This window comes from Typopeltis vanoorti, chromosome 1 (assembly GCF_054136105.1).
Source record: "Typopeltis vanoorti isolate ZY-2024b chromosome 1, IOZ_Tvanoo_1.0, whole genome shotgun sequence".
Taxonomy (NCBI): Eukaryota; Metazoa; Arthropoda; class Arachnida; order Uropygi; family Thelyphonidae; genus Typopeltis; species Typopeltis vanoorti.
In genome coordinates this window covers 41,712,617-41,856,795 of record NC_143549.1, presented here as the reverse complement: position 1 = coordinate 41,856,795, position 144,179 = coordinate 41,712,617, and the positions used below count along the sequence as shown (strand labels likewise).

Sequence of the window (144,179 nt, the reverse complement as noted above, 5' to 3'; positions counted from 1 at the left end):
ATTGATATTTTGTTTTTCTACCCATTTAGTTAAAATGTCAGAATCAAGGAAAACAAAAGCAATTTCTTTAGTAACTAAATTAAATATCATACAATGTGTTGAAAAGGGTGAAAGAAAATCCGATGTGGCACATTCTTTAGGATTAGCACAGTTAACTTTAACAACCATACTTAGTCAATCAGAAAAAATAAAACACTCTGCTCAGAATTGTACAGATGTTACAGCAGCAAAATTAGCTTGCTTAAGGAGTCCAATTTTAGAAAAAAATGTTGTTTGTGGATAGATGACATGTCACAACGTCATATGCCTTTAACTCAAATGGTGATTCTAGAAAAAGCATTCTTTTTGTTTAATCACCTGAAATCTAAAGAAACCAAAGAAATTGTGGAAAATTTTGTGGCTTCTCATGGTGGCTTGAGAAATTTAAAAAACTTGCCAGAATTCAGTGTAAAATTATCAGAAGAAGCTGCAAATAAGTTTCCAGAAAAACTAAAGGAAATAATTGAACGTGAAAAATTTTTACCAAATTTGATGTTCAATGTTCACGAAAGCAGTTTGTTCTGGAAACGGCTACCATCAAAAAGCTTCATTTCCATTGAAGAAAAATCAGCAGCTGGGTTCAAAACAGCCAAAGACCGTTTAAAATTACTCTTTGGATCAAATGCCTCTGCAATTTTATATTAAAATTGTTATCAGTTTACCATTCGGAAAATCCCAGGGCATTAAAAGGTAACATAAAAACGAATTTACCTGTAATATGGAAAGCAAATAGAAAAGCGTGAATTACCAAGGAGTTATTTACTGATTGGTTTGTTAACCATTTCTGTCCAGAAGTGAAATGGTATTGCCAAAGAAAGAATTTTGAAGAAAAAGCTCTTTTGTTATTGGACAACACTCCGGGACATTCTACTGAACGTTAGACACATGAATTCCTCTCAAAGTTGTCTTTCTTCCAGCAAACACAACTTCTCTGATTCAACCGATGGATCAGGGAGTAATAGCAACATTTAAAGCTTATTATCTGCGTGGTACATTAAGCAATTTAATTGAACTAGAAGATAAAGAACAAATGTCAATTAAAACTTTTTGGAAAAACTACACCATTAAAGACGCAATTGAAAAAATTTAATAGCTCTTGGAAAGAAGTCACTCAATCTTAAATAGAGTTTGGCACAAATTATGGCCAGAAGTTGTACTAGAAGAAGAAAATAACATTCGAGAAATTAGAAATGAAGTTATCAAGATGGCTCAATCAATAGGTTTCGAAAATGTCAACAAAGAGGATGTAAGAAATTTTTTATTACATGCAGAAGATGATGGTTTTTAAGTGGAAGATTTAGATAAACTTGTTAGCAACAAAGCCGAAGAAAATGAAGACGAAATTAAAGAAGTTCCTACCGAAAAAGTATTAGCAACCAAAGATTTAAAAAGGTCCTTGAATGACATTGAAACGTTTTAACTTTTTTCAGTGAAAATGATCCTGATTTAGGAAGAAGTGTTATTGTTAAGCGATCAGTGTTAAATGCAATAAATCCATATAGGCAATTGTTAAATGAAAGAGAAAAAAAGCATAAACAATAAACTTTAGATTCGTATTTTAAAATGTCATGATTTTATCTTTGTTTGGTATGTAATATTGACTTTTTTTTTATTTAATAAAGCTTTCTTTTTTCAAAAAAAAAAGTCTTTCGTTTTCTTTAAGTATGAATGTATCCCTATTATGGCCATAGTATTTTTACCTCTGAGAATGAAGTTTCACTTAAAGTAATTTCGTGGAACGCATCCTATTTGTTAATTGAGGTATACCTGTAATCAGCTAACACCTTTTATTCTATTATAGTGAGGAAGCAAGGCCTTTTAACTCTGTCTGTCTTTGGAGACTGAGTGGGCAATTCCGTCTCAACTGGTAGCCAATCAGAGATAGGCAAACAAGTATTGCCATTTCTTGGTACCTAACCCTAACAGGATATGTTACTGTCTGAAATAATGTGTATTCTATGGTTGGTTTTCTTGATTTTATGGGACAAAAAAATGGAGTTTCTAGGAGAAAAAACCTTCTTGCCTGTGCTAGAGAATAACTAACTCGGGAACCAATTGAAGATAGGCTTAGAAAAATTCCTCCAGTCAGTGACTAGACTTGAACTTAAGTATATCTTCAGATAGTGTAGTGCAGAGGATGCAAGAGCCACTTCCACTGAGTTATGCAGGCTGAAATGACACATTCCTATCCCTTATGTGCATGGCATTAGTGAATGCATAGCAAAAGTTTAAAATTTTGTTGCCTTTTGCCCCATCACAAAAATCTTCCTTTCCCACTTCTCCTAGGAGCAAGCTTCCACCTCTCAATTATTCAGGCATCTACTAGATTCCTTGATCTTGTGGGACTTGAAGCGCATGCTGTTGATGTTAAACATAGAGTTCATTGGAACAAGACAAGAGTTCTTTATAAAAGTCATTTCCTCATAGCTTTATAAAGAAATATTTGAAACTTTACTTCACTGTCCTAACCTTAAACAGATCCAATGGTCTAGATCTATCCCCTTTGTATGAGATAGGAAAGATTAGCTAATTTAAAAAGTACTAACTTTATTTTGTTTGACTATATATTCATTAATTACTCATTTTTGAACCAGTTCATGGTTTCTACATCGCACCAGAAACTTGGTGACTGAATTTTCATGTTAATTTTAGTTAGGGCTGATTTATGTATAATGCTCTATCTCTTCCTTATCTACATGTCACGTAGTCATTTTATGAGTAATGGGCCATGTAGATTTTACAACACTAAGTGCATGTCTTGAAATTCAGGTGTCAATCAACCATCAAACTGAAATCCTGAAACAGATCTACCTGCAGGAAGCACAGTTCTACTAATATAGTATGTGACCCAACACTTTACTGTCCAAAATGCAAGATCTTACACCTTTTAACATTAAAACCTGCTATTACATAACATAAATACACACACACGCACACACTCACTCTAAATATACTGTGGATGTTATTTGAACTAGGCAGCTGGGATTGTAGTCCAGCATGCTGACTTCTCTCCTGTGGAGTAATGCACAACCAATTTCCCATATGTTGTCACGTTATAAGAATGCTAAGTGGGATAATCTAAATGCCCAATTTCCTTGGTTAGGCTACAGTCTTTTAATTCAAACATTTGCACTAAATATATTGCTAAAACAATTCTTAGCGCAGAAACATGCATTCCTCAATCTACTTCAAATTCTTATCCTTTATCTAAGCACACAGATATGTCAGCTTATCTAAACACACTTTGTTCCTTCAAGAAGCATGCTATGATAATGTAACAAGAGCAGAATCAAACATAATACAACTGACTTTCTGTACCTTTACTAGGTAACATTCTAAGTGCCTTGGAAGGTGCAGTTATTATATTTATGGAGTCTACTTTACCTTCTGATTTTCTTTCTATTGGTAATTTACAAATCATAGAAATCAAGTAAATATCTTGGATGCATAAAAAATATTTCATATTTAAATTCAAACTTACATCCATGCTCAGCTACCTGGGCAAGATCAGATGGATTAACATATTCATAGGGTAATTCTTGAAACATTTCTTGTGCACCCTGCAATATAAACATGTACATGTATTAAAGTCATACGGAAGACATTTTATCATGATAAAAAAAAAATTTAAAAAAAAGTCAGTTTAGTTAGAAACATTAAACTCACTTGAGATACATTTCCAGATCCTGTAAAAACAAATGTAAGTGGTCCAATAGATCTGGGCATCATTCCAAGTGCTATCTCATAACCAGCATCTCTAATAGCTTGTCTTGCCATTCCACTATTTCTGTAGTTATGTGCAGGACCTATATGCTACAAATGATAATTACATTTTTTTATTCATCCAAAAAATACTGTAAAAATAAATTTTACAGTATGAGCATAGCTAATTTTGGTAAAGTAAGCTAATAAATTCCATGGCATTAAATCAGAGGCAGACAAAGGTTTGTCTGCCACTAAATAAAAATAAACATTTTTCTAGGCCTTTTTTATTTTTTTGAAGATCTAGAAGAAATTGGCTTTTAATTCCACATCTCAGATAAACTGATCATACATACTTATGACAATATATATACTGCTTGAAAAGAAGTCAACAAACAATACAGTTTGAGGAATAAACAGCTTCAGCACCCACCTTAATGAGATGTAGGACTTCCTTTCACTGCAATGACTGTAGCAATCCTATGGGGCATACTTTCACATAATCTGCCCCACAACAGTCCAGGAGGTCCTGGACTGTTGTGGGGCAGATGTGCCTTAACCTCATCCAGTGCCCCAGTTCATCCCACAGATGTTCAATAGGTTGAGATCAGGGCTCCGTGGAGCCCTGATCTCAGGTGTGGTGACATTCATGTCCACAAAACATGCAATTATAGCAGCAGCCCCATGACACACAGTGCATTGTCTCACTGAAAGAAACAATGACAATTTCAATATTCAATGGCTATTCTATAGTCAGATCCATAGAAATGTCACAAAGCAGGAAGCATCATATTGTCTAGAATATTCAGATACCACTTGGAGCTCAAGGTTCGTGGCACCACAAACAGAGGCCCAATGCCAAACCAGGAAAAATAGGAGCATGCCTTGAAATTTGGCATGGTCCTATTTTTGGTATATATGGACCTATACAGGGTGATTCAGAACTCTTGGGCCAAACTTTAAGGGGTGATAGAACACACCCAAACAAGCACTTTTCGTCATACAATGCATGGTCTAAACTCAAGTGGTGAAGCGCTAGGGCAGTGCTTCGCAAACTTGTGAATGTCGGGGCCCCCTTTGGAAAAATTAAAATATTTCATGGCCCCTCGAAAAAAAATCGTAATATAGACATATTATAATATTTATTGAATTTATATTCAATAAAAAACATACACAGCAAATATCACAAAAATTAAATGCAAATATTACAATTTTAGCATCTTGCATACACATTTGAAATGGCACATTATCTCATATTTTTATATAGATAGTATATTGTATTGTACATTTGCAGTACAAGCACATGAAACATAAAACGATTAGTAATAAAGAAAGAATTAAAAATATAAAAGAAGTTTAATAGTAATTTAATGTGATGGATGCGTTTCAATACTGCTACACTAATATCAGGTGAAATATTTGAAACTGCAATGCTTAGATTTCTGCTTTGAAATGAAACTTATGTGAATAAGCATATATTTACTAATATTCATTAAGCGCCGAGATACGCAGGAAGCAAAATTTGTGAACGCACACCAATGTGCGATTTTTTTCCATTAAAACATCAAAAAATAACAAAGAAATAAATAATAAAAATTAAATATGTTTCTTTTAAGATAAAAAAATCTATTTAGTCTTAAAACATTTTAAATTTGTTTTCATTATTTCACAGCCCACAAGGGGGTCGCAGCCCACAGTTTGGGAAGCGCTGCGCTAGGGGTTAGCAACTACTGTGTCAGGAAATGAAGAAACAAGAATGACAGAGGAGATTTGAAACAATTGCAGAAATTACAGAACATAAATTAAAGAATTTTATTGAACAAATTACAGAAACTACTCGAAAGAGCGACTGCCAAAATTAATGCAGGCTTCACACCTTCGACGTAGCGATTGGCATACATTGGCGAAAACACCAGACATTTCTCGTGCAGCGGCAATAGAAATCCTGGCAATAAGGTCCTCACTGGAAAATCGATGGGGCTATTGTAGATCAGGCTTTTCATATGACCTAGGAAAAAGTCCAGACATGAGAGATCGGGCGATTGTGGCGGCCAAGCGATGGACCACTCGACCAATCCATTGTCCTGGAAATGTTGCATCCAAGGCATTCCACACATCCATGCTGAAATGGGATGGTGCTCCGTCGTGTTGGAACCACATGTTTCAATGTTTGCTGGAACAGGGTTCAGTAATTCTGGCAAGATCTCTTGTAAAAATACGACGCAAGTTTTCCCATTCAGTCGTGCTGGCAGAAGTATGGGCCAATCAAATGGTCATGTAGGATTCCAGCCAAAACATTTATGGAGAAACGCCACTAGTATGAATGTAGACGTGTGGCATGCAGATCTCTGCCCCCCTCGCATGATAATTGTGGGTATTAAAAATGCCCTCACGTGTAAAGAAGGTGCATTCGTCAGTGAATAAGATATGTGCATCAAAGTCCAGCTGCACTGCAGTCTACTGCAGGAACCACTGTGCAAAATCCACATGAGGCCGGTAATCTACGGGTGTCAAGGCGTGCACCCTCTGTGCATGGTAGGGGTGTAATCGTTCATCTCGTAGAACTCACCACCGGTATTTGGAGCACACATACGGCATGGGAAATTGTTCGCGTGCTACATTTGGAATGATCTGCAACCCTACGTAGAATTTCTTCTGTAACACGTGGCATCCTCACACTCCTTGCATGCTGTGTATCCTGCATGCTGCTGACAAAGGAGCCCATTTCGCACAGATATCAGTGCAAATGCTGAAAGGTTTTACGATCAGGCACGTGTCTGGCCAGAAAGCACTCTCGGTACAGTCTTTGGGCTTCCCTCGCATTCCAGTCTGCAGCTCGGTAAACAAAATGCATATCAGCATTCTCCTGATTTGAAAGAATCCATCCTTTTTGCACTCTGCAGTAGAAATAACGACTGCAAAAACCAGTGCTTATAAGTGTTCACTGGAAAGTGCCCTCTAGCGGTTCACCGCTTGAGTTCGGACCATGCATTGTATGACGAAAAGTGCTTGTCACCCTGTATATGCCTTTTCCAGATCTACAAAAATTAAGTACAGAACCTGGCTTAATACCACTTCTCAACTATCTGTCTTAAAGAAAATCTGATCTTGGCACCCAACTAGTTCTGCTCCAAGTTTTTCTTCCACAATCTTTCTCAACCTCTTTTCAAGTATGCTTTCATAAGTCTTACTTGGAACACTTATTAGAGAAATTCCTCTGTGAACTCACATTCAGTTTTATTTCCTTTGAGAACCACGAGGCTCTACTCCAATCACTGAGAATTCTGCCTTCTGAAAAAGGTTTTCTGAATTATGCAGTGCATGGCCACTGCAAAACTTTTTTGCCTCCAAACTCCATCTAACTTTCCACCTTTCAAGTTTTTGAGGTTGTTTTTTACCTCAAGTATTGATATGTGCTCCTCTTTGCATTCCTCTTGAAAATTTTCTAGTATGGTTCTATCACTGCTTGGTTTGTTTAATAGTCATTCAAAGTAATTACTCCATACATCTAGGATGTCCCTATCTTCAGTTTTCATGTCACCTTCATCATTTTTAATTCCTTATATGGTACCCTTTCCTCCATTTCTAAGCTTCTTCAATAGCTTAGAAATAGCTTCTTCTCCAGAACATTTTGCCACCTTCCTGATATTTATTTTCTATATTCTTAGCAAAGTCTTCCTATGACTTTAGTTTAACTACTTTTACACACTGCTTAGGTCTCTTACATTTTTCTCTGTATTCTTTTAGGGCATGAGCCAACTTATTTGCTAAGAACCTTTGGTATGCTTTCTTCTTTTCCAGGACTACTTCTTTAACTTCTTGTGTCCACCACGTAGTTCTTATTTTTCTCTTTGCAGATAACCTGTGGCTAACTCAGCTCATCAGATCACTTGGTTACTAAAAAATACTTTGATGAGCAGAGAAAGCAAATTATTGTTCCTCTTTATCGAGCCTTGATAACACCCCATCTCGACTACTGTGCCTAGATCTGGGCACCCAGGTTTCTTCTTGATGGGAAGGAGGTAGAGAAGATCCAGAGGTGAGTGACCAAGATGATAGCTAGTCTATGGAATGAACCTTATGAGAACAGGTTGAAGAAACTTTTTTTTTTTGTTGTTCAATAATCTGTAGAACATTCTGCTGCATTCCTGGTATTTATCTTCTATATTCTTACCAAAATCTTCCCGTGATTTTGTTAAGTTGCTTTTACACACTGTTCTGCTGTTTCTTACATTTTCTTTGTATTGTCTCTCTCTTTCTCTCTGAACACACATACTGATTTACTTGCTAGCAACTTTTAACAAGCACACACTCTTCTTTTATATGCCTGCTTCTTTAACTTTCTGAATTCACCAAGGAATACAGATTTTTCTATACTTGCAGATAACTTGACATGAAATTTCATCATAATGTACTATAATTTTGTGTTTGTTTAGGCCAATAAAAATACAAATTGGTCAGTAAATCCCAAATTGTCAGCTCATTCTCATTTGTTCAATATCCAGGTAGATACTTACAAAGAGGATGCATCACAAGAAAGTAGAGTTTGGATATTAGATCAGACTCCCAGATCAGTTCTCCAAGAAGCTAAATGGAAGTTTCCTCCCTAGCTTTAACTTACTCTCTTATTCAATATAAATTTATTCAATAGATCTCTTACCATATACAAACTTTGCTAATTCTGTTATCTATTTCCATATCTAATTTGCTATCTTCACTAAAAATTGCACTTAAATAGCTGAAATGTTTTACTTGTTCTATAGGTTCTCCATTCAGAACATACATGATGTTTTTATTAAAGTTCCTGCCTATTTTTATAGTATTTCTTTTCATTGATGATTTTCAAACCAAATTTATTACAGTAATTCAATTTAGTTAAGGAATTCTGAAGATACCTACTGGATTTATTTAGAAATATAACATCATCTGCATAAAATAAAGAGCCGAGATCTTAGGTTTAATACTACCGTCCTTCATGTGATCCATATAGATGATGAATAATAATAGAAATAATGTCCTGATTTAATTTCGTATTAAATCAGGACATTATCTTCAATTCTAACTGCTGAATACACCTCAAATGCAGACTATGTATTGCTTGATATAATGTACTATTTACATTGTACAACTGTAGCACATTGAACAGTTTTTTCTTTTAGCACCTTGTCAAATGCACCTTCCAGAACCACAAAACTTAAATACACATACTTGTTATATTCCCATGATTTTTCACCATTTGCCTTAAAGTGAAATCTGATCTTGACAACCACTATTTGGCCTGAAACTGGCTGGCTTGCTCCTCTCCAAGTTTCCCTCACACAATATTTCTTAGCCTATTTTCAAGTATGCTCAAATATAAATTTTACCAGAACTCAGTAGAGAAATTTTTCTGTAATTCTTACATTCAGCTTTATTTCCCTTTTTAAAAACTATGAGAGCTCTATTCCAGTCACCTGAAATTCAATCCTCTGGCCTCCATATTTCAGTATTTCTGATTGAATATCATCTACTCTCTAGCTGGCTTTCCACATTTCAGTTTTTGATAGTTTCTTCAAGTATTGATATGTACTGCTCATTACATTCCACTTCAAATATCCTCCACACTATGCTGTCACTGTAGTAGAGGATACACTTGCTTCATTTATTATTTTTTTTTAAATCTAAGACCCCCTCCCCCATGGAGTCAAAGACTCATTTAGGAGGTGCCTTTTTTTCAAATTCTCTGCAGACACACACTCTCAGGTAAGGTATTCCAATCATTCACAACTCTCCATGCTAAAAACCTGCTTTTCGCTCCCCTGCCCACATCCTCCTTATACAGCTTTGAGGGATGACCTCTTGTTCTTCCCCATCTTCCACCATTTTATGAAAAACCTCTTCAACATTAATCCTATAGCAACCCCTTACCAACTTATACGTCTTTAACATATCATCCCCTCTTTCTCCTATCCACTAGACTCTGCAAATTGCATCTTCTCAACCTTTCTTCATATTCAACATCCCAAAGATCAGAAACTACATTAGTCAATTGCCTCTGAATCCTTTCCAAAATCACTTCATCCTCTTGAAACAAAGGTGATCAAATCAGTGTGCAGTAGTCTATATGTGGCCTAATCAGAGCCTTATACAATGGAACCAGAAACTTCTTACAAGTCAGTGTCCTTTGCACCATTCTCAGGATTTGTTGTGTTGTCCTCACAATTTTGGCAACATGTCCTCTAAATTTCAGATCGTTATCCACAATCACCCCAAGATCTCTTATTTTTTCCACCTTCAACAATATATCCCCACCAAGCTCATTTAGCAATCTTTAAAAGAAATTACTGCAGACATCTAGAATTTCTTCATCTTCAGTTTTCATTTTATCTTTATCATCTTTGGTTCCTTTTACAATATTCTTTTCTCTTTCTATTCTTTGTTCAATAGCATTCAGAATATTTTACCTTAAAATACCTTTCTGATATTTACTTTCTATGTTCTTACCAAACTAAATTCCATGACTTTTGTTTAGCTACTTTTATACAATGCTTTGCTTTCTTACATTTTTCTATGTATTCTCTCAGAGCACATGCTAACTTACTTGCTAGGAAGATTTGATATGCTGTCTTTTCCTTGAATTTCTCTAGCTTCTTGAATCTACCATGGAGTTCTAATTTTTCTATTCATGTAAACAACCTATCACATGCCTCTCTGGCTGAATCAATGTTTCCTTCAAGATCTGCAACTGAATATCCAATGCTTGGTTCTTGTTTTCAAACAACTGAATAATATTTGTGTGTTTAAGTCTACAGTTCATTTCTGAAATCTGCTTAACTTTGATTCTTTTGAAGACTTTTCCTTTTCCTCATAGACATTTCCTTTTCAATATGATCAAAAGTCATGAAAAAATTAAAGAAATTAAAACAGGACAAGAAAAATTAAGCCAAACAAGAAGCAGGAAAACACTGAAGTAAGGTAACAATGAATAATTATGCTAACAATAAGGTAAGTCAGTCAGAACATAAGAAAAAAAAAAGTAATATCATACAGTCAATCAATCATGAAATTTATGCTTGCTGAAGGAGTCATTAGTACAAACTTTCAGGGATCAAAAATTAAAGATACTGCAAATGTACATCTGCCATATCTTTAATTTTTGCTGAAAGAAGAGTAAAGGGGATGGTGGTGGTGCGTATTGGAACTAATGATTTAAGTACTGTAGTGTCAGATAATAAAATAGTATCAGAGAGAGAGAATAATAAAGATCTGTTGGAAGAAGCGAGAAAGAAAAGTGAGTAAAAACTGTAGCTTATACATATACAAGGGTTGTTTGAAAAGTTTGGTAAAAAAATAAGTAAATACATTTTTTTGGAATAAAAGCACCTTTATTTCTCAACATAGTCTCCATTGAGGTCTACATATCTGGTCCAGTGAGTTTTCAATTTTTTCATCCCATCTAAAAAGTAGGATTTTTCAAATTGTGCAAAATAGTCATTGACAGCCTTGATGACATCCTCATTCGAAGAAAATTTTTTCCCACCAAGCCGAATTTTTAAGTTTGAGAAGAAGAAGAAGTCATGTGGGGCCAAGACCATAGAATATAGTGGATTTGGAAGCAATTAAAACCTCAATTCGTGCAATTTTGCCACTGTGATGGCCGGTGCATTGTCTTGATGAAAGAGCACTTTTTTGTGCACCAATCTTGGCTGTTTTTTCTTCAGTTCTTCTTTTAAATGGCCCAACAGTGATGCATAACAGATTTCTATTATTGTCTTACCCTTTTCCAAATAGGGTATCATGATAATTCCTTGGGAATCCCAAAAAGCAATGGCCATCACCTTCCCAGCTGACAAAACGGTCTTTGCTTTTTTTGGTGCTCTTTCACCAGGCATTGTCTACTGTTTTGACTGCTGCTTGGACTCAGGTGTGTATTGGTAGTGGATCTAAGTTTCATCTACGGTCGGGAATCAATGCAAAAAATCCTGCGAACTGCAATTAAACATCACCAAACATTGCGTTGAAATGTCTTTTCATGTCTTTTTGATCGACAGCAACAATCGTGGCACCCATCATGCACAGCTTTTTCATGCAGGATACACACACAACAGAAATGAGTTAAGGAAGGCTATGATATATATATATATATATATATTATTATTATTATATAACACCTTCAGGGAGTCCAAAGACTCATCGAGGGAGGGCACCTACTCTACAACTCTCCGTCTCCACCACTTCACTAACCGCAACTAGCTTCATCATCTACACTAACGCCATCTAATGCTGACCCCCCCCCTTACCATTTTCAAAGACAATCGCAAATATCCATGCCCATGGCAGGATTCGAACCCGCAGCCTTTTGGCTGGAGGAGGATACGCTAACCACCAGACCAACCAGGCCTTGTGTGTGTGTGTGTGTGTGCGCGCGCGCACACACACACACACACACACACACACACACGGGTTTGAAAAGTTTGGTAAATTTCCAGATGGCAACACAATTCATCATACTAGTGTTGGCACATATCATCTTTTTCATGACCTCTGGCAAAATTTTAGCCACGTGAAATGTGTAGTTCTTATTTGGCAAACATTTAAATGACCATGTTCACATTTTTCATAAAAATAGGGAAAAACAAGTTTTGTGCAGTGATAAAACACTTTTATTTGAAGAAGTGGATTGGTGGGCAGATCAAATCCATGTTAGATGCAGTTCATGGGGACTCTGCACCAGCATCAAAGACTGTTTATTTTTGGATAAATTAGTTTAAACATAGTTGTAAGTCCATTGAAGATGACGTGCACTCCATATGCCCAACTGAGGTCACTACGAAGGAAATGATTGACAAAATCCATGGTATCGTTATGGAAGACCGCCGAGTGAAAGTGTGCGAGATTGTAGAGATTGTAGGCATCTCAACTGAAAGGATGTATAATATCCTGCATGAAAAATTGCACATGAAAAAAGCTGTGCATGATGGGTGCCATGATTGTGTAGATCAAAAATGCATGTGAAAAGACATTTCAACTCAGTGTTTGGTGATGTTAAATTGTAATTCGCAGGATTTTTTACATTGATTCCTGACTGAAACTTAGATTACACAGTCCAATCAATTTGAACAAAACTTCAGCTAGGTTGGCTTGACTTTGTGTCTTCATCCTGGGTAATGACTGTTGCTTGGACGAAGTTACGGTTCTTGCTATAGAAGTTTCCAAGAAAGTTAGGTTCACTTTTCCGTCGGGAACTGCCGAAGTCACCGCAATGTCCGTGGGTAACTATGCTCTTCTAGCACGTCCATGCATCCAAACTAGAGTTCCATCGAATAATGGCCTCTCCTCCACACCTGGAATCCCGTTCTCCAGGAAAGGGCAAAACTTGGAACCAAAAATCGAGAACCTTGCTAGTTCAGCTCAGTCCTCTTTTATATTGTCATTAATCCTTTGTTACTGTGATGTAGTTTCCAGGATTATCTGCAAGCATGATGACGTCACTTTGGCACCCTCCATTCGTGGATGCATATTTTTATGTTCACACGATCTTGCGAACTTTTGTTTTTGCTTTAGTCATAGTTCTAATCTGGGGTAATCCTCTTTTTTTCCCCGTTTTACATAGAATTCAATGGGAATTAAATTATGCATTTTTACAGCAAAAATTATTACATTTAATTTATTACAACATAAATTCTATTTTATATGTTTGGAAACTTCTGTAAAATTAAACTCGAAAATTAGTTTAATTTATCGTGAGAGATTTTACATGATCATGAGAAAGAAAATTAAAATGCTACCAAAATCTAGCACTAAAATTTTCTTTAATATATCATTTCTGATATACACTGCATGACATTCCCACTTTAGCATTACATGTTTATATTTAATTAATTCATAATTTTGCAATTCCCTGCAGAGGAAAATAATTCTGAAACTATATGAAGACTGCACAACACCAATTATTTTATGAAATAACTAATGTACTTACCATAAATGGAGTGTGATGGCCAAGTGCAAGGAGCCTTAAACCTAGTCCATGTAGTATATTAATTATTCCAGCCACACCTGCATATTTTCCAAATGCCACTACACGCTGTCCCTTATCATCCACTAATTTTTCATAATCAAACAAACGAATATTCTGTAAAAAAGAAACTAAACATTATACATATGAATTATCAAGAACATGGACAAGCACATTTTTAAGTATTATTATCAGAATTCTTGATATGTCTTATACCTAAATTATAGTTTGCCCACAGATTCGAGACCCTTCGACGCTTCTGCGCATGTCAACAGGAGGAGAATCCATTCCGATAATAGGGAATCAGTCCGTATTGTGGGATGAGTTGTTTATTATTACACGTCGGAAAATTAACTTCTCTTTTATGATCATTGTAGTTAACTATGTTGCTTGTATAACAGTTGGAAAATTTTACCTATAAAGCACATTATTTCATGTGTTGGTGATCAATTCGTACGTCCTACATTTCTTTCTCCCCTTCAGCATGAATCAACTATTCTTGGCGAGACGCTAAGCAAAGATCTACAAACTGTGGGCAAATTATATTGTGATGTTTATTATTGTAAAGTCTAAATTACTGTTATGTGAGAAATGGTCAGAACGAAGAGAGAAGCACATTATAGCAGAGAGGGTAAAGAATGATTGTGTTGATGGGATGGTCTCAAAGAGTGGAGAATTGTTATGCTTGTACACTAATGTACAGGGTATCAGAAATAAAGGGTTTGAGTTTGTAGCATTGATTGGATCAGTATGCCCATAGATAATTGGCATAAGTGAGACCTGGTTGACTGAGGATGATTGTATTCTACTTGAAATAGTAGAATACAGAATTTTCCAAAAAGATAGAAAGATGAAGGGTGGAGTGGTATTGTTAATGGTAGCAGAGGAATTGTGTCCTTCAAGAGTGGAAGTGAAAAATACTAGTACATGTGAAGATTTTGAAGTTGTTTGGTGCGAAGACGATAGGTCAGGGAATGTAGAGAGCATTGATTGTGAAATGTTTAAACAAATTAGTTGGGCAAGTAAAAGAAAGATGATCCTAAAGAGAGATATTAATTATAGGAAATGTTGAACTGGAAAGAAGAGCTAGTATGAATTTATTGAGTTTCTGTGGGATAACTATCTAAAACAGCATGTGACGAAGCAACACGAGGTTTAGCAGTTAGATTTGGTGATATCCTCCCTGGATGTGGTTGTGAATAATGCATCAACACCACTGCCTGTTGGTAAAAGTGGTCATGAGGAATTGGTTCAAAAGGTAGTCAAACAAGAAAAGTTGTTATCAAGAAAGTCTATATGTGGAACTATACAGTGGATGTTATCAGAAGCTCTCTTGTCAACTAGCACCAATACATTAAGTTTGAATCACGTAGAAAAGATGCTGACAGTGCATAGGAAATGATAAGGCAGTACACAATGCATAATTGCATACCAAGAGTTAAGCAAATAAACAGAGTAGGAGTAAGATGAATGAATGGTGAAATCAAGCAAGCAATGTTATAAAGCAATTATTGTGGAAGAAGTACAACACATACTGCAGTGAACAGATGCATGAAGAAAAGTGACAAGCATGGTTAAAAAAGAAAAAGTAGAATACGAAAGGTGATTTGCCTGCTATGTGACAAGCAAGAGAAAAAATAATTATGGCAGGTTGATATAGTGGAATTATTTAATGAACACTTCATCAGTGTTTACGTAAGGGTGTGAATAATGCTGTATAACATGTAGAAGAGAGGCAAGAATCAGAAGAATTAAAAGTGAAAGAATCAGAAGTGTATTAAGTGTGTTTGGATTAGATGCTAATGTGGGAATGGATGACATATTACCATGTATTTTTAAAGAACATGCAAAAGAGTTAGTGATCCCCTTGTCCAGATTATTTAATGAAAGTCTTGCAGTGGGGATGGTTCCTAAGGAGTGGAAAGAAGCAAAATAATATCCACAAGTATGGTTTTGAGAACAGAAGTTTCCAATTATAGACCAGTGTATTTATCTGAAGTTGTGATCAAAGTGTTGGAAAAATTGCTTAGATATAGGATACAGAATTGAGTTGATTGACATAAGATTCTCTATGGTCAGCATGGGTTTGTGAAGTGCAGGTCTTGTTTTAGCAGTCTGCTTATGGTTTATGACAAGGTGACAAATGTGTTGGATAAGGGACAATCGTATACAGTGATATTCTTGGACTTTGTAAAAGCATTAAAAGCATTATGCGATAGATTACTACATAAGTTAGCATACAAGCTGCAGAGGATAGGAATATAGTATGCTGGTTAGATGGATTGCAGATTGGCTCTCTGAATGATACCATCAAGTTATGATGGAGCCTTGTCCGAGAAAAAAGGCATGCCTCAGGGTTCTGTTCTTGTGACCTACTATTTAACTTATTTGTTAACAATATTTCATGTGGATTGACTGGGGATCTTCAAATGTTTGCTAATGATGTCAAGTTAAGTAGAATTAATCAGGAGTAGTGCTGACATTAATTCTCTACAGGAAGATTTGAATTGACTTTTAGCTTGAACAAATGAGTGGGGTTGCAGTTTTAGTCTTAATAAATGCAAGTACACTTTGGGATACAGAAATATAAGGCTCTGTCTGTATTATGGAGTTGTATTTCAGGAAGTGGATGAGATTCAGGATCTTGGAGTGATGGCAGACAGTAGACTAAAGTTCTGGGACACATTACATGTGTTGCAAAAACTGCACACTGTGATGCTATGATAAAAAGTACACTTACATGTATGGATAAGGAGGTGGTAGTGGTGCCTCTATATAAGGCAGCAGTCAGATCATACATGGACTATTGTGCTCAGATTTGGTCACCCTGGTTTTCATTGTGATGTGGAAACAATAGAGGTAGTCCAAAGACAAATAACTAAAGTAATATAAAGACTCTGGAGTGTTGGTTACAGAGATTGGTGGATAAGAGGAAATATGACAGACCTTCAAGTTAGTTATGGATTTCTATTCAGATTAATACAGAAGAAATTATAAAAAAGTGGATATTAAGATGGGATGAATGAGAGATCATCCCTGGAAATTGTATAAAGATGTGATGAAGCATGTGAGGAGTAGATTTTTTACATGGAGAGTTGTTAGTGAGTGGAATATATTGCCTGAATGCATTGTGAGTGCAAGTAGTGTAAATAATTTCAAAGCTTATTATCTCATAATGAGTCTTTTGACTCCATGGAGGTTACTAAATAACAATAATAATATAATATAACTAATTCATCTTCAACAACCAAGTCTCTTTAAATACTCACCCTTTCCAAAATTGCATCCAACATTGGCATATTGGTTTCTTGTGCTTTTATGGTATGAGAAAAAAAGGCATATGTTTTATTTGGCAGTAGACTATCTATAGGCACTTGTTTCACACCAATAATAACAGGTGCTTCACTTATATCTTCCTGAATAACAGCACCTGCATTGATATAAGCCTATAAAAGAAAAAATAAATCTTAAACCTAAAATTTCTTACAATGTCTTCAAATTTTACATTTAGCAATTAGTTTTAATTCAGGCTATATCATATAAACATGGAACTTTTTCAAACCCATTTCAAGGCCTCCAAATAGGCAGGGCAATGGTCTCAAACTAGGTGATGAAATTCATCTCCCACCTAAAAGCTGGTGGCACAATATTATAACTTCCTGGAAATGAAAAGGAAATCATTCTGATTATTCAATATCTTTCGTTATTGTCAAGGTTGAGTGCATTCTTTAATTAATATTTATTTATAAGCACTCCAGGGTGTTCTCTAGTTGATTTGGCCTAGTAGCAAAACTTGGGTTTCTTCTGGGGAGAAACTCCTTGCCTACAAAGAACTAAAGATTTGATTGTATAAGGGGAGGGGGGATCAGCAGGGAGGATATGAAAGTTATGGTATATGTGCTTCCCTAAACAAGCACTATTTTACTACTATTCCTAAATTATGTCCCTAGCCTTGGTTGCTTAGTAGGTTATGACAGCTCTGCAAATAATCTTTCTTCTGCAGATCTGATCTGTCAGAGAAGGTTTTGAGAGTAAACTTTGAGAGTAACCTTGTTTTTTGATTTGTGTGTATTCTTTAGCGAATTTATTTGATTTCAGATAATAAAGAAACAATTTCCAGGAGAAACACTGACATTTCTGTATGATTCCAGTATTCATTATATGTCAGTAAATCCATTCTCAATATTAGATCTGCTTTTATTGCAAAGAAGAGAAACTACATTACAAATAAATAAAAAAAACTTATCAAAATTCCACTTCTTAAAATTTAACTATCATAGAAAAAAAAATTGAAAATCAGTGCCTAACCTGCATTGGATATGATCTCCTGTTTGATGGCTGTACAACAACTTTAACACCCTCTTTAACCAACTGTTTGACATGATATGGTGCAATAGGTGCTCGTCTTTCCCATACTGATGCATCTTCTCTCCTGACTCCCAAAATCTGAAATAATTTACATTTTTTTTTAAAAAACTTAGTATATGAAAATTATGCTTAGTAAGCATATGCATAATTTAAAAAATTTAGTTATTAGCATAACTAAAAATTATGCTATAACTATTAGAATAATTGTAAAATGAACCACGGAAGCAGACAGAGTAGAAAGTCTCATTTTTAAACCACTGGGTAAATTATTTTATCTATATATAGTCAAATGGAAAAAGGAAAGAAGCATAAAACCACTCAAAACAGAATGACTTACTTAGTCTAATGATTTTCCTGTAAAAGTAAAATAATATACAGAATGGATGGTTTCGTCCACATGGTTAGCCTAGTGACCGTACACTTTGCAACCATATGCTTGGGAAAGGAGTGTCCTAGGTTCGATTCCCATCAGTGATGTGAGGAGCTGAAGGATCTTCCTCAGTCATAGTCAAGTTAGCCGTTCTTGGGCATGGACAGTAGGGTTTTTCCCCCAGTTTATCCTGGGGTTTTCATCCTGCAAAGCAGGCAAACTGCCCATGAGAACTCAACACTATGGACATAGGATACACTGGACGTAGGGCTGACCACCTTATCGTGTGAATGGTTTGAGATCCAATGATTAATAAACCCTTGAGATAGCAAGGCAAAAGAGGGAAAAGGAAGATCAGATGAGATGGATGGCTTCAAGCACCTCTTGAAAGGTTACCTATAAATCTAGATTTATCAGCATATTTAAATTCAGTAGTGTTGATTTATGTTAATTAATAGTTATTTTGTGCAGTGTCCCACACAAAATAACTATTATGGAGTTCTACAAGAAGTACATGAAAGCTTTGGTTGCTTCAAATACTGGATACTATTAGATATGAGTGAAAATATCATTTTCATTCATATTTTACTCTATCATAGGCAAACAAAACTCTGTGCAAAATATCTTTAAGACTAGGGTTACATGGCAAGTAGTTTGGCTTCATATCAAGCATAGGTGTTTTCTTTATTTCATAATGTATAACTCATCTCTTTACAGGGTATGTATAATACCATATTATGGCAAGTCATTTCCTGAATTCAAATCCTGAAGTTTCATTAGCATAAGCTATTGACATTTCAGGAGATATTGAATTTTGGGAAAATGAGAATTATGATTAAAGAAGTTATATTGCTCATATATACAAATAACAAAATAATATACATCACCATATTATTATTACACTTTACACTTGAGGTAGTTGTACCAAGATTTTAGCCGGGCTGGAAAAACTATACTGAAATATATAGGCTTATAACACATTCCTGTCATGTGGTCTTCTTTGATATATAAGGCAACAGATAACACCACTTTAGTTAACTATGCATCTGTGCTAGCATCGATGTATACTCAACAACACATGGAGATGTTAAGGACACTGAAGGAAATGTTTTAGGATGACATATCACAGGCCAGTTAATTCAAGACATTGGCAGAATGCTTGCATTACTTGAAGTTCACTTCAAGATAAGAAGATAAGATATTTCCTTTGGCAGATAAGAAACATTATCAGCCAAAGGAAATATGATAATCAAGAAACACGTATGAAACAAACACCAAGAAGAAAAAAAAAAGGGTGCTCAGAAAGGTAGCAGAATAGAAATCATGGCAGTCTGCTGAGGAAATAATCAATCAGGAGCTCAAATAGGCTACAAGATAGGTTAGAAATAAAATGCAAAGTAAAGAGTTCCAGAGTCTATGCTTCTATGGAAGAGTAACTGTACATAAGCTGAATGAAATTTTATACACTAGTATAAAAACTACTGTACATGAGCCACAATATTACAAGTTAGTCAAATGGAATGATGAATCATACTATACCATTTTCCAATAGCTTGGGTGAGTGTAGTTCTAACAGATGTCTGGGGACACTTTATGCCAGAGTACATCACCCTAACTGCAAAGTTTTGTGGCAGAGGTGTAATAATCTAAAACTAATTTCTCTTGGTATATAGATATGAATCTCTATGGTTACAGAACCAGGAAAAAAGAATGCAAGGTATCTTGCACTTGCAGTAATACAATACTTTCTACACTGTAAATTTTATGAAAGAGATCCATGTCAATACAACTATGTGCCATGTAATACTATTATCAGATTCACTAAAGGAGAGGACTCTTCAATGTCATTCAGTGCTTACATACTTATATTTATCCTTGAATACATTCACTGAATATATGCACTTGCAAAATCCAACTATGGTCCATTCCACACACACTCACAACATGCCATGAGAAGAAACCTGGATCTTGAACACTAATAATATTTGTCTTATGCACAAATCCATAGGGCAGATATCTTGGTTACCCCTTGTACTGCAAAGTCTTTTCACTTTCATGCTACCTAAAACATCTGAGATGGAGCAGGAACACATCAGCAAATGTACTTCCATCAAACCCAAAACTAAGTGTATCAGGGGTGGGAAGAAACCTGCTTCAAGATATTAGAAATCAGTAATCAAAGGAAATGCTATATTTGGTTGATATATTTAAATTATCAATGGTGTAAAGAACAATTAGAACTATTTGTGAACTTACATTAATGTGAAATGAACTATGCCTGCAGATACTGGAGAACTAGCATATTTGAGAAGGGAGAAAGGATAAGCTTGAATGGAAGTACATTCATTAGAGAAAAATGAATTATCAATAACTTGCAACTTTGGTATTGTGTGTGTGTGTTCCATAAGCTGGAGCAGAAAACATTACATATCCCATAATTACTAGACATGAACGTATACTTTGTGATAGGCATAATTTGAGGAGGGAAAATTACAAGGAGAGGGTGAGATATCCGTTGTGAAATATAACTAACCAATAATACAATGCATGTATATACTGGAAGTGCACAGTGAAAACATTTCCAAATATGCAAGCAAAAAGTTATTGTAGCATTATATGCAGTATATAATGACATTTAGAAAAATTAGAATATCAGAGTAATTAGAGACAACTGGAATGAAAATGATCCTGTATTGTGAAAAAAAAAAATCTTCCTCTCCATATATTGCAGCAAGTCAAATAAAGTAAAATTACAATATCCTAATAGGGTATTTTAAAATAATTGATAAAAATTGCATTACCTAAATTAGTTGGATCCTGCACTACTTCACTAGTTGCAGAAACCAATCAATTTAAGTAATGTTCCTTTCAAAAGATGTAAAATTATTTTTGATTTGATTTCAAAGATTACACTTGAGATTTTTCAATACAATTAAAACAGTTCACAAATACTAATTTTGCATCTCTTTTGAAAACGGTGTTTGTTCTTGACAGTAATTTATTTAGTTTAACAAGAAATAAATAAATAAATAACTGGCATGAACAAATAGAAAACAAACTGTTCAAATGAACTGTTTGTTCAATAAACTGAACAAATTGTTCAATGTTTAATTGAACCGGCCTAGTTGGCCGAGTGGTTAGCATATCCGCTCTCCAGCCAAAAGGCTGAAGGTTCAAATCTCGCCATGGGCATGGATGTTTGCAATTGTCTGTAAAAATACTAGTGGTGATGGTAGATGGCATTGGTGTAGATCAGTGGTCGCCAAAGGGGTCGATAGAAAAATATAAGACATCATTGTATGGGTAATATTTAATTCGGTTAACTTGGGTTACCTCCATGACAAAAGACATGGAGGTAATGACAACGCAATTAAGAGTGAATCGTGGGATCAGTACCTCCATCTTACAGGTCCATGAATAGGACCTGTAAGATGGAGATGGGTCATGAAAATAGTTACTGAGGCCAATCAAGTAGGCCAAAATGATGTCTTTACCAATAAATGGATGTTGGTGGTTCCTGCCGGACAGCGCAGTTGGAGCGAGATTGCAACACATGCGTGATTCTTATTTACTGATACTTACAGGTATTCGATCCCAGTCTCATTTTTGTGCATCGACATACAAGTGAGCATTAATGTTCTAAAATTCATCAACATACATATTATAATTCAATCGTTATTCATTCACGAACTAAACTTCTTTATGTTAAGAGTTGAGTAGCGCTGGTAGTAATACCAGTGATATTAATACCAGTAGTTTATTAATATCACTAGTAATACCAGTGATATTACTAGTGATAGTAATAGTAATATAATAATATATACTATATTATACATACAATAAACACTAACTATAAAATAAACAATCTAAAAACTCACATAAGCGTCTTTTTTTTACTTGTCCTATTATAATTACGTAATAGTAAAATATAGGGGGGTCGATAAAAAGTCAAGAAACGCTTGAAGGGGTTGACGGGCAAATGACTTTGGTGACCCCCGGCGTAGATGATGAAGGTAGTTGCGGTTGGTAGAATGGTGGAGACAGAGTTGTAAAGTAGGTGCCCTCCCTTGATGAGTCTTTGGACCTCCCTGGAGGTGTTACAAAATAATAATAACAACAACAATAATATGGCATGCCACATATATTGAACAATGTAGAAGGGATATGATATACAATCAAACAAGTTCCCAACTGACACAAAAGAACAAGGGGATACAGCCTGGTGGAAACATGTTAAGGTAGTTAATCCCTCCATTAATTTATACATTCTTTGCTTATCTTTCATACTTTGTTCTCCCTTCAATCTATATTCATCCATAATGATATCCCACCTTATATCCATGATATTTGTCTCTAGAGTTCACTGTCCTATTGAAATAACTCATGTTTGTAATATGTATGAGAGACTATTTTGTCTCATCCATGTCTATTCACATGTTAGCCTCTATATCTTACTAAACGTGTAGTATCTGGAGTTTACTGTATTACTTACACTACAATCACCATTTGAGATATCCACTTTCAATTTAGTTATCTATAATCATTGGCAATAATTTCCTGCCATTCTTGTCCAGTTTTTCCTCAATACGCTGTATTCATTATATTACTATTTTTGTAAGGATATCCTCTTTCAACTAGGTTACTCTTCTTTTTTGGTGCTTCAATCCGAAGATTAGTAGTTATAGCAACACATCACAACATCCTGTTCTGTGATCTCTCTTTATCTCCTCATAACTCCTAGTGCCAGTTACTATCATGTTATTTATATATGAAATTCTTGGTCTGCCTCGTGGCCTCTTTCCTTCTACAGTCCCCCCATTATTTCTGTAATCAGTCCCCCATGCCTCAAATGGTGTCCAATTAGACTTTTTTCTTCTCTTATTGATGTGTTTCATTAATGACCTCTCTTCATAAACTATATTTAGAACTTCTCCATTACTTTTCCTTTCTGTCCAACTAATTTTCATCATTTTTCTACAGCACCAAAGTTCAAATGCCTCCAACTTTTTGATGTCTTGTTTTGTTAGAGTCCAGGCCTCACAACCATATAATGCAATGCTTCGTATGTATGTTTTCACTAGCCTTTTTTTGAGCTGGATGCAAAGTCTTTACTGGTAAAAATGTTTCTTCTGTTGTAGAATGCTTTTTTGGCTAGGATTATTCATGCATTAATATCTGATTGGTTTCTTCCATCTTCTGTGATAAGACTGCCAAGATATTTAAAAGAGGATACCTGTTGTATTAAGTTATTATTTATTTCCAGGTTTATTTTCATTGGATTTACTTTACTTATAATTAATAATTTTGTTTTCTTATAATTAATTTTTAAGCTGTATTGTGTGAAAATTTCTTCCATCTTTGTCAGGGTGGCTTTCAGTTTGTTTTCATTATCAGCTATAATTGCTATATCATCCACGAACCGTAGCCAGTTAATATCAATTCCATTTATCTTAATTCCTGTTTCTATTAGTTCTTTCAATTTATTTATTGCATCTTCAATGTAGAGATTAAACAGTATGGATGAAAGAGAGCACCCCTGTCTTACACCTCCACGTATTCTTGCTATTGCAGTTTTCATTTTATTGCTGGCTGTTTCTATTAGGGCTTCTTGATGCTTATAAAAATTAAATATGACCCTTCTATCTCTCCAATCTACCTTTATTGTTTTTAGGAGGTGAAACATTTGGTTCAAGTCAATACTGTCAAAGGCCTTCTCCAAGTCAAGAAAGACTATCAGAGTATTTTGATTCTTCTCAAATCTTCTTTCAATAACTGTTCTTAGAGCTAGGACTTCTCTTGTTCCCTGTTGTTTTCGAAATCCAAACTGGTCATTGCCACCATATTCTTCAACTTTCTTTGTTAGTCTTTTTTGTATAATTTTGAGTAGTATTTTTGAAGCATGTGCTATTAAGCTTATTGTTCGATGATTTTCATGCTTGTTTGCATTATTTACTTTAGGAATGAGTATGATAGAGCATTGTGTAAAATCTTCGGGTATGATACCCATTTCATAAATATTTATGATCTTGAAAAGGAATGACTTAGTTATGTTTCTGGAGTATTTTATTCATTCTGAAGGAACGTTATCGATGCCTGGTGCCTTGTTGGTTGACAATTCATTCAGTGCCCATTCAAATTAATCTTTTAATATAGTTGGACCAATTTCTTCCACGTCTAGTCTTGTTTCATCTTCCATAGCCTTGGCATCTAGATATTTTCCACTATATAGATCTTCTAAGTACTCCTTCCATCTTTCCAAAATTTCTTCCTTATCTATTAGTATATTCCCCTAAGTTTAAGCAAGATGGTAAATCCTGTATTATTCTACAGTCGGGTACGAAACTTGGATCGAAAACCTAGAGTTTCATGCCGAAAAAACTATCAGCGAGCCCAAGTGTAGGTAATCACTTGGGTAGTACAACACCGGGCAACTTGGAGCATGTTATCTTGGCTTGTTATCGTAGTAATAACAATACATAAGTATATTCCGCTGTTTATTTTTGACAATTGTACTTGTCTTTTTTGCTGGCTTATTCCTTTTATAATGTTGTAAGCTTTATCGATTCTCCCAGTCTTTGTTAGATCTTCTATTTCTTTACATTTCTCTACATACCATTGTTCTTTTGCTTCTTTACACTTTCTATTTATCATAATATTTTTTATATTTGTCTTTGCTTTCTTCCTTTAGGGAGGTTTTGTATTTCCTTCTTTCATCTATTAGATCTAGAATGTCCTGGGTGATCCATGGTTTTGTGTTTGCTTGTTCATTAATCCTATGCAGTCGTTGGCAGCTTTGATGACTGTATCCTTCAAATGAGTACATTTTTCCTCTATGTTTTTCTTTTTCCTCTCTCTCTAGTTTTAATGCTTTTATCAGTTTGCTGTTTATAGTTTCTATGGTTTTCCTCTGTTTTCAGATTATTCATGTTCCATTTGGGCCTTTTCCTTGGTTGTGACAGCTTTTTAAATTTCAGATTACATTTTAATAAAACCAAATTGTGGTCACTGTCAACATCAGCTCCCAGGTAACTTTTGCATGATTTTACTTGATTTTTAAATCTATTTCTTGTCATAATATAATCTATTTGGTACCTTCCTATATCCCCTAGCATTTTCCAAGTATACCTTCTTCTTTTTGGTACCTCATACCAGGTATTAGTAATGATCAGATTGAATTGGTGGCAGAACTCCAAAAGTCAAGTCTGTCTCCTCTTTCATTTCGGCATCCAAGTCCGTACTTTCCCACCTCTCTACCATCTTTGCCTTCACCAATGACCGTATTCCAATCACCCATGACAATATGATTATCTTCCTTTTTGGTGAGTTTGATTAGATTCTCAATATCTACATATACTCTCTCATCATCATCATTATGGTCACTAGTATGCATGTAAGCTTGTATTATTATAATATTTGTTGGTTTTGCTTCTATTTTTACCATTATCAATCTGCAATTACATTTTACTGAGTTGATTACTCTTCTTCCCCATTCCTTATTGAGAACCACTGCAACTCCATTTTTTTGCAGTCTCATCACCTGAATAAATTATTCTGTAATCACCACTGCAAAAGTCTCCAGTTCCAGTCCATCCCATTTCACTAATTCCCAATATGGCTATTTTTAATCTATCCATTTCTCTTTTCAAATTTTCCAATTTTCCAATTTGTAGGAGAGTTCTCACATTCCATGTTCCAATAAATGTACAAGGATTTTGCTTGTTTACAACCTGGGAAGCCTTGCTTCTTCCCCTGCCGTGCACAACTATCGAGCCATTGTGCACTTTACTATCTTTTAGAATGTCCATTCATACTGGTGTCTTAGTAGGGAAAAATAGAACAAGGTGGTTTCCCCTTGCCTTCCTTGTCCAGCAATAGTCTTCTAGAGAGACTCAATGTGCTAGCCATTTCTCATTCTTCATCCACCTACGATGTATCCTTTACATCGTTGTCACTTATGGTGATCTTCCGCTGATCAGGATGAAAGCTGTTGCTGCTTCAACTTCCAGCGGGCTGCAACTTATTTAATGACAGTTACATCTCGCCATATCGCATCCCTGTCAGTGGAAATGTGTGGCTTTTTCTAGAGATAACCATGCCACTGTCTATCTCACCACTTCCTGTTGGAAGATGCCATCCCATTGTCCACAATTGTTCATTCACAGGTTTCCCTGTTTATTCGCAGCTAACCTCTGTATCCAGAGGCAATTCTCCTATCCGCAACCTGGGGATGCACTTGGTAGTATGGGACCCATGCCCCAAGAACCAGGTTACATAATGCTGATAATCTTTGTTCCCCTTCGCATTTATTAAAACTCACTTTTCTTCCTGATACTACAGACATCACTGCACATGCATAACAGCTACTAGAAGATCAGTATTTAATAATTTTTAAACTTGACTGGCTCAGATTGCTCAACAAAATTTTCTATCACACTGCTAGTCAGAGGGAGTCAAATCTGAGGAACAGGTGGATGTTCCAACAATTCATAGTGCAGATCCCTTAATTTTCCCATTGCCAAAACACCCTTTGTGGGCAGGTGCACTGTCCTAATGAAAGATGATTTTTTCTTCTGCAAACCAGGTCTCTTCTCACGAATTTCATCACCTAGTCTGGTTAAAAGATCAGAATGATATTCCTCGGTTATTATTTTACCCTTTGCAAGATAATTAATAAACAAAATGCCTTTAGCATCTCGAAACACCAATGCCATGACCTTTCCCACTGATGGAACCGACTCATCCATAGTAATAAATCAACGCACAAAATCAGTTTTATTCTTGTTAAAATGCTCCAGGCATTGTTCAGAGATTTTCCTGTGAGTGTTTTTGATTTGCTGTGAGCAAGCGTGGCACCCATCTTGCGCAAAGCTTTTTCATTTGCAATTCTTCATGCAAAATATATCCTACACGTTCTTTTGAAATGCCTATAGTCTCAGCAATTTCACACACTTTGACTCGCCGGTCATCCAATACCATATCGTGAACTGGATCAATGATTTCTGGTGTTGTTACACTTTTTGGACATCCTTCACGTGGATCATCTTCAAGGTTGTTATAGCCATGTTTAAACTCAGCAGCCCATTTCTTAATTGTCGAAAATGAAGGTGAAGAGGGTCCATAAACTTTTATGAACTTCGAATGAATTTCTTTTGGAATTAAACCTTCATTTACAAAGAATTATATAACCTCATGATACTCAGTTTTATCCATTTCAAGGGATACAGACATTTTTGCTTCAGACAGCTGTATAAAACAAACTACTTGATAGAATGACTTGCAATTTTTATGGATGCTTATGACAGATGTACCAATTTAGAAAACAAAATCATGTTGATAGTGTTGCCATCTATGGTCAAGGCCAAGAAATTTTCAGACCACCCATGTATAGGGAGTAAACAGAAAGAACCTTTGAACAAATATCACCAATTCTTGAAATTTAATCTATACACTTCCTTCAAACCAGTTCAGAAACCATCTTTGCTTTGCTCTGCTTTGATTAGATAATGCAAGAAGAAACTGAGATGAGGCTAGAAATCTTGGAGTGTGTTACTAGATAGGAAGTTGAAGTTCAGGGGCCATGTGGCAAGGATTGCAAATACAACTTAAAAGATAATTGCAATGCTGAAACGAACATTCACATGTAAAGATAAGGATGTCAATTTGCCTCTTTAGAAGGCCTTGATAAGAACTCACTTGGACTTGTGTGCAGGTCTGGTTTCCTGGTTTCTGTTGTGATTCTGATATATATTGGAGAGAGTACAAAGGAGAGTATTAAAAATGATATCAGGATTGTGGAATACTGATTATGAAGACAGATCGAGAATTTGTAGACTGTAGACACTAGCAAACAGGAGAAATTGGGATGATGCGATTTAGACTTACAAACTTCTAAAAGGAGTCATACAGGATTTCAATTGATGGAATTTTTCAATTTATAGAGAGTGGGAAAAGAACAAGAGAGCATCCTTGGAGACTGAGAATGAAGGCTGCTAAGAAAAGGGGTGAGGGCTAGATTTTTCTCTCAGAGGGTAGTGTGTGATGGGAATGGATTGCCATTGGATGTCGAGTGCAAGCAGTGTGAATGAATTCAAGAATAAGTATGATAGCTGGTGTGTGTGTGGCCTCTCTCAATGAGTCTCTGACTGCCTGGAGGTCTGTCTTAATAATAATAATAAAAGTCATATTAAGTATCTATAATTCCTAACACACGTTCCCTTAAAACAATTATAAGCATGAGTATACTTTTACAGGTCTCGATTACAGCTGAGTGAACAGAAGAAAACACTTTTAAGGTTCCAGGAAACTTATGGTTATGTGATTCAAAATTATAAACAATTCACACTGATTACTTCCTAAAACTTGGAGATAGGCATGCAGTCTGTTTGATTAAGATTAGGGTGATGGTTTCACACATTTTAAGGAGCAGATAATCAAATTTAAATTATGTAGTGCAAAATCTTTGTATGATCCCAATGAAGTATGCCTAGTGTCAATGGCTTGAGAAGCAAGGCAAACCTTCTGATTCCAGATATCTTATGTAAACTTGTTTCTTTGATTGTGATCTTAGCAGAATGGTAAGTCTGTCTGAAATAGCAAAGTTGACAGGAACAGGGTACTTGATAAACACTTGATGGAGAATCAAACCTTGATTTAATTCTCAAGTGTGGTCAGCTCTAATAAAAAATCTACCTCAATCTGAGCTCGGACTGTATGAACGAGAGCAAGAACACGTGACATTGTCCAGTATTGTTCAACGTCAATAATGTTTTATATCTGCATTCTGTTATTTGAGTTTTATGAAGAGCCAGATGGTTACGATTTGTATTTATTAATTCTCTTGTTTAAACTTTAAGTTATATTATTTACCCCCTGGCGATGTAAATCCTACGATTTACGAAACTTGTCGGGAACTATTATTTCAATGTTTTGTATAACTGAATAATAAAAAATGTGGTGTAATCACCGAAATATATCTTTTGATGGAAATTATTGTGAAAGGGCCAAGGAAAAATTTTTGAATTTTAAAAATTTTAATAAACCACCTACATTACTCACATCACTAAACAGCAATCTTCTACAAGGCAGACAGCCATGATGCACATGTGCTTTCCTCAGTCTCACTCTGTTAACTTGGATGTGCTATATATTTGTATTCATACACCTTGATAATTTTTAATATTTTCATGTGCTGTAATAGAGTACAGTCATGACTGGAAAAAGAAACAAAAGTAAAAAACTGAAAACCCATATGTAAATATACCAAAATGGACCCAAAGATAATGAAATACGAAGTTATATGAAAATTAATGGCCATAGGGCATCAATCTATACACTGTCAAAAACAAATACAACTGTGAAGGATGATGCCCATACAACAGAAAACTAGTAAAAGAATCTGCCTCTTTAAAAAGTCAGCATTACCAAAGTGTTCTGGGAAATCTTGAAATGCACTGAGAGATGATAACTGCATTCTGCGAGATTTCGGCAGGACTGACGATTGGAGAAGGAAATACTAATGTGGCATGATTTTTAAGAGAATGATTTTAAACAGAAAATGCTTTAGCCAGTTTGAGAGATTTATAAAGAGAAAAAAGAAGTGACTGTTTGGTAATTTCAAAAGGAAAACTCTCTTGATAATTTCAAAAGGAAAGATGAAATTCCAAATTAATTATTTTTCTGTTTTTTTGTATTGCTTTATATTCTATCATGCGAGTTGCATTAATAATTACATATTGATTCTAATTTCTATGTTCATCTTATGAATGGAACTAACAGAAATAATCTGCAAAACATGTTGATGTACTACTGTGTACATATACAGTAAATACATTAAGAAATAGGATGCGATTAATGGATGGGATGAGATGGGTTAACTCGCACATAAAATTTATAATAATTTCCTGATATGTATCCTCACAAGGTGGTTGTACTGACTACTATGAGAGTAAACAACATTTATGTTATTACTAATCTATCAGCAATTCTTCCTTTTCCCCTCTTTGATCAGTGAAACTGTAGAAAGGAAGCCAATATGAGTTGTGAATTTTGAAGTCCCAAAGAAGGATGACCTCACTATTGGAGTATTTTGAATGTAGAAAGTCGAGGTTTAGAGAGAGAGAGAGAAAAAAAGAGAGAGTTGAAGAGGTCAGAGTAGTTAACGAAGTTTGGAGAGCATACAAAGAATATAGGGATGTGGGAATGTTGGTGGATAAGCAATCAGAGGGCATACTGTTAAGATGATCAAGGTAGTTCATAGGATCACTTGGTTATTGAAGAATACATACAAGCAGAGATAAGGAAGTTATCATTCCTCTTTATAGAGCCATTTATAGTCACCTCTAGATTACTGTGCTCAGATCTGGTCACCTGAGTTTCTTGGGAATGAGGAAATGATGGTGCAGAGGATCCAAAAGAGAATGATCAAGATGGTGAGTGATCTGTGAACTGAGCCTATGATGATACACTGGAGAACTGTGCACTGCAAAAGTTGGTTAATAGACAGAAAAGAGGTGATATGATAGGAATATTTAAGTTACTAAAAGGTTTTATGGCATTAATGAAGAGAAAATATTTTGGTAGTGGGTAGAGAACAGGGCTCATCTGTAGAAATTGAATAAAAGTGTGATTAGCAAGGATTTGAGGACTAGATTTTAACTTCAAGAGTAGTGAAGGAGTGGAAGGGGTTGTTTTTGAATTCTTTCAAACTATTTGCACTTAGAATTTCATAGGCAATCATTCTAGTCATGCAGTGCTCTATGAGGAAAAAAAAATACAGATCATAATATCTTTTTTCACTGCATTCATTATCAACTTCCACGGTTGCCCTCCCTCTCCTCTCCTCAATAAAATGAAGGGAGGGGGACAGAGCAACCTTTCAGAAGCTTATAGATCTATCTTATCACTCTTCTTTCTTCTGTTTGCTAGCATCTGCAGTCCACAAATTCTAGATCTCTCCTCAATCTGAATTCCACAGTCCAAATATCATCTTTAACACTTTCCTTTACACCCTCTCCACCATATCGACATCACCTGTGAAGATGATGTCGATATGGTGGCAACCTCATGTGGACAATAGTCCACATGAGATTGTATCAAATTTTAATGAAGCAAAATAACTTCCTTATTTTTAAATAACAATGTTAATTTCAACATGGCGGAGTTGTATTTGCATTCTTGGCTATATGGCTCCTGAATTTCAACTTACCAAAATTCCATGATCACTAGTCTGGTCAGTTTCTTAAGCATACTCCTGTCAATATTATTATTATTAAGAGAAATGAGAATTATTAGAGAATAATAGAGAATTATTATTATTAAGAAAAATGGAAAGAACACATACTGAGAATGAATAGAAGTAGAATACCTAAACAAATTCTAAATTACCACCCAAAAAGGTACTCGATGCAGAGGAAGACCCTTAAAAAGATTTCCATCTTTTTGAGTCTGGAACAGGCCACTTGACCTATAAGCCTGGAAAGGAAGAAGAAGATTATTAGGAGAGACCTCCAGGGAGTCAAAGACTCATCAAGGGAGGCCACATACTACACACAACAGCATCATACTTATTCTTGAATTCTCATTCTCAGCTTCCAAGGATGCCCTCTCACCCTTTCCCCACCTCCATAAACTGAAAAATTCCATTAATTGAAATCCTGCAAGACCCTTTCAGAAGTTTGTAAGTCTCAATCATATCACCCCTCTTTCTCCTGTTGCTAGTGTCTGCAGTCTACAAATTCTCGATCTGTCTTCATAATCAGTATTCCACAATCCTGATATCATTTTTAATACTCTCCTTTGTACTCTCTCCAATATATCAGAATCACAACAGAAACCAGGAAACCAAACCTGCGCACAATAGTCCAAGTGAGGTCTTATCAAGGCCTTGTAAAGATGCAAAATAACATCCTTATATTTACATGTGAATGTTTGTTTCAGCATTGCAATTATCTTTCGAGTTGTATTTGCAGTCTTTGCCACATGGCCCCTAAACTTCAACTTCCTATCTATTAACACTCCAAGATCCCTAGACATCAGTTTCTTCTAGCATAATCTCATATCAATATAATATGACATTAGATATCTAATCATGACAAAGTCAATGACTACATTTACTGACATTGCACTGACACCCATTTTCCCATGCCAACAATTCCAGCCTATTCAAATCATTCTGCAAAGACTGCATATCAGCAGCATTCCTGATTACCCTACCTATCTTTGCATCATCAGCAAATAACAGTATGTCACTTGTCAAATCCTTCCCAATATCATTCATGTACAGATTGAATAACAGTGGATCAAGCACTGATCCTTGTGGTACACCACCTGTTACCTTAAACCTTGCAGACTCAGATCCCCCATATACCACTTTTTGATATCTGTTGGTCAGCCATCCTCTTATCGATGCTAATATTGTATAACCTAATAGTCCAAGTGAGGTCTTATCACCTCACCCAAACCCATTTTCTCCAATTTATGCAGCAGTCTGCCATGCTGTATTCTGTCAAAAGCCTTAGCAAAATCCAAAAGTATCATGGTGTATCCACTCCCCTTGTCTAGTAACATTGTTATAAGAATGTGAGCAAGTTGCTAAAACATGAACCTTCCCTTTGTAAACCCATGTTCTTCATTGCAAAGTAGATATTCGCTGTCAACCCATTTCTGAATGCAAGCCCTAACCAATTTTTCCAAATCTTCATCACCACTCCTGAGATACTAATTGGTCGATAGTTGGATACACCTATCTTTGCATCATCAGCAAATAACTATATGTCACTTGTCAAATCCTTCCCAATATCATTTATGTACAGATTGAATAACAGTGTACCAAAAGCACTGATCCTTGTGGTACACCACTTGTTATTTTTATTTTTTTTTTTATTAATCTTTGTACTGGTTATGGGCAGTACTAACATTACATCACGTCCAGACTTGATATATAGGCCTAAGCCTTCACAAGTGTTTTACCCTATGCCTGTTCTAGTTATCATTGTAGTCATTCACTGGTGGCAATGCCATGCCACCAGTATGCCCTGTAGGGCCCTCAAGGAAAGAACTGTTATATCCTTCTGTGCAAGCCCAAGCTGTTTTAAGTCCATATAACTATCTGCACTCCATACACCATGTAAAGAGATGGTGGTGCTGATAAACCCCGGGGTTGCCCCATATTCCTCCCGTATCTTACTAACTAGATCTTGGTGTTTTTAAAATAATTTACTTTATTATTATGGCTAGTGGGTGCCCTGTTCCCACAACATGGGAAGCAACAACCTAAACGTCACCATCTGTTTTAATCACTAAGTCTGGCTTACGCAAATCTGCAGAGGTCCTATAATGTGGTTCCACCGCGGTCACCCAACCTTTGTTCTTAAAGCGGTTGTTCAGAATGGAGATCACGGTGTCATGCCTTCACACGCGGACCCCATGGGTGCGGAAGCAACACTGGGCTATATGAGACAATGTCTCACTGTAGTGGCAGCCAGCCCTACAGTTTGAGTCGTCACTACTCCATCGAACTGTGCGGGCTCAAGTGGACACGGCACTGATCCTCGTCCTAATAAGGTCAATATACTCAAATCCAGGGAGGAGTCTGGTGCCATCCCTTACCCAATCATGCTGGGGATGTACCAGATATGACTCTTAAAGAAGCACCATCTACAAAACAGCGCAGCAGAGATGCCCACCTCTTGTGCTCTGCAGGTGCTGACTCAATTAAGGTACCTTGATAATGGGACCAGTCTTTAGCTGGCCTAAAGTCTTCTTGTATCAACGGGCTATAGAAAGCCTCTCTGCAGATAGGGGAAGAAGATAGTTCTAAATTCGCGATTCTGGACAGCCGCAGGCGTGGGATCAGCCATCTAAGTGATGGAACCCCGAGTCCACCATCCTTCACCCTCAGGTGAAAATATGCAGTAGGGGTGTCAGGCAGCAGTCGGAGCGATGATCTCACAGCTGAATGGATAGCCCTGTCCATTCGGAACAGTACCAAGATATATGTCCTACCAAACACCAACTTGTGGTAAAAGCGAGGTAGGAGATAGTGGGAAAGGAGAAACAGTCTTTGCTGTGGCTTGAGAGCAGCTTTCCTCAAAGAAGCGATCCCAGCTTCTAGGATAGAAGGGACAGAAGATCTTCCCTTTAGGGTGAACATGATACCGAGATATCTCCGCTCTTCCAGGATGGTCAAAGCATGCAACGGCCTCCCGTGCAGGGAAAACTCTATAGTCTCAACCTTAAGCTTCTTGTCACGACCAGAGGGTACAAGAGCTAAAGTGCAGGACTTCTCTACATTAATAGAAAGGCCTTGAATAGAGAAAAAAGTCAACTGCCTATTCAAGGAGTTCCTGCAAGCCTACCTTAGTAGAGGCTATGAGAATAAGATCGTCCACAAAGGCCATAGCATTAAAGGAAGAAATGCCTAGAGAGTAGCCTATATGGCTAGGAAGAGATTGAAGAAACTCATCTATGACGCAGTTAAAGAAAAGGAGAGATATAGGATCAGCCTGGCTGAACGCCCTGAACTGCAAGAATAGAAATCACACGGGACCCTGTAGTGATAGTGATGGAGCTACCCAAGTATAGCTCCATAACATAGGAAAGAAAGGGTTCTGGACATCCAGCAATAGACAGCATTTCAAGGAGAGCAGGAAGGGAGGCACTATCAAAGGCCTGTTGGAGGTCCAGCGATGCCATATGTAGAGACTTAAGGCGGCAGCAGGAATCAGAGAGAGAGAGAAGAAAGAAGATATATATTCTCAGCACAGCCGTCTGAAGGGACAAAAGCTCTGTGTATAATCATGCTGTATATGTTGCTGAAGTCGTTTAACTAAAATTTTATAATAGAGTCTAAGTATCACAGGGGAGATGGTAATAGGTCTAAAGTCTGATGCACAGCTTGAAGTTTCTTGCAGGTAATGCAATACCTATGTGCTTCGAGAACTATCTTCATTCCTAAGATAGTTCTCGAAGTATGTAGGTATGGTGGTATTGCATTACCGGAAAGGATAATGTTCAATAAGTCTTGAAGAATCTTCAATGGCACCTTCCGAAGTCTAGACACAGGAAAGCCATCAGGACCGGAGGCAGAGAAATTGGATGAAAGAGCTGCTTTAATCTCTTGGATGGAGACAGGCTGGTATATTTGAAGAGCAGGAATGGATCTCAATATTATAGGTTGTCATCATCATCATCAGGGAAGTGTGGAGGCGGAGCAGAAAAGACTGTACTCCAGAATTTAACAAAATCATCATGTAAGTCTGCTAGAGGTGGAGGGGAAGCACTGTCCTGGATGGTTTTGGCACATTGCCCTCTGTTCTTTTTATAGAGGGCCTGCATAGCTGCATAGGCCCTCCACCTCTGCTTCCTATTTGACAAAGCCATTGTAGAATGAGAAGTAGGCTAATGTTGACGAGGCATCAAGTGTTCGGAGAATTCAGCATGGAGGTAGTTATTTAACTGATCTGTGATATCCATTCCCAGAAGGTGAGTCTGGATGAGAGATTTAAGAATTTGATGGTTATATTCTGAAAGAGGAGGATCATCAAGAGATGATGTCAGTCTGAGAATCAATGCCTCTTCTTCAATAGCAGGATGGTGGCTGGAAGATGGAGAGGCAGGGACAGGAGATATCACCTGTCCCTACCTGTGGCAGATGGGCTGCCAATTCTTGAACTAAGGCTTTGTAACTGGCTTTCTGTCTATGACACTTGACTTTATTTAAGGTATTCCCATTAAGATCTTTAGATCTTAATGGGAACACCTTAAATAAAGCCTCATTGATTGTCTTTATCCCTCGAACTGTCAACTCGATCTCATGAGCTGCGAGAATCTTTTCTTCTTCAGCAGTCCAACGTGCTTTGATGTGCTCTGTTCTTATTGCAGCATTGGTTTCGGCTGGATGTTTCAAGGCGCAATGCATGGCGAGGCCAACTGTGGTGGAGAATGCACAATCGCAGACCTGACATACGAAGTGTCTGAGATTGGGAACTCCTTGACCACCAGAACAAGCATGATGAGAACTTGAATAAATGAGTTCATGAAAGTCTTTGCAGAGCTTTCTTTTAACTTTCTTCCTGAGGATGCCACTGGGATGGGTGGCAGGATCACCTCCAAACAAGAAACAGACATCTGGATTCACACTCGACGAGTTTCCTGGCTCCGGCCTATAAGAGGCGAAGCCTTCATCTGATGAGTTATTGCAAGCGAGGAAACTTAACCCTACCAGGGCTGCTAACCCTGGAAGGGAGGAATAGCGTATCAGGCCAATCAGTCACCCGAAGTTGTCCAGGAATCGCCCCGGAGGTCGCCTACTGCCGCACTTGCAAAGTGTCTCAGGGGATGTGCAAGCCAAGACAACAATGCTTCGGTCAGCCATCCTCTTATCCATGCTAATATTGTATAACCCAAACCAATTTTCTCCAATTTATGCAGCAGTCTGCCATACTGTATTCTGTCAAAAGCCTTAACAAAATCCAAAAGTATCATGGTGTATCCATTCCCCGTGTCTAGTTCAATAGTAACATTGTTATAAGTTGCTAAAAAATATGACCTTCCCTTAGTAAGCCCATGTTATTTATTGCAAAGTAGATATTCACTGTCAACCCATTTCTGAATGCGAGCCCTAACCAATTTTTCCAAAATCTTCACCACCACTCCTTAGATACATCAGTCTTTGCATCACCCTTGTGCAATGGAATTACCATACATTCCTTCCATTTCTGCAGAATATTCCCTGTTTTGAGACTCTCATTAAACAGCCTTGTCAAAGGAATGGCCACTCAGCTGAACTCTCTTTTAGCACACATGCTGATATTCCATCGGTCCATATTGCTGAATTCTTATTAATTTTGTGCAACAGATCTAATACTTTGGCCTCACACACCTGCGTTTCTTCATCTAGAAAAGAGGTAACAGTGAGCTCAAATGTTGAGTTCACCAGTTTCATAGCTTTTTAACAAAATGGGCACTCATTAACTGAACAATCTCTTCTGCATCTGTAACCCTCACGCCATTTAGATTTAGAAGAGTTATTGTTTCATATTCATTCTTTCTTTTACTTGCAGCATATCAATAAAATTCTCATGGGTTGTCTTTAGCACGCAGAGCCAGTTTCTTTTCGGATCAGACTTTGCTTTCCGTACAACAGTTGCGACTATTCTATAGCTTATAACGTTCATAATGACATCATCCTTATGCAAACGGTATTCCTTCCACATCGTCTTTCTTACAAATCTCTTGCTTATTAAAATTATACATCCATTTGACTCCTACTCTATTTATTCTTCGAACTCTCAGAACACATTCTGATATCACATCATTTAAGTATTTTTTAAATGCATCCCATGAACTGTCGATATTCTTTCCATCCAGCAACCAATCCCATTCCACTGAACTAAGTATACTCCTCAGTTGGTCATAATTTCCTGCCTTGTAGTTCAGCATGTAACTTTTTCTGAATGGAACATTCATAAACTTAGTCACTTCCCAAGTGAGTACCACATGATCACTGTCACCAACTGCAGGCGGAATAGTTAACACTCTTTGACCTCGAGTTCCTTCTGTCACATGTTGCTTGAGGAAGTTGTCACGCAACAGTTTAATAAATGCATTTCCATTCTTCTCATGAGATTCTACTGCTACTTAATCAATATTTGGATAAGTCTCTCATTATGATTACTCTTTTCGTGCTCATCTTTTCTATTTGGTGATGCATTTCTTCATCACCAGCAACTGATCCACAAGGTCTGTAACAACACCCTGCTATGTAATTTGTCTTGTTAGATTCCACCTCACACCAAATGGATTCAAACTCACTACCACATGAAATATTGTTAGTAGTATTACTACATTCATAGGTTTCAACTCTAAATGGATTTAAGTCATCCAATATCATTAGCAGCACGCCCCTCCCCTCCACTCTATCCTTCCTAAAAATACCAATGACACTCGATACCAGTTAGTAGGTCTGATTCTAATAGCCAGGTCTCATTAATTCCTATAATCTGAGGTTGCAACATATCGACGAAGGCAACAAACTCTACCTCTTTGTTTCTAATACTGCTAGCATTCGTGTTCAGACATAATAATCTACCTGCATAATCTTTTGTATACTCTTGTTTGCAGTCTGCCTGATACAGTTGGACATCTTGGAGATACATATTCTTCTCTAATGCCTTACACATGTAGACATCTTTGCACACATGATGGGTCTGAACCGGGCAAACAAACCCGAAATCGTTCTTGCCTCGTCAACATTTCCATAACAAAGCCCATTCCAGTCTTTAAAACAGTTGTATACCATTGTCGCTCTTACATTCACACTATTCCCCCCTTCATAATTTAGTTTCCCTGACTCTGTGTTAGGTCTCATACCAGTTATTAGTTTTTCCAGACTCCTGATACCAAATACATTCAGGTGTAGGCCATCTCTCTTGTACAAATCCAATTTTCCCTGAAGCTCACTCCACACATCCAAAAACTCACCTCCATTCCTTCTACATAGCCTATGCATCGATCGAATCAATATAATACACCATTGGATATCTGATTACACCTAAGTGGATAGCTTTACATTTACTAATATTTAACTTACAGCCATTTTCACATGCCCACAATTCCAGCTATTCAAATCATTCTGCAAGTGCTACATGTCAGTTTCATTCCTGACTACATCACACTTATGTGCCACTTTTTGATATCTATCAATCAGAAAAGTCCAAAAGTATCATGGTGTATTAATTTATTTCCCTTGTCTAATTCAACAGTAACATTATTATAAAATGGCAAGTTACTCAAACATGATCATCTCTTAGTAAACCCATGCTGTTCACTGCAAAATATATTCTCAGTCAACTCATTTCTGTATGCAATCTCATATCAACTTTTCCAAAATCTTCACATCTCTAGATATTTACAGGTTGATAGTTAAACCCAACAGTCTTGCCTTCATTCCTATGCAATGGGATCATTATATATTCTTTTCATTCCAGTGGAATATTTCCTGTGCTGATCCTTAAATTATACAAGCCAGTTCAAAGGAACAGTGAGTTCAGACAATCACTGTGTTTAATAAACATGTATTCTGGCTTAGGTGCTTAGGTTTACCCTCATGATAAAATTTAACAGTATATTTACATCACAATCTCTGCACTGCTTTCAAGACTCACTTGATGATGGCTTTTCTTCTTCTCCCTTCACTTCTTTACTTCCTCCCTCTCTTTGTTCCAGGTGTTTAAAGGTTTTCCTTGTTCTTGGAACTAATCATAATATGGTCAGACTGGAAGATCTGCTAACACCCACCTAGATGAGCACAAAAAAAAAAAAAAAAAAAAAATACATCTGTTCCACAACTATGGTCAGTCAGGTCTAGTTGACCATGCCTTGGTACATTGCACAGAATCAGATAGAAGAAAACTTATGCTCAATCATAGTGAAGTTTTCCAAATCATGGTTTCCCATGATTTGGGAAACTTTAATTCTTAGGCCTCCTGCCCAACAACTTAGGCCAGCCAACAGTGTCCATAGAGGGTGTCTCATAGGACTTTAGTCTTTATATATAGTCTAATTTTTTCTACTTATTGTTTCTTGTTGTGTTTTTGTATGTATTATTATTGCAATTTAATATTGTAATCCTGAAGATGTTTCTATGACAAGACAAAATATTGAAACAATTAAATCTGCTGTTTATTTCTCTTTGTACTGTAGTTATTCAATTAAATTTTATCATGATTATTTTAGTAAATTCATATGTCATTAGTCCCTATTGTTGTATTCATGACATGAATATCATGAAAATTTGGTTACTTCATGAAGTACTATGAATATAAAATTTCTCTAAAAGTTAGCTTGGATTCACAAAAAAGATAGTTATTCTTTGTTATAAGTTAGTACAGAAACAAAGATAATTTGAGAAATGCTAAGTAAATTTTATTGTTAGGTTGCAAGCTAAGGCTGACAAAGTTAAGATTGCAAGCAAATGAAGCACTATATGAATACTTTAATCTCACCTGTCCTTCACCTGCTTTCCACCTCTTAAAATGAAGTTTGGAAATGTAGTTTGAAAGGGATGTTTTCAAAAGCTTAGAATTATGCCTTGAGTTCCACATTTCTGCAAAAAAAGAGAGGGGAGGACGAATTAGCAAACAGTAAATTCTTGTACGATTCAACTATTTACCAATCTTTATTGAAAATTTTGAAATGTTATGTATGCAATTCTTATCATATCAAATTAATAGAAGTGATATAAATGAAAGCAGTTTATATACATTTGTATGTATACTACTATAGTACCTATGTTAGGGTTCCGTGGCACACTTTTCTTTTCAAATTCTCTGGAATCAAAAAGAAAGAGTTACACAGATTTGCATTTCAACAGATGTGGCAACAACAGCTTATAACTTCATCCCTGAAAACAGTGATGTGAAATGTCTATACTTTGTGAATTCCATCTATGAAAGGCTACAAAGCAATTGTATTTGTATTTAGCACAACGAGTAAAGGTTAGATAATCAAGGAATCCTGCTCTAGAGATCATTTGATCTATAGAGTAATGAGATGAAATTATCTCAGGGTGATGGTTTCATAATTAGTGATAAAAATCATCTCCCACCTAATAATATTTTTACAAATACCTATGGGACCATTGAATTCAAAACTGACATCCTATTGGTTGAAAAGTGGAAACATTAACCAATAAATGAACCGAATAGCATGGTTACTACCGATGGCTATGTCAAGTGTCAATCATTAAAATTACACTGGTCACCAAATTAATATCATCAAATTAATTAATATATTTTGAGGAGGTGCTGAATCCAAACTGCAAATACTAAAATTATAAATTGTTGCTTAATTGTCCTTTTGTAGCTTGATGCGATTCATGCTTTGAACAAATCTGAGCCCATTTTATGCTAAAAATGTTGTAACATCAACTCACTCTGGGCAAGTTCTCATTTGCACTTAAACAGCTTTGAATATCATTTATTTAAATTTATTATTTAATACTAGCTGAGCCCTCTCACTTCACCAAGGTGAAGTGAGAGGGCTCAGCTAGTATTAAACTTATATTCAGGATATTTACTCGAGTATCTGGTACTGGTGCTTTCATCATAGTGTAGAATTGTGAGCATTATAACATTTCTTTGTAAACAACATTAAAAGTTTCATCATCTTCAACAAAAATAATGAAATTCTAAGGGCTGCTAACTCAACAACATTCTACATATAACTGCCCATGACTGAAAGAAACACTTCTTAAATCTAAATCTGCATATCTAATAGTCTGTTCTTAGGCTTTATTAATCATCACTGCAAAGCAAACTCTTATTAGAAATTGTAACTGTTTGAATGCAAATGGATAGTCTGAAGGAAAATGAGGCATATTTGAGGAATGAAGACAAGTTCTCTGATACCAGGACCTATAAATATCACAGCTTTTATCATATCAAGTTTCAATGATTTTACTTAAAGTCTAGTTCCATTGTAAAGATTTGGGGTGGGGGTGATTTCGGAGTAACATAATAGGAACACTATTTTCAATTTTATTTCATGACCAGGGAATCCAGGTGAATTAAGCAAATTTAAAAATTCCATGGGAAAATGAACTGCATCATCTTCATCCACAGGATGTATCTACTGATTTGTAAACATTAAGACCTCTAACCCTATTAAGAACCAATTATTAAAATATTCTGGATTAGAGATAGTTGTTGGAAGTTTTTCCACTTAATTGTACTATAAATAAAAGATTCCAAGAAATTATATGCTTGATTTAATCCTTTATCCAAGTGTAAGCAAATAAAGTTTGCACCTGTAGTATTTTCAGGACTGGGGTAACTCATATGACTTGCCTTAGTATCCCATAATGCAGAGCACATATCCTTGCAGACATGTATAATGCTATGCATTAAGGGAAGGATCACTACCCACACTGGTTTCGAAATACAAGTAAATAGTGTTTAATCAGGACTAATGAATAAATAATTTAATTAATAGAGACGAAAAACAGGCTCCGTCCACATCCGCATCACCATTTCACAGTCTCTTTGTTCAGAGTAAAGTAAAGTAGTGGAAGTCGAACCAGATTTAAGAATAAAGTTATCATCTTTTCCTCCAAACCTGAAGTTTCTAGTTAGCAAACAACAGCATCACACTGCTCATTAATAAATTACTTGGCTTTAGTTTAATTTCTTTATATTTTTGTAAGAGTAAATGTTTCTTTATTATAATAATAACTAGGGAGCTATGCCCGCCCCGTGTTCCGGACTGGTAGGCGGGTTCTCCTTGAATTCTGATGACTCGAATTCTGAAAGAAAGCCTCAGCACTCAGGGTAGCCCGAGTGTCGAGTCTTCAAAAGGGGGCTCCCCTGTGCCTATGGCACCCATCCACCCTGAGTTCCGGACTGATAGGCCAGTTCCCCTTGAATTCTGATGACTCAAATTTTGAAGACTCGATATTCAGGGTAGCCCGAGTTTAAAAACGTGACATAAGAAGGCTTATCATTTTATATATATAGGATAGATATATGAAAACTCTATGGACATTCAAATCTGTTTTATTTTACCTATTGGCCATAAAAATTTTAGTGGATAATGAAGATGGAGTAAATAACCAGGCCATGGAAAAAATGTTTGGGAAAACTTGATATAAATGAAGAAAAACTAACTACAAAGTTTCAAGATTAAAAGGAATTATTAGAAAATTGACCAGAAAGTTTGAGAAAGCATGTAAATTTGTAAGTTAATAATTATAATAAGGTGAATCAATCAGAATATAATAAAAACAAGTAATATGGTATAATGATTCATAATTAAATTTGCACTTAAAGATGAAGTCACTACATCAAGCTTCCCAGGAGGTAAAATGCAATAAGTAGTGATAAATACAGAAAGGCTTGATGGAAAAGCAAAAAAGAAAAGAAAGTAAAAATTATTTATTACTGAGGTATGAGAGTAATAGCTTTCTTTAGCTATGACAGTACATGATTTAATGTGCAAGCTATGTAAAATAAATGGACAAGAGTTTTTGGATATGATGAGTAAGTTTGATGGTAAAAAGGACTTGTATTAAGAGAGATGGCCTGCACTTAAATCAATTTGGCATTGAGTATCTAGAGAAACTATTGAAGCGAGACTTAATAAAGAGTCAAGAAAACAAGATCATCTTGGGATGAATGCTGATAATGTGAAATAATCTGAAATGATCATTTTGCAACTCCAAAAAACATAATAATAGAAAACAATTTCTTGGAAAGAGATATAGTGTATACTTCCAGTCATCATATATGGTTATGAAACTTGGTCTCTAACAAAAGTACTGACAAATACACTAGCAGCAACTCAAAGAGGCTGATGCTAGACATCACATTAAAAGATAAGAAGCGAAACACCTGGATAAGAAGCCAGACTCTTATCTGACACCATTCTTCACCACAGGCGACTAAAATGGAAATGGGCTGGACGTTTATCCAGAAGAGAAGATGAGTGATGGGCCACCATACTAACAAACTGGATTCCAAAAAAAAAAAAAAAGGGAAACAAGGCCAAGATGTCCTGAAAGAAGGTGAAGTAATGAATTGTCAAATTCTGTTGTGAAAAATTGGTCAACCATTGCCAGAAAAAGGTGGCTGGAGGAGGCGTTCATCCAGCAGTGGACAGAAAATGGCTAAAAAGAAGAATATGAAAGCTTGGCCTAAAGGTTGAATACAAGATGTGAGGAGTCTTTTCATAAATATCAGTTCATTAAAAGTAAATAAAACAAAGAAAATTTATAGAAAAATTTGCCAACTGAGTATTTCATGCAGGTATATTTAAGACTAAAAAATTGTAGAGAGGAAAACTAACAAAGAACAATATGGATTAGGCAACATCCAACATCCAAGTAATTCTTTGAGCTATTTTACCAACTTTTGCAATATGGCATCGGAACTACAAGTTTCTGTCCACCATTATCCCAAGTTCCTAGTTTCATCAATTTCCTGCAAGTACCATCAATATGTATGCAACCTTTTCAACCCAAAGTGCATAACCTTACATTCTGCAACATTAAATTGACAATCATTATCCTTTGTCCACAATAGCAATTTATTTAAATCATCCCATAGGATATCTACATCACCTTTATTAACTACTGCCCCCCCCCTTAAATGTTTCCCTATATCATCGATATAAAAATTAAATAGTGGCCCTAAAAAAGTAATGTTTATGAAATAAATAAAGAGCCAATAGGCTTCATTTTGGCGATGTAAACATTATTTAAATTAAGGGGATATTAAACCCCACATTGTTTTAAAGCCGAATAAGAAACTCTGAGATCAGAATCAAAGAGTTTAATGCCGAATATAGTGATTATAAAAGTATCGGCGGCTACTATCGTAAGCCAAAGCACGTAGTCCAAGTACATAGTACAAACTAGGGCAAACTCGTAGCAAAGGTGGAGAAAGTTCTAATCACTATTCTTAGTATTTCCCATAATGTACAACCCATCTCCTAGGAGATGTATGATGTTATACATTATGGTGGGAGGTCACTACCCAGATCGGTTTCAATCTTTATTGAGATCTCGTCAGAGAGTAGACCCTTAGTATTACTAGACCAAAGTAATACTAAGGGTATAGCGAAAAAGAACTTATATACTCTGCTATACGAGTTGTCAAAAAGGTGCACCATAAATTTTTTGAAATAAATAAAGCGCCAATAGGCTTCATTTCTGCGATGTAAACATTATTTAAATTAAGGGGATATTAAATCCTACATTGTTTTAAAGCCATATTTGGCTTTAAAAAAATAAATCCCATTTTATTTTATTTTCGTACCCGGCTATATAAAATAAAACGGGATTTATTATCCCCCTTTCAATTAGCATATATTGCCGATGAAATAGCCTTTTGGTTTATTATCTTAGTAATTAACAATATAGTTGTACACTACTTTGGCAATTCAATAGTAGCGGTATGCAAGTTTGGTTTCACTTAAAACCTTGATATTCCAGGTCTACCTACTCACTGATGAGAGGTAGACGCTGGATATATATATGAGAGGCTCTGCTTGGGATAGGTTTTCGCCTGTCTCTGAGTAGGGCCACTGCTGAGATTATGGCTCTGGCTGGTGGTGGGGTGAGCCTGCCACTGGATAGAGCCAACGCTGAGAAGTTCTTCTCGGTGACGGAGTGAGTCTGTCACTGAGTGGAACAATGCTGAGTTGGACGGTCTTTCGGCTATTATGGAGTGGTCAAGGGATCATCCTAATTTTTTTAGAGAGGTCTTTACTTAAATACACCTCAAAAAAGGTTGAAACCGGTCTGGGTAGTGACCTCTTCTCATAATGTAAAACAGTATATATATACATCTCTTATGAGCTGTGTTTTACATTATGAGAGAATATTAAAGTTAGTGACGGAGCTTGCTCCACCTCTGCATGGAGTTGCCCTGGAGTTGTACTACCCAAGTGATCATTTACACTTGGTTCTGCCGATAGTTTTTTTCAGCATGAAACTATGGATTTCGATCCGAGTTTCATACCCGGCTATATAAAATAAAACAGGATTTACTATCCCCCCTTCAATTAGAAATGTCATCTTTTTCTTGACAATACTACCTGCAATCCAAAGGTAACATTTCAAATGTAAAAAATCAGTTCCCAGAAAATGCAGCAAGTGTTTTACAGCCCATGGATATGGGTGTTATTTAGACATTCAAATCACACTACAGACGATTTCTGATGCAATCTTTGATTTCAAATGTAAAAGAAGCCGATAGCTCTTATGCATTAGCAAGATCTGTATCGGTTATGGATGCCGTGAATTGGATTGGGTTGGCAGTGAAGAAAATTAAAGCAGAAACAATGAAAAAGTGTTTTGCTAAAGCTGGGTTTGGGGGAAAGCGATGTTGCAAAGAATTTGGAGGAGGCGAGTGAAAACATTGCTGCAATATCTAATCTCTTCTGAGGAAAAGAACTTTCCTGTGATACAGAGAACTTTGTTCAGAGTGATGACCATCTTAGCCACACATTAAGCTTTGAATCTGCTACAGCTCTACTAGCAGTAAGAAATACACAAAACAAATATGTGGAGGATATGGAGGAGGAAGAAAGAGAAGAAGCAGCAGCAGCCAGAGAACAGGATATTTCAACGAAAATTCATACACATGAATTTTCATTGCATCAGTGAAGTAATGCAGTTTGCAATTGATTCAAACTCTTCCAATCTTCTTGAACTATTGTATACAGTTAAGGACTGCATTCAAAAAGACATGATCACAAAAAAGTGGAAACAAGTTTCTTTGTTGAATCTGTGGGAGAAATCTCAATGAGTTGTATATTGGAAACGTGTAATGTGCAGTGTAATAGAACATTAATACAGTACTTTAATAATGTGTTATTATTATTATTACTATTATATTAATAACATAGGGCTACAAGTATCACCTACTTACAAGAGCCAGCACTGCCGATTTTCACTCATAAACAGGTATGTACCATGTAATATGATTTTAATGGATTTTAAATTTTTTTTGCAATTTTGTATAATGCGGAAACTTGGCCAATGTGGAAAATATATTCGGTCCCTTGTGATTCCGCTTTGAACAAGACTCGCTGTATTATACAAGTATCAAGTGTTACAAATACTTGTTCAAAGTATTTCACTGTGTAATACTTGTTTTCAAAGTATTACACAGTGATACTTTGAACAAATATCATTGTGTAATTATGTATATTTCAGCCATCCACTTCTTTTTCCTACTATAAACCTTTCCATGCCAGTATGCATTATACTAGAGGGAGCAATTGAGAACATTTTTTTTTAATTTGTTTGCTTGTTAGTTATTGTTGATTGTGGCAAAGTAAGGTAATGAGCCATGTGTATTATATCTGTGAAATTCACACTGTTCTAGAGTCAGCATAAAAATACAGCCTTTAAAAAAAAATTCTTTATAAATGTTTCTTGCATATCTTAGATAAAATGTGAATCTAGGTCTTTTTTAAATTGAACTCTTTCAATTGAAGAGACTGCTGCTCATGCCATAGTTTTTATTAAAATTTATATAGATTTTATTTTATTATTACTACTACTATTATTAAAACATATGGGCAACTACATGGAGTCCATAGACTCATAACAGGAAGCCCATTTCAAAAACATTAATTATCAATACTGCTACAATATCTTTCATATTTTGCCTTGAAATCATTCATTCACCACTCTCCAAGAAAAAAAAAAATCTAGTCCTCACTCTCTAGCTATCCAAACTCTTAATTTTTATGGATGAATTCTACTTTTCCTCACATTAATTCACATTATTATATGACACCTCCAGGGAGTCCAAAGACACATCGAGGGAGAGTGTGCCAACAGCATCGAACAACTGATACCCTTCCAACCACTAACCGCACTCAAACTTGCTTAACTTTTTTTGAGCCATTAGTAGCAGAGGCTCTACCAATCAACCAATCTTTTCCTCCACATCAATCCTATAATCCCCCCCCAAAGCAACTGATATGTCTCTATTGCATCCCCACCCCCATTCACCAATCGACCAGACTCTGTAACCTACAAATATTCAATCTCTCATCATACTGGGCATCACACAAACCTGCCACCATATTTGTCACTTGCCTCTAAATTTGCTCCATCTCATCCACATCTCTAAAAAAAAAATCAGCAAGATCTATACACAGTAATCCAGATGAGGCCTCAGCAAAGCCTTATAAAGAATAATAACCTGCTTATCTCTGCTCAGGGTGTTCTTCAATAACCAGGTAATCCTATGATATATTTTAGACACTTCCAACTTCAACACCCTATCCACCAACAACCCCCAAATTCCTGGCTTCATCAAATTCCTGGAGTACAGTTCCATCAATATGGTAGACAGCTGGTATCTTTCCACTGCAAAATGCAAAACCTTACACTTTGCCACATTAAACTGATATCAATTCTCCTTTGCCCATGCTGCTAGTCTATTTAAATCATCCTGTAAATCCATACTTGAAGTAGAAAAAGCCATCAAAGGCTTGAAACGTGGAAAGGGAGCAGGAGTAGATGATATTCGACCAGAAATGCTGAAGTATGGTGGTATAAAAGTCTTACAGTGGCTGCACTGCATAGTTCAGAAAGCCTGGACAGAGGGACGAATTCCCGATGATTGGAGTAGAGCGCTCATAGTACCCATATATAAAAAAGGGAAATAAAACTGAATGTGAGAATTACAGAGGTATTTCCCTACTGAGTGTTCCTGGCAAGATCTATGCAAGTATACTCGAGAAACGGTTGAGAAGAATTGTGGAAGAAAAGCTGGGTGAAGAACAAGCTGGATTCTGGCCAAATAGAGGCTGTCAGGATCAGATCTTCACTTTACGACAAATAGTCGAGAAAGCATGGGAATATAACAAAGATCTGTATTGAAGTTTTTTTGTCGATTTGGAAAAGGCATATGACAAGGTGCCAAGAGAGAAGCTATTCAATACGCTACAGTTATATGGTGTCAATGGGGCATTATGTCAAGCAATACTTAGTCTTTATTTGAGTTGTAAGTCAGCAGTTAGAATTGAAGGAAGTACAGGGAGATGGTTCAATGTTAAATCTGGTGTGAGACAAGGATGTACATTATCCCCTCTGTTATTCATTATCTATATGGATCACATTATGAAGGAAAGTGATATTAAACATGATATCAAAATTGGAGATGTTAATGTGTTTGATTTATGCGGATGATGTTATACTTCTAAATAAATCCGCTACAAGTCTGCAAGATTCTCTGACTAAATCGAATAACTGTTGTAATAGGTATGGTATGAAGGTCAACAATAAAAAGACAAAGACAATGAAAATAGGCAGAATCAGTGAAAATGTCAACTGTGTTGTGAATGGAGAACCTGTGGAACAAGTAAAACATTTCAGCTACTTAGGCACAATTTTTAGTGAATGGTAAATTAAATATAGAAATATACAACAGAATCAGCAAAGCTGGTATGGTGGGAAGTCAGCTGAATAAATTCATATGGAATAAGAGAGAAATCAGTCAGAACACTAAATTAGCTGTATACAAGACAGTGTTCAAATCAGTTTTAACTTGTGGATCTGAGAGCTGGGTCAGAAATAAAACACTTGACCAAAGACTAGAGACCGCAGATATGAGAGTCCTGAGAAAGATTATAGGCTTGAACAGATGGCATCAATGGCAATATTATATTAAAAATGAAGATATTAGGAAAGAACTTGACATTGTCAGCATCCAGGAATGCATTAGCAGAGCTAATCTCAGGTGGTATGGTCACTTACACAGAATGGGAGAAGAAAGATTAGCAAAACAAGTGTTGCTATGCCAGGTTGGCAGCAAAATGACCCAGAGGAAGACCAAGATATAGGTGGATTGATACGGTACAAAGTGCCTTAGACGATAGAAAGATAAGATCTGATAATTTTGGAGTCTTGACAAGTAACAGACTGATTTGGAGGAAAATTGTAGATAGGAAGTTAGTAATGATGTAATTTTTTTCATGTAGTACTATCATATCCTATACACCCCTTGAGGGTACATGGCAGGAATTTGATGATGATGGTGTAAAATATCAACATCTTTATTACTACTACTGCTCTACCTAATTTTGATTCATCATCAGACACTGAATATTTCCTCTCAGACCATTTCCTATATCATTAATGAACATTACAAATTAAATAGTAGTGACCCAAGTACAGAGCCTTGTGGCATACCATCACAGACTTTCTACAGGTCTCTGCTCCTGAATAAACTATTGTCTAGTATCCTCTAACAACCACTCTCTTATCCATTTGATGTAATTTATGTATCAGAATTCCTTGCAGTATATGGTCAAATGCCTTTGCAAAGTCTAATAATATTACCATGCTGCCATAACCTTAATCCAATTCAGCTGTCACTTTGATACTTCTGTCTTATAACCTCCTTTATGGAGGTGACTGAAAAAATTTCCACTTGGTTATAATATAAATTAAAGATACCAAGAAATTATATACTTGGCTTAATCCTTTATCCAAGTGTAAGCAAAACAAAAGTTTGCACCTTAAGTATTTTCAGTACTGGGGCAACTTGTGGTAAAGGTTGTATGACTTCACATCACTTGCCTTAGTATCCCAAAATGCAAAGCACATCTCTTTGCATACATTATGGGAAGGGTCACTACCCAGACCGGTTTTGACCTTTTTGCTTTGCATAATGGAATACTAAGGCAAGTGATGTGAAGTCATACCACCTGTACCACGAGTTGTCCCAGTCCTGAAAATACTTCAGGAGCAAACTTTGTTTGCTTACACTTGGATAAGGATTAAACTAAGTATACAATTTCTTGATATCTTTGTTTTACAAAATCATACCACTGTGGTCATTCTTTTTTTTTTTTTTTTTTTTTTTTTACTTGCCACATACTGAAAGAATTCTTTTGAATTACTCTTGGCTCATTCAAATAATCTCTCATATTCTGATTTTGCCTTCTTTACTACAGTAATTCTTCATTCTTCTGGCCTGTGCTTTATACTTGTCCATTTAATTCCCAGTTTATGAATTCTCTTAACTCTTGGTATGTGGTCAGCTACTTTATTTGATTATTTTTATTTTATGACACTTCCAGGGAGTCCAAAGACTCATCGGGGGGGGGCATCTGCTCTACAACTCTCTGTTTCCACCACTCACTCAATCCACTGAAACTACAACTACACCAACACCATCTACCGCACACCACCATTATTTTCACAAAAAATCACCAATATCCATGCTCATGGCAGGATTTGAACAAACAGCCTTTTGGATGGAAAGTGGATATGCTAACCACTCAGCAAACCAGGCTGTTTACCACTTCCAGCACACTACTAACATCTTTTCCATGAAGTATATCGTCCGACTGTATTGCTCCCTTTGTAATTCCACATGAAACCCTTCATTACTGAAAATTCCACATGCTTAGCCACCTCTCGGGAGAAAACTATGATCTGAATGTTCAAAACTGAATGAATTATTAAGTAACAGCAAGCAAAACTTATTCCAATGCCAATAAAGTAATGGTTAATTTTTTTTTCCCCCTTGACAACTGACTATCCAGGAGTGTTTTTGATTATGATATACATTATACAAATAATAACATATTAACCAAAATATATAAAAATAAAAAAATAAAATAACAAAGACACCAAGTTACTGAAAAATAGTTAAAATGCAAGCCATTGTGGAGGATTTGGGTTAGTTTTATGATGCAAATAGTGAAAAGCCAAGTATATTATGTGCATTAAATGAATGTATTTTCTCCAGCTAGTTTACATTTTACAGGTTGAAAATGGCTGAGCATTTTCCTGAGCTTCAAGAAGAAAATGTCTGATACCTCCATATGATGCTGCTTAATTCATCTTCAGCTGAAACTGATGTTCCCTGAATCAGTTTCATTGTTGCAAAACAACAACTTCTCTCTATCTAGACCGAATTTAATGAAAATTGGTAAGTAAGATTACTAAAATGAATCAGGTTATCTGAATTTTGGTTTAAATTAGATGCTTTGAGCGGCACCGATTCGGTGGGGGAAAAACGTCATAATAGGAGAATTAAGTAGATGAGATGTATATAGCGAAGTAGAGTAGATTGCCCTCCCGCGATGAGTACTCCTAAAGGTGTCACGTAGTAGTAATAATAATAATATGTTACTAATGATAATAAACTGCCTACAGTAAAAAGAATTCAATGCTGCGATAAAAGGCGCAATTATACTAGTGCAAAATAGCTGTTTATGAGCGTCTAGGTATTTTCATACTTAAGATTTATTATTATTATGTGGCATCGAATGACTGAATCCCGTCAAACTACTAACCGCGCTCAAACTTGCTTAACTTTTTGGGAGCGCCATTAGTAGCAGAGGCTCTACCAATTTTGATATACTTAATTTTTAAATAACATTTAAGTAATTATTTTTTTAAATATTTCATGGTTTAAGAGAAAAATACCAACTAGCTTCATTACTGAAAATTTACATTTTAGTCCCATATTTCGGCGATGGAATCTTTTATCACCCCCCCCATACACACACACACACTGGATCTATTATTATCGTTAATTATATGCAAAACCAAAATCACATGGAATGTCTGGTTTCAGTTTCAAATAACTGAACTGTTTGTATTCACTGTTGTCTGATGACAGTTTTTAAGATTAAAAAAAAAAAAAGGCGCTGCGTTCATAATCTGAAATGAAAATAACTTTTTTGTCTAGGAAATGCTGAAACTTCTTGTTGAATTAATATAATTTACATGTGCCCATGTACCCCAACACATCACAAATATCCTTCCTTCTAGACTGCAGAATTTTCATTTAAGATTAGAATTTCGAGAGGAGATATTCATGTTCATTCTTTGTCATATATACATGTAATAATTTAATTACATATAATTTAATTATATTATATATTTTATTATATATAGTTAAATGTATAGATATATTTAACCTATATACATATATCCCGGAAACAATGAAACAGAACTATGACACACAAAGTTCAAGGTCAAAAAAAAAAAGGTGAAGGAGGAGACTGGTAGTAACGATCATGACCGACTTTTATCACCGCATGCACGGCTAATACTCACGCTGTAAACCACGTGTTGATATCAGTACCGGCACTTTTACTTCCGCATATTGCAGTAATTATATATGTATTTAACATATATTGCTCGTTTAAAATAAACAATAGAGAAAGTGAATTCTATGCCTTTACCTTGAATGTGCAAAACTTTCCTAATTCAAAATAAGCAGAAAATGGCCTAATTTTATCGATGTATCTTACGGAATAGTTGAGGAGTTCTAGACCATTCCATACAGGAAGACAACCTACTTTCTCGGACAGAACTTTTGATTATCTCAGAGATACTGCTCACTACGTCACAGCGACATCTATTGGAATAATTACGATGCGGCGTTAAAAAGCAGGCTTGTGATATGTAGCTATGATAAGTTCATATTAGGATAGGGTGATGACCAATATAAAAATTAAAAAAATACCAAAATAAAAAAAAAGTATCTAAAATCTTTAAAAAATCTATTATTGCATCTAGCCCAGACAAGATATTAGAATCCGAGAAGGTTCGTCACCCTATATTAAGAGACATTTTTTCTCTATGAGGGACCAATAATCAGGGGGAAAAAAAGTATGTTGATTATACTCTTCTCTGGGTCTACAACTGGAGGACATTCAAAACTATTACACTCCTGTAATAAACAAAGTGAGAATATGGCTAAATATTAATTGAAATAAAACATTATCAAATTATATCATTTATGATTTTGCTGGATTTTTCAAAGGCATTTGAGAGAACATCACATGGAACACTGTTACTGTTACGCAAATTAGTGCGAATGGGGATGAATATGACATTGGTTAAGCAGATAAGTGGGTGGTATCTATCCCTGGACAGATATCAAAAAGTGTTATTATATGGAGGGGCAGAATCAAGGCGAAAACAGGTAACTAGTTTTGAGCCACAAGGTTCGGTGCTGGGAGGACCATTGCTGATTAATTTGTACATAAATGATACAGGAAATAACCTGAAAGGAAATATTCAATTGTTTGCTGATGATGCAAAATCAAGGCGATAGGGAGAGCTTGCAGGACGATTTAAATAGGCTGTCAGATGGACAAAAGCTAATGGGTATCAGTTTAATATTGAGAAATGTAAAGTTATGCACTTTGGGATAAATATATTACAAATCGTTTTTCACATTGATGGCACTATACTCCAGAAATAGATGAAGCTAGAGATTTATAGGTGGTAGCAGACAGAGAGTTAAAATTTAGAGGATATACTGTATTGCTAAGGTTGCTAAGGTAGCACATAAGATTATTTACTTGGCTAGTGAAGAACACATTAACAAGTAGAAATAAGGAAGTTGTAATTCCTCTTTATAAGGCCTTGATACGCCAATATCTGGATTACTGTGCTCAAGTCTGGTCACCTACATTTCTTGGGGATGTGGAAGCAGCAGAGAGAATTCAGAGGCGAGTAACCAAGATGGTGAGTGGCCTGTGGAATATTCCGTATGAGAATAGATTGAAGGTGTATGGATTGCAGAAGTTGGTTGACAGGAGAAAAAGAGAGGATATTATAGAAACGTTTAAGTTGCTTAAACGGTTTTTATAGGATAGATGCTGAGGAAATGTTTCTGCATTTAGCTAGAGGAACCAGAACAAGGGGTCATCCCTGGAAGTTGAATCGGGTGTGGTTAGTAGGGGTATGAGGACTAGATTTTTTGCTTGGAGAGTGGTGGATGAGTGGAATGGGTTGCCAGAGTCAGTTGCGGGTGCTTATTCTATTAATGGACTCAACGAGAGGTGTGATAGATTGTGCGGATAGATTGGGTCTCCCGTGATGAGTCTTTTTTCTCCATGGAGGTGCCCGTATTATAATAATAATAATAATAATAAAATCAATTGAAACAACATAACTCTCGAAAACAGAACTACATAGTCTATAATTAGTTTCTCTATCTAGGATAAAAATTCACTTGTGTCTTTGATCAACCCAAAGAAATATGGGAAAGAATACAAATGGAAGAGGTTTCGTCGAAAAAATAAGTTTAAACTAGAAACTCAAATTATTTTGATTACATTTGGTCTGAATGGAAGTAAAAGGCTAACTTGAAATCAGATAAGTTGATAAAAGCTTTCGAAATGTTCTTAGCTCCTCAAAAGAATGGAGAGAGAGAGAGAGAGAGAGAGAATTGTCTGAAATCTCCAGTCAAAGGGCTTCGTAATAAACCACACAAAAGTTCTCAATAAAACCTACCAAAATATATCGCATTTAAGACACAGTTTAAGTAGTTGCCGATGTGAAAACTTGAGTAATGGCATTTTCGGAAAAGGGGAATGAAAATAGAAGTCAGAATACTGAGAACCACTTTGATGGATGCAGAAAACTTTACGTCTGTTTCCCAAAGAACATAGCTTACCGATCGGCAACATTCATGATGAATATAACACATGATGAAAAATAATTTCGAATATGAAAAACTAATCACTAATAAAAATTCTGTTTCTTAAATTTTCGAAATTAAGAGGCAAGAATTCTAATTAGAACACTTCTTTTCACTGACATTTCAGTCATATATTGCATCATAAAAATCATAAAACTATAGAGGTTTCAGAAGCTGAACCAGACACTAGGAGAGCAACAGATGGAAATCAATTTAGGATGTAACACGAATCAAATAGATTAAAATGCAATCTTTACTGGAAAAAAAAAAAAAAACACTTTATTTGTAAATTTCATTTTTATTTAATAATAAAATTAAATAACAATTTAATTTTATTATTGTAATTGTAATTTTAAATTGTAATTTTAAAATTGTAATTACACTTGGGTAGAATTGCATATTGTGGCCATATTAACAAATGTGTTTGTTCAAAAAATTTTGTTATAATAAAAGCGAACTTGATCAAGGTAATCACCCTTTTCAAAATACATTCCGAAAGGATGTGTGTTGTATATTATGAAATATTAGGACAATTAAATTTAAAGAGCTCAGTCTCATGTGTCCTATCAAAGTACACGCATTTGTTTTCTCGCGTTTGAGAAAAGGATAAAAATAAAAATATAATGTCTTGCCAAGTGTAAAATTTTGTTCTATTTTAGTATTCTGTTTAAATTTTTACAAAAGTTATAATTAAACAAATATTATGCAAATTGTCAATTCAAAGTAATGGACTTTGTAAGAGGACAATAAAAATTATAGTTATGTCTCTATAAAGTATTCTGTTACTATAAAAGTATATCGAGCATAATTTGCATGCAAAAAAAAAAAAAAAAAAAAAACTGAAAACAATCAAACATATAAGTAGAATACTCTCCGTAGGTTAATGAAAATGTCATAAATGCCAAAACGTAGACACAGATAGCATGTAAATCATGCCTAGATAACTTTTGCATGTTACTTTCAGTGGCGGATATTCGGTTTAGAGCAAATCAAGCATGTTTTACAAGATGTGATATCATTTAAACAACACACACACACACACACGCCATTGACTGGCCACGTTACTCACGTGAAAAAGCGTGATTAGAATCAGATATTTCAATAAAGATCTGGTCAAAAAAAAATCATCATTCTTTCCTGATGATACGAGTGGGGTGGTGAAGAGTTCTGATAAACAGCTAGAACAAAAATGATATTAAAGCAATTGATATTATCACAAGCAAGAACATACGAGAATATAAGAACATAAGTTACCTTCATAACTCTGCTATTAGTATGTTCTTTCGTGTGATTATATCAGTTGCTTTAATATCATTTTTGTTCTAAGTGTTTTATCAGAACTTTCCAGACCACCCCCACCCTCGAAATTCCCACGGTATCATGCAGGTATTGGAAACCAAATCCGACGGAAAAGGGTTTAAAATCATTATTCCAGCTGTCTCCTATGTTTGTACATAGGACACTACCAGGATAAGGATTGCGTCCTTGTTTTGCGGGATCAAAAACTCGAACTTCTAGGAGAAGAAAGTCGGTCAACTCCTTATGAGACCGGCTAACTCATCTTCAGATGAAAAAGCCCTGATAAAGATTCTTCACGTCGTAGACTGAATTCGGATCCAGGGTTTTCCAATCAAAATGGCGTTATCTAAGCCGACTGAGTTTCGGAGATTATAGAAGTAATGCATAGACAAGGTATTTATTTTAAGATAAATCACAGAAATAAAAATTAAATAGTAATTTTTAGAATAAAAGTCATTAGAGAATTTGTCCTAAGGGTTTTTTTTTTTTTAAAGTAAATAGCTCATTGATGAATTCGTGGCTTCATTTCATGTTTCTTACTCTAGCTTGTATTATTTTCAGAAACGGTGTGTGTCTTATGGTCAATGTTTCTAAATTACCTGAATAAAAACTCGAGTTTCTGGGGTGGGGAAAAAAAGTCCTACTTTTTTTCCCCACTGAGCCTGTGTAGCTCAGTGGATGTGGCGTTTGCACACCATCGCGCTAGGCCGCACGAAGGAAGTCTTGGTTTCGAGTCTAGTCGGCGACTAGAGGAAATTTTTCTAAGCCTTTTTTCGACCGGTTCCCGAGTTAGTCGATCTCTGGCACGGGCAAGCAGGTTTTTCCTCCCGGAAACTCGGGTTTTTCGTCCTGTAAACTCAAGAAAATCGACCGTAGAACCCACATTATTTCAGACATTAAATATATTGTGTTAGGGTTAGAGACCACGAGATGGCGGCACATTTGAGCCGTCTCTCTTCACTGCGTACCGCTTAATTAGTGATAGCCTTGGGCCATCTGTCTCTGATTGGGTACCAGTGGAGATTGAACTGCCCACTCAGTCTCCAAAAGTTAGATAGGGCTAAATGGCCTCGCCTACTCCCGTGTATACGGGAATAAAAAGGCGTTAGCTGATTTTTTTTTTTTTTTTTTTTTTTTGGAAAGATGCCTTAAAAAGTAGTTCTATTCAACAATTACAATAAAATCCATAATTAAAAAGATAAAATTAAAGATGCTTGTGCAACCTCGTGATGCTTTCATGTAGCTGTGCAACCTACAGGTCTAAACATTTATCGGTTGGATTCCATTTATCAAAAGAAAGATTTTTTTTACTAGACGTGTGTGTGTGTGTGTGTGTGTGTGTGTGTGTGTGTGTGTGTGTGTGTGTGTGTGTGTGTGTGTGTGTGTGTGTGTGTGTGTGTGTGTGTTTCAGATTTCTGAGTTAGCCAATCTTTTACGCAGGATTTTAGCATTATGGTGTCTGGTGTAAAACTATGATAAATTTGCTCTGACTGGGAAGTGATTTGTATGTTTTCACTAAAACTAACAAACTAATATCCATTTAAATAATATGAGTCCACTATGCTTTCCAAAATCTCTCGTAGGTTCCTAAAATTATATAATGAAACAGATATGTCATGTGTATAGGAAGTATGAACACCCTTTGATCCAAAAAGAGAACTTGATTGTTAAATTTCGCTCGTACGTGCTCTGGAATATTTTGATATTTCAGATTAAGCACTAGCAGAATATCCATATTTAGAAATATTTGGAAATATTTCTACATATGGACATTCTGGAGAAATATTTCATAAGACTAGAAATATTTCTAAGAAAAATAATATTTCAAAAAATCTTTTCCTAATTGAAATTAATTTTTTTATTTATGTTGTGTCATGTCTTCTATTTCTATACTACTTATTTCTGTATTTTTTCTACTGTTAATATTTTTACCAAAATATTAACAGCATAATACAGCAGAAAACGGAATAGCCATTGTTAATCCTAGCATATAATTTGATTTTTCTTTTCCGGTTCATTTAATTGGTTGTGAATAATTGCATGTCTGCATGATAACATGACATGAATGTATACTGCATGGTACATAAATATCATGTACCATGATATTCATGTACCATGAATATCATGATATTCATGAATATCATGAATATCAAGAATAAAATGATATTCATCTATAACAACAGCAACTTGTTCAACATATTCCTAAGTTATATATTATCTTTAAAATATTTATGACAGACTTGCATTTCTCTATGGAACGGTCTGTTTCCTTCAGTAGACCTAATTATTTCTAGAATAACACGTTTTAACAAGGTGATCCTGATCTTATTGCAGATCATAATGACCTATTTAATTTACCGTTGTCTAACTAACTACTCCAAAAAGCGACAGATATGCTGAAATTATAAAAGTTTATTTATTCGACTAATTTATTACACTGCTTCACTCAGTCATTTATGAAACTGTCATTATTAGCTCTCTCTCTCTCTTTCACACACACACGCACACACACACACACACACACACATATAAATTACTTATATATGATTTGAATCATCTCTAGTTCATTAAAAGAAAAAGAGCATACTTAAGACAAGATGAAAGCAAACGTTTTTAGTGTACATAGAATTAAATACAAATGCAGATAGATTAAGCTACTTAAGTATTTTGCTAAACAATAAAGAAGTGGTGGGGGGAAGCATATTTCTGCGACATTGAGGGAAAAGGAAATTATGCATCCACTTTGCCAGACCTTGATAAGATCATATCTGAAGGACTGTGCTCAGCTATGCTACCTGGATTACATGGAGATAAGGAACCAGTCGAAAAGATTTAGCACCAAGTAATGAAAACACGTTGTTAACAGACTGGTCTTATGGCCTTAGCTGCATAGAGGGTATTCCCAAATAATAACTACAAAAACTTGTGAAGGAGCGTTGTCTTCAAAGTTTGAGAAATAGGAGAAAGAGAGGAGATATGGTAGAAACATACGAAGTAGTGACAGGGTTCCTATAAAGTTACAGGATTTTTGCAGCTAATTGGCAGGGGAAACGAGGACTTGGAGTTATCTCTGGATGTTGTGTAAGGGGTCAGAAAGCATGTGAGGTCCACATTTGTCACCGTCTCCTGTTCCTAAACATGAACTAGTATTATTGTTTGAAACAATGGGCGATCTGCGTCGTGCTTTGTTTTTCTCTTCCCCCCCCCCCTATTTTTGTGTAATATGGATCACTAAAAATAAATTTCACTTTGTGTAAAATAGATAGATTAAATTGTCCAATCTGGAACCAAAATATAATCCGTGATGAATATTTCGATAAAGTAATCCAAATTAGAAGTATCTAGAGTCAATGGCGCACTCAAGATTTAATCTTCGGGGAAAGGGGGAGCACTGAAGATTTAATCTGGGGGGGGGAGCCGAGTTGAATAGACGATTTGAGAATACACACTACGCATTGCATACGACCTATGACTGAGCATCTGCAGTGATCGCCAATACATGATACCTGTGATTTCCAGTGGCCAGGCTCGGGCAAACGAAGTAGTGCTCGGTCCATCCGAGCACTACTTCCTTCGCCTTGCGTTCATAGCGGCCGTGATTCACGAGAACTATAGGGTATTCCTTATGTGACCGCTAATTCATAAGTAGTATAGAAATAGAAGACACGACACAGCATAAATTAAAAAAAAAATGAATTTTAATTAGGAAAAGATTTTTGGAAATTTTTCTAGTGTTTTTTTCCTTTTTCTTTTGGGAAGGGCAAGGGCCCTTCCCCCCCCCCCCCACCTTGGGTGCGTCACTGTCTAGGGTGGTCTCTCTTTCGTTCAAGATACTTTCCTTCACACCCACTCATTGTTTCTCATCAATGCCCAAATATTTTTGATGAACAACTCCCACCCTCCCATATGACTATTATTTGATTATTATTGATAATTGCTTTTCTCAAGGAACTGTGACTCTGGTGCCTTGGTTCAGGCGATCGCTTGGGTTATCTGACCCTAAGACCTAGTACTGTGTGCACGAAAGCCAACATAAAATATTAAGGGTATTGAAAGAAAGAAAAAAAAGTCTATCCAGAAAAAGGAGATTCAGCATGGACACATTATAATAGTTTCTAGTTGGCCATTGATATGAGCTAGGAAATAGAAAATTCTTTGATTCTGTAACTGACCTTGAAGGAAACTAAATTTACTCGTCCATTCGAACAGAACTTCGAGGAAAGTTTCCTTAGGCATTGAGATAGATCGAGGAAACATTCCTCCTTCCTCTTCTTCTTCTTCTTCGTTCTATTCATGCATTTCAATGGTATAGAAATGCTCCTAGGCAAAAAGCAAATGTTGCTTTCCCATCGTTTGTTGAAATGAGAAGTAATCACAAAAATTCTGCTTTCTCAGATCGCTAAGCTACTAACATAGTTTGATAATTCTAGCTACAACCTTTAGCGCTTCAGATTTTTAATATAACAGAGAACCAGACAAGAGGATGGACCGATTGAGGCACTCACCTCCGACGGAAAGCGAGCAGGTACACCACAACAGACATTTTAAAATAAAATAAATAAATAATAATAATAATAAAATATTTTTAAGATTAATTACTTAAAAAAAAATGAATATTTTTACAGACGGATTTTTATCGAGTTATGCACTTACTAATATAGATTCAAACCAGATACAAAAAAGCATTTGCAAATTTCATCTTGAATTATATCAGTGATTTCAACTGATTAGAGATGTTTTGGAGAAATTAAATGTTTGAAACTGTCGGGTTTGTCGGACGTTAAATTCGCCATGTGTATAAACTTGTCATGTAATTTTTCATTATAATTTTCTAGAATTGTGTTGTAGAGAAACATTAATAACCTTATGTTAACGATGACAGAAACAACTATTGGTTATAGTAATATTATATATATATATATATATATATATAATATTACTATAACCAATATATATATATATATATATATATATATATATATATATATATATAGAAAGTATTTTACCTTGGGTATAATAAATGTTAAGAATACCAAGCAATTTTTAAACCTGGTTTTACTCCATGGGAAATGGAGTAAAACCAGGTTTAAAAATTGCTTGGTATTCTTAACATATATATATATATATATATATGTTAAAGATACCAAGTAATTTTAAACCTGGTTTTACTCCATTTCCCAAGTAAGCAAACAGACTAAAAGTCAAGTTTGCGCCTGCAATTGATGCAAGTCTAACTGATCCCACAGGTAGTGCAGGACCAGGGACCTGTATATATATATATATATATATATATATATACTATTAGTTATGAAAAAACTTAGGTTTCTTCATAACTAGTTTGGCTTCCGCTTTTAATTTAAAAAAAAAAAAACGCATAGAAACGCGACCTCTGGTTGCAGAAGTCGATTGAACTATGACATAAGCATCCAAACAATACTACCCTACTCGCCGAACCTAACTATAAAGTCTTTATTGGGATATCGAAACCACTTCGCCTGCAGGCTAAATTTGTTTACGATTATCACACAGGTTGTTTGTCAAATTCCGTATTAAAGTAGTCAACCCCCCCCCCCAGCACACCCACACCCTCAGTGACTGAAAAGTATTCGAATTTGTGAATCCTTTTCATTAGCTTACACTTACGAAATGTTTACTAGCCTACAGGATAAGTTGACAACTTTGATCACCAACACATGGAAAACGCCTTGTTTTTGAATTAACTTTTCAAAGCATGAAAAAAAAAACAAAAAAACTAACATAATTGCTAAAGTGTTTAAAAAAAATAATATAATAAAAAAAAAACACGTATGAGCATATTTTTCACAACGAACGCAGATCTGAATCGAAACCACACTTTCAATTTCTGAAGTTGATGCCATTTAATATCACACCTTTTCTTCTTGGTCGATGAGATGTCGTTAATTTTTAGTTTACACGAACTGGGTGCATAGCGCATTTTTACAATGGAACAGGTTTATTTGCAAAAAGAATACATAAGTATTAAAATTTATAAACTATAAGAATTTTAAGAAGCCAAAAATTCAGCCTCTTACAGATATCTATACCAAAATGCATCAAACCTTTCACTTCGAACGATTTAAGAGGGTGTAGGGGATTGGAACGAATGACACTTCTGGCATACACAATGTGTTTGCTCTTGTGAAGTTTGCTGATAAAGAATGCCCAACAACAGCTCAAAAATCTATATCTCTAGTACATGCGAACTAATCAAACAAAAATATAATTATCTACATACACTGCTCTAAATGCTGTGTCATATGAACTTTTTTCTTTAATCTATCTACAAATGAAAGCGATAGTTTCAGCTCAAGGTAGAAAGAAAAGATAACCCTGAGGATAAAGTTACGACTATCACCAAAGCTAATCAGTTTAATCTACGTAAATCTTTAATATACGATAATCAATATGTTATTTATCTTTATGCCTTTTAATGGCATTATTGCATTTTAAATGCATCTCCCTTTCTTCTCGCGTTTGCAAATGTTAAAGTAATCCGTGGTTCTCGTGTGTGAATTCCTCAAAATATTTTAGGTATGTTACGCTATCGTAAAAATAAAATAAAAATGAATAATTAAATAAATAAATGCACATGATATCATTTTCAGAGCTCAAGCTATTCCCATAAATTACAAAGTGAGCACTAGTATGAGCGTGAAATATGTTCCTGTTGTTTTAAATATTATATATTTATAAATATACGTCATATCAACATCAGCTGACATTAAATATATGCACAAAATGAAAAGCAGCATGAATCTGATTGTATTATAGATATTGCCAACAATCATGTCTCTAACGAGAGTGTTTTTTTTTTTTTTACTTTAGTTATTTCAACCGAGAGTGAATTAGGAATCTTAAAGGAGGCCAACAGATCCAGTTAATTCGATATATATATATATATATATATATATATATATATTGTCTTTAATTGTGATGACAGATGGTCACCATATTGTATAAGTTGACCATCTGTGAGCCAAATAAAGAATATGATATCTACGCGATTTTTCAGTTGCATTTATCGAGTTTTTTTTTTCTGATTAAGTATTTATCGATTTTTTTCATAATTAAGCATATCGAATAAATAAATAAATGCCTGATTCTTTCAAGCTAGCCCAAAAGCTATATAATGCTGTAAGAGTTTGTACCCATCAACCGGAGTCTATCAGCATAAATTTGAAACAGCACAGTTATATAAAGTAAAAACATGATAAATGAATTAAACTGGTATAAAATGTTGACAATTTAAGTTATAAATGAATTTTTTATTCAGCTTCTTTGGCAAATTTTAATCAAGAAATTTACTTACAAACATAAAAAATAGAACAAATATACAATATTTAAACTTAAAACAATGGTATACGTGTTTCAACATAGAAGCTCTCTCTCTCTCTCTCTTTATTAGAGGCCATTAGCAAAGAGGAATTAAAGAAAAAGTAACCATTTTTCATTTTATGAATGAAATTGCTATAAATATTTAAATACTGAAATAATAAGCTGCATTGGATATGATGTTTAAACAATAAAATATTATTATATTGCATTTGTAAAGAAAAAAAAAACGCGTAAAAAAAAGAGTGCTTATCGGAACCAATAACTTAAATCTAGCATATTTGACTTATTAGGATGGATTTCAAGTGCAGAAATGGAGCTATTTAATAATGTACACGAGATGTAAGAATTTCTCATCAGTAACATGAAACTTTGTCACTAAATATCGCGTGATAGCAACAAAAGATACTTTTTTTAGAATTTTCACCGCACGCGTGCTTTGTTCCTTTATCATTGCTTTACTAAATACACATTATTTCTTTAGTTATAAAAATTCTATCAAAAATTTAAAAAATATGCACCTTAGCAGTAAAGAAAACCCTCCTCTTCTAATATAATTTAATTCTAGTAGTTTTTTTTTTTTAATTTCGCCAGATGAAAAATAGTTAAAATCAGAAAAACGGTACCACAGAGAGAGAGAGAGAGAGAGAGAGAGAGTTTTATAGAGGTTGCATAACACCGCAAGTCAACTTCGCATTTTCCAAAGGTTATTTTTTCTATTTAAATTAGAGAGGTTGGCTGTCTAATAATGGAAATGGTAATAAATGCATGACGTCATGCCATTGCAAACAGCCGAGCACTTACCTACTGTTAATCTCAGTTATATAGCTTCCTAGATGGTTCTTACGCTCGTTAAACTACTCTGTTTATCAGAAAGTAGAGAAACCGTGCTTCTGCGTCACTACACTGACCTCCAAGGACGAGAAAAGATGAATTTCGATATATCACACTTGTGATATCGTATTAACAAGTTCTTATCGCTGAAGAATAAACAACTACAAGATGTAACCATGTATGATATCTTGATTATTTATCTGCACGAAAGCTGAGCTCCGCTGTTTGTGTATTATTTGCCAATTCACCTTCTCAGATAAACTGATGAGTCAGACTACTAACTCTTCCAGAATAATTTCAATTTAATTTTTTTTGTTTTTTTTTTAGAATTTCTTTTAGTATAGAGAGAATCTACTGGAGAAGTCTGTGCAATAGCAAACTTTAAAAATAATTATTTAAATTGTGCAATATCAGCCACGCACACACGCACGTGCACACATACGAACACAAAAGAGTAGCACTGTAACACACCTCTTTAAGCTGATCAATAAATTAATTTTTTGCGCAGTTAGAATAATTATATATCATACATAGAGTAGAACTTCCGTAGCTCAGTCGGCATAGACGAAGCCCTTTGGTCGGAAAGACCTGGGTTCGACTCCCGTCGGTGACGTGAGGAACCTTTATTTGGTCTCTTTAGACTAAAGGTAAGTTAGCCGGTCTAAATGTGAGTTAATACGGAGATAGAGGGCTTTTTCAGCCGGAAACTCGGGTTTTCGTCCCTCAGAACAGGAAAACCGCCCCGTGAATACACACGGGTTACAGTCATGTATATGTGGAAGAGACAATATGTGTCTCACCATATGTCGTTACGCCCGTAGTTAACCATGAGTCACATCACGGTAGTCAACCTCCTAGATAGAAGACGGCACATGAATGGGAATGGGATACATAGAGTGGTAAAGTTAAAGGATAAAAGTAAAGCCTCTTTTATTTTATTCACAACTCCGTTAGACCTAACTTTCTGTAGACAGGTAGCAACCAATCGCTATTCTTCAAGCCTTCATTGACAGTGAGTCCAAGTTATCAGTGAATCAAAGCTTTACAAGAGAGAGAGCATAGCAGGCAACTGTAGCCTAAAGCCTAATATATTGTTCTTTGTAACAGTGGGAATTTTTTACAGTCGATTTGTATTATTATTATTATTATCACTTGATACCTCCAGGGAGTCCAAAGACTCATCGAGGGAGGGCACCTACTCTACAACTCTCCGTCTCCGCAACCACTGTCGGTGCCAGGTTATTTTTCGCCCTCGGCAAAGTTTACAAGTGCGCCCCTTATTTCATAAACTAAAATATTTCTAATTGACATTAAACAAAATAAAATTGTCTTTCAGGTTAAATTAATAGGGCTTTTTTTATTTTCTTTTTTAATTAATTTGAAAATTCTCTGTTATGATTCATTTACAAAAAAAAAAGTTATAAAGGTGTTTTTCTTGTTGTAACATTTCTTTGATGAGGCATGTTTGATTGACTGATTTTGATACTGCTTCCCAGATGATTATGGCAATTTCCGCGAACATTAATATTAGCGGTACTGCTATAAAAGCAGGTATCTGCCACTTTGCGATGGTTCTTCTTGATTTTCACCTGCAAAGAAAAAAAAATCATTGATAGTAATGGAAAAGTTAGCAGATTACTATAATCCTAAGTTAGTTTTGGAAGTATCAAAGCTTTACAGAAACATACAAATTTGTCACATGAAACCGCGAAAAGTTGGTTAGCAACACAACCTACTTATGTGAGACATAAACCCATTAGATGAAAGTTTAAACGCAATCAAATCAAAGTCCCGACACTTTTACATACTTTTCAATGTGATTTGGCAGATATGTCATCCCATGCAAAAGAGAATGGGGGTGTGTGTGTTTCCTTCTTGTATGCATTGATTGTTTTTACCGATTTGCATGGGTTCGAACCCTGAAGAAGAAATCAGCAGATGCTGTTATTAATGCTTTCGAGTCTATTTTTAAAGAGGAGGTGGCATGTTAAATAAACACTGATCAAGGAAAAGAGTTTTGCAACAAGAAAGTTCGTGCATTGTTTAAAAACCATAATATTCATTTCTACACGACCAGGAGCGAAATGAAAGCACCCATTGCAGAAAGATTTATCAGAACATTGAAAACAAAGATCTACAAGTGGATGACGTATACTAAAAGTAAACGTTATACGAAAGTTTTGCCGACCCTTGTACATACAACTTCACTCCGCACCGCACTATCGGTATGGCTCCTTTGCAAGTTAACCCTCACAACGAGGATCGTGTTTGGAAATATTTGTGCAGAACCCAAGAGGAGACTACCAAACCAAAATTTCAAGTGGGTGATAGTGTGGCTTTAAGTGATGGTACCCATAAATTTAGAAAAGGTTATTGGGGTAACTGGACACGAGAATTGTTCACTATTTCTCAGGTTATTAATAGAGACCCTGTAGTATATAGAGTTCGCAGTCGGGACGGAGAGATAGTGGAGGGAACTTTCTATGAGCCTCAGCTGCGAAAGGCTGATATATGCAATGAACTTCCGGAAGACGTGTATCTAATCGAACAAGTACTTAAACACCGCAAACAGAAAGGAAAGCTTCAGTATTTTGTTAAGTGGCTCGGTTATTCCTCATTATAATTCTTGGGTTCGTAGCGAAGATGTTTTACTTAACCCTTCCCAGTAATGCCAGTATGAAAATGTTTCCTACAAACATGCAAACGAAATTTCAAGTGGAATTACCACACGAGATCAGACTTAAAGGTAAATGGGAAGTTGCTCTTGTCGAAATTCATCTTCCGGGAGAATTTAATAAAATCGATTCCAGTTACGATGAGTTTCATATGATACGTGCAGTTGGAGGAGGAAGAGGAGTCAACAATATCGACAACAACATCACAGGAAATAAAGTTTTCGAAAAGTCTAAAGAAGGATTTTACGAAGTGTACAAGATTCCCCATGGCAGTTACAATTCACCTTCTGAACTTCTTCAAGCAGTGTTTGATGTGAGTTCTGTGATTACTGGAAAAAAGAACCCAAACAACACTAATTCTCTGACAGTTCCAAAAGATTACAACCTGTTGTTTCCCAAGGAGGCCTCGGGTTTGGGGCTTCTACTGGGTTTTAATCAGATTGGTGTTAAACTGAAAGGTACAATCACAGGAAAATATCCAATTGATATAAAGAGGGGTGTAGCCGCATATTTTGTTTATTCTGATTTAATCCAAGAACAGATAGTTGGTGATACATGTGCACCATTGTTACAAGTCGTTCAGTGCAGCACCAAATGTTCCTTCGTTTTTGCTCAACCTGATTATTATCCGTTACGAAAACAAACATTTCAGTCAATTAGCATTGAAATTCGTTCTGACAGTGGCGACTTGTTCCACTTTCGTGGCGGCAAGACAAAGTTAAATTACAGTTCCGACAAGTGAAGGATGACTGATTTTCAGATATTACACATTGCAGGCAGGTGGGGCTCAAATATTTACCGGGCCCCCAATACAGCGTGGGTACGGATTAGGTAGCATTTTCAGAAGTGCCTTCTCCTTTCTAAGTCCACTTTTAAAACCTGCAGCTCAATTTTTTTTTTCGGTCGTCAAGTCTTAAAAGCCGGTCAGCATATGATAGGAGATGTATTGGAAGGGGTACTCTACGTCGAGCCTTTATAAACAGAGCATCAGAAGCTGGGAAAACCATTGCTGAAAAGGCTCAGAGTCGATTACTTCAGAGTGGTCAAGGAAGTGAAGAAAAAAACGAATACTAAAAGCGCAAGCGAGACGACATCTTTTGCTGAGGATATGATGTCAGAGTTAGATCTTTTTCTCACAATCCTGTCAACATGTGTGTGGAAAGAAGTTCTTCTGTGACTTACCAACCAATATCCAGTACTGACAGTGGAGGTCCTGTGGAATTTTGCATACCAAGTACATTTGAAGAATACTTGGATTTGGGAAAGTCATACTTACGCGCTCGTGTGCGCATCACTGACAATGATAATAAACCAATCGAAGATTCTTCTGTTGGTGTTGTGAATAATTTTTTCCATTCCCTGTTCAGTCAAACTGACTTTTTTCTCCAAGATAAACTAGTGAATGTGGCATCAGACACGTATCGTTATAGGACTTATATTGAAAACCTACTAAATTATGACAGAGATGCTAAAAACAGTCAACTGACAAATGAACTATTTGTTAAAGATGATGTGGTTAATGTTAGTGATATGTTTACCAAAAGTGAATGTGGGATGCGTAGACGACAAGCTCGAATTAACCAATCGAAAAGTGTCGAGATGCTTGTGCGAATACACGCTGACATCATGCATCAAGACCGGTACTTGATGAACAATGTTACTGTTCGTGTTCGTATGGTTCGCAGTTCTCCCGAATTTTGTTTACTGACTGCAAATGCTGATGCTAAGGCTAAAGTGCAAATTGAAGAGGCTATACTTTTTGTCCGCAAAGTCAAAATAAATCCAAAGATTCAACTGGCTCACCTGTCTGTGTTAGACAAGTCAAACATGGTATATCCCATCAATCGTGTGCAAATGTCTTATTTTTCGATTTCAAAGGGTATGTCAGATGCCACACGAGACAATCTGTAATTAGGTGAAATACCATCTAGATTAATTATTGGACTGGTTGCTAGTGATGGATTTAATGGCACTTTCAACAGAAATTCGTTTAATTTTCATCATTTCAATCTGAATTTTCTTGTAGTGACAGCTGACGGTATTCAGTATCCCTCGGAACCTTTGACTCCGAACTTCAAAGAAAGGCATTACAGCAGATGTTACATGTCACTGTTCACATCGCTAGGCAAATAGAACAGAGACTGTGGTAATGACATTTCTTATGAGGAATACGTAAAGGGAAAGGTTCTATATGGATGTGACTTATCACCAGATCAAAATGCCGTCCCATCCATGTCAGCCTATTAAGAAGAGGAAGTGTGCGACTCGAAGTCATATTTGCTCAACCTCTTCCTGAAAACATCACAGTGGTTCTTTATGCAGAATTTGAGTGTACGTTACCCGTAACAAAGGATCGGTCTGTGTTACTGGACTATGAACACTGAACAATTAGTAAGCATACTAGAGTTAGAACTCACCATAAGAAAAGTGGGTTTAGGAGTTTGTGCTCGTGATGAATTGCCACAACATTCGATCAGGAAACAACAGTCGATGTTCATCATGAAAACAGATCCGACCTGGTTGCCAGGACAACATTGGCAAGCTATCTATCAAAGACAAACATGGTAATTTTTTCGATAGCTTCTGTCGTCCGCCCGAAAACGATATTGTTAACTTTCTGAATATCAACACTAATAAATGGCATTACAATTCTGTAGCTGTACAAGCTAATGAATCTGTCGCGTGTGGTTTGCATTGTGTGTATTTTTTAATATTGAGATGTCGTGGTCTTTCTATGCAAAATATTATTAGCAAATGTTATTCTAAGGATTTGTGGTTAAATGATATTGTAGTAACTAATGCTGTTACAGATCATTTACTGAAAATAAAAAAATAATTTAAAAAAAATTGTTTTTTCACTTACCATTTTTTCCAAACCAGTTTCTTATTCCCACGCAGCTTTCGGGGAGATAGAGAGATGAATTTGGTACTCCTTCTTCGAGCTCTCTCTCTTGCGGGGAGGGATTGGAGTGGAAGCATATTCCTCTCTGGAACAGGCTGACGTTGATGGTTGATGGGAATGGTTCTGGGTGTTCGGTTTGTTCAGTGAAGGTTCTGGATGTGGCAGTCTATGTTCCTGTTGCTCTCCTTCTGTGTGAGCCAATTGGTTTTTCAAACCTAAATACTTTTGCACAATATTTAAATATGCTTTTACTTTTTCATCTGCATGTTTATTTCTTATTTTTAAAATGGCACTCATTTCATCATCGAGTGTGTACAGTTCACGCTCCTCTGGTGATTGGAGTATCGTAAATTTTTTAAGCATATTCATTTTCTAATAAGTGAACTCAATAAAGGAACAATGATACTGCCCAATAATGGGAACAGTGCTCCCCCGTGCTGTAAAACCAGTTTTCTTCTGGTAATGAAGGGAAGCGATTTGTTACTTAGTGTTCTTATAATTTTTTTTCCTTCGTAGGCGTGACTTCTGGTTGTTTTTTAGTGGAATATTTTCACATAAAACATTTTTGCTGATTTCACAGAGTGTGGTGATTTGTCTGGAAGAGCAGTGTTTTGAAGCATCATTTGCTTGTTTGGGAGAGGAATGAGATAAGTACTGGATGAGATATTCATAGCGTTTGAGTCTATCAGCCATTAAGGGATAAATACTGTATTTGGTTCTTCTGGCAAAATCCGTGACCTTAAGCGTAAAATATCAGGTGTTTCCTGTCTAAAGTCTAAAACTAAATATGAGTGAGGTTCGCGTGTTGCATCTTTATAAATCTGAACTAACACGTTCGTTTGTCCTGGAAATACTTGGGAAGCTAAATGAGAAAACTGTAAAAGTCTCGGGGAATTTTAAAAGCAATAACATAATGGCTATTGAGAGAAATTGTACGAAAATGTGTACCTTTACAGAATAAATTTTGTGTCAGTAGAATGATACTGAGGTTACGGTGATGTGAACCTTTTATGAAAACATCAGCTATTTCCGTGCTGTCCTTAGCCTGGTGAACCAAATCATCGATTAAGAGTAAATTTCTCACATTAGAATCAAATTTAGGTACTTCAAACCATTCACGAATTCTATATTGGTAAATTTTTTAAATTTATCTTGATTTTCACTGTAACAGTAAACGATTCGCTCCGGTGGTGGTTTGATTAGTCGATTACAATGTTCTATGAGAGACAACACGAATGTTGTTTTTCCTGACTGAGTAGCTCCCGAAATAATGCATGTAAATGGCTATATGAACATATCGAAAATGATAACATAATTAGACTGTGATTATTTTTATATAATCAGAGATCATGTAAAAATAAATAGATACTTGCTTTTAATATCAAAAAATCTCCCTATCAAGATTTTTTTTTTATTACAGTCGAATTTTTTCTTTTTAAATTCTAAGAAAGAAAAAAAAAACAAAAGCTATTGTGGAATAATAGTAACAATAACAGTGATGTGAAAACTGTTCAAGAGAAGAGTAACACTGCAAATTATCGTGTTGGGAAACAATCAGATTTTTACCTACCAGGTAGAATGTTTTCTGTCCCATAGATGGCATCTTTTGCTTGTTGGGTATGTGAGTGTAAAGAATCATCCTTTAAAATACCAATAGGGAAAAGTGCATGTGTCTGTTGACACTATGTGCTTCGCAAAAATGTATCCAAATCTTTTTGTTACGGAGGTCGTTTTGAGTTGACAGCTCCATTTGTCTCTATGGACAGAAAATGGTACAGAAATTTGGATGTTTTGTGGCCAACCTGTACTGCTGCTATCATAGATTCCAGATTAATCTCGGTGGCCGCGCAAGAATTTAAAGTAATGCCTTTGCATTTGGTCACAATCTTACCCTCCCAGCGTTCTGTAGGAATAAGATTTGGGGCCTGTGGTAACAAACTCAACTATAAAGTCATCGTCGAGTTCGTCGCCTAGCTTCCCAAGGTAGTGACCAGTGGACGAGTGAGTAATCGCCCGGTTTTTCACTGAAAATGACAGAATCAGTATCTGTGTATAAAAGCCGTCTTTGCAAAGGTTCCATGACCTCATCTAACTTTATCCTACCTTAGGCAGCTACAAATGAGGAGATGACAGCATTCCCTTTCCTATTTTCAGGCTCAGTGCCTTCAATAGGAGAGTAGGCAACCATCATCTACTCTTCTGAAACTAACCTGGCATCTTGGATAACTTGAATGTTATCTAAAAAAAGTTCTATGAGGTCTTCATAAGAGGAAATCACCTGGGTCTGAGTTCTTAACATTCTCATGCAAAGCCTTCCCCATAGAGAATTTAAACAAAGCCTAGCAAGTGAACGTTTACCAGGGTTTTTACTAATGTGTTCACTATTTAACATAACACCTTCCCTTAGCAAAAACTCGTCCAGATAAGACTATCGGTTTTGACCTTCAGGCCATCCAGATGCTTCCTGTTTCAGCTTCAGAAAGGTATAAATGTAGTGAGCAAAGAAGTTTTCTTTCCCTTCAAATTTTTGAGAAAAATGTCACACCTCGTAAAATTCTATAACTTTATAACCGCGAGTACGTGCTAAATCTAATTCTGGATTAGAATTAGATTTAGCACCAATAACCTGTAAATGATCGGTCTGTATGAGAGCATAATGGGGCCATTTCGGAAGCACACTTTCCACACAGGTGGAAGATTAATTTTTTGTTAACTGTGATGTCAAAACTGGTAAAAAGAGATTGGTAGGTGCTTCCACTTTTGCATGGCAAATACCAAAGTATACCCCAGGAGAATAGTCGAAATTATCGGTAATAACTTCGGGATGCCCCATAGGAAATACTTGGTATTTCATTACCCATGGATAAAGGCTATTGAAGTCCAAATAGCGAATAACTTCCCCTTCTGACTGAATTTTGTGATACATTTTGTAGCAGTTGGTTCTGCCACCATGCAGAACACTATGAGGTAAAATGGGATCTGGAATATTAAGAGCAGCAATGAAGTTTTTCAAGGCTGTGTTTTCAGAAATTTCTGCATTAAATTCGCATTCCCAAATTGAGATAACATCGAATCCTTGGCTAAGAAAATAGTTTTCGCGATCCTACGTTTGCTCAAAAAGGGAAATTATGTTTGTGTTGCTGTATGGTTGGAATATACTTGCTCTGTGGCAATTTTGACACCAATGGAAGAAGCATCCGTAATATTCATAAATTAAGGTTCTACATTTCCCATCGACAAAATAAGGTCCAATGCGGACTTCTCACCCCACAGAATGTACATGTTGTATGGTTATGTTGTTCTGTTGTTCTTGCCATTTGAGTCAAGCCAAAGCCTTTCAGCTTTGTACGTTTGCCACTATGTAACCCTGAACAGGAAGTATGGCCAATGTATTAGGTTTCAAAACGTTTTGGAGAAATACTCTCAAACATATTCCTGCAATTGTAATGTCATGGAGAAAGGGATTAATCTGGATGAGCTGTATGAAGAGAGTGTGAAAAGTATTGCAGCTGTCATGCAAAACACGCACATCATCTTTCGTATAAGCTAAAAGTTCCACTTTCAGACATTATTCAGTGTCCAGCCGATTTTCCTGCCAAGTCTCGAACTCTGTACGAATTTCTTTGTTCATAAATTCCGCTGGAAATATGATTTTTCGGGGATGACTCCACGATAATCCAGAGAATCAGATGTGTGAAACTTATCAGGAAAAAACCTTTATGAAGTTTTGGGAGATCAAACATGGCTGGCAGTTTCCTAAGAGCAACACTAATGTAGGAAAAACTGTCAAGAAATATGATGTTTAATGGGTCATAATGGATAGCAAGTATCTTCAATCCATCAAACACTACATGGAGTTGGAAATCTTTTGAAAAAAGATATTCCAAAATAAAGTACCCGTCAAAACCACAAAAATTGTGTGCAATCACATGGACATTTTCGTATTTTGATTTGACAGTACAGAGGATCCTATCGTCATGTCCCCGTTTCATGATATTCTTGACAGAAAACAACTCATCTAGAAACTGACCCACACAGTTTTCACCCCAGAGATCATGTTCGTGACTACCAATATCAGCTATACATAAGACTGGTACATGACAATGATTTTTTGCTATTGTTTCTGTGTCAAAAAAATCATAGAAATCTGCTTATTTGAGACCTCTGATTTTTGCACAAAGCACATCTGTTTTGGGTGAACTAATTTGCAGTGGGTGCAGAAATTTTCAGGTGGACAGATGTGGCTTTTATCTGTAGAGAAAGTAGCCAAACATTGTGTGCAATGATGGTGTTTTGAACAAATATTATTTTGTATGTGCAAATTCAAACATTCGTTGCCATAGAAAAATCTATTGCATGACTTGCACAAAAGAAGGTCCCACACACTATGACTGGCGTTTGTGCAACAGCGGATACACACATTTTGGCATCTATGCATTTGCAATTTGATAGATTATTTGAATGTTTTAAAAAAACTGGGGCAATAATAGTTATCCCCAAACAGAGCTGGCATATTACGCACAAAATCATAATGAGAGTTGCAGTATAAAAGATAAATCTGTTTACTTGCATTTGCTTCCCCGAAACACCACAGAAAAATCAGCATCTGCCAAAAAAATTACAATTTGGTATTCCGGAGTCAAATGCTTTTGAAAGAGATTTGCTTCTGGAATACCTCAAAGAAGTAAGCGGAAAACCTGCAATTTTCTGGAGAGTTAAAGCCCTCTTTGTTTGTGACTTTTTACAATCTAACTGCACTTGTCTGTATGTTTGGGCATCATCAATGTGTATAGAAACACCCAGAACAAGTGCTCAGGCCATGCAATGATTGTCTTTGTTGGTAATTTCTACAATAGCTTTTTTATTTTCACAAATTCATCCAGGCTAAGCAGCGTTCTTATTTTAACATTGGTTCTTCTACCACCATTGTTACAGATGTTAATCAGTATGACATCAATAACAAGATCATTTACCAAAAGAAACTCACATTTCGATTGGGCGACAGCATAAAAAACATCAACTATCCTTTGGATAGTTAGTTCAGAAAGCAACATGAATGGTAAGTTAATGTTGCTTTCTAAACTGGATGCACCAATGCCCAACCAAACGTGAGAAAAAGTCCCTGAATTCGATAAACGCTGAATGATCTCATTAAGCATATCTCAAAATATTTCAAAAAACACTCAGGTGAAAAGTTCAAGGTCACGAAATCGTATTTGATACTCCAATTGATGGGTTTGATACTTGATAGAATTTTGTGATCGGGCCACTGGAACAGTATAAAAGTCCCTGTAGAGTGAGGGTTCAATAGTAGAAGTAGAGAGTTTAGTTTCACATCCAGAATACATGTAAATTATATAATTTTTTTGGGAGGGGGGGCGCGAATTCCTCCAGCCACACCAGCGATTATTACATGAGGATTAACACCACGTCCTGTGCTTTGTTCATTTTCGTCTGCCAAATCAACCTCTACAAAAATGAGGTGATGATCAAAAATATTCCCATCACCATCAACAAAATGAATAATGGATGATTGCTATAAAAAAAATGCTTTCTAGATTTCAGAAATATCGTTTAGAAATAAAAAATCATAAGGTGATTTTGCAATTTCGACACTACATGAGGCTTTCACTAATACAGTTTTACTAAATATCAGCCCTCACAAATTTTCCCAAAAGTCCTAACAACCAAAAAACAAATAAACAAATAAATAAATAAAAAAAATAAATAAATGTTTTATGGACATTTCACGAAACAGTTTGAAGCATTTTCATGAAATGTTACTCACCATAATGTTTTTTGCAATTTCGACACTATACGATGGTTTCACTAACCCAATATTACTAAATAACCACAATCAATATCTTTTCCCAATCAATATATATATATATATATATATATATATATATATATATATATATATATATATATATATATATATATATATATATATATATATATATATATATATATATATATATATATATATATATATATATATATATATAATGACTTATGGTATTTCACTTAACACAAAACAGATTGAAAATTATGAACATGCTTTTTAATTTTCCATTGCAAAAACCACATTATAACTTTATAGAGAAAATTCACTAATGTAGTCACTAAAAATTCAACTAATCTTTAAATTTTCAAATGACATTGCTATAAAAATGACATAAAATTAACTTACCTTTTCTCCAGAAAAATTCATTTTGGAACTACAAAGTTCTGAATGCATACAATTATTACAAACACTAGAAAAATGGAAGCAGCAAGCCCATAGTCTATTTATAAAAAATCAGAACCAATGGTAAACCAATAACGACAACATGTGACAATGAATAACTTAGTTAACTTAGTTCTCATCAATCACACAAGGTCAAATTGCTAACCTTTGCTACCCAAAATTAGTGTAAACATTTAGTCACAATAGAAAGCATGAGTAATACATAATCCTGGGAAAATTTACCTTTGAAGAAACTGCGATATGTTTATGAAAGGAAGTAATTCGAATAACTTAGTTCTCATGAACAAATCAGGTCAATTGCAAACCTTTGCCACCCAAAAATAGTATAAACGTTTAGTCACAACAGGAATCTTGAGTAATACATAATCCTGGGAAAATTTACCTTTGAAGAAACTGCGATGATAATTTATTTGTCAAATGTCTACCTAATGTTCCCAATCTCTGAACGATGACTGACTGACCGGATATGAGTCACTCAGTTATCTACAAACAAGTCTAATGAAAATTAACAGTGTGGGAAAATAATTCACACACAATTTATTTATTTATTTTACTCGGTTATTCTGGTTATAATATGTAGTTAACTGAATTTTAAAAGTAAAATACAAAAACAAATCCACATTGAGAGATGGGAAATTACTGATCATTGGTGGATAAATTAGCCACAAAAAGACAAGTGTTGTGAATATATGTTAGCACCAGTAACCTATAATGAAAAGGCAACTGCATTTTCAGACTTGAATATATGTTAAAAACCAAATATTTGGAATTTTCAGGAAACCTGGATAGTACCAAGATGTTCCCATTCTGGAAAGAAATGTAAGTTAATTTTTTTTAACTTAAACATAACAATTGATAATTGTAATTTCAATAATCACTGCTCGTATGTTTTGGTAAGCGTAATTCTAATACCGAATAGTTTTTTATGCATTGGTGATGTCTGTAAATTCCTATTTCTGCATATTGCATTGTAAATAATATCTATGAAATGAATATGTAAACTTAAAAGAACAAACAGTGTCATTGATGTGTTATGTATATTTAAGTAAGATCACTTTGGAAATTGCAGTGAATTCACACACCATTTGTTTATTAATTTATTTATTTATTGAACTTTAAGATCTTAATTTTAGACAAATCAAAATATTCGGATGAATTATGAATAAAATATGAACTTGAATTAGAATATGAATATAGAAGAAAATACGGATGAGCTATGAAAAAAAAACGTGTGTGTTTAAGGGACACCAGTATATAATTAAATTATTCAGAAAAGCTCGAAACACTGGCGCCATCACGAATTTCTCTCAGAATTCCCACCTTTAACAGGAAAGAAATATCCCAAAATGTATTGGAAAATTAGTACAGCCATCTATAGAAGAAAAAAAAACTGCATGTTTGAGTACATCAACATATCATTAAATTCAAACATTCATGTCACGATTCCTTATCTTATCTTGATCTTGTCAGAAGTGTCCCACCAATCACGACACGATTCCTTATCCACTAATATATCTCCCTTTTCCATTCAAATCAATAATTTACAACTAACAAATGACGTCACTTATTTACAAATAACAAATGATATCACTTATCTCCATCTGATAACAACACACACCCACGTTACGATTCCTTATCTTATCTTGATCTTGATCTTGTGAAGTGCCCCACCAATCACAACACGAATCCTTACCTCTGCCATCACCCATAATTCCATACGCGAACCAAAATACAAGAACTCACATCACTGACACATATGCCCCCAGGGAAATTCCTAACATTCCAATCGCTTGACGGCACGCACACAATGACGTCATCAAATGAATAACCAATCACATCACGATTCCTTATCTTATCTTGATCTTGTTGAAAGTGGCTCCCATACTACTAATGTATGAAATTAATTTGCGATGTGCAATATTGACAACTTTCATCTGAAGCATTTCTGTTATGTTTACTCCTATGAAACTGCAATTACTCTTATTTTCTTAAAAGAACGTGTACTTGGATAAATTTCTCATCACCATCTTATCAAGGAACTGTAACCTAGTAGATTATTTTTATATTTCAATGCATATTTATTACTTAACGACCTTTTTAGAATGATAAGACCCTCAGTTACAAAAGCATCACCCGATTATCCTTAACATATACATAGACACGTGTAATATTTTTCATGGAATAAATCAGTACTTTTTGAAGTGAGAGAGTAACATAAAATGATAATTATTTTTCATGATTTGATTTCATATCACACAAGTTATTGTGATGTATTATTCTCAAAATAAGGCTTCTGTTTCAACAATGAAACTTTGATTCAAGTTAATCCCCCCCCCCCTTCTTTGGTCTGGTTGATAATGTCAGGTACTGTATATTATACCTGTAGATGTTTTGTCTGTACTCTCTCTGTTTTTGGAAAGTTACCTAGAGGGTGGAAAGGGGGGGGGGGGATTGATCCCAATCTGTTTCCAGTCAAATGTCACTGCATAGAAAATCATAAACGATTTTCTACACAACTTTTTTTTTGCGTAGAAAATCGTAAACGATTTTCTACGCAAAAAAAAATTTTCTAAAGTAATCGTACTTTAGAAACATTCTTTCTTTACTAAGAAAATTTCTTCGATGTGGAAACTGAGCGATGTCCTCCTTTTGCTGAAAGACAAACCTTTCTAATGAGCGAGAATCTTCTATATTTTTCAGCTGAAGTCACATGGTCTGTAGAATTTCTGTCTGGACAGTTCGATTTTTCATCCCGAAAGATACATAAACCAGCCAGGAACATACATTAAGAGGGCAGACAAGATGATATGAGATTTACAGTATCAAGTGTTAGTTAATCTTTTTAAATTAATCAAATCCTTTGAAAATTTGACACGTGTACATGTAACGTACAGTGCAAGAAATTATTCATTTATTAGGAAACAAATTTCACATATTCAATCGTTTCACAGGTGATTTTATTTATAAAACATTTTCACATATACATAAAAATGCTATATATCGGCATTGTAGTGAAGGCAAAGTACTATTGTTTATTTGGACAAACAAATTCTTTAAATGTGCTAATTTACATTTTTTTTTACTAATTTTTCAAATGTTCTAATAACCGGTTAATAATACTCGAAATATATTTTTACACAAAACTACATTACATAATGAAATCGTCGTCACCTTTCTTGCAACTTTAAAAGTTTAGTTTAAATTGCACATAATCCAGCCTTATATAGTAAAAACAAATCATGCAGCAAACATAGATTTTTTTCTTTCCTTTTTAGAAAACTTATTTTTGTGAATAATTGAAGAGTGATAATTTTTAAAGAATTTTGTGTGTGTGTGTGTGTGTGTGTGTGTGTGTGTGTGTGTGTGTGTGTGTGTGTGTGTGTGTGTGTGTGTGTGTGTGTGTGTGTGTGTTCATTTATAAAATACTACGCATTCTGTTTTATTATCTGTTCGTTAAGAATGCTCGCACGATTTCATCTGATGTGGAAATATCTGATCTCAGAGAAACAGAAATAGAAAGGCTTTCTCCAGGAAACTCACGTTTTTATTATAGCAAAATGAATCCACTTTGAATGATATAACACGTTTTTCTCATAACTTTAAGTGTAGCAACATGTAAAGTTAACTACAAACAATACCATCCAGAAATCTAATATTTTTTGCCTTAAGGGAATATTTAGCGATAAAACGAATTCTTATTTTATAAATAACATTCAAAACTTGTTCTAAAAATGATCTTGCACATTTAAAATATTAAGGGATGCGTTTTCATTTAAATTTAAGAACGTTAATTTTATTAAATTATAAAATTAATATTAATTTAATAAGAGTGTCTAGAGAATGAATTCTTTTTTTCATTATTATTATTATTATTTAGAATTATGTTTGAATTATTCTCCACGTCACTAAGAATCTCTGACTCCATGCCTTCCCTAGTCTTTCATCAGAAGGAAATCTAAAGAAATCTGAATAGCTAAGACACCAATGCCCAAGAATTAACACCTATCCTATACGGCGTTTCAATCATATTGGCATGACAGCAAACCTATTACAGCACATTCAAGAAATAAGGTATTAAAAAGTATCACCAATCTCATTATTTCTATGGGAAAGCGAATAACACGATAGATGATAGGATTTAAAAAAAAACTACACTTATCTCGAGATTATTACATGTCAATATTCGATTATATTCTTCGCTTATATTTTTAAACCTCGAGGACATGTAGAATACAAGCACATTTGATGGTCCATCTTTCCTAAGAATGCCACCTTTTGAGTATTAATGTTTAAAATTATTAATATAATGTTAGATTTTAGAAAAAAAATACCAACTTAATGTCTTTATGATTAAAAAAGAAAGAAACAAAGAAAGCATACCAAGTTTAACTCCCACTTGCACAATTGTTTCTAAATGGTGTAAACAGTTCAAAGAAATTCGGGATGGCCTTGAAGATGATATCAAAACAGGACAGCCTCCAGCAATCTCGGAAAAATAAGCCGACAAGGCGAATGCTGGGTGGCTAGTGCGTATTAGCAGGCAACAACAAAACAGCACACACACCTGTGAACTCCCCCCCCCATTTTTTTTTTTTTTGTTTTTTCAACCTACTATTAGCGTCATCTTTCAAAGGAAAATAAGAAGGTTAAAGAAAGACAAGAGACAACTGATGCGACGACCAGTAGATGATTTTTTTAAATAATAAATTAGAAAGAATAACACTCACTTGAAATTAACTATTGTATTAGCATTATGCTAAATTGTATTAGTTTCTTATAAAAAATTAATTTCTTACAATGTTATAAAAATAATTGTCATTAGATGCTTTGGGATTTGTTAGTATACTAACTAAAGTTTATGAAACAATAAATTGAAACAGAAAAGCTTATGAATTGGTAAATGTCTGGTCAGCTCGTGTTTTACAGCTCGAGACGATTGTTGGGATTATCTGAAAGGGCCAAATGTTAAAAAAGAAATATGAAGCATGCAGATATTAAACAAGAAGTAGCAAACGCTTATCAGACAAGAGTAGATGAGATGAGTAAAATGTAAACAACTAGGGCAACTTGACTCTTCTTAAATTTGCTGTTGCTGGATAGCAATAAGTGAAGTATGGAAATATATTTCAGAAAAGAGAAACTTGATTTTCTTTAAAAAAATAAAATAAAATAAAAATAAAACAGTATTTAATCAAACGATATATTTAAACTTTGGCAATTATTTCGTAAGTCTTTCAAAGCTTCCGTTTTGTGACTATGTTTATATTTTGTTTCATACATGAATACTTTTTAAAAGTAAAAAAACGTAAGCATTACAAAAGTTTGGGATATTTTCTTTCAACATTTAAGAATAAAACTCTTAATTACAACATATACATATACATAATTAATCACATATATAAATTACCATTCTTTTCTTTTATATATATATAAAAAAAAACTCTTACATTTCTACAAGAAAGTGTTTGGACAGAATAAAAATTAATAATATGATCAGACAGTTTTGTACATTCAACTTTGCACAACCACAAGTTTCATCCGTGAAATCCCGACAAGTTGTGGTAAGTTCAGTTTTGACATCATGCAACAATGAATTTGCTACATTTTCTCTTGAAGGACCACAGATTTCTCGAACACTGTCGAAGACACACCTTCTATATTTCACAGAAGCACTAAAACAAAGAAAAAATAAATAAAATAATATAAAAAAGAAGAGAAAGAGAGAGAATGAGAGAGAGAGAGAGAGAGAGAGAGAGAGATTTCAGTTCATATGAAAGTGCCCGAAACTTATTTTTATTCATGGAATGTGATATCAATTTCTATGAAATAGTTTTAAGTAATAATAAAGGGAAATCTGTCGTTTATTCAATTGGATAGAAATTGGTATTTTATGCTTTGAATAAAGTAATTAACAAACCGTAACATTTTGGGATTATTTCTTCATAAATGTAATTACTGAAAGTTTCCGTCAGGTGAACATTGTCAGGTGAATTTATTTCCATGTTTCTTGCATCAAGTATTCATCATTTGATATCACAAAAGTAATTATTAATTCCATCAATTACCGCCCACATTTTTTTTAGATTTTTTTTTTTTTTTACATTTTTGCCTTTTTAATAGCATGCTTTGTATAATGCATTTGACCTGAAAAATTCCGAATATATTATTATTATTATTATTATTATTATTATTAAGAGAGACCTCCAGGGAGTCAGGGACTTATCGAGGAAGACCACGTACCACTCGCACCAACTGTTATACTTGTTCTTGAGGAAAATTTTTAGAAATATCTCTAAAATTTTCCTTCCGACGATACATCATTCTAGAATCTAGATGATGCAACGTCGGGAAGAAAATTATACTGATTATAATTTAGAAAAGGGAATTACTTTTCTTCAAACATCACCGCTATCATAGGAATAAAAAGACTGCTGTAGCAAAAAAAAAAAAAAAAAAAGCGAAACGGAATACAAATAGATGAAGTAAAAAAGTAATTAATAAAAAATATTATTAAAGCTAGTAGGACGTACAGAAATTGAGCCAGTAAGATATTTTAAGACTATTGTATAGTACGAAAAAAGTCATTTAGGGTACGTTACGCCCGTAATGCTGCTTAAGCAAATTAAGATTTACACGAAGATATTTATAAAATTTTCAGACTTATTTTAAAATAATTTTTAAAATAAGTCTGAAAATTATGAAAGCATTTAGTTTCCATAATTTTATCTTAACAAGTTGAAGTTCCAAAACATGGAAAATTACTTCCCCCCCCCCCCCCCCGTTGACTACACTATTATTAACGCTTCCAAGGCTTCACCAGAGGAGGGTGCACTACCCCTAACCGCCCGTCTCCACTATACACGACAAAGCTATTTATAGAATTTTCAGAAAAGTTTGAAGAGCCCGATTTGCTTGTATGTATGGGCGGAAAAAAAAAAAAAACCGACCCGAGGGCAAAAAAAAAACAAAAAACTGCTGTCTTCGTTATGAGATCGGCTAACTCTCAGTTATTTTTTTTCCTTTTTTTTTTATAAAGCACATATAAAAATTCCTCTCGTCATAACGAGAATTGAATTCAAAATTTTTCAATCGAAAGGTTCCATCACTCTTCCACTTGTTCTACGAACTTATGTTCACTACTACATCATTAGCTAACTATTTCATGAATATTTTATTAATATTCCAAAAGAGAAATTCCCACTTTTCTTCGTTTTTAAGGATATCTGACAATGTAATAATTTATTATTTTCATGATACATACGTTGAGTGATGTGACATTTATTTTTTTTTTTTTTGCTTATATAATTTAACTTCTAATTTTTGATAAGAGAATTTTAAAATAAGAAGTCTCTTAGAAAAGAAAAAAATTCTTATCTTTTCAAAAAAAAATTAATTTTAGAATCTTTTAAAGCTTTTAATTTTTATTATCTATAATTAAAACGTGTTATTAATTTTTAATCTCAACTGAAAAACATATTTTAAACTACTGATGCAGTTTTGCGAATTGTGACCAAATAAATCTGCTTCTAATTTTGAAGGTAATCTACTTTCAACTTTCAAAAAAAAAAAAAAAAAAAAAAAACAGGAAGCGGAACAAGAAATCGTGCATGAAACGTGCTTTGCATATCATTACTCAATAGAGACTGAACTTCGTACGTGTACCGGACGACAGCTGTTGGCTACATAAACTGTAGCAATTTATAATAATATATAAATAAATTTTCACATTTGACGTCCGTAGATGCCGTATGGTCACTGCCGTACCTCATATGGTTTTGGCAATGATGTCTTCTGCTAGAATAAGTGGTAGGTCGCAGATTCCCTTTCCACACAAAGTTTGTAGGACAATCACATACATCCATGCCCACGGCGGGATTCGTACCCGCAGCATCTTTGGAGAGCGGACACGCTAACCACTTTATGCATCGCAAAATAGTAGCTGCATTAAAAATTTCAATGTCATTAAGCAGTGATCCCATACTTTTTTGTTTTAAATATATGATTTGATTTAGATATGCTATATACAAGAAGAATGCTAGCATGGGATATTTTTTGTAAAGATATTTCATATAGTTTTTTTTTTTTGAGTTGTAATTCGTTGAACCATAGTATTATATATCAGCGAATTATAATTTTTACGAATAATATTTATTCAAAAACTCTTTTATATTTAATGTATGTTAATTTATAACACTCTGTTTACGAAAAATTGCAGGAAAAGTAACCAGTCGATAGGAAAATAATTACATTTGAATACTGATTTTGTATATGAGATAAGGTCAGTTGCAGTAACACTTAGAAATGAGGACTATTAACAAAAAATAAAAATAAATAAATAAAAATGAAGAAAGAAAAGACCGCTATCTTTCTCTCAACTACCATTACCACCTTGACCTGCTTTTTTGCGGTTCGTTGGCGTTTCCTAAGGGGCCGTGTAAGGGAGAGGATCCCCTCCCTACCGATACCAAACGCAAACCATTTTAAGCCAAGTTAGAGCAAGTATTTTTATTTATTCGTTTTCCTGGCTGCAGGCAATGATATGTTTACCAGCACTGTTTTCCATAAAATAACATAAATTCAGTTTTTATAATTAACGACATTACCGATTATTATTATGAGCATCATTTATTTCCCAAAATTAGCAATATTTTAAATTTAAAAAATTTCATTTTTTTTTTCATTTTAAATTTACACGCGGGTATATTTACATTGCGCGTTAAAATTCCAGTAAAACATCCGTTAATAAAGCTTATTAACGGGTGTTAAAAGTATTTATTGAAAACTGACGAGTTTGAACCTGACAAAAATTCAGAATACTGTATATTGACTGATTTTTTCACTTTCAGTTAATTAAGTTATATCTGCCGTTACGAAATCAATTGCCTAATTCTCTCCTCGCGATCTTTTGTCTGCATTTCTTTATTAAGAAGATTCGTATGGTGCTGCACATGTAATTTGAAATATCCGAGATTAGAAATTAAGACATTTTTTAAGCCCCAGCAACAGACCCATTGACGTGTATAGATAGTTCAGTGATCGGATAATCTCAAAGGTTGTCTGGAAATTTCGCTTGTTTTTCTGTTTTGATGTATTTGAAGGACAGATAGCGTTTAAAGTATCTATCCTAATGCTATCCGACACACACACACACACACACACACACACACACACACACACACACACACACACACACACACACACACACACACACACACACACACACACACACACACACACACACACACATATCGCAAGAAGTGATGAAATTTCTAGAGGCACACGTGAATTTCTGTGGAGTTCAAAAATATAAAATAACACGTCTTATGCTGCTGTTATACCTTTACCAATGTTTCTACTTTGTTTGTTTGATATAGATTTTGCTACAGAGTTAACAGAAAGATAAAATTAATCGTACTGGAACTGTTTCTGAAACTGTGCGTAAATTATATTTAATATAAGCAGGTAAAGTGCTAGAGAACACACAAATAATGAGACAAAAATGCTATTAGATGGCAGTAGACGTAATGTAAATTGCGTGGTTAGTAGATTACGTAACTTATGCAGTGCCCAAGATCCTCCAGCAATGAGTCCTTGGCAGCCGTGAATGTGTTATGTAATAATACTTTTATTCATTATTGTGCAGAATATATGGAAACATTCAGATAGTGGTCACCAGATGGCAACACTTTCTACCCATCTTTTAGCATATGTAAATCGATCTAAACAATTGTATGAAGTGTTTAGTACCAATAAGTTGTAAATAGTACCAATAAGTTAAATTTCACAAATTAATGGAAGAAATCGTCGAGGAGGAACAAGCTGGTTTCAGACCCACAAGATCTACAATTGATCAAATCTTCACACTTAATATTATAGCAGAAATGTACTGGGAACACAATCTACTACTGTACTGCAGCTTCATTGACTTTAAACAAACCTTTGATTAAATTCCATAGACAGAGACAAACTGATCAGCATCATAAACTTTAAATCAATGTATTCCGAATTACTGACCTTCATTTCAAGCTTTTTACAAAGACACAAAAGCACTTGTCAAATTTAATAATATAAGCACAGAAGAATTTAAGATAGAAAAAGGAATCATGCAGGGGGTGCCCACTCTCACCGCACTTATTCAACATATACCAAAAGGAAATGTGCAAATAAATCTCCAATGAACCAGGGATAAATATAAATGGGAGAAACATCAACCCCATCAAATATGCAGATGATATAGTAATCCTGGCAGTATCCAAGTTACAATTAGAAAAAACAGTCCAGCTTCTAAATGAAGCTTGTAAAAACTTTGGAATTAGGATCAACAGCAATAAGACCAAAATAATGATAATAGGAAGAGAAGTTGAAACACCTCAATAACCCTGAAGAACCAAACCCTAGTGCAAGTAAAATCCTTTCTCTACTTAGGAAGCACCATTGCACACAATTTAGACATCACTGAAACAGTAAAACACAGAATTAACATTGGATGGTCGAACATGAATAAATTAAATAAAATATAACAATAACAACTCTCGAAACATCTTCAAATCTAACAATTCAAAGCCATGATCAGCCCTACAACAACATATGGAAGTGAGTCATTACAACTCACTAAGAAGGAAATACTCAAAATAAGTGCATTCAAGGGGAAGTGCCTACGAAAAATAAACAAAACACATTAGACTGAACATAAAACTACAGAACAAGTAAAGCATGAACTCAACTACCAGGTCAACCTCACAGACATTATTCTTCAGCAACGGCTCCGATGGTTTCGGCATGTCCAGAGAATGCCTCCTTACAGACCTCCAAACATCATACTCAATGGAAGAACAGAAAAACAGCGCCCACCCGGAAGAATGAGGAAAAGTTGGCTCAGATCCTTAAAAGAAAGAGGCAAATACCCCAACTTCATTGCTGTGTTCGAGAAGACTAGAAATAGAACCATTTGAAGATAGATTGTACAAAGAGGACCCTCAACTCGTCACCAGACAGATGAGATGAAGCAGAAGAGGTTAAATTGACGCCATGTTTCGACCACTTCCTTTCTTTTTTAATTTATTTTGACTTACTTACCAACACGTTCTTGTACGCCTTTTGTCAGCATCCGGTTCATTTCGTGCAGCATTACTTCTTTCAGTTCTCCAAATTCGTATACAGGCATCATATCTACTTTGGACATTGCTGGTACATCTGGTATCTGTATTAAGAAGAGACAAAGCATAAATTCGTTGGAAAGGCTTATGTGTTGACAACACATATTAATTTATTTTCCCGATTACAACACAGAATGATAAGAGAATATTTATTAACTTATTAGCTGATATTTCACTGGTATTGTATCTAGCATCTTCAGAGAACAAGAACAGTTTGTCACAGTTCACGAAACAACAACAACAACAACAATTTGGTGTAATAGTGGGACAAGTTTAAAAAATTGTAATGGACAACACAAGGAACGAAAGTCCTAATTGGCGCACCATCTATGTTATTAAAAGAGAGAAAAACAAATATTAATTAGATCTTAAAATGACTTGTCTCCCAGGTTTTTGGTAAATTTATGCAGTCATACTTGTCGAAGTTTGGAGTATGTTTCAAAGTTGATACAAAGTAAGAGATTGTTGTTGATTCCAAAAACAATCTCTCTCTCTCTCTCTCTGACTTATAATGACTTCTGTGTACCACTTTTGTTTTCTTCCATTTGATCTTCTGCGAAGGGATGGTCTGCTAGATCCGACTTGCCATGCCGGGTGTATATTTTTATGTTCACCAAGGCAGATGTCAACAGTTCTTTCTATCTGTCCATAGTAAACCAGGTCACAAGATCAGGGCATTTCATAAACTCCTGGATGTGATAAAGAAGCGAGTTTTTCCTTAGGTGAACGGATGAGAGTTGCTAATTTGACATATGGTTTAAATAAGGTGCGTAGCGGATATTTATTAAGCACTGTATATATCTTTTCAGATGTGCCTTGAATGTATGGGATGGTAATAACAGTTTTTGCAGTAGTCTTGTGTGATAGACAATGAAGGGGATTTCTGAGAAGAAAATTAGTACAGTATTTTTTCTATCCTATGGTTATTGTAGCAAGTGGCTAACAAAGTGTGACGCAAGTGAGTGAATGAGTGAATTCAGCGGTGAGAGCATTGTCATTGGAACATATAGCTATAACTCCGTGAATTAGTGATTTGAGAATACCATAGTTGAGCTGAATGATGGTGTGACTGTTTGTGCAAATATCTCCTTGTATATGTGGGTTTTCTATAAACTGAAGAAGAGAGTCACCACTCTCAAACCAGTGGTTTGGTTATGCTATGTTGATGATGTGTTTGCCGTTTATGGTCCAGACACACTGGATACATTTTTAGTGCATTTAAATAGCCAACTCTCTAAACTCCACTTCACAATGGAACAGAAAACCTGTGATGCCTACCCTTCCTAGACACACTAATCACACGGCTTCCTGATGGTTTTGTTTATAGAAAACCTACATACAAGCAAATATTTACACAAACAGTCACACCAGTAATGAGCTCAACAATACGGTATCCTAAAAACACTAATTTATAGAGCTAGAACTATCTGTTCCAATGGCAATCCAGTACTGTTATCACCTGATAGAGAAGAACGTAGAGGGTTAGGAAGAAGGTCCAAAATCTATTAACATTTCAGTTGTTATTTTTTGTAAACTCATGGCCTATAATGAGCAATGCTATGATCTTAATTCAGCTACTTATTAAAAACTTTAATAATTTAAAAAGAAATTCCAAATTTCAGCTATTCTGAAAATAATATTACATAAATTATGTCCTTCGTTTAAGTGCTTAACCCTCAATTGAACTCAAAAAGCTAGATGACTTTTCCTTTTCTCTGTCCAACGCGCTGCATGATTTGGCAATCAAAAGGGGAAGTTTCCAGAATGTTTGCAAAATGGGAGAAGTTAATTAACACTACATCCCTATCTTATCTTCCTTTCGTCATATTCTTCAATGGTCTAGAATAGCCAAGTAACTCGGCATCTAAAAACGTGATTACTTGTTATGATATGGCTGTTAATCCTATTTGCATTACATGTATTTGTAAATTACGTATACTCTTCTGTCAAGTGTTCCTGTTTTTCAGAATGAAAAATCCGAGATTTTAAGAAAAAAACAAAAACATCCATCTCTATATAAAAATAGCTAACCTATCTTCAAATAAAAAGTTCCGAGAAAGGTTCTTCTTCGTGTTCTAGACGAAATTCGAACCCAGGTCTTTCCAGTTAAACTGCATCGCTGATATTGATTGAGCCATGAAGGCTCTGAGGGGTAGAGGGGCAGAAAAAGTTTGGTAAACACCTATAACAAAAATGATATTAAAGCAACTGATACAACTACAAGAAAGAACATATCTTAAAAATCTTTAATCCCCATATTTCATCAAATTGTAATAATTTGTTATATTTCTTATTTGATATAAATGATGACATGTCAGAGATTTTGAAGAAATTCAAAGCCTTCATCAAGTTTTTCATACTGCAAAAAAAGTCTGCAACTGAGATTCACCAAACTTTGTGTGAGACTTTAGGGGAGTATGCCTAGCATATCCAACAGTTGCGATGTGTGGCTAAATTTAAAACTGGATATCCTGAGACAACAGATGCTCCAGGTCAGGAATATCTTCCACAACGATTACACTTGAAAAAATCGATGCAGTGCATGCTATGATCCTTGCTGATAGATGGATACCAGCCAGAAACATTGCAAAGACTGGGGATATTCAGGAAATGAGTTGGGATCATTATCTGGACCACCACCATCTGTACATGTAGAACTCTCAGCGAAGTGAGTCCCCAAATGTTTGAAAACTGACCAAAATGAGAGAACGTGTGCTGTCATCTCAAGGAATTTTGGGTCATTTTGAGAACATTTGGGGACTCACTTCGCTGAGAGCTCTACATGTCCAGATGGTGGTGGTCCAGATAATGATCCCAACTCATTTTCTGAATAATACCCGGTCTTTGCAATGTTTCTGACTGGTATCCATTTATCAGCAAGGATCATTGTTGATAGATGGATTGTTGACTCGTATTGTGGCTGTTGATGAAACTTGGCTTCATCACTATGAACCAGTCAATACAGTGGAGACACAAAGGTTCTCCAGGGCCAAAGAAGTTCCCAAGCCAAAAGTCAACAGGAAAGATTCTTGCCATTTTTTGGGGGGGTGGGGGATATGGAGGTGTAATCCTTACCAAGTACCCAAAAAGTGAAACTACTGCTGTAACATTTCTTCCAGCGACTTCATGAAAAATTGGTATTGATTAAAAACCTCCATTCTGATCAGCTATTTAGATTTGCGTATGTTTACATAGAGATACAAATGTTTGTGAAAAATTGTGATAATCACCATGAAGGAATTGAGGTAGAACCATGTAAATTACAAATTATTCCACGTATTCTCCACGAAGTTTTATACACTTATTACAACGCTGTTGCATCATTCGCAATCTTCTGAGAAAAACGTCTTTCCCCTTGTTGCATAAACCAGTCCCAGCAGCAGATCTGACTTGAAAATATGTGTAAATTTTGTTCCTTTCAAGTGTTTCTTTAAATTTGGGAATAGGAATAGTTGATGGGCGAGGTCTGGCGAATAGGGTGGGTGAGGCAGATAGTGAAAGCCCAAGTCGTGTATTGTCTGTTGGGTTTGTTTTATGAACAGTGTGAGTAAGCTGATGCGTTGTCCTTCAAAAGCAACACGCCGCTGCTCAGTTTCCAGCGGCGTTTTTCCTTCAGCAGTTCTGAAGGAATTGAAGAAAGTACTGAAATTGACATATTTGGTCTGTAGAGAAACATTTGCATGTTATCTTTTGCTCTCCATGGTACAATTGCATACATACGTCTATATCTGTTTTTTTATTTATTTATTTTTAATTGATTTATATGTTTCTATTAACTTTAAAAGTAAATAGAAAGATAGAAATAAATCCTACAGTGGAGAAGTACTCTTTATAAATGGATTGGTGCATATAAAAGCTCACTCTTTCAAAATTTTGCAGGAAATTGTAAGATCAGATGAAAAAGAAAATAGGAAATATCGGTAATCATTGGAAAGAAACAATCTATTGACGTTTCTTGAAAAGCTGAGGATTGTGATCATCGAAGCAAAACAGTTTCAGGAGAGCTGTTGAAAAGACATAGATCGATGGATAAAGAAGAAGATAAACCTCTGGTTCGATATGTTCGACGATGGATTTTACGGATGTTTACCAGTGAATGTTCTAGTTATTGCATGATTAGAGAAATGATGTATTCAGATGATTGAAGAAAACTTCAATCATCGAAATACTAATACAGGGTTTCTCGAATAAAAATGGAGAATAGAAAGTGTCATCAACATAAAAACTATTAATAGGATTTAAAGTTAGAGAGAAATGATTATAGATGTAAATTAGGAATAGCATAAGTGAAAATACAGAATCTTGGAGTAATTCAGCATTCATAAAGAAATATGATGAGAGGAAGCCATCTACTATGACATATACAAAGAACGACTGGAGAGGATGCTGGCAGTTTAATCACAAAGGACAGGGAGGGAAACCACTAAGTAGTAGCATGCTGAAAAACAAATCAAATTCCTTTGAGATATCAAAAGCAACTACAGGAGTTTCTCTAAACCCTTCCACCCTTGTCCAAAGATGGGTAAGGTTAACAAAAAGGTCAGTTGTATAAAGACAATGGCAGAATCCATATTGATAATCATTAATTAACCGATGTATCTCCAGACAGTGAAGAAAGTAGTTGTTGATGAGCTTCTCCATTACTCTGGATGGTACTGAGTATTGAGGCGAGAGCAAAGATGATAGTTTGATGGCTGGATTTTATCTCCCTTTTTGGACTGGCTGGATAAAGGCAAGTTTTGAGTACAACTGGTGAGATAATATTCTCCATCAAGAGACTTATTGATATCAACACTACTAAAATTGTTCTGATATTATTCTGTCGAAAGATCAGAGAAGGCATGTGGCGAGCAGCTGACGGTGTTGCAGTAAGTGATTTTCCTGAGTCATCTAGATGAGAATTGGAGAAAAAGAATTATTCCAAGTGATTTGTCTTATCTTTGAATGTTGGCGAGATGGAAAAAAGGAAAAAGTGCAGAACTTACGTTCAACAACCTTAATCGAGGGACCAAAAGGTTCGACTACCAGCTAAATAGGAGGCAAGATTATTGTATTTTGACTTTTCGAAGTTTGCTTTGGATTTATTAATTTTTAAACGTCTCCTTGTTTTGGGCTACAGCGATGTAAACTGTGAAATAAGTTGAAGTTTTTGACTTAAACCTGTAGAACATATGCTGAATTTATCATGAAAATATAGAAGAACAGTTTTTAGAGAACCAGGTTTAGGCAAAGATTGGGATTTGCAATGTAACGGGGAATGTAGCCCTCATTCTAGTAAATATTATTTTAGTTATTAGTTCAGACCAGCTGTTTTGACCACGAGAACGAAACCATATTGACGTAGAGATGCCATCAAGTACGAGTTGAAAACTATCTGGAAGGAGATCAATCTGTTGAAAAGGAAATATGGATAAGATTATGGTCGTAGTTGTCAAGAGGAGAGCAAACATCTACAGTGTATTTGGAGGAGAACTGATTAAGAAAAGATCGTCCAGAGTATTGGAAAAATTGATTATTTGTATTTTGATTGGCTGACTAATTTATGTTAGATTATGACCGATAGAAAATTATACTACTTTTTTTTTTCAGCCTGATCTGTGAAATTAGAGAAGGGTATCCAAAATTGCGTTTTCAGAGTTAAAGTGTCCTGGTAAGATAATATCACAATCTAGATAATTAGACTGTATGAAATCAACTTTTAGAGATAAGCAGTAAAAAGAGTGGCATGAATTTCTGAATTAGGAAGGAAATCTCTAGCCAGCGGTGAATCCAAGTTTGACAGTTTTTGGCAAAGACTATCTGATTTAACCAAAAAAAAAATTGCAAAACGCATCATGCAAGATGTCGGGATAGCTGAGGTGGACTGTGTTCCCAGTAGGATGCCAACTGGGAGTTTGGTCAGGAACGGTTTTCAATGCCTTTAAGTGGTTGTGTATATCATTAACGTTTGTACAGACGCTCCTGATGTCGGTGATATAAATGTGAAAATTATTTATCGGATGAAATTTTGATGTTATTTATTTTTGTAGAGGGTATATTTTTTGTTGCTTTTTTGCAATTTTTTGTTGTATTTTTCATGTTTTTATGATTTTTGTTATTTTTATGGGAGATTTTTTTTGCATCCACAGTGATACTAGTGTTTGATTGTCTTTCATGACAGATTTGACACCGAAATCTTAAAGAATAGGGACATGCAACTGAGATAAGGAACTTGTGCACACAACTACAATCAAACTGTGGTCTCGTAAGTGCCTTCTGCACTCAGCTATACTCAGATCCCTGAAAGAACGACCTAACTGAGTAAATAGTGGCAGATAAATTTAATTGCATGTGATTTATGGTTCTCTGTATTATTCATCATTTCAGTATTTATTCAGTATACTTATTCGCAATATTCAGTGTAGTTATTCAGTATTCTCATATAGCTGATTTTCGATCCCAAGGAAAGTTGCACTTTTAAGTTGGCTAGATGGAATAGTTGCATCAATCCTGACATTTTTTGTTACAACCAATCAAAGGGGCCTCCCAGTGCCTACCAGCCGTCGTGTTTTAGGAAGATTCCCATATAGTCAACACCGTCCTGTCTTTATTGAAGTGGGCCCTCAAATCCCAATTACTGAAACTACACCACGTCGGAATTTTGACAAGGCAAACTGGAACAGCTTCTCATCAGAACTAGATGAAAATATGCGCTGGATTCCACCAAAAGCTTGTAACTACCGAAGATTTGTAAAAACAGTAATTTCTACAGCCAAAAAACACATCCCAAAAGGCGCTATAAAAGAATACATGCCTGACTGGAGCGAAACCAGCGAAGTATTTCATAACGACGGACTTCTAGATGTCGCAGATGATCTTATTGACAGCTTAAATGAAGCTAGAAAGAACAAATGGATTGACACCATCGAAAGGCTGAACTTTAAACATTTAGGAAGGCATGGAGCCTCCTTAAAAAGTTGGGTGATAATTCTCATCGTCCCCACGAAAAAGCTGTTGTTAGTGCCAACTGTATTGCCGATCAGATAGTGAATCTATCCAGAGCTAAATCAGGAAAAAAGAAAAAAACCCACACTAAAATAATTAGGAAAAAATTGATCAGGCTTAAAGTAAGTTATTCTGAAGATACCAGTCTATCGAATCCATTTACCAAAGAAGAACTTCTTGCTGCACTCCAGGGAATGAAAACTGGTAAAGCAGCTGGATTTGATAATATTTATCCTGAATTTTTTAAAAACTCTGGACCAAATACAATGGCATGGGTGACCAAATTCTTTTCTAATATTCTACAGAGTGGCAGATTACCAGCAGAATTTAAAAAATCGAAGATAATAGTCATCCTGAAACTTGGAAAGCTCTTTGATAAACCTGAAAGCTATAGACCTATAGCACTGCTCAGTGTCTGTCTTAAACTATTACAAAGATTTTTTTATAATAGAATTAGTACTATTATTATTGACACTCTCCCTCATGAACAGGCCGGTTTTCAGGCTCAGGCGCAGCTGTGAAGATCAAGTTTTGGCCCTAGCGACTCATATAGAATCTGGTTTCAAAAAATGCCTTACAACTGGTGCAGTTTTTATAGTCTTGACGAACGCATATGACATCGTATGAGGGAATGGCATGATCTACACTTAAAATACTGAAATGTAAAAAAAAAAATGACCCATCTGATCAACGCTTTTCATAGATGATGATATGAGCAAGCCAAGAACACTTAACAATGGACTCCCACAAGAGTCAGTTCTGGACCTTATTCTGTTCAATTTGTTATATTTCTGACCTTCTAAGGACAACGTCTAGAAAATTCACATATGCTGATGAGCTATGCATCACATTCCAACACCAGAACTTCTGTACTATTCAGCACATAGTAACTAGTGACTTAGAGGAGCTAAACCACTTCTTTGAGGAGTAGAGTCTTATTCCAAGCACTACCAAGACTGAAACATGCTGTTTCCATTTGAACAATAGCATGGCACGTGACACTAAATGGGAACATACTACCGCACAATTTTCATCAGTTATCTGGGCATAATCCAAGACAGAACTCTCTCCTTTAATAGACATCACTCCAATATTGCTGCCAAACTCAGGACTAGAAATAACATATTGCATAAACTTGCAGGAACAACTTTGGGGCTTGTACTCCCACATTAAGGACATCTGCTCTGGGCCTTGTTTACTCAACTGCTGAATAGTGCATACGATAAATTAATTGATACCGTCCTGAATCAGACAATGCGTATCATTTCTGGAACAATAAAAATTACTCCATCATATTTGGCTACCAATTCTGAGCCACACACAACCGTCACAACTACGATGCTTAGACAACATTATTCGCGAATATAGCAAAATTTGCTGCAATCCATTGCTTCCTATACACTCTGATAATGACAGCTTTACATCACAGAGGCAAAAGTCAAGACATGCGCCTGTTAAAACTGCACCGCGAGTTGTCACTGAGGGCTATAATGCAAAATAGCATGGCAGACGGAATGGATCGCCCAAGTCCCAGTAATCTGGCAGACTGTCTTTAAACCAAACAGCCCTCCATCCAATTTTCGACCTATCTCGGAAAAAATGGACCTCCCTAAATAGGGTTCGCACCAACCATGGTAGGTGCGGAGCTTCCTTGTTTACGTGAGGGATAAGACCCAAACACATTTGTAACTGTGGCGAGGATAACCAAACTATTCAACATTGGACCTGTAACTGACTTTATAATAGTTTCTACAGATACTGTTGATTGGCTATCGAACTTAGACATTTAATTTTAATTTTATGCTTATTACAGTGTCACTTAATTTGTGTGTGTGTGTGTGTGTGTGTGTGTGTGTGTGTGTGTGTGTGTGTGTGTGTGTGTGTGTGTGTGTGTGTGTGTGTGTGTGTGTGTGTGTGTGTGTGTGTGTGTGTGTGTGTTCTTAGCCAAACGCTAAATAAATATTTTCTTACCTTGGTCGTCAGAATGCTGTTGAGGGTTATAAGGATCGTATCTGCCAGGATAGCTTGTTGATCTGTCTCCGAAACTCGGACCATCTGGATAATTTCTTGGATAATTAGAATCGGGATAATTCCTTGGATAGTTCGAGTCGGGATAATTTCTAGGATAACCAGAATCTGGATAGCTGCCACCAGAACTTCCAGAATCTACCCTGTCTGGTGGACACTGCCACGATAATTCTTGAGCTTTGTCCATAAAATATGCTCCTAAATAAAGGTCATCATCTTGACTGCATCGCGTTCGAATTTCGGAGTTAATACAATCACGGAATGATATATAACTCCTGGAAAATAATAAATTGTTAAATAAACAAAATAAAATACAGAAGAATGAAATGATTTTACACAATTCTGACTGGTTACTTTTTTTGAGTTAACATAGCAAAGGTTTCGGACATAAGTATCATTGAAGGAAATGTGATTCGTTTTTATCTTTATGATGTTAAAAAGAGAAGAGGAATTAAAGCATTTTTTTCTTGATGGCATAGAATCTGATTAATGATAATAATATCATCAATCAGATTCTATTAATGTGCGATTTATTGGCGAAAAGGACAGTATGAATTCTAAACATTCAAAAGTGGCTCAAAATATTCACTGTAGGTGAATGTTGTTTTCCCCCATTCAGATGGAAAAGTAGACGCTTAGTAAAAACATCTGAAAAACCATTAAAATTTCATACGAATCATAGATCTTATGATTTTGATGTCAGAGTGGTCAGTTTTAATTTAGTCGGAAGGATATCGTGATATCCTTTGATCGGAAAGAAGACGTGGTTTCGATTCTTGATCATGATTGTGATACGAGGAACCTTTAATAAGACTTTTCAGCTGAAGGATGAATCGACCAGTGATTTTTCATAATGGAGGAAGAATTTTTATTTTGAAAGCAGTCAGGAATTTATCTCGCAAAACATGCAAATCGGCCAAAGAGCGAATCCATTGACATAGTAGACTAGCAATGGTGGAAGACAAGCTATTACATCCCCCCCCCACACACACACCACACCGATTGACAACAATCGAACTTGACTTTCCACATATAAGTTTAAATAACAGTAGCCTTTTTCGTGGCCAAGCTAACGTCTTTATACTTTACTACATATGCCTTTTATCACACAATCATTGAATTCTTAAAGAAGTACTTCAAGTTGTACCTCCAGTTTGGTAAATGTATCTAATAAAATCAAAGCTGTACGATTAGTCTTTCTGATCGTTAATATTGTTATTATTATATTATTATTATTATCTGAGACCTCCTGGGAGTCAAGGACTCGTCGAGGGAGGCTGTAAATTACCCAACTCAGCTATCATACCTTCCCTTAAATTCATTTACACTAGATGCACTCACTACCCCAAGGTCAAATTATTCCACTCACTCACTGCTCTCTGAGCTCTGACCCCTTTCTTGACTGAGAACAACCTTAAATTCCATGGATGCCCCCGTGTTCTCTCCCCGCCTTCCATATAACGAAAAATTTCATCATTTGAAATACTATAACACCCATTCAAAAGTTTATAGACTTCTATCATATCACCCATCTTTCTCCTGTTAACCAGAGTCTGTAATCCTCATACTCGCAATCTGTCCTCATAATCTAAATCCCATAATCCGGATATAATCTTTGTAACTGTTCTTTGCACCCTTTCCACAGCTTCGTTATCACAAATCTGAGCACAGTAATCCAAGTGTGGTCATATCAAAGCCTTATAAAGGGGCAAAATTACTTCCTTATCCTTACATGTCAAGGTTCGCTTCAGCATAGAAATTATCCTCTGAGTTGTATTTGCAACTTTTGCTATGTGACCTTTGAACTTTAAATTCTTATCCACCAATACACCAAGATCCCTTGCCTCTTCAGTTTCTTGTAGCATAACCCCGCTAATATAATATGCCGCTGGATTTCTAATCACGCCAAAGTGCATAACTTTACACTTACTAACATTAAACTGATAGTCATTTTCATTTGCCCAGATTTCCAGTCTATTCAAATCATTTTGTAATTGCTAATTATCAGTAGCATCCCTGATTGCCCTGCCTATCTTCGTATCATCAGCAAACAATTGAAAATCTGATGATAGACCCTGCTTGAAGTCATTAATGTATAGATTGATCAATAATGGCCCAAGGACTGAACCCTGAGGTACACCATTGGTCACCCTTAAATCTGGCAGATTCATACCCACTGTATACCACTTTTTGATATCTGTCTGTTAACCATCCCCTGATCCAAGTCAATAGATTATGTTCCAATCCCATATTCTCCAGTTTACGCAACAGCCTATCGTGTGGTATCCTATCAAATGCCTTATAAAAATCCAACATTATCATAGTGTATTCGTTTCCATTTTCCCAATCAGCCGTAACATTATCATAAAATATGAGCAAATTGCTAAAACATGACCTTCCTTTAGTAAACCCATGCTGTTCCCTGCAGAGTATAGCTTGTTTATCTACCCATTTCTAAATGCGAGTTCTTACTAACTTCTCTAAAATCTTCACTACCACACCAGAAATACTAATAGGTCGGTAGTTAGACACATCAGTTTTTGCATCACCCTTGGGCAATGGAACTATATTACATTCCTTCCATTCCGCTGGTATCATTACTGAGCTGATACTCAAGTTATACAAATGTGTGAAATGCTTAGCCAATTCAGCTGAACATTCCTTTAACAAACGGGCAGATATTCCATCTGTCCCTATTGACAAATTCTTATCCAGGTTATGCAAAAGCTCTTCAATCTCATTTCAATGAACCTCTAATTCTTCATCCAACGTAGGTAGCACTCTGCACCATACTACATACACCTGGTTGATATATCTTAGCAAAGTGAGCACTTAAAGTGGGTTGACATATTCGATAAACAGTGAATTTTCCATACGGTACAGATTTAACAGAAATCTCTCCTTTTTTAAAAAATATGCTCTATATGATGGTTCACAAGAAATAGCAAAGTTTAAGTTCATTATTATTAGCAGAGAATAGTAAATTCGAAATATTTTGAAGTTAAGAAGGCTTCTTGGCAATTCGTATTTCGGTTGGTGATCCTAATTGTAATTGAACATCAGCTACTTTGCAGCATTAAAAGATGCATACAGAATGTCATAATAAAATCATAAGCTAGATCTGAGGATCAGATGATTATTCTTGTATTTTCAAACACTCGGCTGACTAATAATAAAAACACGAAACTGAAGCAAAAGAAGAAATATTTTTAATAAATCTTGCTATTTACAGTATTCATATTTGTCCCTGTTTTTTCTTAATTCATTTAGATTCACTTCCTTGATTTATGCATTCTGTATGCAATACCCCACGTATATGATTAGAGTAATATTCATAGTCACAATCAGCAGACATTTCTTTCTTGAAATGTCTTGTTCTTTTGTTTATTGCGGCCAGATATTTTTTAATTATAAAGAAGTTGATTATTGCAATGCTTTATAATTTCTGAACTTCTGTACACGTTACAGCCCTGTAATAAAAATGTTGATAATTACAATCGAACTAGCATTTCTCCCATATCTGTTCGATAGCGGTAATTACTGTAAAATTCGAACAGATAAAAATCGCAGCTGCTGTCATAAACCTTCCAAAAATATTTACAGTGATATGAAGTTCTGTAAAGCACTTAGTCTGTAGAAGGAACCAAGAACAGTGAAATATACAAAATTGCCTATAACTTTATTCGAACTTTATGCTTATTTCTTCAAAAGAAAGGATCGTTTCTTTCTTTACGAAGAGCCAATTACCAGCTTGCTTTACGGTCTATTGATAATAACTGAAATCTGATCCACGGAAGAACACACACACACACACACACACACACACACACACACACACACACACACACACACACACACACACACACACACACACACACACACACACACACACAGTGAAAACAGTCTTCGGAGAAATGTTCAAGTTAATTAATATTTATAGTGAATATATTATACAGTATGTCAATGTAGCGCAGAGTTTCCTATGTAAAAAATAATTAAAAATGCAAATATATATATATATATATATATATATATAATATCAATAAATACAGTAAAATAATTCTTAGTTCACCAACGATATGAATGCACTATAAATTTATACATATTTTCGTGAGTTAGAATAACAAAAAAGGCAGATTAAAAAACACAGTAGAAATTAAGAAATTAAGATTTGTGACAAAACAATAAATCATTTACGATAAGTCGATGATACAGCTCTTAGCAGAAGAGGCAATTTGGGTGAATTTAAGATTGAAAAAACTAGAGGTAATTGAAAACAGTCAAAACGGAAATGGTCAATGTGAAGATGAAATTAAAAGAAGAAAAGCTTTATGTAAAAAAAAATTACAAAAATTATGAGAGATGTTAGTAAAGCCGAGAAAGTTAGAATTGTGAAAGCAGTGGTATCTCGGCTGAAAGAAGAGACAAGAAACTGAGTGGGATGAAGAACCTATGTTCACAAGATCACCAAAATGCATAGAACTTATAAAAACAAAAAAAAAACAAAAATTAGCTGGGCTAATAAGGGAAAGTTCCCGTACTGATGAACGAGATTCTAACATGTTTCTAAATCAGACACACAAGTAATATTTACGGGGTGTAATTATTGAATATTATTATAATCACCAACCTGCATGGTTCGTACGAAGTACCTCTAGTATTGGCAAGATAATTCTCACAACGTTGGAACTCGCTGCTTCGGAAGCATTGCCTATCTGTCCATCCTAGTGATAAATTGGAAAACTTTTTAATCAGCGCTTCGAGGGTAAACAAATATAATTTAAAATAAAGTTAATTACTCGCATTACAAAATAAATTTAATTTGTAATACTGACTTATTCAGAAAAAAAAATTAATATTTTAATTTGGGTTTTGTTGGAAAGAGCCTGCTCTTGTAGAATAATGTTAGAGATTTGATTTTATTCAGCCACTACAGGAACTTCTTCCAAGTCCGTTTTTCTCTTCAGTGTCTTCAGATTAATACCTTTGTGTGACTGCCTATTTTTCTAACGATGCAGCTAACGTTTTGATTATTTTAACCTTTACAAAATAAATCCTTGTTGTTGAATTAATGGTTACTTCTCAAAGACAAGTACTTTGAACGACAGTTCCCATAAACCAGTTTCAAACAAGTCCGCACTGTGTGTCTATGACTTTTGATTGAAATCTAATCAGACACACACTGCGACTTTTGATTGAAATCTAATCACTTAATGCATAGCATATTCTGGTAAGTTTGATTCTGCATAGGATACTTACTTCCAGCTGTGCTGCAGGCAGTCGACAAATATTCCTTGCCTCTCCTCAAGAGGTCGCTGTTTCTCTCTCGCTCTGAACGACTGGAACACATGGACGTTTGCCACAAGAAACAGTTGAAGTTATCTAGTAGCTGTCTGAAATAAATAATAAATGAAAGCACTGCAATATTCATGAATTTTACATTAGTCTATATCAAACGGCATAAGCGTATACCTTACATTACAATATGTTGTTAGCCTAGAAGTCCTATTGCAGGGCAAAGGCCTCCCCCAACTTATCCCACACTAGCTCATATCCTGTCCACTCTTATCCATGCCACACCGAGCCGTTTTTCGATGTCATCTCCCCGTATTGTCTGTCTTAAAGCTTTTTGATTCCTTTTCCTGATAGCCATCTTTGACCATCTATTCATCTTTATATCTTGCCAAGTGACCTGCCCATACTCCGATAGTCCGAGTAAACTCCCCTCCATTGCCTTTTGGAAAACCTGGAGCTTTTTTTTATCTGTGTAATAGTAGTGGTAGTGTCCAAGTCTGGGAATCGTAAGTCAAAGTTGATAGGACAATCATATTTAATAATTTTCTTTTTAGACAAATGTGAGATCCCCCCTTTCATAGAATGCTTTATTTCCTAGTAGCTCTTCCAAGCACTGTCGAGTTTGCACTGAATTTCAAAGTCCAAGCGATTTGACAAGGAGATCATTTGTCTTAAGTATTTGTAGTTCTTGTCATATTCTATTATAGTATTTTCGACATCAATGGAATATGTTCATGGTTTGTCAATATATTTTTTTTATGATGGTTTATTGTCGATTGAAATCCAATCAATCATAGACACATGATTGATTGGATTTCAAAGCGATGTTAAATGTAACTCATGATTACTTGATCCTACTATCACAGAGTCAAGTAATCATGAGTTAAATGAGCAATAATCTCAACTACATGAAAGAGTCGCACGAATCAGATAATTTTTCTTGGAGATCTTTGATTCAACATGGAGGTTTGATCGAGATCTGCTACAGATGAAACGAAACCAATCTGAATCATCACAGAAAATTCAAAGAACACAGTTTTCGTGCCAGATTCTGATCTAGATATTTCTTCTGACAATTTACATTTCAAAACACTACCTTGAGGGAGAAAATCCTTTATCTATTTCTGTAGACCGTATTCAACTGAGGGTGAGGATTGTCAGACAATAACCAGAGCTTGTTTCCAAATGGTGTTTGGAAAGAATCAGATGTTTGCGATGTAAGAGTAAGGGATACAGCTTCAGCACAAGATCTACGCTCCATAATGTAGGAAATGTGGAGACCGAGGAGTGAATTAATACGGGTGTAGAATGAGTTGAGTCAAGTAGAAGAGAAAGAGATATTGGTTGTTGAAAGAAAAAGTCAAGGTACTAGTATATGAAAGATTGGCAGCGATTGGTCGGTGCAGAAATTTGGAATGTGGGATAGTGTTTAGCGATTCATTTATCAAGGATGTAAAATCTGAATTGATGCTGAAGAAAGTATGAATACGAGGCCTTGTAGGTTTGCTAATTATTGCGTATGTACTTCTGGTTAGTTTGTTTTCCAGTGTGAAAAAAAATTTAGGGAGGAAAATCGTGCTGCTGCTTATAATTGAGAAGCGAGACAATTAGTAGTATGATTAGAGCTGTGGAGAGAAGAGGAAGTGTAGACGAATTGATTGCATTAGTTGGAACGAATGATTTCCGGTGACGTGTAAATGAGGTAGTACGGAATTTTAGATTGTTATTAGAGACCGTGTAGCATAAAATGCTAATACTAAGAATGGAGTTGTTAGTATATTTTTCCCGGGTGTGGTAGTGGCCAGCTGAGAAGAAGGGTAACACTTATGAATGGCATGATAGCATATGGATGTTCAGGAAGAGAGACCTTGTGTATATTGATCTTTTGGGATAAATCTGAGAATAAAAGAGACCTGTTTGCTGAGGTTGGTTTGCATTTTAATAAGGATGGTAGTGAAAAGCTAAGTAGATTGATACTGAGTAGAGGAGAGATTTCATCTAGGTAGTACGAGAAGTACAGGGTAGGTTTCACAGTGCGGATTATCGGATAAGTGTTTGGTGAAAAGTGGTGGGATGTGTGATTAGGATTACAAAGTTGGTCTTGAAGGACGTAGTTAAGAATCTAGTTCCATGATAAGGTGAGGAATTGTGGGAAGGTAGGGGAGGGGGATTAATGAGTGCTTGAGTACGCCTGTTAAGGAGAGCGATCATAGGTCAGGCTTTAAGAATTGTCTGAATTTCCATTAAGCTGATGATTCGTTATCGTGCCTATTGACTAATGTGATAGAAACATTAGGAATAAACGCGAGGAATTCTTAGCATTAGTAAATGAACTGAAAGAAAATTTATTGGCATTAGTGAGACCTGATTGACAGAGGATATTCTTACATGGATAAAATGGAATGAGTACGGCTCATTTAAGAAAAAAATAGACAGATAAAATAAGAAGGAAAATGATAATGCTAATGTTTAGAGATGAATTACAGACAACTAGAGTCATTGAGAATGCCAGTGATAATGTGAGAAGTCACAAAGTTTAGTTTCCGAGTGGTTTGAGACTGTTTAATGAGAAGAATAAGTTTGCTAAACAAAATACATCGTTGGATACTACTGTAGACCCCCAGGTCAATTGAAGAGACATTGGAACTGCACAGGGAAATTAACCTTATGGAAACAAGAAAGGATATCATGATGGGTGAATTTTACTATGGCGATACAAGCTGGAGGGAGAAGAAATCGTGCAAGAGGTGGTAAAAAGAAGTTAGAAAATTCCTTAAACAACACTTTAATGAAGAGACTCGTGGTACAAGAATATTAGATCGTTTAATAACATCTTAGAATTTGATTATATTAGCACTGCCTCCAGTTGTAAAAAATGACCACGGGAAGTGACAATGCATGTAAGATTTTTACTCAAAAGAGAATAAAGCAAGTGATTATGATAAACTGCGAAGAGGGTTTTTACCATAGTGTAAGAAATTATATGCAAGAAATTACCAGTGCCTAGGAAGTGGTCAAGAGATTCTTGAATGAAGGTGTAATTGGCTGAACTTCCAGTCAGAATAATTAATCGTAGGAATAGGAAATGGATGAATAAAACTTTGCAACATGATCTAGATAAAAAGAACATATTATGGAATCTATATTGCGTGAAATATGATGAGAAGTACAAAGAACAGGCCAGGCGAGTTAGCTTGATAAATTCATATCAACTATGGCGAGGAAGGTGAATTGGATGAAGAAAAGGCTGAACGAGTCAAAGGTAATCGAAGAGAATTCTTTCTCTATGTGGGGAAGTAAAAATTAGAATGATAAAATCATGGTAGGAAACAAGAGGTAAAATGTCAAATGCTCTGGAAATAGCTCATTTAATAATCAATTTAATGAAGTTTCAGGAATCATTCCTTATCCGAAAGCTGAGATGGATCTAGATGAAAAGCTAGGCTTGGAAGAGGTAGAGCTGTTAAAAACATTATTGATGCAAACGTAGTGGGATTGGATGAGATATTAACACGTGTGCTAGAGAATTAGCTATGCCATTAATCTGGTTGTTTGAGTCTCAGCATGACACGATAGCTAAGAATGGAATGACGACAAAATAATTCTAATATACAATTTTATTAAGCTAGAACCAATACAGCCGATTATATCGCACTCAGTATAATTGGAGTAGTTATTAAGTATTACAGTTAAGCAATCGCATCCAGATTGGGGTTGTTGTTGGCACCTCCAGCGAGCAGGGGACTCATCGAAGAGAGTCTTGGGAAGTGTAACTCCTTGATACCTATCATTCTCAAGAGTTGGCACCTCCAGCGAGCAGGGGACTCATCGAAGAGGGTCTTGGGAAGTGTAACTCCTTGATACCTATCATTCTCAAGAATACATATCAGTATTCTTGATACATATACATATCAGGACTCATCGAAGAGGGTCTTGGGAAGTGTAACTCCTTGATACCTATCATTCTCAAGAATACTGATATGTATTCTTGAGAATGATAGGTATCAAGGAGTTACACTTCCCAAGACCCTCTTCGATGAGTCCCCTGCTCACTGGAGGTGCCAACAACAACAATATTATAATAGCATCATTATAATAATAATAGTATCAGCAATAATATAGCAATAGTATACCATGAACAATAATAATAGCATCATTTTAGAATCCCAGGACCTCATATGGTAAACGTATAATATATGAAATAAAGTGATATAATTTATATTACTACAGCATAAATGCAACATTATTATACGCATATTAAACAAGATAAAATTATATATAATTTTATATTATTTTATTCAGTTTTATTCAATACTATATAATGATGAAAGTATAATATTTTTATTTGTGTTTTTATATATTTCATGGTTTTTATATTCGCTTGTCAGTTGCTCCGATGTGCTAATTTATTTATTTAATTATTTGTGGGAACACGAGATGTGCCCTTATTTTTAATGCTACCAACATTTCGAGTTTAAAATAATTTCCTGGAACAGCAGAACTACTCACCTACATGTTCGCTGGGTGTCGTAAGATTGATAACTGGTTTGACTGCCAATCATATTTCTCTGGAGGAAGTCCCTGCACTGTTGAGCTCGACTGGTAGAACAGTACTCGTTTCGGCAGCATGTACTCTGACCTGATGACCCTAAGAGTAGGGAACGAATATATATATATATATATATATAGTTAATAATGATTCTCCGGAATTGATATTAAAACCGGAGAAATAATAATGAACATATTAAATACAACTAGTGTACAATGTTAATAGAAACAAACAAAAAAAAAAAAACACGGTTGTATTGTATCACATGTACAAACAAAACTACATGCATGACTGCCTTCCGTTACTGAAGTTAAAATTTCAAGTAGTGTAACCATATCTGCATACGTATTTAGATACGGTCTATAATGTGGCAGTTTTACATGTTGCCTGATGTTCAAAAAATATCAGCAACATGTAAAGTTTCAAGTAAGACATTTTACTAAATAAATTCATAAAATTATCTTAACAAATGAACTAAGGACTGATAAAAGAGAAATTGGCTGTAATTTAGAACTCTAAAAGTGCGAGATGGAGATTGATTGCGATTTAGAACTGAAAATCAGGAGACATTGCAATTTAAAAGGGGTTGTTACATTATTTTAATAGTTGTCTCTACTGCTGTTACAGTATTCAAACAGTTTAAGAGGGGAAATCGTATTGTAACGAATAATAAAATTAAGTGGCCTCATCTTCAGTTTTTTTTTTAAATTATGTTTTATTAGATGCTTATATCTCCCCTCTTTATAATCTTTCTTTTTATTTCGTTCGAATTGTGCCCAAAATTGTGGGCACAATTGGAGTGGACTGACTGATAATATTTAATCGAAACCGCAGTTACAGTCGAATTTTAACCGTATCATTCCTGTGTGATTTACTGTAGTTGGCTTAAAAGTTACGGCTGCGATCTTTGATAAATAAATAAAAATTGATGACTGGTAATAAATGCTTGCAGCATACTCTTTATGCGTTTTTTTTTTTTTTTTTTTTTGGTGTGTGTGTGTATGTGAGGGTGAAAGTCAATATTAATAATTATGCATTACATTACTGAAATTTTAAGTACATTTTAAGCGCACCAAAATAATTTTTGGTGTGCAATTACATTTACACACACAAAAAAAAACCTAAGACAATAATTCGAATTCATAAGGCTAACGACAAGAAGAGCGTAATCCATAAACCAAAAAGCAAAGAGTAAAATAAGCTACTAATCCTAATTTCAGAAAAGAATTGAGAATAATCAAGAATATCTTACAGATAGACCAAGAATTATAGATAAATCAAGAATAAGAGAGAATCAAGAATTAGCGAAGTAAATGAAAAATTATAAAGAATAATTGAATCACTTTAACACTAATCACAATCTCATATTAAATGCATACAAGATAAATAAGGATAGACCAAAATTGAAAATCAGCAGCGTCAAAGCAACCGGGATTTAACCTGATTAAGTAGGGATGGTTGATGAAATGGCGGCAGATAAAGTATTCCTCTCCTACTCAATTTCATTCGAACAAGCAAAGTACAGGGTATGTTACTAAGCAGAAAACAGAAGAAAAACGCGTGAACGATGCCAGTCACTGGCATCCGTTACTTATCACTATCTATTTCGAATAACGTTATCGACAATCTTATCCTATTCTCTCGGCCATACGGCTGGTAGGGGATAGTCTTATGCTATCATAATAAGGAGATGATTATGAGCAAGGTGGTTTCCCGTTGTCTTCCTTGCCGTGGTATATTTATGACTGTAGTCGTGTGTGTGTTCACGGGAACGATTTGCCTACTTTGAGGGATGAAAAACCCGAGTTATCAGGAGGAAAAAAAACCTCTCTCTCTCTCTCTGTATGAGACCGGCTAACTCACCTTTAGTCGAAAGAGACCAGATAAAGGTTCCTCTCTTACTGACGGGAATCTAACCCAGGTCTTTCCGAGCAAAGGGCTTCGTCTATACCGACTGAGCTATGGAGGTTATCGACTAACCACTCATAATTAGGAGTTGAAACTTTTTCCAAATACGATAATATGTGAAATACTGAAGAAACATATGAAACGTGGATGGTGACAAAAATGTTTCACTGAAGAATTTTTGAGGTTTCTAGATTTTTTTCATTCTGAAATATAGTTAATTAAAAAATACATAAATGATATATGCAAAGATGCTTTTAATTATTACCTTTTGTTGAAAAAAAATTCAAAAGAACAAACTTTAAATTTCTATGACTAATCTTGGATATGCACCACGGAAGTGCATATCCAGTCGTTTCCATTCTTAGTCATTAAAGACATCTGAGCTTCAGGGCTATCAATGAGCTAATTCAGGGTGATATGGATTCGTGTTGCCATCTTGTGATCCTAATATCTTCTGTGAAGGAAGTGTGAGTTCTGCATCGATTTTTCATGAGTTTGCGGGATTAAAAAACCTGAGCTTCGGGAATTATGCCTGCACCAAAGATCGACTAACTCGAGAACCAGCTGAAGAAGAAGAAACTAGAAAATTTCCTTTGCTCAAGTATTTAGAATCGAATCTAGGACGGTCTTTCCTCGGTTTAGCGTTATAGAAGAAGCAACGTGTTCAAAGTTATGTAGACCAATTATAAAACTTATTTTGCAAAAATAATTAAAATTGTAAATCATAAAGACTTCTTGAAGGTAAACCAATAAAAATAATGTTTCCTTTATTTATTTATTTTTATTTTTTTAGTGGGGAAGACCATGTATTACGTTGTTTTTGGTTTTCCAGGGAAGGGGGGGGGGGTTCCAAGCTTAAATAATCTTCGTTCTTCCGATAATAATGTACTAGGCTTCTTCCCTTTATGCCATAAAAATGATTTTTTTTTTCGTGTATGCTTTAAGTCTGAGTGGACTCTCCATTCAGACTTAAATCATTGATTAACAATGATTTAAGTCTGAATGGAGAGTCCACATATGAATATTGTTACGAGAATATTTTTTTTGCTAATGAAAGGAGGAATCGCAATCGGTCCACTTTCAAAAATTATGTGTTTGTATAAAATATTAATAATAAAAAAATAAATAAATATATTCTTTATGACATACATCACATACCATCTCTACCATACCCTGAAGGTGAATTTGGCGGACATTGATCACATAAGCCAGTATTTGTCCCTACTCCTGATCTTCTTGAACTATATGAACCATCACTGGTACATAACCACGCATTTTCTCGACCTTTATCTACCAAATAGCTTGCTAGATAATCGTTTTCTTCAGAATTGCACCTACTCCGGACTATTTCATTAACACAGTTTAAAAATATGTTGTACTGTCTGTAAAAGAAAAAAAAATAATACATTATTATTGTATTAAAACTCTATAAAATTTTTACTAGCAATATTAATAGTAAAATTCCCCTAATTAAATATTGGAAAAACCGAAGCTCCAGAAAACAATATTTGACAATGAGACGGGCAATAGCAACACATCTTTGTGTCTGATGATCAACATTCTTACATTGCAGTTATAAATTATTATTATGCATTTAAGATGTAATAAGTGCAGGAAAAGATACAAAGAGACTCCCCACAATGAGTATTGAGACTTCATACATGCAAAGACGTGTTTTATATTATTATATGAAATGGTTAAAATTATGTTCAGTCGAAAGGAAAGTTGTTTGATGCAGTTCATGACTTGTTGCTGCAGACGATTGTTTGTATTCTTATGCGTAAATGTGGCACTAACGAAAGTCCAATAATTATAAAACTAATAATGAGGAGTGATTATTTTTTACGTAGTTTACATGTCCAGTCTTTCTATTGCAGGTACGTCGTATAGCAAACTATTTGCTATAGCTGCCCCAGACGAACTATAATATATACAGAAGACATATGTTGGCCAAGTGGTTAGCGTATCCGCTCTCCAGCCAAAAGGCTGCGGGGTCGAATTCCGCCGTGGGCATGGATGTTTGTGAATTTCTGTGGAAATACTAACGGTGGTGGTGAGCAGGAGACGGCGTTGGTGTAGTTGCGGTTAGTAGATTGGGTGGAGACAGAGAGTTGTGGAGTAAGCCCTCCCTGGAGGTGTCAAGTAATAATAATAATATCACTGAGCACACTTCAAGTTAGCTAATATATAAAATAAAAGCGAAATTAAATATGATATTCTTGTAATAATGTTCTTCACAATGAACAAAAAGTAGTCTATAGTTATTTACCTACAGTTGTCATATGAAAAAGCCGTTGCTGTTCCTGTTGTGTATGAATCCTCACATCTTTTAACGTCATCTCTTTTAAAACATTCACTTGTTCTCCAGTCTAATAAAGAATGCAAATATATTTTTAAGAAATTATTTCTTTTTATTAAACGAAAAATATGAAATTTAAGTTTCTAAATAATTGTGATTCTTACACACACAAAAACCCCTACCTATCCTTTCTCACCTTAGGATTGAGGCAACTATCGACAGATTTGGTGATAATTGTGATAATAATTCAGAGAATGGGTCGATTTTTAATCACAGATAAATGATAATCAGGGATAATATGATTGATAACCGGAAGTAATACACAAAGAGTAAAAAGTTGGCTTTCGGAAATACGTGAACTACTTAAAAAAAACACGATAATTTACAGTATGTTAATTATGGCATTTATTTATTTTATATTCTTATGAAATTGTATTTCACTGCTTCTACTCGATATGTGCTTTTATACTTTGAGTATAACATTGACATTGATAGCAGCATACGATTGGACGTGGCTGATTTTTCGATGGATATTTTTTTTAATGGCCAGAACATTACTTAATGAACTATAACAAGAATTGCACCTGGTAATTTAGTGAATTGCAAAGTTTTCGCAATTTTTGGCAGGTGACAGGAGTTGAGAAGGATGTGTTTATTTGATACATCATATCGATCTGGTCATTATTTTTCGAGAGAAATTTGTTTCTGCGTGGAAATCTGAATTTTATCGAAAGTGAGGGAAGTGGGGTGAGATTTTTCATACAATATAGAATAGGATTGTGTATTTTTAGCTTTGAAGATCAATAGATTATGCTCACCCAATGGAAAACAGTTAGAGTTTAAGATAGTGCGTGATTATGTAAGATCTTCAAATAGAATAATTTGAACACTGCAAGATTTGTTGAATAAAGAAGAGGAATGGAGTGTACTGTCATTCGTCAGCTGAACTATGGATAGGATTTAAGACTAACGGGCGAAAGAATGTGAAAGCGAAAACACAGAGCCCCCAGACCATCCCTGCATTAATAAAAAAAATATTGTTTTCGAGAAGACTGAAATGAGGACAGTGGAATAATGTTAATTCTGCAGCACATATTTTTAATGTCGGAAGGCGAATAGTTTGCGAATACGCAAACTGTATATATTGTAAGTATATATATATATTTGAACGTATTTGGATTCGTAAGTTAATTCCGTTATTTTAATAGCCCTCGTAATACATTTAACATGAACTTAACGGTTCATGTTTTTTTTTTTGTTATTTTAAATTTTTAAAATAACAAAAAAAAATCTCTTACTAACATTTTATTTTATTAATTCAGTTCACAACAATTATTGAACAGAAAATCATCATGATACCCACGGGAATGATTATTTAACTTGCCTACGTAAAACTGTTTCATAATTATCATCATCATCATCATCATACGTATCAAGGATTTAGGCCTAGTATGGCCTGTTCCGGCCTTACAAGTCATCGTTGAATCGTTTAAGAGGACGTCCTGGTTTTCTTTTTCCTAATGGCTTGTACTTTAAGGCTTGTTTTGGTAATCTTTCTGTTTTCATTCTTTGAACGTGTTCCATCCATTTATGTTTATATTTTTTAATTTTTTCAATTACTGGTTCTTGGTTTAATTCTTTCATAATATCTTTGTTTCTTTTGTGATCAAATAGGGTATACTTTGCAGTTTTTCTCATAAACTTCATTTCTGCTGTTGCTAATCTTTGTTTGTCTTTTTGTTTTATTGTCCAGATTTCACTTCCATACATTAAGACCGGTAGGGCTAATGTATTGTATACTTTTAGCCTGGTTTGTTTTTGAACTAGGTTTGGTTTAAATATAGAGTTAATTACTCCTGTTATTTTTAAATATTTTGCAATTTTTATGCTTATATCTTTTTCATTTTCATAAGTGATCATACATCCTAGGTAGTTAAATGAATTCACCTGTTCTAAGATCTTGTTATCTAATACTATTTTAGTTCTTGCTGGATCTTGTCCTTTAAAGGCCATAGTTTTTGATTTTTCCGTTGATATTATCATACCATAATCTTTGGATATCTCATTTAGATTTAAAACAGCTTTCTGTAAGTTATCTTCAGAATTTGTAATTATTATTTGGTCGTCTGCAAAGAGGAGAGTGTTTAAGTTAACTGTAGGTGAAAGTTTAATTCCTTGATGTAAATTTTTACTCCATTTTATTATTATTTCATTTAAGTAGATATTAAAAAGAGTTGCTGAGAGGGGACATCCCTGTCGGACCCCTTGGTTTATCTCTCTTGTATATGATAGCTCATGATTTAATCTTATTTGTATTTGATTATTTTCATATATACTTGTGACAGCTTTTAGGATATTATTTGGTATTTGTCTTTCTTTTAATATGTTAAATAATATGTTTCTTTTAACTTTGTCAAATGCTTTTTCAAAGTCAATAAATGCAATATGTGTTTCTAAATTATATTCTCTTCTTTTCTCTATTATTAATTTTAGGCAGAAGGCTGGGTCTATACATGATCGTCCTTTTCTAAATCCATTTTATACCTCTAGAATAAAGTTTTCGGAATATTTCATTAGTTTGTTATTTAAGATTCTGCTGTATATTTTGTAACATGAATTTAGTATACTGATACCTCTATAGTTTATAGGGTCATCTCTATTACCTTTCTTAAAGATAGGAATCACAATTGCTTTTTTCCATTCTATTGGGGGGATACCAGTTGAATAAATTTTATTTAAAAATAATAAGAATCTTCCTTTGAATCTTGTTCCTGCGTATTTATATAGTTCTGAACCTAGCTTATCTTCTCCAGGTGATTTTCCGTTTCTTGTTTCTTTCAGGCTGATTTCTAATTCTTCTTCAGTTATTTCCTTTTCATTTTCGTTAATTGTTTGCCAGTTGTCTTTTTTAAAATATTTGTCTGTCCACAGTTCTGTGTAGTAATTTAGAAATTCTTCTAATTTCAATTCAGTGTTTAATTTTGTTTTCTTTGGTATCTGCATTTAGGTGTTTCAAAATCTTATATACATTGGGTCTTATTTTATATAAATCATGTTCTAAATTAGAAACAAATTTATTCCATGATTCTCTATGTCTTTTTCTGACTTCTCTTTTAGCTATGCTCTTATTCTTTTATATTCTATTTCATCTTCTAATCTTTTACTGCTTAACCATTTGTGATAGGCTTCTTTTTTCGTTTTGATTATTTCTTTGATTGTATCATCCCAGATCTTCAGTTTTTTTCTTTTATTGAATTTTTTGGTCTTTCCTAAGCTTTCATTTGCTGCTGCATTTAGTATCGTTTTTATATTAAGCCATTCTATTTCTATTTCTTCATTTTGTTTTATTTTATCTAGATACTGGTTAATTCTTTGTTCATATAGCAATTGTACATTTGTATCATTCAATAGTCTAGTTTTATAAACAAATGTTTCAATTTTTCTTTCTATTCTTGTTACTTGTAACCATTTAGGTGATAATCTTAATTTTATTTTAACAAGGAAGTGGTCACTGCTTATTTCATATCCTCTGTGAACTCTAACATCTAGTGAAAATTTTGATGTCTTTTCATTTAATATGAAGTAATCTAATATTGATTTCCATCCTCTTGCTGCCCAAGTCTATTTATGTATGTCTTTATGTTTATAGAAGGAATTCATTATTTTTAGGTTATTATAAACTACAAAGTCAATCATTTTTTTACCATTTCTGTTTAGAATGTGTTCTCCATGTATTCCTATATTATTATTAATTTTCGTGTTTCCAATTCTTGCATTTAAGTCTCCTGCTAAAATTATGTAATCATTTTTATTTATTTTATTATATATGTTTAGTAGCTGATTATAAAAATCAATATTATCCTGTTCTCTTCCTTCTTCTGGGGCATATAAACCAATTATTGTTAAATAGCCTCTATCAATTTTTATTCTAGCTTCTATTATTCTTTCATTCCATAATTTATAATGTTTTAACTGTTTTGAAAGGGAGTTATGAATCCAAATCATGACTCCTGCTTGTGCTCTTTGGTCTCTGTCGACTCCACTGTATATCACATTAAAATTTTCAGTTCTCATAGTTCCTTTTAATTTCTTTTTTGTTTCAGTGATTACTGCTATTTTAAAATTTCTTTCATTTAATAACTGGTCTAATTCTATTTCTTTATATGCTATTCCTCTTACATTCCAGTTTGCTATGTGTATTATATTTTGTCGTTTCCATTTTCGTTTTCCCTTTTCCATTCCAGGGTCATTTCCCGTAGATTCAATCCGATTATCTTTTTCTGTCAGCTTACAAGTATGGTTATGTTCTCCATGTCAGGGGACTAGCCTGACGATGGAATAGTTCAGTGGTAGGGCTGCTACCTTAAGGCTTCTGAACTCGCCTTCTTCCGAATTTAAACCCATAGGAGGAATATGGTATATTGAAGGGGAAAAGGTAGATTATAGAAGAAATATAGTAAGATTTATAGAGAGGACATAGTTGTAAGGCCAGAAATGAAAAGACCCCATGGCCCTCGAGTACTCTAATAGCACAAGGGTCATAAAGTAAGAAGAGTTGGCTGATAAGGCCTTATAGGAAAGATTAAAGTAAGTGGGTCTTCCTCAAAGTAGAAGAAGGAGAGGATAGATCCAGCTAGGGGTCCATGGGAGTGCCTCTTCCCTTACAATCAAGATGATTGCCCCTTATGGCCCTGTTGGTCCACGAGTCCTTATTCAGTATATTCGGACCACCCCACCATATATACACACACACACACGCACGCGCATGTACACACACACATGGTGGGCTCCCCTATCCGCCACCCAGGGGACGCGCTCTCTAGGGGTTACAGGGTCCCCTGAGAGGTTTCATAATTATAAAAAGTTTTATCTAGAAATAAATTGGAGAAAGCAATATGAATTTTAATTAAATATGAGAAACTTAAAAACATCTAAAACACCGCGCTTTTAAACCATTTATTTTTATGTATAAATTATTTCTTTATAACTCATTCAATAGTTTTGTTTCATATGTCTGCAATAAGTTTGCAAATGTTGTTTTTGTATCATAAAACACAAAAATTCATGATACGTATTATGTAATATTTCACAGACACATACGAATACATATAACAACATACATAATAATACATATACTCTTTTTTTTTAAAATAATACAAGCACACTTGAAAAGGAAGAAAATTTGAATTGGCAATAAAATACGTCATGCATACGACATTTTGTTCTGCTAACAGACACCAGTGGGATAATATGAGTGGAATAATTCAGCAGTGTCCCTTAACTCACCTTGAGGGCGTTGTGTTGTGACAAGTAACTGTGTTTTAAAACTAGTTTCTAAGGTGAAATACTGGTTACTGTGTTCAGCTTTAGAAATGAAAATTACACAACCTTTTAGTTGTTTAAAATGACCGAACAAACAAAAGTGTAAGAAACAGAAATGTGAAGAAGAAAACATAGTTTTTAAATAGGAACGGGAGGAAAGGTTTTCCTTTACTGTTAGATGCACAATGATTTGTAAAGTCAAACCAAGAACAAACACCCAACTGAGCATCTTCATACCTTAACCACACATCAGCCTGACTTTAAAGCATTAACATCAAAAATGACGACCAAAATCATCCTTCAACGAGTAGTACCATACTAATGCGAGAATAATTAAATATATCTGTATTGGTTTTTGATATTGTCTGACCATTTAGGTTGGGTGTGCTGTCGTTTGGCTTATGCAACTAGCGCTACAAAATTTCAAAATTCACGTCATTTTGATCGTATGATTGCATTTTTATCGATGTATGAAAGTTTTAAGAGTGTCCAGCACATCACTGCTCATCTAAATTGGGCCAATTTAGATGAGCAGTGATGAGAGTTGAAATTTAAGTTATCAATTGATATAATTTTAAATATGGAAAGCAGAAAGGGTTTACGCTTCGTGGTGGGATTAGATTATGAATGCCAAATACTAGAGTGAGACAAGAACTATTTGAATTTTGTTACGATTTTTAAATACAGCCATATAATACGCACAGAAATCGGAACAAAGTAATCACTTGGAAATTTTTTTTTTCTGGAGTGAACTAGAGAAAGGCTCAAATAACTCGTTTTACCTATTTATACACAAGTTCTAACCTCCTTCGACTATAATCAATTATAAAATTCGCTATGGCAGAAAACGGGACATTCAATAGATCGTCCACATGGTTTTCCATTGTAAATATGAGCAAAAATATATATATATATAAATTATTATAGAAAGTAACTTGTTTATATCGATGTCCTAAAATTGTCAGTTCACCTTTCTCGCACACCAAACAGATGAAACTCATGAAACAAACGGAGCAACTCATGACAAATGGCAACTTTCAATTGGATTGGTTGATACAATAAACAATCACAGCCATGAGTTCTGGTTGCGGTTGTCTCAGCGACCTTGCTTCTCCTTCTGGGCGGTTTAAAACTAGTAGAACGCTAAGAATTTGATCTTCTGCGCCATCTGTTCAAAGGGCTGAAGGGTGTCCATATTTGAGATCGCACACCCGGACTATTAAAGCGAATGTGATGCAATGTTTACGCGTTGAAAAGTGTCCTTTTCATGAAGCATTAGTATGTTGTTTAATTTTAGGAATCACGCGAAGCCAGGAAACAATTAGGGGAATCTTTAACAGGAATGAATGCAAAAATATAATATCGGTGATATTTGCTATTTCGCGGGTGTGCACCGCACATCTAGCTAACCCGGAATATACGCTTAATATTTCACTATTAATATAACCTTACCTTTAGGGTATAAGGTCTTCGATTGCTAACATGTATAACAACCAAACAGACAATGATAAATAATTATGTAATTATAGTTCTGAGTATCGTTATAATTATAATTCTTGTTATTCATTATCATAATTCTTAATATTAATTTCAACACTAAATTTATTTTAATATTCTTAATCTTGACGCTAACAATATAGAGTAACAATAAACACATATCACTTTTTTTTATTCTCAAATTATAATACAATTCAGTAATGCAGCCCTTTTATGGAAGGTTTGATTTCTATTTTAAAAACTCACCAGCATTTTGATTGCATCCATCTCTCAGATATCTATGTGCCAGTTGTAGGAATTCGCCATTGCGTCGTTTCTCATCTTGTCCCGAACAACCGTATGTGTAGAACAGAATGCAGCCAAAGCTTTGGTGGACGGACCTGCATTGAATGATAACAAACCAGATTATTTGAGTGTAGTGCTGTGCTGCCATTATTCAAATCCTAAACACAGCTTCTAATTCAAAGAAATTATAAAAATTTCTACTTCAATTATCCACATAAAACACTTTATAAAACACATATCATTGTGAAATATTTTTTAAAAGCACGGCAATCCTGAGTATTCGACTTCCTTCTTTCTTTTGTTTTCTTTCATAAGTTATTTAACATTAAAAACTAATTTATTTTATTTTATTTATTATTATTATTATTTTTTTTATTCCATGCATTTGTAAAAATCTGTCTATGATCAGTGCCATAACTGGAACGTAGAGCATTCTCCCAGTTGGAGAATTTCATTATTATTTCTTTAGTATTTTGTTTGGTATAAAAAATTAAAGGAAATGCATAATTAGCATTTTTGTCTAACTCAAAATGCTGCACTTAATTATTACAAGCTTTGAATTTATGAATAACTTTGTCAATATCATATATTTGAGGTTAAGACGTTCAGAAGAGATCTGCAAATTATATCTTCACTCCATCTATTGGCAAAAACTTTTAATCCCATTCATTTCAAACAATTGAAATGAATTTTATTAAGATCAGAATAAATAAATAAATAACTAAAATAAATAAATAAAACCCTACAAACGAAGTTCAATTGTTGTCTATTAAATAGATAATGAAATTTATACATTAATATTTAAGTGATACTTTTATTATCAGGCACTTAATGATATTGGTATAAGAACTAGAGAAATCATGGTTATTTTCTTCAGATGTATCAAAATCACATGTTGATGAGTTTAATATTATGAACATTTTTCTTTTATTTTTAAATCCGATTCTGGATAAAAAAAAAGGATGTTCGATGCTAAGAATATTTACTATTTAATAATATTTAATTGTGTAGTAATATATTTATATCAATTTAATATTTCTTAATAATTTTTTATAATCCAGTCAGTGAGTATGTTAAACAGTAAACCAGATATTACACAATCCTGGTTCACACCAGATGTTATTCCAAACCGTTGTGATTTTTTTTGTTGTTGTTGATGTTGTTGTGCAATACACAACTTTTACTTCTTGTATATATATTTTTGATTATTCTCATATATCTGTCAGGAATCCATAGTTTCCAATAACATGGTTTTCCATTGCAAATACTGTCTAATGTTTTGGCAAAATCTACAAAATTTGCATAGTTCTAAGTTCTATTCTTTATTCGATGTTGTTCCAAGGTAAAAATGTGATGCACCATTTTTCGACCTGTTCTGATATCTTTTATACTTCGCTTTTAATCCCATTTATGAATATTTTACAGAAAAGGTTTTTTTTTTTTGTTATGTTTATCAGTTTCATACATTTTAGGCCTCCAGTAATCAGAGCGATGGTCTCACACCGGGTGATGAAATTCATCTTCCACCTAAACACATCACAAACATCCACAGCAGGAAGTACATGCATGTAGAATCAGTAGCTTCGATCTCTGTGAATTATACATCGCCTTCATTTATGAAGCACACGCACATTAATTGATAGTAACGAATCGGAAGGATTCGCGATCAGCTAGTGATAAGTTCCAATTTTAAAAACCTATTCATTTTTTTTTAAAATATCGTTAAAAATTTCTGTTGAAAACAATTCCAAAAAGACATGAAAACAACACTAATGTAACCAAAAAATCGACATTAATAATTCCTAAAAAAAAAAGTTTCCATATCCACTTTACTAGCATTCGTGGTATTAAATCAATATAAATGCTTTATACAATTATATCTACAGTCATCCAAAGTAGATTTATTATTTCTAATGGAATCTTAGTTGGACACCTGGGCTATTCCAAACTACAACTTACACATTTCCTTCGACTACTAGCGTGGTGTGTATTCACCAGTACTGATATTCCATCTCAGAGAATGCCAAACCTTGAATCCTTCCCAGTCTGATTTCCTTTAGCTCATAATTTCTCTATCCACCGATGTTACACTCATTTGCTGGTTCCATACTCCAAATTCTGATAACGTCTGTGACTTTAGAGAAGTCACCTTTTCTTTATACCTTTCTATGAAGCTCAATTTTCTGCAGTTGAAATACTCAAATAGTAAAATCATCATCACAGTCTCTCTTTCTTTCACTTGGAACTTCAACGTCCACAAGTCAAACTGGATTCCTTTCTCCAGTTCTACTGATCAAGCGGGAAGAAATGATGAGGTATTTGCCATTAGCAACGGTCTAACCCAGACTGTCCCTCTACTTATCAGAATATCAAGCAATCCTCACCACAATGCTAACATCCTTGATCCTCCTTAACAAGCTCCTCTTTTAAATATACTCGAGGCGTTATTCCTCTCCCTTGTAACTCAGACGACAACCTCATCCCAGTTTCGTTCAACAGTTTTTCAGTTTCATTTAGCATTACAAGTTTACTAACTGGGGTGAGTTTTGCGCGACCTCTATTCACCTCTTTTGTGGTCCAATTATTGCTTCTGTATTCTTATTCAAATACCTGTTAAGACTAAATAACGGAAACAATTCTTAGTGTAATGAAAAGCTCCATTCTTTATTCAATCAAAAATTCCCGACCGGTGTCCAGGTCTCCAAAAGGGCCAAATGTCGCAAATTTTCCTTCTATCCAAGTATCACACATAAGCCAACTGGTCTTGATCACTGGAAGCAAATTCTGTTAATACATATATCCATCGGAGAGTCTCCGTAACTCATTCGATTTCGATGAAACCTTTTGGTTGGAGAGACCTGGGTGCAAATTCCGTCCACGACACAAATTCCGCCCTCCCACACACAATTTACAACCATAATGCGGTATGCAAATAGGATTAACCATCCTATCTATGCATTAAGCAGATTTCAAAGAAGCTAAATTTCTTGGCGGTTATATGCCGTTAAGCCTAACACGGAGGGGAAATGGGATCCTCTCATATTCTGATGAGGATAGAATAATGTCACTCGAAGATAATGCTATCTTCTGACCTTTTTTGTAATTCCTGCACTGATGATCAAGAAAAGTTAATCCACTTTATCAAGAACTGCTCACTCAATACCACCTTTTAGTGTTCTGCCAAAAAATAAAAATAAATTGGAATAATCTTGCCGGACATAAATAACGCTTTTGTTCCTAAATGCATCCTCTCTCATATATTTAACACGTCCCCAAAAAAGGGCAAAAGTTAATCGACAAATTACCGTCAAATACTCGTAATTCAATTTCTCAAAAACTAAGAAGAAGGTCACCAACATAACTTTTTTACTTCCTTAACACTTTCATTGCCAAGCTGAAAATTGGAATTTCGTGTGGTGGCCAATTTTTTTTTTATTTTTTTATTTAGTTAACGGCGTCCACGCGATAACGCGTGATCGGCCGTTTGATGAGAACTCGCATCGCGTGATATCGTTCATTGCCAAGCTGAAAATTGGAATTTCGTGTGGTGGCCAACTTTTTTTTATTTTTTTTATTTAGTTAACTACGTCCACGCGATAACGCGTGATCGGCCGTTTGGTGAGGACTCGCATCGCGTGATTGGCAATGAACGTGTTAAGCCAAACCAGCTAATCTTTGACAAGCAATAAGAATTTCGTCACCCTAGATCAACAGTTGATTTTCTAACTTCACCACTCATCATTACATTCATGCCATGGAAAGATTTGGAGAAACATGTGAGATTGTTTTCTATACTTACGAGGCATTTGATCAGTTCAGACATAGATGCCTGCTCAGCAAACTACCTTCTATCTCTTGGATGGATCGTCAGATTTTTCTGTAATCTCTCATTTCAGTTCATAGCAGGTGATTTCTTCTCCTCAAAATTCTCCGCTAAGGCAGGAGTATCCCAGGGTTCTGTGCTTTAACTTATGCTTTTCTTTTATGTACATCTCTGATGACCCGATCTCTGGCTTCGCTCATTACAGTAAACTTCATCCCACTTTTACATTTGACAAGCACTGTAGGGCTCAGTTATTAGAAGCCCTAGGATCTATCCGTCAATGGAGAGAGTACTATATTATAAATTTTAATATCGTCATAACTGATATCTGATTTCTCACCAGAAAAAGTTTGTCACTGACTATCAATAATACTCTTTTATCGAGACAAGCTCAGATGTCCTTTCTTGGGCTGAGCTACACCTCTAGCTTTTCCCGATACAAGCATATTGTATCTCTCAGCCCTAGTTCCGAAAAAGAAAAAAAAAAACCTCCGTGTATATTCTACATTTTGCTCAAGGCAGTGCTTCTCACCAGATATATAGCTGTTTTTTACTATATTTTTCCAACACTGGTCTGGATGCTCCCTTATGCAGAGGCACTATTTCTACTCCCTTCCACTCTTCTGGGATGACCCTTGTTATCGTATTCTTGTTTAATAACAATGTCAAGGGCAATGTTATCTCTTCGTGCATTCTCCTAATACCGATGATGATTGTGGATATCGATTTAGAGTTAAGTTTCTTTAAAGTTCCAACCACTTCACATTATTTAACAGCCAGTTTCTGTCCATACTTTTTATATTTATATATTTTTTTTGCCTTCATTATTTTAGCACCAAACTTTTAAATTTTGGTCTGCAATGTATTTATTTAAATGATCACAAAAAATTATTATTTATTTTATTTTACATTGTTTTTTAATTTTGTTAGTTTTATTTTATTTTGTTTTAAATTTTTTTCTTACCTGCAATGAGATCTAGCTTCGTAACCTGACAGCTCGCTGGCTTTTCTCTGCATCGACTGATTTATTGCTTGTTGGCACTGACGGAACCTTTCATATCCACACTGATACTGGCTTCTACATGTTACCACTGACAAAATAAAAATAAAAAAATTTCATCGATCCCATATTATTATTATTATTATTATTATTATCATCATCATCATCATCATCATCATCACCAGAGACCTTCAGGAAATAAGAGACCGATCGATTGAGTGCATTCAATCTCAACTGTTATGGATGCCCTCGAATCCAATTTCAACCCTCATAAAAAATCCGTCTAGCTGCATTATATGACACTTTCAGAAGTTTATATGACTCTAATATATCACGTCACCCCTCCTCTTTCATCTGTTTTTTTCTATCTGCAGTGCATACGTTCTCACTCTGTCGTCATAATCTACGTCCCACAGTTCCGATATCATTTCTCACTCTCCTTTGCACCCTATTCACTGGTAAATGGGAGATGAGATCTGCACACAATAGTCCACATGAGGTGATATCAAAGTCTTTTCAAAAGAGAAAATTACCTTTCTTATTCTTATATGTCAATGTTCCTTTCAACCAATTGTAATTATCCTATGAGTTTTCAATCTTTATTATATAGCACCCGAACTTCAACTTCCAATCTACTAAAGAACAGTAGCGCAACAAAATCCCTAGGTCTCCAAGATTTCCATGACTCTCAGGCTGATCAGTTTCTTGCAGTATGATCCAGCCAATATAATTATACCACTGGATATCTCAACACACTAAAGCAGTGCTTCCCAAACATCTGGATGCCCAGGCCCCCCTTTAGAAAAATTAAAATATTTCACGGCCCCCCCTCGAAAAAAATCGTAATATAGACATATATTATTATAATATTTATTGTATTTATATTCAATACAAAACATACACAGCGAATATTGCAAAAATAAAATGCAAATATTACATTTTTAGCACTTTACATACACATTTGACATGGCATTATCTCATACTTTTATATAGAGAGATATATTGTTATTGTACGTTTGCAGTAAAAGCACATGAAACGTAAAACGATTAGTAATAAAGAAAGAAAGAATTAAAAACATAAAAGAAGTTTAATAACAATTTAATGTGATGGATGTGTTTCAATACTGCTACACCAATATCGGGTGAAATATTTGAAACTGCAATTCTTAGATTTCTGCTTTGAAATGAAACTTATATGAATTAACATATATTTACTAATATTCATTAAGCGCCGAAATACGCAGGAAGCAAAATTTGTGACCCAACACCAATGTGTGATTTTTTCCATTAAAATATAAAAAGTAACAAAAAAGAAATAATATATAAAAATCTCAACTTAGTCTTAAAACATTTTAAATTTGTTTTCATTATTTCACGGCCCCCCTTAACAAAACCTACGGCCCCCAAGAGGGCCGCGGCCCACAGTTTGGGAAGCGCTGCACTAAAGTGCAGAACTTAGCATTTGTTAATTGATATTAAACTGACTGCCATTCTTTACATGCTCTCAGTTCCAATACATTCAGGTCATTCTGCAAGTGCTGCATGTCAATCACACACCGTAATATGTGTACATTATAAATCCTGTACATTTTATCTTGTTTACCTGATTATCATTACTCAATAATATATTTTATATTTCACTGCTTTGTTGCCTCTCATTTTGCAGCTTGTCTTTCTTTTCCTTCCTGAGTTTCTTTAAACGTTTCTCGACGTTTAAATGTTGAGTACTATACAGTACAACCTTCCTGCTTTTCCCTAATCATCAATGTCTTAATATAACATTTTGTATTTGCTTTTTTGTAAGAATTTCCCCTGTTTTCGTATTTCTTTTTTCGATATAATTCAGTTATCTCTGCTTGGTGTCACTTCAATTTTGCTGTCAGTTCAATTTGAAAACTTCGATACTCTTACATTGATGATGTGTCTTGAATTCTGCAGATACTGTGTTTAGGTTTATTCCAGCGACTGAAATTTCACTGTTCACCCTGGTTCCTTAAAAAAATAATAAATAAAAAATAACCTAGACGGGACCTTACACTCAGACACAGATGGCATGACATCTGATTTTGTTGTACTATCATTGTCTCTTGGAAGCCAATACAGAATTCAGTGTGATCGGTTAAACCTCAATTTACCAGCCCTTCGTTTTGGAAGGTGTGGATGAGAACTGGACGTTAGATCTCCTCTTTGCAACGCTTTCTTAGTTAAATAACTGGAAGTTCATTTCTGGTTATTTAATTTGAACTATTTATCAAAAGGACACGTAATTGGTTGCGAAATTTTGAATTTTACATTCATGAAGAACGTACTAAAATTTTATTATGTATATATTTCTTTCCTTTTCTTTTCTTTATGTATTTCATGTTTGATTTGTCTAAAGCAGAGTCCTGTGGATTAACAACTTTCGTGGGATTGCTTTAAAAAACAGTCGAATTTTATACAATGACTAGCCTGCATTTTGAACCCTAAGAGTTTTACACGCATATGTTTAGTGTTTATATTTATTCCCGTCCTATCTAAGTAACCGGGCATAAAAGGCCACCTGGATCTAAATGATCCAGTCATTTATTATGGCCAGGCTACTTAGATTTTTATAAACTACACTACGCTTAATAGGCATTTAATCCTATATACATGGAATACAGTCTGATGCGCGAATTTTCATTGTTTGTTTGTTTGTTTGTTTTGTGGAGGGGAGGGAGGGAGAAAGATCTGTCTCTTCTAGATGAACTAACTTTCCTTCATTTCACCTGTTCTTATATCCGCTTCATAGATGGGATTCAAACTCAGTCAAATGACCATCGTCACTGAATACTGTAATGTACGCATTATATAGATTACACAAGCAAACCACAATAGGTTTTCAGTCTACTTTTCATAAACATATGTCGAGTAAAATATCACAATACATAGTAATAGTTTTTAAACTGTTTTAATAATTTATTATATGAGAGCAAATCGAAGTTTTTTTAATTGAATATATGAAAGTGTTATGAATATTTTATAACGTAAAAATGAAAAATAAATGCAGCCCTATGTCATTCATAATTTTTTCCACAGATGGCGACACTGCATAGGTTATTGCGGCATTTCAAACATAACATCTGTTCAATTTTTCTGTTCGTACCAAAGAACAGAGAAGGTCTTTAAGATTTATAGGACCACATATTGTTTCCTGTATATAAGAAGAAATGTTTGTCATGTTGAAAGATAAATTGGTAGTTGGTAGTTAAAAACATGGATGGAAAGATATTGACAGAAGAGAATTTAACCACTCTGGGCAACATAGCTGCTGCGAATATCGCCATTCAAATCAACAACCCTGTGAAATTGGACGTTGTTGATAATCGTTTTGTTTACAATATAATTCGTGGTTTTCAGCGTTACAAGAAAATAGTACAGAACAGGGGATATGCTATTACAAAGGCATTAAAAAAAGTTGAATTTAAGTAGGAAAATGATTTAAAGGCTCATCATTCATTCGCATATTCAAACATTGTGTTAAATAAAATAATGTCGCATTTTTTAGATTTAAATTGCTGTTGAAATTCTTTTTATTAATTTTTGTATCAGTTTAAACGCATTTTCCTATTGTTAATTTTCTCTTCTTGATATTCCATGACGAAAATTTTATCTAGAGGTAAGTAATTATATAATGAAAATCAATAGGGAAATCAGATTCCTTCAATAAAATATCATTTAACGGACAATTTTTTCAAGAACCTCCTCTACCTTTCTCCCTCTGTTTTCGTTAAGGGAGAGAGAGAGAGCGAAAGAGATACCTGCATGTAAACATATACATTTAGGTTATGAACTCATTTCAAGAACACCAACAGCAGACTGAAAACGAAACCCACATTTTTTGTCATTACACCATAGAGGACATTTCCCGTATATTGTTATGTTATGAAATAATTACGATACGAATAGCATCAAATTGGCAACGACAGTAATATAGTTCGGGTCACGAGCAGTTCCATGTCACGACCTCTTTTGCGAAGATCCCTCTTGCGAAAATGAGAATATCGATGTTGTAATTATGATTATTTTTCTATAAATGCAGTTCTAAACAGATCTTCAGCGCCAAATTAAACGCGGTGTTTATTTCATGTAACACTGCATATTATTATGAAATATAAAAAGGTTATTCTGTTTTAGGATCAAAAATTAATCCGTACTTTTTTTTTTTTTTTGTTTTTGTTTTCAATAGAACAGCGGTCGTGACCTCAGTTCGATTGGGCGTTTTGATTTCACGCTCGATGAGGTGTCAACTGGTCTGACAGTGACGAAGTTCCGATGCTGATATCTATAGAACGAACAGACCTGCGAGATTAAAGGATAGAATTGTATACTTTGGGAGATAGGAAACGATGAAGTATCAAGTGAGCTGTGTTACCAATGTAAGATTTTATTACTTCAACATCAAATTTGAAGAATTTCTGAACAACATTCTCATATAATCGACAACAATTCGGTCGTCTTTATTTAGTCTTTTTATTTTATTATTTTTATTTTCATGTACGAGTATTTTAGAACTTACATTACATCAATGTAATCAGCAGCTTTTTTTTTCTTCACGGCAATCACAAAAAACAAATCTGCAGAGATGTGTTTGAAAATGGATCTGCGTATGCTAAATAACATATAGTGTTTTTATTTCTTTGAAAAAAAAAACAAGACATTTTTTTTCAAGAGATTTTTTTCGTCTTAGAGAAAAGATCGTAGTCACAAAACCCAGGTCCTAGGAGTAAGGCGGTTGCTTCATTTATTTATTTATTTATTTATTTATTTATTTATTTATTTTATATCATTATTTCAGAAAACATTCAACACCATCTGCAGAATGCGAAATGTCGAACAATGTCTCTCCTGGCAATGTATTTCAGTCACATATGAAACGGAATGACCAAGCAATAATACTTTGACTGTTACCTTTCGGAAAATCATGCTTAAACCGTATCCTTACGAGTATACTCATAGGCAAAACATCATCATTATCACGCTACTTCGTTTTTGACGAAGCTATTTTCGGTCATCAGAAATCCTTTGTTTAGAAGTTTCATTTCCGGCAAACCGGAAATGAAAATTACATTGCCATCTAACCTCTGTAGCATAATGAATAGTGGACAATAAAGGGATAATTTTCAACAGTGCTCTATAGAATTACATCGTCATCTGAAGCAATTGTAAAGTTGCAGTGACCTCTGCAGTGGTTTCATAAATAAACTATAGAAAATGGTGGTTAATTTTTTAATAAATTAGAGGAAAAAAAAACTAGCTCAGATTCTGAAAGTTGCCTAATTTTTTGGTTTTACTGTGGATGAAAAAAAATGCTTACACTCTAAATAAACTGAAAATAGGGTTTTATAAATGATAATAGGAAACATTAGGATTAGGGCATGCCTATTTCAGATGATTAATAAAGACAACAGAGGATAAATTAACGATGACTGTGAAAGGAACAGTCAATTGATAACCAAAATAAAATAAAATAAAATAAATAAACGATGATTGAGAAAGGAACAGTCAATTGATAACCAAAAAATAAAGTGGTCCATTGTAGATCAAATTAGATATTTAGTAAGGAGAGAAGAGCTAGAAATCTCTTTATAATTAGCTCTGTTATAATGAAGTAAAATAAGAAAATTTGTTATCAGGAGGAATTTAAATGAGTCTCGCCTCGCTGATGAGGTTTGCTAGTTAAAAGGAAGAATTGAAATGAAAAATGTTCACTTCCCAACAGAGATCGGAATGAGCTGAGCAGCCTAACTTCACCGTTGCTGGTGCATTCAGGCATGTCCACACCTATAGCCTAGCCCGAGGTGTTTTCATTCGTTTTCTCTGGAAGACATGGACACTTGAATAGTGATAGCTGTGATCCTTTAACTGTCCCTAGGCAATAAGTGCAGGAAAATCCGGGAATCCTATCCACAAACAGCAAAGCTGTGTTGCAATTTTGACGGGCTCTAGGAAGCAAGGCCGCTGTTAAGTTGTAAAAAAAGAGGGAGGGTCAAGAAATATTATATATTGAAGGTAAACTTAAGGTGAAATTTTCCTTGCCCATGGCTAACGAAATCTGATTTCATCACTGCTTCCGTTTAAAAGACGCTTATTCGGCGAATGGAACTGTCCCATTAAGACTTTGGAATGATTTGTATGGTTTACAGTTGGAACTCGAGGACAGAGTTGTCATATAAAAATATTATATATTTGAATCGTTTTGTCACATTTTGACAATAAAAATATCCCCTATATAACCGAAATTCAGTAGTAGACATATTTTAGTGTTATAGCTAAACACTTAAATTCATTTCACTAACTAAAGAGGAGAGGTGTGTTTCTGGATTTATGTTTTCTCAAATTTTGCGTGTGAAAATATAGCGTTGACTGAAACAAAAATTGACATAGCTCGACAGATTAACCTACCTTGACGAGTAGAACGGATCAATTCATTTAAGTAATTTTTAACGCAAAAAACAAAACTAAAAATATTATTGCCATTAAGAAAATAACTGAAAAAATAACTTTACCAATTTGTGTTTGAAAATAATCTCATTATACACAAATTTTGATCGATGAAAGAACCAAGTCAAAGAACCTGAAAGATTCAAATTCCTTCATCTTTAAACTATATTACTGAGTAGAAGGATGGCAGTTACTTGGAAGCCGTAGGGCCTAATATAGTTAGGCTATTAAGTTGAGCACAAATAGAAAGTAGAGAATTGTCTCTTATAAATTAACTACGAGGCGAATCGCGGGAGTAGTTATTATTATTATTATTATTATTATTATTATTATTATTATTATTATTATTATTATTATTTATTTTAAATTTCCTATTGTGAATCGCAACGTGAAAGATTGCAAATCTACAATCTTTCATGTTGTATCTTAGTGACAGTTTACCTAATTAACAGTTTACGGCAAAGGATTTTTCTATTTTATTTTTTTATTTCTCACATAATCAAAAAAAAAAAAAACTCTCTGACGTCAAACATTTAACCTTTTCAAGCTATTTCAGACCTTTAATAAGTGAGTAAAATTTGTACTGCTTATCACGTTCAAACTTCAGACACAAAAACACGTACCATGCGTCAATCACTTTAAGAATTCTAAGTAACTTTATAGGTTAGAATAGAGAAGATTTAGTTTTGTATGGCATTTCACTGTTATGCATGCTATGCGATATGAAAGGTGAAAATTTAAGCAGATATATTCTAATTATCCTTTCCGATATATTCAATAACACAACTATCGATGAATACTATTTCTGCTGTATTCTTTATTTTTTAGGCCTAAGTGTTCTCGCAGTTTACTGTTAATCGCGGCATCGCTGGCGTATCTATAAATGTAATACAGCCTTTATATGATCATTGAATACGGAAAGCTATCTTCCGTGCACTTGTCTAAATATCATTAATCTCGCTATGGTAATTAAAGTTCATGTTTTTTCCCCTTTCCTTGTCCTTGGCATAACATCCGTTGAAATTATGACTCATCATTATTAACGGGTTTCGAAATGTCGAAATTATATTAGTCACTTCGAATCCTAATACATATTTTGTGTGCCATATGATAAATGCATGCGCACAACAACAACTCCGCTGGAACTCCGCTATAAATCGAAAGGTGGCATAAATGAGAAAGTAATGCTAACCCATATGGCGATGGCAGACTTAGAAATGTATTTTGCAACTCCTGCACATGTTGCAAAAAAAAAAATCACGTGAAGTTTACTAATGACGAAGTTTACACGTTGCGGTAGTCTACTAAGCAGACGTACCTTTGAAAACTTGTAATAATTATTGCAATTACGTATAAGTAAAGATTATTTCTTTTTGGAGGTATCTAAATACAGAATAAATCACTAAATGTATTCCAAAAAGATTAAAATAAGATTTAAAAAATTAGAACATATTTCAAACCATAAATTGCGAATGTTTGGGGCTTTGTTTATTTTGTAATCTGCTATCAAAAAGTAGACAGCATACAAATAAAATAAAATACATTATTGTATTCTGAAAAGTTATTAGCTTTTTGACTACTCCAGAGCAATTATAGCTACGGTGTGTGTGTGTGTGTGTGTGTGTGTGTGTGTGTGTGTGTGTGTGTGTGTGTGTGTGTGTGTGTGTGTGTGTGTGTGTGTGTGTGTGTGTGTGTGTGTGTGTGTGTGTGTGTGTGTGTGTGTAGCTGAGCAACAACTAATAACTCGATTTTTGTGAAAGACCGGATAACTCCCCTTCACTTCAGAAGACTCCTTAATCCTCCTTGAGTCCTAGATGGGATTCGAACTCAGTTCTGTTTGTGATTGCTAATATCTATTATTATGAATATGAGAAATAGCACGTGTCAGACAACAGATAACAAAAACAACGGAAAAGCAATATATGCTTACATGGCTTACAAGTTTCAAGTTTAATTCTTATAGATTTCATAAATCACATGCCCATTTTCTTCCAAAATGACACCATAAGTTAAAAAAAAATAAATAAATAAAAACAGATGAATAAAGGGATCCCAAATCCAAAAACAGGAATTCCAAAATGGAAATTAAATCAAATATAAACAAACATTGAGTATATGTTAGCAATTCAGAGAATTTAAAATCAGGAAAACTCAAGCAGGAAAAGATCAAGAGCAGTCTAGTAAAGCGATACAGCCTTGTTAAAAATTCGATAAATGAACTATCAGAAGAACTGAAAGAAAGAATTGTGGCTACAGCAAAAATGATTATTTTCTATGAAAGCAGAATAAATCAACACAATCAAAGCATGCAATTGTTGAACCACTCATGCTCGAGTGGTTCAACAATCTAACTACTTATTGCAAACAGGCTCAACTGAAGAGTGGCTGACAACAGGATGGACTGTTCTGATTTCAAGAACAAAGAAAAAAGGAACTGTCTGAAGTAAATTACAGACCAATAGCTTGTCTGCCAATAACATTCAAGTTACTCACTGGACTTCTAGCAACTTCGATTAGTTTATATTATCACGGCACCATCATCTGCCTATTGAACACAAGGGGTGCTTTTGAAAATTCAGAGGAACAAAAGGCTCATTGTTAATTGATAAAATGATTTTTAAAAATTCGAAAAGACGAAAAGCCAACTTGTATAGGACATGGATCGGGCTACCAGCAAGCATTCGAATATTTGTCACATACATAGCTGGAATTTAAAATGCTTAGAAATTTTTGGCGTGAGTAAAATCGCCAAAAAATTCCTAACAGCTGTCATGTTCACTTGTAAAAATCAGATAATAGTCATTGAAAATAATCTTGGTACAGTGAATATCAAGAGAAGAAATTTTCAAGGTGTGTGACTCACTGTCACCTCTATTGTTCATCCTAGAACTGATTCCTTCAGCGTTAATTCTAAAGAAAACTAGCTTTGGATATTAAAGCAAGCAGGAAAAATATCTCATTTGATACACGAATGGCCTAGGCTATATAGGAAATCATCCAGTGCTGGAAACAGATTTTCCAACTTCAGATTCAATAGAAATCATCAGTGAAGTCATTTCTATTGATTCTGGACTTGAAAATGAGCAACACTCTCCATACTTCTAAGGGAAAATAGTAGGCAGCAAAGGAATTACATTTGCAGATGGAAGGAAGGAAAATTAAAAACTTGCCACAGCACAAATCCTATAAATATCCAGGAATTCTTGAAGCAGACGCCATTTTAAGTTCAGAAGTAAAAAATAAAACAACGTGCGAATATCTGAAAAGAGGTCAGAAAAGTTCTAAATCCAAGCTGAATGGAGGCAACAGTAATCAATATATGGTCATCCCTGTAATCAGATACACAATAGGATAATTGACTGGACAAAAGCAGATTTAAATGCACTTGATCGTAAAACACAAAAATTAATGACAGCGAATCATGGCTTGCACCCACACAGTGATGTGGATCAATTATATATAGTCAGGAAAAGTGCAGGACGTGATCTTTTACAAGTCAAGCAAACATTCGAAGAAGAAGAAAAGCGAGCATTTATTAATTAAATCAAGGAAAGCATAGAATAGATTTTAATTGAAGCTTGCAAAGAAAGAATAGTGAATGTAATAGATTCAAAAAAGCAGAACAAGTAGAAACAAATGGCAAAAATATCAGAAGGTTGGGAAGAAAAGTACTCCATGGTCAATATTTGAAAAATATTGAAGGAAAAGTTGATATTCGCTTAACTTGGCCATGGCTTCAGTGAAGAAACATCAAAAAAGAGACAGAAGATCTGATACTTGCTTGCTGCTCAAGAACAAGCATCATTACAAACAAGTGCAATCAAGGCGAAGATTGAAAAGATCTGTAACGATTTTTCTCTGCACAGTCGGCATTTGCAGACTGTGCAGAGAAAAAGAAGAGATAGTGAACCATCTGAGTAGTTCTTGCAGCAAGATTGCCCATACGGACTATAAACAAAGGCATGATCAGGTAGCAAAAGCTGTATATTGAAGCTTGTGCAGGAAACATTGTTTACCAACTTGAAAACCTCTTGGGAACACAGCTGGGAAAGAAGTTATTGAAAATACAAATACGAAGATATTATGGAACTTTAAAAATCAGATGGACGGACATCTAGAACATAATATTCCAGACATTGCTGTAGTCAAACAACATGTGCGGTTTGTTGATCTGGCAATACCATGGGATAATGGAGTAAAAGAAAGGTGCTGGATAAACTGAACCAAGTGATCTGGAGATTAAAATTCAACGACTTAGGAGCAAGAAAGCAACAGCAGTTCCAATTGTCATAGGAGCAATACCATGATCATTTATGAAACATCCGGAAAAGTTGAGCCTCCCAAATATCACATCTCAACTCAAAAATACAGCACTAGATATTAGCATTTTATGATAATATCTAGTCGATTCCTCGGCTTTTGGATAAGGCCCGTATTGGACTCATTCAGTCAAAGATTTCATTATTCGATTTCATGTTTCTTATTATCTTTGTGAACTCTGTTAATTGAATATAATAATAATAATAATAATAATAATAATAATAAGAAGAAGAAGAAGAAGAAGAATTGTTGTTGTTGTTGTTGCGTACAAGGGATGGAGTTGAAACATTTGGCTGGCTAATGATTTTTCCGATCTATCCTATCCTATCCTATCGCTCGGTTCTGTTACCCTCTAATTACCACTTGATAAGTTCTATGAAAGATGTGCTTCGAGTAGAATATGTTGCGGATCAAAAGAAGCTAAAATAAGTTGTTTGCGAAGAGCTCTGACAGTGGGGTCAATATTTTCACGGGGTGAGCATACATCGTTTCACTCAGCGATGACAAAAGCGTATACACAATGATGGACATTTTTGAAAAATGAAAATTAGAATATTAAGATATTTTCTGAGGAGAAAAACAAGAGGTATTAATTTCGCATTGCCTTTCACATTCTATTACTTTGGTTTGCATAGGTGGGTAAAATTATTAAGTATGTAGGAAGATTGAATTTCGTAAATCGAAATTCTAAGGTTCACTATTAACATTCCCTCCCCCAAGTTAATCAAACGTACTATTCTTTTAGGAATTCTAGATGCTAATTTCAGGTTAAAAAAGAAATTTTCTTAGTACAAACTTGAACACGAGATTGTTACTTCGGTCTTAATAATGCTGTAAATAATAAGATCATTTTCAATAATTTTTTTAACGTGATTGCTGGACCTGTGGAGGGGCATGATCTCATCATGTATTTTTATTTCCTTTTTTTTTTTTTTGCATTACACTTTAATTTAATGAATACAATACAGTACAACATCTGTTACTGATCGTTAGCCTACAACATGAAGGTCGTTCAACCTTTGAAAGTGCATTTACAGGCAAACTTGTACATTTTTTTCCTTAATGAGTCTCAAATGATTATGTTTTCGATATCTGGGCATAATTATGCTCTTAAATGTGCATTTTAATAGGAAAGAAAAGAAATAAAATAAATACTTATCTCAATAGGAAAACAAGGATACTGAATTTATATCAGAATGTTAGATGGTAAATACTTGATCACAAGAACTATGATAATGGTTATTAAAGATAAATCTCTAGAGTCCCTGTCCTACGAAAAAATTTCAAAAGATCAACGAAAATGTTATCAAAACTTCTAGTGACTAAGGTACAGTGAGAAGACTTATAAGAGTAGGAGCATCTCTTCTTAGGTCCAAAATAATTTGACAAAATATTAATAAATTATATAAAGCATATGTGTAATAGTCTAACTAATCAAATATGACATAAGTTTTTTTTAAATATTTATATTCGTATATAAAATTGAATGAATTTATATTTGCATAAGTATCAATAAATTTGAACTGATGTACCGATTCATAAAGAAACTTAATTTCTTTATTAATAATTTATATGGTTATTTTGATTTGCAAAATAACCATATAAATAACCAGATACTAAAATCAGATAAACATAAATAAACATAACACAGTTTAAGTGTTAAAGATTAAATAGCAGCTCCAAAGTAAATGTGTTTTGGAATTTTTTATTATTATTATTTTTTTTTTTTTAATAATCGACAGCCTCTCAGTCAAGTTGCAATATATTGTCCCGGCAACCATTACCTCTTCTGCGTCGGGTGAGGGCAAGTCACTCACTGTCTGTCGCAATATATTACACAGATGAAAAGTACTTCGCTATCCTATATGGTGAACTCCCACTTGTTTTCCATTACGTGGTAGTATAATGCTTAGTAGCCTGTGTCCGCGTGTCAATTTGTCATCCTGTTGTTGCAGTCCCCATCCTGTATTTAACAGGTCTCGTGGGTCAACTAGACATTTAGGGCGGGAAAGAAAAAAAAAAAGAGCACTGAAGCAAAGGAGTATAACATGTCCGTAGGTTAAATGGCTAACTGAACATCTGTGAGAGAGAGAGAGAGAGAGAGAGAGAGAGAGAGAGAGAGAGATTTATTGAAGCATGGTTTGTTTGAAATAGGACTTCATTTTAGAATGTCAATTTTAATCGAATCGATAATTAAAAACACTATCAGGAAAGATGTAAAGTTAACTGAATTAGAAGCGGTACAAACACATGCAGCATGCTTTACAAATCTCTGTTATACAAAAACAACTAAATTACTTCTTTATTTTATTGTTTCCTTATGAGTTTTGTTTTTATAGCAAACTTGCTTACTTTTAGAACGGTTACTAAATAAGAATATGCGTTTATCTTAGAAAAAAATGCGAGTAGTTATAAAGTACTTACAAAGCCACCTTTTAGGAGCATCTTCATAGCTTATTTGGAAAAACCTGAGTTCGAATGCCATCTACAACTTCAAAAATCTCAAAAGACATTTCGACTGAAAATAAGTTAACTAGTGTAATGCGGAGGACTTTTCACTAGAAAACATCTAGGATGGCGTGAAATCTACGAAAAAAACTAACTTAACATTTATACCAAGTTATGTAACTGAAACTAAAAAGTGTTCAAAGTTGGTTTTGGGCATAACCAATCCCATAGTCACTGTCTGAGATTGGCTAATTCAATGGTTTGTGAAAAATGAAGCAGGGTAAAATCACATATACTGACTAATTAACACTTTGGCCAAACTGGTACCCGCACCACAAACTTCATCAGTGGAGTACAGACGGTGGTAAAATTCGTGGGTTTTATCATCGGGTTTGTCTTTTTCCACCAATTGACTCATTGACGATTTTATATGTGGTGTAGTCTTTCAAAGCATATAATAAAATCAAGCAGACACTAGCGCATTGCCATAACGTTTATTTAGTAACTAATTATATTAAAATAATAAATAATTCTTAATTGTGTTTTAGATATTTCAAAATTTTGGAAAGATTTAAAACTTTTTAAATTCAAATTACAGTCTTTAAAGAAATAAATAAGTTATCTTATTATTTCTAATCTATTAATACTAAAACATCCATAAAAACTCAGATGATATACTTTCGGTTTGTATGTTATATGAATTAGTTACTTGCTTATTGTTTACTTTCTCATATTATAAATTTTAGACTTAATTCCCTTTATGGTGCAATGTTCTCCTTTCTTAATATGAAGAGGCAAAACCCAATTCTTATAAGCATACAGTAGCTGAACATCCCAGTATTATGCGAACCATTGAGGAAGGAAGTGCTACCATTTTTGGAAGAAAAAAAAAATGTTGGGACTGTATTTCGTCTGTACGTAATTTAAGGTACCACTGACTTCTTGTTCTTTCGAAGAAAATTCAAAAAATTAAAAATAAATAAAAAAGCTTCACATGGTAGAGAATAGTAGTGCAACTTGTAACATACGGGAAAAAATAGCGTGGTTCTATCAGTACTGTTCTTCGCACATCATCATTTGCAAAGTTTACAATTATTTTAACCATACATAGATGTAATGTTATGAAAATGATAATGATCAGTTAACGGACCTTAGTAAATGTAAACAGAACGCACTACACTATAAAATGCAATAAAACAATTCAAAAGAATGGGCACCAATCCTTTACAGAAGTTAATGTAACGTGTATGAAAGAAACAGCATGAGTTTTAACTAAATAAAAGGTGTTCATATAGCAATTTAATCCATTAATATATTTGATTCACATTTAATATTCATATTCATAATTAATATCCATAATATTCATACAGTTAATTACATGTTCATATTTACTAGTAATATTAGAAATTAAGGGCAATATAATTTATTTATTTATTTATTTATTTAATAAATATGATTTTTAGGATTAAATGTTCATGTATTCAAAATAATCACTGACGATGTCTTTTACACGCATGCGTAACGTATCAAAGAAATACGCATACGTCAAAAGAGTATTACGGGTATCAAAGCGTATTTATGATTACCGATACATTTTGGCCTATTACTCTTATGAGTATTTCAGTAATTTAGTTATAAAATAAAGCTAGATTTATAAAATAAAACACTTCACATGACATAATAACAATGACACGAATCAAATGGATATTAAATCCAGCATTATTTCAAAGCAGAATGCGGTAACTATGAAAGTGTCGTACGAATTTCGACCAGAGAGCTTATGGGAATACACTCGCCAGCATTTACGAGTATTCCCGTGAGCTCTCTCTGCTCAAATTTCGTATGAAACTTGATCAGTTTATGCATTCTGCTTTGAAATAATGCGGGATTTAATATTCACTTGATTTATATAATTGTGCATCGCCAAAATGAAGCCTTTTGGCTCTTTATTTTAGTAAACAATAATTACATTTTATTTAAAAAATGCTGATGCATCTTTGGCTGTATTAGCATTTATAGATTATATATTATCAACTTAGGTATATTAACAACTTAAGTAGTTCGTATTATTACCTAAATAGTTTATCCACAAGTCTCCCTTTCTGTCTTTCTCTCTTTGTGTCCGAATGTTTAAATGATCTTTAATAATTTAAATTATGAAGCTTTCCAGATCTTGAAGGGCGCTATTACAGTTTTCCGCTTGCTTGCTGGCGTGTTAAGGATAACTTGTGAAATGAAACTCAAGGCTAAAATCTACCTTTATTATTCTTGTGTAGTGTCACCTGTAGAACACGTACTTCGAAACGCTGCCTGAAATGCACGAAATGTTTAAATTGTAAGTCCATAAACCTATACACAGTGCCTGTAGATAATAAAGAGTGATGACGATTTATAGATGGGTGGTTAGCTGCGAGTAACTGACATTTCTCGAAGAGAGAAAAAAAAAAGGAAGGTTAAAAGTTTCAAGATTTTTTTGTTTATTTATTTTTATAAAAAACATCGTCATTCACTTACAGTTTCATACTATCCGATTCCAATTCTTGAGGGTTTTATACTTGCGAATCCCTCATAGCATTACTGATTGTTAAACATGTAAATATCGTGAATTAAGTTAAGGGGATAATAAATCCCTCATTATTTTAAAGCCGGATACGAAACTCGGAGATCAAAATCTAAGAGTTTCATGCCGAAGAACTATCTGCGAGTCCAAGCGTAAGTCGACACCTGGGTAGCACAACACTAGGGCAACTCGGAGCAAAGTTGGAGCAAGCTCCATCACTATTCTCAATATTTTCTCATAATGTAAAACGCAGCTCCTGGGAGATGTATTACTGTTTTACATTATGAGGAGAGGTCACTACCCAGACCGGTTTCGACCTTTATTGAGGTCTCATTGAGTAGGTAGACCTGGATAATACTAAGGTTTAAGTGAACCGAACTTACATATACCCTTACTATACGAATTGCCAGACAGGCATACCCATATTATTATTATTACTACGATAAAGAACCAAGAGGCTATTTTTCCGGATATATTAAGGATTGTGATGGAGCTTGCTCCACCTTTGCTCCGAGTTGCCCTAGTGTTGTACTACCCAGGTGTTGACTTATGCTTGGACTCGCCGATAGTTCTTCGGCATGAAACTCTTAGATTTCGATAGATTTCGATCTCCGAGTTTCGTATCCGGCTTTAAAATAATAAGGGATTTATTATCCCCTTGACTTAATTTACGCCGCCGGAAAAATAGCCTCTTGGCTCTTTATCGTATGTAAATGTCGTGTTTAAAAAAAAATGTCTGCTATTTATATTTTTGAAAATCGTGATTATTGATGTCAACAGATCTTCATTTTGGTATTAAAAGCAGGACCGACGTGGAGGGAGAAGCCTATTTCTAATGCTCCTGTTCTCATGATAGTTTTCTGCCTAACATCTTACAGACGTCGATTAATACCTAAATAGAAATGGTTTGTTTATAATTTACCCCTTAGGAATGAATTATGAAATGCACTATTCCATGAAATGGCATGGAGTTTTTTAATGATAATTGCACCCACAAAAGTTTGCAGAAACTTTCTCCAGAGAGAGAGAGAGAGAGAGAGAGAGAGACCAACACCTGATATTTGTTTTGGTATCAGGTTTTAGTCTCTTCAGGAGTGCAGTAAGCAGAGTAGGCTCAATCCCGTGATGAAGTTTACCTCCTAACCCCTATCTCACTCACAAAAATTCATGTTCTCAGTGGGAATGGGATTCACAGGTCATTAATTGAAGAGTGGAGATCTTTTCCACTCTTCAACTAATGTTAGTCTAAGCAATTAAGGCTATGAGGTCGAGGAATTAGATTTGTTAATTGTACGTGTTTCTCTGCTCTGCAGAATAATAATAATAACAACAACAACAACAACAATAATAATTATTATTATTAACAGAGTTTCCGGACAGAAAAAACTCTTTCACTCTTTCATGTCTTGTGAGACTGGGTAACTCACCTTCAGTTGAAAAGTCGTTACAAAGATTCTTTGTGTCCACGATGGATTCGAACTTAGCTATTTTCACTCAGTAGCTTAAACTACGACTTGAAAATGAACAGCGACGACCGACAATATTCAACTATATTTACACAGCGTAAGTTGGGAGGGGAGATTTGTAATGCTGCAGAGTCATCTGATGTCACTGTTGTTGTTTTTTTTTTTTTTTTGCATCGAATGTTGTGAGTGAATGTTTATTTCGAACTGGATGGCACTTTATAAACGTACTGAAACTGGAATTCCAAAATGATAAAAAATAAACCCCGATTGAAAATAATTTCCCCACCCGTATACGTTGGTCTTTCCTATCCTGTCCACGTTGTATACTCACTCCTCTTTTTGTATTCAGGAATGTATTAATATTTATTTTGAAATCGCTCCTTCCGCAATGCCGCGTGCTTCTATCCAAAGCTGAGGGGTATTTGTCATTGAGCACGCGAACTTATGCAATACATCGTGATGTTCCTCAATTCTATTCTGTTAGTAGTTAATAATTGGCTGTTATTGTAGATCTTACAGAGGAGAGGGAAGGTATTTATGATTTGCTATTGAAGTGACTTGAAGACTGTTTTTACAATTCTGATTTGCGACTTGTGGGGATTATTTGAATTTGTGAATACAGTCAGTAATCGATGCAACGAAAATTAGATTTGATATAAGGAATCATGTCTGCTATTTTTTGAGGGAGAGAGAGTTTTCCTCGTCTGATCAGCTACACCGTGTATGTATTCCAGTGCTTTCCTTCTCAGCTTTCGAAACGACAATGGATATGTCAAACTGTTAAAAAGGACTACTATTTTTTAATTCCTGGAAGCAGTTATTTTTTTAAATTTGGAATATAAAGTCGTAAAATGGCACCAGGCCAGTCTGATACCATATAATTCCATGACTTTTTCTTTTTCACATTAAGACCATGACTGGCTATGTATCCTTGGTTTCTGTAGCCTTTGTTTCTGTGTGTGTGTGTGTGTGTGTGTGTGTGTGTGTGTGTGTGTGTGTGTGTGTGTGTGTGTGTGTGTGTGTGTGTGTTTTAACTCTCTCAGGGATGAAGAACTCCTGTTTCCGAGAGGAGAAATTCTACCAACTCCACACGAGAGCTGCTTACTCACCTATAACTGAAAATATCTTTTAAAGATTCTTCGCTCCCTAGGATTCGAACCCAGATATTTTCGTTCAATAGGCACCGATGAACTACGAAGAATTTTTAAGGGATAATTCTACTGAAATTGTGGATGACTGTGTTTACCTCCGATAATCAATTAGTTTTAAGAGAGAAAAAAAAATAAATTATTAAAAGAACTACGCTAGGAAAATGAGTTTGGTTATATGAAGATTGTTTTTTAGGAGATTTATCTGTATGATTTTTTAAAAAAAACTATTTAATATGCGCATTATTTCAATGTGTACTTATGAATGTGAGACATGGACAACGACTAAAAAACTGGAAGATGGGTGGCATGTGGGAGGAATTTGGAGAGAAGAATGCTCTACACAACAAAAAAACGGATAGAATTAGGAATTAGACGGAGATGACTTCAGTGGAAGATATCGTGAAGTGTTGTAAAGCAGGTAAACAGAAATCGGCTGCCAGTATTACCGGATGAAATAAGGACAAACGTAAGCAATGAATGAATAACAAGAGAAGAAAAGGTCACAAAAACAAAATGGAAGGATGACCTATAAAAAAAAGTGTAACATAATGGTGGATAATTAGCTAAGGACAGAGACAATTGAAGAAATTTATGGAGGAAGTCTATAATCACCAGGAGTTGGAAAAAGAGACTTGAAGAAGAAGATGACGATCTAAATTACAACTTTGAACGTTCTTTGCACAAACTTTCGTCATCTTATTATTTTCATTTAAAATGAAATCTTAGATTACTCCCTATCGATGTCTTATTCTCATTCATTTTTTTTAGCAGTTGAGCGCTTAGCGTTTCTTGCCAATCTAAAACAGTTAGATGAAACATTCATTCCAGAGTTGCTAGAAAAAATTGCTTGTATCATTTTGAAAATTCCAAAATTGCTTGTATCATTTTGAAAATTCCAAAATTGCTTGTATCAAAAAATTAGAATCTTCTTGTATCATCTCAAAAAGTAGGACCAAGCATTTCAATAATTCCAAAAAAATTTTATCCTGTGTTTTACTAAAAAAAAAGTTTATAAGGATTGCCATTCCGGATATTTGTCAATCATTTCTGTGACAACTGTCCAAAATACCTCTTCGCTAATAGCAAGTATGTTCTCCACATACTAATGCAATAGCATGTAAAACAAATTTAACAAGAACAGAAGAATATGTCCCTACCGTAATGATCCAAAGCAAAAAAAAAAAAAAAATTATAAAAGAAACAGATATGGAAATAAAAAGATATAAAAAGATGTGACGAATTTTGTTCTTGCAAATGACAGAGAGTTCTTTTTTTTTTAAAAAAAAAAATCTAAATCTTACATATAATCCATAAACTATGTTGTAGAATCCTACCGTTGGAACTTTTGCAGGTTTCAAGTTACTTCATCCGTTAAACAGGTTTTTGGTTTCACGTAAAGCAATTAAAACAAATTCATTTACCATTGGCAGGCATCCTTACACTCATTTCGAACCTACAGCTGTTCGGTGAAAAGCAGATAAGCTGTCTACTCACCCAATCAGGTCAGCTCTTATGTCTATCATCGGTCCTGAACGAACTTGATATCAACAGTGTCACTGGCACACATCAATGTTGTAGGATCCTGAAACTTCATCAGTACTATTGATCTGCATTTATAACTCAGCATAACAACTTGTTTAATAACTTATATGCTTCTCTTAGATATTTCTCCTACCAGAAATATCTAAGAGAAAATATTACTGTGATTGAAATGAACACTTTTCATATAAGAGCATTATACTCCTAACAACATAGTAGCTCCCATTTTGTTTATTTAATAAATAAATAATAATAGACAATTATTAATGTAAATGAGAATAAAAGAAAAATTATATAGAAATTTTGTATTGTTTTCTAATACAAGGATAATTAACAAAAACACCTTTTATATTTTTTGATATTTTTCTTAATAAACAAGTAGCAAGAGTTGGATTGCTTATTTATTACTTATGGATATTTATGGATAGTAGTGATTATAATTCTAATTTTTATTTATTTATATTTATATTTATATTTATTTTCCCGAGTAGTTTCTTAAAATGAATCGTCTAGCAAGTCCAGTGGAGATCGTACTTTGTTCTCACAGCCGGTCATTCGTATCAAGTGATCAGATGATCTGATTTCAGTGCTGTTTAATCATAAGTAAATAGCGTGAATACTGAATTACAACGAATGAATGAAGGCCAATAAAAGAACAGGAATTAGAAATTCTGATAGAAGAAAATCTAAAATTAAGAGAAAAAAATATATGTATATATATATTTTTTTTTGGAATAAGTAGTTGATTGAAACTACTAAATGTAAAGAATAAAAAGGCGAAATTAATTACATTAAAGCTTTCGGTAAAGAAATGCAATAAATAATACTTTAAAAATCTGTAGACTGCATTTGAGCAAAGTTAAAAGTTGATTATTTAGGAACTTACTTTTTGATTGCCGTTAGAATATAAACAGAACATTTAAAGAGGAGGTAAAAAAACTTAAAACGAGTATAAATAGCCCTCGGGCCATTTGCTTACCCCATAAAAGCAACAAGAAAACACCCAGAAACACTTTCATCTCTGCTATACTTCCTCTGATCCAAGTGAATCCCACACAGCACGTTCCCAAACAGGTTTATACCAAACTTTGCCCTTCAACCGCATGTGTATGTGCGTGTGCGTGTGTGTGTGTGTGTGTCTGTACCTATTATTCCATATTGCTGAATCACCAATGATGTTTTGTCTAAGCACGCATGCGTTAAGGTAAGAGAGACATTTGTTGCAATAGTTATACAGGGCTGTCGTGAAGTGGGGAGGAAACTGCATGTGGGAATAGGGTACCGTGAAAGCTCTGTTACTTACCATGAGACATGGTAGGTGCTA

At 34.8% G+C, this 144,179-nt stretch overlaps 2 protein-coding genes across 2 annotated transcripts in view; both read right to left on the bottom strand.

Moving 5' to 3' along the window:
• LKRSDH (lysine ketoglutarate reductase/saccharopine dehydrogenase) overlaps positions 1-53,293 on the bottom strand; it is a 363,892-nt gene extending 310,599 nt beyond the window's left edge. Inside the window, exons 1-7 of the mRNA XM_090398943.1 lie at positions 53,196-53,293; positions 40,478-40,578; positions 18,044-18,181; positions 17,005-17,181; positions 13,700-13,852; positions 3,706-3,852; positions 3,521-3,599 (exon numbers count right to left, since the gene is read on the bottom strand). Of these exons, the coding sequence (XP_090255069.1) occupies positions 3,521-3,599; positions 3,706-3,852; positions 13,700-13,852; positions 17,005-17,181; positions 18,044-18,181; positions 40,478-40,576 (793 nt within the window). The 5' untranslated portion in view covers positions 40,577-40,578; positions 53,196-53,293. The remainder of the gene's footprint in view (positions 1-3,520; positions 3,600-3,705; positions 3,853-13,699; positions 13,853-17,004; positions 17,182-18,043; positions 18,182-40,477; positions 40,579-53,195) is intronic.
• Positions 53,294-79,695: 26,402 nt separating this feature from the next.
• On the bottom strand, positions 79,696-143,955 carry LOC150109921 (uncharacterized). Its single transcript, XM_090415863.1, has 11 exons — positions 143,835-143,955; positions 122,871-122,997; positions 118,045-118,178; positions 110,950-111,049; positions 109,839-110,062; positions 106,733-106,871; positions 102,188-102,321; positions 101,559-101,652; positions 96,872-97,203; positions 87,837-87,960; positions 79,696-82,432 (listed from the first exon to the last, which is right to left on the bottom strand). The coding sequence occupies exons 1-11, from the start codon at positions 143,872-143,874 to the stop codon at positions 82,204-82,206; spliced, it is 1,677 nt and encodes a 558-aa protein (XP_090271989.1). The 5' UTR covers positions 143,875-143,955; the 3' UTR covers positions 79,696-82,203.
• Between the last annotated feature and the right edge of the window lie 224 nt (positions 143,956-144,179).

What these genes read in the sequence shown, in the direction of transcription:
- LOC150109921 (XM_090415863.1), bottom strand. Translation starts at nt 143,874, where the DNA reads ATGAAAGTGTTTCTGGGTGTTTTCTTGTTGCTTTTATGGG. An exon ending in ACTTCGTACGAACCATGCAG is followed by an intron (nt 97,204 to 101,558) that starts GTTGGTGATTAT and finishes ATTATTTTCCAG; the next exon opens with GAGTTATATATCATTCCGTG. An exon ending in ACAGCATTCTGACGACCAAG is followed by an intron (nt 87,961 to 96,871) that starts GTAAGAAAATAT and finishes TTCTTAATACAG; the next exon opens with ATACCAGATGTACCAGCAAT.